The sequence below is a fragment of the Strix aluco genome, chromosome W (genome assembly GCF_031877795.1).
Source record: "Strix aluco isolate bStrAlu1 chromosome W, bStrAlu1.hap1, whole genome shotgun sequence".
In the NCBI taxonomy this organism is placed as follows: domain Eukaryota; kingdom Metazoa; phylum Chordata; class Aves; order Strigiformes; family Strigidae; genus Strix; species Strix aluco.
Genome location: NC_133970.1, coordinates 27,061,905 through 27,206,083, shown reverse-complemented (window position 1 = coordinate 27,206,083; position 144,179 = coordinate 27,061,905). Strand labels below are relative to the sequence as shown.

The 144,179-nt window shown below is 45.0% G+C and overlaps 1 protein-coding gene and 1 pseudogene across 6 annotated transcripts; both read left to right on the top strand.

Moving 5' to 3' along the window:
- The first annotated feature begins 39,150 nt into the window (after nt 1–39,150).
- Nucleotides 39,151–142,325, top strand: LOC141917718 (macrophage immunometabolism regulator-like). 6 transcript variants are annotated; one of them, XM_074811124.1, is made up of 4 exons: nt 39,151–39,276; nt 98,031–98,076; nt 99,015–99,089; nt 141,373–142,325. In XM_074811124.1, exons 2-4 carry the CDS (start codon nt 98,056–98,058, stop codon nt 142,009–142,011), a joined length of 735 nt encoding a protein of 244 aa, XP_074667225.1. In that variant the 5' UTR covers nt 39,151–39,276; nt 98,031–98,055; the 3' UTR covers nt 142,012–142,325. The 6 variants fall into 6 exon arrangements, with proteins under 6 accessions (XP_074667225.1, XP_074667230.1, XP_074667227.1 ...); XM_074811129.1 differs by lacking the exons at nt 98,031–98,076; nt 99,015–99,089 and adding an exon at nt 139,782–139,879; XM_074811126.1 differs by lacking the exon at nt 98,031–98,076.
- On the top strand, nt 59,408–65,380 carry LOC141917841 (lupus La protein homolog pseudogene; annotated as a pseudogene).
- Nucleotides 142,326–144,179: the final 1,854 nt, after the last annotated feature.

Genomic DNA, 144,179 nt, shown 5'->3' with positions numbered 1-144,179 from the left:
TTTAAAAAAAAACAGATAATTTTTCACATACTTCATGCAGATATCTGTGACTGTTCACTCAACTCCTGCTTATATTTTGGCGCTAACAGTTCATTCTAAGGCCTGATGTATTAGGTCAAAGCGAGAGCATCACCTAGGCAGGACAGATGACCAGAAAGAGCTAAAGCACCTTTATGCTGCCATTATCACCTGCAGCTTGCTGTCTCCTGCACCCATCATCTTTGTATATTGATTGTCTGGCAGGTTCGTCAGAATCTGCTAACTCATGGAAATGCTATAGACCAAACTTCCAAGCTGGATGGTATAAAACATCAGCTTACCCAAAAAGCTTTTGAAGCAGATCCAACAGCAGCTGGACTGCTGAGGATTTAGTGCTTCCCAGTGTGATACAGGGGATGTCTGCACCGTGATGGAGGAGGAAGGATGAGCACTCTCACGATCGGCTAGGTAACTAATAAATTTTTTTTTGCTCATAGGTGCATGGATTAAGAGTTATGGGTTATAAATTATGAAATCTCATGACTTGAGTGGTGAAAAAGTGAATTCACATAATAGTCTGGGAAAAGGCTGCCTATGTTTATGTTTTATGTTAGTCCTATATGTAGGTGAAGCACATTGTCTGTGGCAGTCTGTGTAACCATCTGTGTTGGTGTCCTGTGTGTTCTGTGTGCCTCTGTGTCTGTGTGTGTGTGTGTATCTCTGGTATATACGCTCGGTTTTGCTACTGCTTAAACCTGCAAATGGGAAAGTGGCAGCTACGTCCTTCAGACTGGGCAGAGACTCCAGTTCCCTGGGTGCACTGGGCTGGAATCACAGAATCATCTAGGTTGGAAAAGATCTTGAAGTTCACTAAGTCCAACCATTAATGTAACACTGACCGTTCTCAACTACACCATATCCCTAAGCGCTATGTCAGCCCAACTCTTAAACACCTCCAGGGATGGTGTCCTGGTTTCGACCAGGGTGGAGTTAATTTTCATTGGAGTATTTCATACCATGTGATGTCATGCCCAGGTGGGCGGGCTCCCTCACTCGTTCTAGCTCTCTCTCCCTCTCGCTGGCGCGCACGCCGTCTGCTCGTCGGACCATGTTGTTGCTGTGGGGGGGTGGTCACCGCGCTTGGTAAGCCACTGTTGCATTTTAACCGTTTTCTTTTAAACTCACTACTGTTACTGTTATTCTCTTGTTATATTTAGTAAATTCTATTTTTTTATTCAACTCACGAATTCTCTTCTTTTGTCCCTCCCCTATCTTACCAGAGGGGGGAGGGGGAGGTGAATGGCTGGCCACGTGGCGCCTGGTTGCCGGCTGAGTTCAAACCTCCAAACATGGGAACTCCACCACTTTCCTGGGCAGCCTATTCCAATGCCTAACAACCTGTTCTGGAAAGAAATACTTCCTAATATCCAGTCTAAACCTTCCCTGGTGCAACTTGAGGCCATTACCTCTTGTCCTATCACTTGTTACTTGGTTCAAGAGACTCATCCCCAGCTTTCTGCAACCTCCCTTCAGGTAGTTGTAGAGGGCGATGAGGTCTCCCCTCAGCCTCCTCTTCTCCAAACTAAACAACCCCAGTTCCCTCAGCCGCTCCTCATACGACATGTGCTCCAGACCCTTCACCGGCTTCGTTGCCCTTCTTTGGACACGCTCGAGTCATTCAATGTCCTTTTTGTAGTGAGGGGCCCAAAACTGAACACAGTCATCGAGGTGCGGCCTCACCAGTGCCGAGTACAGGGGTAAGATCACTTCCCTGTCCCTGCTGACCACGCTATTGCTGATACAAGCCAGGATACCATTGGCCTTCTTGGCGACCTGGGCACACTGCTGGCTCATGTTCAGCCGGCTGTCAATCAACATCCCCAGGTCCCTCTCTGACTGGCAGCTCTCCAGCCACTCCTCCCCAAGCCTGTAGCGCTGCTGGGGGTTGTTGTGGCCCAAGTGCAGCACCCGGCATTTGGCCTTATTGAAACTCCTCCAGTTGGCCTTAGCCCATCGCTCCAGCCTGTCCAGATCTCTCTGCAGAGCCTCCCTACCCTCGAGCAGATCAACACTCCTACTCAACATGGTGTCGTCTGCAAACTTACTGAGGGTGCACTCGATCCCCTCGTCCAGATCATCAATAAAGATGTTAAACAGGAGTGGCCCCAAAACCGAGCCCTGGGGGACACCACTCGTGACCGGCCGCCAACTGGATTTAACTCCGTTCACCACAACTCTTTGGGCCCGGCCATCCAGCCAGGTTTTTACCCAGCAAAGCGTGAGATCATCCAAGCCACGAGCAGCCAGTTTTGCCAGGAGAATGCTGTGGGAAACGGTGTCAAAGGCCTTACTGAAGTCGAGGTAAACTACATCCACAGCCTTTCCCTCATCCAAGAAGCAGGTCGCCCTGTTGTAGAAGGAGATCAGGTTTGTCGAGCAGGACCTGCCTTTCATAAACCCATGCTGACTGGGCCTGATCATCTGGTTGTCCTGCATGTGTTGTATGATGGTACTCAGGATGAGCTGCTCCATCAGCTTCCTGGGCACCGACATCAAGCTGACAGGCCTGTAATTTCCTGGATCATCCTTCCAACCCTTCTCATATATGGGCGTCACATTGGCCGAATTCCAATCTGTCGGGACCTCCCCGGTCAGCCAGGACTGCTGGTAAATGATGGAAAGCGGCTTGTCAAGCACCCCAGCCAGCTCCTTCAGCACCCTCGGGTGTATCCCATCAGGTCCCATAGACTTGTGTGTGTCTATGTGATGCAGTAGGTCACTGTCTATCTCCTCCTGGATTGCGGGGGGGTCGTTCTCCCAGTCTCTGTCTTCTGGCTGAGGAGGCTGGATTCCCTCAGTACAACTAGTCTTGTTATTAAAGACTGAGGCAAAGAAGGCATTAAGGACTTCAGCCTTCTCCTCACCACTTGTTACCATGTTTCCTCCTGCGTCTAGCAGGGGATAGAGGCTCTTCCTGATCTTTCTTTTGCTGTTGACATACTTATAGAAACATTTCTTGTTATCCTTGATTGCTGAAGCCAGATTAATTTCTAGCTGGGCTTTAGACCTCCTGATTTCCGCCCTGCACAACCTCACAGCATCTTTGTAATCATTGTGAGTCACTAGCCCCTTCTTCCAAAAGCTGTAAACTCTCCTTTTCTCCCTGAGTTGCAGCCAAAGCTCCCTGTTCAGCCAGGGTGGCCTTCTCTGCCTCCGGTTTCTCTTACAGCACCTGGGGACAGCCTGCTCCTGTGTCATTAAGGCTTCCTTCTTAAAGAGTGTCCATCCTTCCTGGACTCCTATAACCTTCAGGACCATCTCCCAAGGGATTCCGTCAAGCAGTTGCCTAAACAAGTCAAAGTCAGCCCTTTGGAAGTCCAGGATGGCAGTTCTGCTGTCCCCTCTCCTGGCCTCTCTAAGAATAGAGAACTCTATTATTTCATGATCGCTGTGCCCTAGTTGGCCTCCAACCGCCACATCCTCCACCAGTCCTCCTCTGTTCACAAAGAGGAGATCCAGCAGGGCACCTTCTCTGGTCGGTTCACTCACCAACTGCGTCAGGAAGTTATCTCCCACGTATTCCAGGAATCTCCAGGACTGGTCCCGCTCTGCTGTGTTGTATTTCCAGCAGATGTCTGGGAAGTTAAAGTCTCCCACAAGAACAAGGGCAAGCGATCGTGAGATTTCTCCTAAGTACCTATAGAATATTTCATCCACCTCTCTGTCCTGGGTGGGTGGCCTATAGTAGACTCCTACTACAACATCTGCCCTGTTGGCCTTCCCCCTGATTCTAACGCAAAGACACTCCACCCTGTCTTCACTACACTTGTGCTCGAAGCAATCATAGCAGTCCCTAACATACAGCACCACCCCACCACCTCTCCTTCCTTGTCTATCCCTTCTAAAGAGCTTGTAGACATCAACAGGCGCACTCCAGTCACGGGAGGCATCCCACCATGTTTCTGTAATAGCCACTACATCATAATTTTCCTGCTTCATCATGTCTTCAAGCTCCTCCTGTTTGTTACCCATGCTGTGTGTGCATTGGTATACATGCACTTCAGATGGGCTGATGTTTTGCCCCCTTCCCCCTTCAAATCTAGTTTAAAGCTCTCTCAGTGAGACCAGCTAACTCCTGCCCCAATATCCTTTTTTCTCCTCTGGGACAGGTGCATCCCATCTGATGCCAAAATGACTGCCATCCTGTATACTAACCCATGACTGAAAAATCCAAAGCCCTGACTGTTAACACCAGTCTTGGATTCACAAGTTCATCTGTTGAGTTCTCCGGTATTCTTCTTCATCCATCCCTCCAACTGAAGGGATGGAGGAGAACACTACTTGTGCCCCCGACCCCTTAACCAGTTTCCCCAAGGCCCTGAAATCTCTCTTCACTGATTTAGGACTTCTCCTGGTAATATCATCGCTACCTACCTGAAAAACCAAGAGAGGGTAGTAGTCCTTGGGTCTCACCAGAGTGGGGAGTTTTGCCGTGAGGTCCTTGTCTCGGGCCCCAGGGAGGCAGCAGACTTCCCTATGGAGTGGGTCTGGCCTGCATATTGGGCCTTCGACACCCCTCAGAATGGGGTCACCCACTACAATGACTCTTCTGGGGTTCTTTTTAGAATTGGTTTTAATACCTGGTCTAGAGCGATCCGGCCTTGGTGGACCTTGGTCTTCCTCCTTGTTTGACTCAGTTTCTTCCTCCTTCTCTACTTCATTCAAAAGTTTCAGGGCCCCGTATCTATTGTGAAGGGACACCATGGAGGGTGAGGGAGGTCAGGAGGGGATTTTCCTGCCTCCCTGAGCAGGGACCTGTTTCCAGTCTCCCCCATCTCTTAGGTCCCCTCTTTCTGCCTGGTAGCAAGAGGGTGAGAGATCGCCTGCCTCTTTTGGAGCATCCATTTACTCCTTTTGCTTCAGGGGTGCCAAGGTGCTACTCCACCAATCAATTTCCCTTTCGTGCTCCCTAATACTTCTTAATCTTTCAACCTCTTCTTTGAGCTCAGCCACCAGGCTGAGCAGGTCATCCAGCTGATCACAGCGCACACAGGTGCTGTCACTGCTGCCCTCTGGGATAGCCCTCTGCTATCCTCCTCTTCGGAGCCCCTCTCCTCAGCAAGTGAGCTTAATAGGTGGAGGCAATGAGTTTTAAAGTGCCGTCATCACTCCATTCTCACTGGAGTCGAGCACCTGGGCAGAAGAGAATCCTGGGCTGGGGCTGCTGGAGGAGGCGGCTGCTTTTAACATCCCTTAATGGTTAGCTGTTAGAAACTGAAATCAGCAACTTCCTGGAATAACGGAATATCAGTATAAATTATCATAAATTATTGTTCTAGTTTTTTAATAGGCTATTTAGAGGTTTAACGAGCCTACTTTGTATAACAGTTATTCTGATTTTCATAACTTACTACTTGTAACGGATTTCTAGGATAGTTCAGTCACATTGTTTTTTTCCTCTACTTTTTCTTGTAGGATGGGATTATGTTTCCAAATTCTTCCCCTCTCCTGTTATGTCATTTTCCTTTTACCTGCGGCAAAGCAACCAAAACTGTACATTACTGTGTATTTCCTGCCACACAAGCATTATTTCTTGCTATAGACATTTTTAGGAAGTTCATTTGCTACTCGTTTACTTTGCAATCATGTTTTATTTTTGCCTAGAAGCTTTTTTCTTGGGTATATTTTCAGAGGCCTATGATTCCAATTCAGGATGCTGCTGCCTCTATTAAGTGGAAAAGTGGTATTATACAAATATGACTCCATAAAAGATCACTTCTCCCCTGTTTCCTAGTGTTTGTGACTTTTATTCAACTCTGTTATGCACAGATGTTCAAGACTGACTCTGTTCATGTTGGCCACTGTCTGCTATTATTGTTTCTCATTCTTTTGCAAACATCTGTCTTCTAAACTATTAAAATGTATAACCGAGCAATTACTTTTCATTATATTTTTATAATTTATGAAGTACATTCGATAAGAAAGGTGCATTGAATTCATGGTATATTTAAAAAATGTTCTGCAATAATTTGGTTTATAAGTACCCAAAAGTTAGTAATTTTTTACATCTTTGTGTGTAGGAAAACCATGAAATGAAATAGTGTTTATAAAATGTTCATCAAGAGTTCAGGGTAGTGAAGGGAAGCTGCTACAAGTATACTTGAAATTGCTGATGTACAGGGATCTGTAATATAAGACATTTAGTTTTAACATTAGACATCACTTGTATTTTACTAGCCTTTTTTTTTTCCTGTATTTTTCCTGTATTTTGCTGTAATGTATATAATTTCATTTATACTTTTTCCTAACTGCCCTCTGTAGTCGTTACCCACTTGTAAGATGTTTTGAAACCTTTAACTCCTTGCCTAGTAAAGATAAGACAGACCTTGGACAGTCTGAAAAGCTCCCTGAGTACATCCCTAATAGCAGGAACCTAAAGAAAACAAGGGCCTAAGAAGACGCCAGTGTCAAGATAAGTGCTGAAAGCTGGAACAAACAGGAGCTGAAGGACGGATGAAGTAACTCTGTAACCATATATGGACACCAGAAACCTAAAGTTCACTAGCGGACAGTGTGAGAAAGGCTGTGTGGACCCCGAAGGAGGGGAGAAGACCCTCACTCTATTTTTACTACGCATGCTCAGACTGTGTAAATGAATTCTGAGAACCCATTAGCATAAGACTGCCTTTTCTAAGAAATCTAATGCATATGTATGCTTTTTCTGTATATTACTCAGAGAGTTTTGTTAGTAAGTGTGGCACTTGTGGTGGAGCGATCCCCGGTGCTGCCCAGCGCTGCGAATAAAGAATACCTGCTTAACAGTTATACTCAGTTCTGACTGTTGAGTGAAGCTCTTTGTTTCACTAGGATTCAAGTTCCTAAATCATTTTGATGCTTAGAATCCAGCTAGTGATCCTGCCCTTCTAGAGGTGAAATGTATTACACTCAACAAACTTAAAACTAGATATTCTTCCTATGTACAGAATACAGAGAAAAATATTACAGAAAACAGTAAAAGAAGTGTCTCAAAAAAGATGTCAGAAATAATTACTCCAGTGTCGTCTTTATGATATTATCTTGATATATGTGTAAGGTAGTGAGAAACTTGTCCTATCGAATTCAACAAATATGGACTCAGATCAGCATATTTAGGAAGCAGAAGTAAAAGATCTACTATTTCCATATATAGTCAAAGCTTGGATATGTTATCTACAGAGAAATTCTGAAATGTGCAGTAAGAGTATTTCTTCAACAGCTGAGATGGGGTGTTTCTTGTAGCATATGAACATCTTGACTGCAATTTATTCTCTAAACCTGTTAAGGAGGAATAAAAGAAGACGTAAAATGCATTAAAAATATGCATAATTCCAGTTATAAGAGTGTATTGCATAGCTGGACAGGAAAATAAACCCAATGATACATCTTTTTTTTGAGGCATGCTTTAATGTTTGTGTGGTAGAATGCATATGAATGGATTTTGATTGTGTGGAATACATTTTAGAGATATTTAAACCATTTTATCAATAACACAGCATGCATTATACCAGTATGTGAAAAATCTATGATATATGAATATATAGGCAAGACTTTCCATTTCTGTGTCATTAGCATAGTCATTTGTTTATTTAAAGCAAAAGTCCCATTTCTCATTATAGCTTTCAGGCCCCTTCTCCTTCTCCCTGTAACAGTAAGGAGTATGCTGAAAGACAAATGTTAGCCTGAATGAGTTCCATGGTCATACAGTCTATTCAGGAATCAAGTTTGTCAATACTTTGTCACAATCTGTATTCAATTATTCAGAAAGATGTAGGGAAGAATGCTGCCTTTTTATACCTAGGCTTGACTTGCAGATGTGCTTAGCATTGCACCTCCTGTTGAATTTGCCTGGAATTTTTATAAGCTGCATTTTAGTACGTACAGTTGAAAACATTTTGGTGGAATAACTATATTATGATATTTCTAAAAAAGTTGTCACAGTTCAAATAAAGGGAACATAGGGTGTACAAGCATGTTTGATTGTTCTACATCTACGTATATTTTTTTCTTTCTTTTGACCTGTGTCTTGTACCTGCCATTGCATCTTTTGGCTTCTGTGAGTACACACATACTTGCTCTCTGTCTCATCTGGCTGATTTTGCCATGTTGGACCAATGAAGGACAGCCTACGTATAGCTGACTGACATCATCTACCTGGACTTGTGTAAAGCATTTGACACTGCCCCGCACGACATCCCTGTCTCTAAATTAGAGACATGGATTTGATGGGTGGACCACTTGGTGGATAAGGAATTGGCTGGATGGTTGCATGCAAAGAATTGCGGTCAATGGCTCGATGTCCAAGTGGAGACCAGTGATGAGTGGTGTTCCTCAGGGGTCGGTATTGGGACCAGTGCTGTTTAACATCTTTGTTGGCGACATGGACAGTGGGATTGAGTGTACCCTCAGCAAGTTTGCCAACGACACCAAGTTGTGTGGTGCAGTCAACACGCTGGAGGGAAGGGATGCCATCCAGAGGGACCTGGACAGGCTGGAGAGGTGGGACCATGAGACCCTCATGGAATTCAACAAGGCCAAGTGCAAGGTCCTGCACATGGGTCAAGGCAATCCCAAGCACAAATACAGGCTGAGCGAAGAGTCAGTTGAGAGCAGCCCTGTGGAGAAAGACTTGGGTGTCGCTGTTGAGACGGACACGACAAACACCAAATTGTGCAAAATGGCCACTTTATTGTTCTAACAAGCCTTTTTATAACTTTATTAAGAGTATGTGTCCATATATGATTGGTTTAATTAGAGACTAACAGTTCATGATTGGATGACCTCTTCTCTGTTGCAACCTCGATAACCTTCCTTTCCTTGCGGTCAGGCAGTTCCGGTCTGGTAGTTCCTTACTCTTGTTTACTCAGCTCTTCTCAGGACTTTCAAGCCTCTTAAGGGTACACAGTTATCTGCTCAAGGTCAATATCAAACTTACATTCTGATCCCTCGGACCAGCCGAGGTCTCCCATACTTGGGGGTGTTAGTGGATGGAAAACTGAATATGAGCCAGCAATGTGCGCTCACAGCCCAGAAAGCCAACTGTGTCCTGGGCTGCATCAAGAGAAGTGTGGCCAGCATGTTGAAGGAGGTGATTCTCCCCCTCTTCTCCACTCTCATGAGACCCCACCTGGAGTACTGTGTTCAGCTCTGGTGTCCCCAATATAAGAAGGACATGAACCTGCTTGAGCAGGTTCAGAGGAGGGCTATTATCAATCAGCACAGCTAATTACAGAAGAGAATCTTACTGAGAGTAGGTATTATACAAAACAAACAAACAGAAAACCAAACCAAAAAACCCAAAACTTATCTTTGGAGAAGTGACTAGGTAGACAGCTTAAAAACCTGATCCGCTTTTCCTGTTACAATTTTGGTTCTTAATAACAGTCTGTGGTTGAAGCAGAAGTTCCACCAATGAAATCCATTAACGTCACAAGCAAGGAGGTAGAATCATCCAGAACCCCAGCTCCTTGAACATGCAAAGACTGAGCCTTGTCCCCAAAATGGGACAAAAGAAAGCTAATGTTTACACAATCACTGGGAAAAGCACTATCCCAACCTTCCAAGAAAACTTTACTAAGAAATACAAAAAGAGAGGGATCCATAGCCCCAGAAAAATGGGGACAGAGGCAAAAAGCAGACTTTGGGGAACTCCCCTAATCCACAAAAATAATAGCTATAAGAGAGGGAAAAGGGAGGTGAAGCTGCGCCTGCCCTTTCTAGAGCCTCCACACAACTAAGCTATTCTGTTGAGGCTTGAGTCTTCTCTCATATCTCACCCAGCATCCTCTGCAGACACACTTGCAGTGGCTTAGGGACTAGACATCTTCACCCAGTATTCCTGGCAGGGGTGGGTATCTCTTTGAGCTAGTTGTCAGGGCAGGCTCAAGATCAGAGGCAAAACCTTAGGATTTGAAGGATCTAGCAGGCAGTAGCTTGAAGGGGCTGAGCTCTGCCTGCTAGCCAATTTTATTAGCTCTCCTGATAACAATGGCAGCCATAGAGGTAACATTACAAAACATCGTCTCCTTTGAATGGATACTCATGTAACTATGACATATACTTTTGAATGTTTTAATATAAAAATGTTCAGGTTTTTACTACATCAAACATGCCCCTCTCAGTGCTGCTGCATTGCCAAATTTATGCTTCTTTTATTCCACCGCAGTGTTAGCTTTTGCAAAGATAATTTCAATTACAGAAATCTGTTACTCAGTTTTGAGTGTGACATATGTTCTTCTATTACCAGCTGTTGTTTAACTTGTCTTAGAATTTTAAAACCAATTTTTCTTATATGTTTTAAATTCGATACATATATTTTTAATATTATCCACCACTCCTGTGAGTTTAGGATGTTTCAAGAATTATTCTCCTCTTTTTTTCAAAATAACCACAATCTGTACCTGGGATGTGCCAGAGGGAGGGCGATAACAGAACTGCACATCCAGCAAGTTCTGGGCCTGCACAACTGGTGGAAAACACCAGAATAATTCAGTACTCAAGTTGGGAAAAGTACCTGACTTAAGTCAATTATCTTGGACTCTATAAATTAGTGACCCTAAGTGAGACCCTTTGAGCTCTCCTGGATCACAGCGGACTTGTGACAGGCATCTCCCCTGAGTTGGGACGCCTCTCAGGTACCAAAAACCTCAAGGTATTGTCTGCCATTAGAGCCGATGGGAGGCCTGAGCAAAGTTGATCCCCTCAAGTCTCAGTTATTGCCTGTTGAGGAATGCCAAATCATTGTATTTACTCTAAACTCAAGAAAAGGGAAATTTTAACTTTGGACTAGCTTCTCTTTCACCCAACTCTCTACCTACCAATGTGTTTAGGTATACACAGTTATTTTCATGAGTGTGGGTACATACATATATCACTGGATCCAAATACCTCTGGTCTGTCTGTGTGTTTGTACATCTTGTGTTTATGAATATACATATATATATATAGATTTAGGATACTTTATGGTAAGTTAGTGTGAATCTTGTCATCTTCGAATCTGTAGTTAAGTTGCTATTTTAATTGAACATATTTTACTGAATTATTTTGTAAATCCTTAAACTGGCTAATGTTAGTGCTGCTACTCATTAATAAATCTTGATTTGCTGCTAAATCATTACCGTGTTAATATTTTAATCTGCAACAAATTGGCATAGTTGGCAGGATGACAAGCAAAATCACTGAATACTTACAAAAACACAGTATCCAACCAAATCCCACCTTCCCAGAGTATTTGGCTTGTAATAATTGGTATAACTGGGAAGAGGCAGAAAAACAGTTAACTGATGCTAGAAGTACAACTAAAGTTGGAAAAGATAAAGGTATAATTTGTAAAATGTTGGGAGTGTGCCTAGAAGCTGCCTGCCAGGAATGAGGAAAACTTAACCATAAAATACAAGATTTACAAGATGAGATTGCAGGGCGCAAATCTACGGAGCTGCTGTTATCAATTACAATAGAACAGCTGCAAAAACAATCTACCTAGACATTTCAAAGAATTTCCCACCACATTAATTCTATCAGTACATTAAATGTTATTAAATATTAGTATATATTAGTATATCAAATTTTAAAATACAGATTTTGGGGGGAAAAAGGCAGGTCTGTAAAGTATTGTATTTAGTGGCAAGGTTTTGGTAGCAGGGGGGCTGCAGGGGAGGCCTCTGTGAGAAGATGCCAGAAGCTACCCCTGTGTTGGATGGAGATGGTTCCAGCCAGCTCCAAAATGGACCCACTGCTGGCCAAAGCTGAGCCTCTATGGTAGCATATTTAAGAAAGGGTAAAAAAAGCTGCACAACAGCAGCTGTGAAAGAGGACAGGGAAAATGTTAGAGAAAGAACTATGCAGACACGAAGGTCAGTGAAGAAGGAGAGGGAGGAGGTGCTCCAGGCGCTGAAGCAGCCCGTGGTGAAGACCATGGTAACGCTGATGCAGGTTGTCTCCCTACAGTCCGTGGAGGTCGACAGTGGAGCAGATATCTACTCTGCAGCCCATGGAGGACCCCATGACAGAGCAGGTGTATATGTGTCCTAAAGGAAGCTGCAGCCTGTGGTGAGAGCCCATGCAGAAGCTGGCTGCTGGCAGGACCTGTGACCCATGGAAAGGAGCCCATACCAGAACAGGTTTTCTGGCAGAACACACAACCCCGTGGGGGACCCACACTGGAGCAGTCCATTCCTGAAGGACTGCACCCCGTGGAAAGGACCCATGCTGGAGGAGTTCTTCAAGAACTGTAGCCTGTGGGGATGAACCACGTTGGAGAAGTTCATGAAGGACTGTCTCCCATGGGAGGGACCCCATGCTGGAGCAGGGGAAGAGCATGAGGATGAAGGAGTGGCAGAGTCAATGTGTTATGAACTAACCACAACCTCCATTCCCCATCCCCCTGTGCCCCTTTCAGGGAGGAGGTAGAAGAGTTGGGAGTGAAGTTGAGCCCAGGAAGAAGGGAGAGGTGGGGGAAGGTGGTTTTAGATTTGTTCTTATTTCTCATTTTCCTTCTCTGTTTAACTGGCAATAAATTAAATTAATCTTTCCCAAGTCAAGTCTGTGTTGCCTGTGACGGTAACTGGTGAGAGATCTCCCTGCCCTTATCTCGACCCATGAGATTTTTAATTTTATTTTCTCACCCTGTCTTGCTGAGTAGGGGGAGTGGGAGCAGCTTGGTGGGCACCTGGTGGATAGCCAAGTTCAACCCACCACAAGTATGTCTTATTTTAAACAGTTACTTAGAACACATTATGATCACCCCAAGTATCTGTCATCTGAAATCATTCACCACTGCTTTCCCCTCCTATCTACCTTCACAACTAGATGGAAGTCCATCTCAGAGCTTGACAACTAGGTCAACAGCAAGTGGCCTGAATGTTATCGCTTACTTGTCGGCAGAATCATTTTACCACGTAACTACAGAAATATTCCTTCTGGCTGGTCACGTCATGTGCAAAACTATTTGTTTACCTGAATATTTGTTCGGGAGAAGTTCTGATATACTGACTCAGAGGATTTCATAGCCTCACATACTGTAGGACAACATAGGAAGAGGAGATTTCTGACTCAGGCTAAATGCAATATTGCAGATTACACCAGGAAACAGACTGTATTTTTGTACTGTGAGCAACACAAACATAACACTGAAATACTCTCAATTAATTTTCTTATACTGCTGCTGTGTAAGCAGATATATTCCTCATTTTCTGTATTTATTTACTGATTTAGCACTTAAAACAGTTTTGTTAGTTTGTAAAACCAATGATCCTAAAGTGCTTTCAAAGCTAAAGAGACTGTAGTTAAAATTTCTTATTAAACCCTTGTCCATCGTTTCTCTGTTGAGTTGTCCTAGATGAGAATTTCAGAGATATGTAAACTCTAGATGCATCTAGATGAGAGAGAGGCTATTCTAGGTGTATATCTAATGCTGACAATCTGAAATGCAAGAACATGATGAGCTGAAGTCTTCTAGACTACTTGAACCAGAACAGAGAATGGCTTTTGTACTGAGGACATCTATGCATTCCCTAGGAGGGTATCAAGCATTAGCTATGTACTTAAGAATGTGTCTTTAAAGACACAGATTTAGGAACAAAATTTGGCTCAACTCCAAACCAGGGGAATTAGAAATACCTGAGGTACAACTGTATCATTCAGCTCCCAGCAAACTACTATCTAGAGAAAGAAATGGACAATGCTGTTATACTTTCCCTTCCCCCTCCCTTTTCTTTCTTATTACTTAAAGAAGGGAAGTAAGGCAATTTTTTTGCAAGGTTAGTTGCAGTAATAGCAACTTTGATCAGTCCCTTGATGATCTGCACCAGAAGGTGTTAGTCTGTTATGATCCCAGTAATAAGTTGTGGTAGGTTCGGCTTCTCTAACAGCCAAACACCCACCCAGCCACTCACTCACTCCCCCTCCTCAGCAGGACAAGGGGAGAAAATGGGATGAGAAAACTCGTGGATCATGATAAAGACAGGGAGATTGCTTACCAGTTACTGTCATTGGCAAAACAGACTCGATGTGAGAGCTATGATGTCATTGGTATTAGTGAGACTTGGTGGAATGTGTCCCACGACTGGAGTGCAGGCTGTTCAGGAGGGATAGGCAGGGCAGGCGAGGTGAAGGAATTGCACTGTGTGTAAGTGTCATGACCTGGACTGGAATCCCAGAGAGTTGCAAGGGTTCTATGATCCCCTCGGGTTAAATTAAGGTGAAACAACACCAAATGACTGGTTAAAATCTTTTACTTGCAGTAGAAAACAATTTAAACTTGGAAAAGGATAATAACCAATGTGGTCTCTTATAAATCTATAAGAAAGAAAAGAAAGGAAAGGAAAGGAAAGGAAAGGAAAGGAAAGGAAAGGAAAGGAAAGGAAAGGAAAGGAAAGGAAAGGAAAGGAAAGGAAAGGAAAGGAAAGGAAAGGAAAGGAAAGGAAAGGAAAGGAAAGGAAAGGAAAGGAAAGGAAAGGAAAGGAAAGGAAAGAAAAGAAAAGAAAAGAAAAGAAAAGAAAAGAAAAGAAAAGAAAAGAAAAGAAAAGAAAAGAAAAGAAAAGAAAAGAAAAGAAAAGAAAAGAAAAGAAAAGAAAAGAAAAGAAAAGAAAAGAAAAGAAAAGAAAAGAAAAGAAAAGAAAAGAAAAGAAAAGAAAAGAAAAGAAAAGAAAAGAAAAGAAAAAGAAAAGAAAAAGAAAGGAGAGAAAGAGAGTCAAAGAAATCCAGATCACCACCCAGGGATCCAGCATTGTCTCAGGTCTGGTAATCTTGGGTGGTGGGTGCACACACAGCAAAGTTTTCTGTCACCTTTTTAAATTCGTCTTATCAGCTGATTAGCATACTAGACAAAGAGAGGCAGGTATTCCATGAACTCATTTCCATGAGAGACGGGCAAAAGGTGGAGCATGGATTCTGTGCATGTGTTGAGGGGGAATGGGGTACATTAACCCTTTTGCCCAATTGAGTCAGTGGTCACGATCTCCCCCTACCACCTTTACCTTTTCCTCAGTTTTTGTTTCTTGGGCAATTATCCAGTCATTAGCTCCATCTGGTGTCGGTTGTTTATCTTTCTTATCAATCTTTTAGCTCTTCTTCAAGGGTATAGTCATAAATTAAAGTTCAGTCCTTAACCCGAACATATGGTTTTATTCAGTCTACGTCTCCTCCCTTCAAGGCTTATCTAAGGAATGTGGCTATACAACTGCAAGGGAGCAGAGCCATGCACCCTTCGATACAACCTGTGCTTCCCTAGGCAGATAATTCATTCCTTAGACTAATCACAAAGGCCACAAGTTGTCCTTAAGGTTTTCTGTGTCGATGAATGTTTGAGGCATTACTTCCTTCAGTTCCTTACAGTAAGGGAGAAGTTTGACTGTACAGCCCTTACAGTTAATGATGATGTGGTTGAGAGCCTCTGGGTGAGGATTAGGGTGATGCATAACAAAGGAGATGTAGTAGGTGTCTACTACTGATCGCCCAGCCAGGATGATAACACCAATGAGTTATTGTATAAGCACTTAGGAGAAATTTCTGGATTAGTAGCCCTTGTCCTTGTGGGACACTTCAACTTCCCAGACATCAACTGGGAATATATGCTGTGATAAGCAAGGCTTGGAAATTCCTGAAGTTTGTGGAAGATAATTTCTTGTCACAAATACTCAAGGAGAGAATTAGGAAACATGCCCTCCTAGACTTGCTATTTGTGAATAGAGAAGGACTTACGGGAGATGTGATGGTAGGTGACTGTCTTGGCCACAGGGATCATAAAATGGTTGAGTTTAAAATTTTTGGTACAACAAGAAAAAAGGACAGCACAGTTGCTACCCTGGACTTCAGGAGAGCAAACTTTAAGCTATTAATGGAGCTAGTTATCAGTGTTCGCCAGGAATCTGCCTTTGAGGGCTTAGGAGTCCATGAGCACTGGTCAGTTTTCAAGAACCACCTTTTAAAAGCACAGGAGCAGGTAATCCATTGTCTTGAAAGTCAAGCAAGCAGGGCAGAAGATCAGCTTGGCTGAACAGTGGACTCCTCAGGGAACTCAAGAGGAAAAAGAAGTTGTATGATCTCTGGAAGCAAGGTCAGGATTCACAGGAAGATTACAGAGCTGTGATTCGCATGTTTATGGAGAAAATGTGAAAGGCCAAAGCTCAGCTAGAGTTACCAGAGCTGAAACTAGCCAATGTTGTGTCAGACAACAAGAAAGGCTTTTTTAAGTATGTTAATAGCAAGAGGAGGTCTAAGGAAAACATTGGACCAATACTTGAAGATGGTCACCTGACTAATAGGTATGATGATAAAGCAGAGGCATTCAATGCTTTTTTTGCCTCACTCTTCAATCACAGAATCATCTTGTGGGAGGCATCGGCCTGTCAGCCCTGCACAGCGTCTGAATCAACAGCTAGGCTTTGATGAGAAACAGGCCTTGGGAGAAAGATAAGAAACTGCTGAGCTGTGCCAAGGTGGCAGCGGAAAACAACGGGCAGCTGCAACACTGAACTGTGGAAAAGTACTGAACTGTGAGAAGTTACCGCTGCGTGAACAGCGCGTGAACGAGAAGGTGATTGGTCTGCACAGCGCGTGTTAGAGTGGTCTTATGCTGATAGGAGAAAAGGTTGATAACTGTCTAATTGATGATTTGCTAATTATGAAGTAAGAGCTTTGGCGAGAGCATAAGTATGTACTATTGGAAAAATAAACGGCTTTGCTTGTTATAACTCTCGTAGAGTTGTGCAGGTCCGATATCCTCCCGCAACATCATCTAGGTTGGAAAAGACCTTGAAGATCATCTAGTCCAACCATTAACCTAAATCACTGACCGTTCCCAACTACACCATATCCCTAAGCGCTATGTCAACCCGACTCTTAAACACCTCCAGGGATGAGGACTCCACCACCTCCCTGGGCAGCCCATTCCAACACCTAACAACACATTCTGGAAAGAAATGCTTCCTAATAGTCAGTCTAAACCTTCCCTGGTGCAACTTGAGGCCATTACCTCTTGTCCTATCGCTTGTTACTTGGTTCAAGAGACTCATCCCCAGCTCTCTGCAACCTCCTTTCAGGTAGTTGTAGAGGGCGATGAGGTCTCCCCTCAGCCTCCTCTTCTCCAAACTAAACAACCCCAGTTCCCTCAGCCGCTCCTCATACGACATGTGCTCAAGACCCTTCACCAGCTTCGTTGCCCTTCTTTGGACACGCTCGAGTCATTCAATGTCCTTTTTGTAGTGAGGGGCCCAAAACTGAACACAGTCATCGAGGTGCGGCCTCACCAGTGCCGAGTACAGGGGTAAGATCACTTCCCTGTCCCTGCTGACCACGCTATTGCTGATACAAGCCAGGATACCATTGGCCTTCTTGGCGACCTGGGCACACTGCTGGCTCATGTTCATCCGTCTGTCAATCAACCCCCCCAGGTCCCTCTCTGACTGGCAGCTTTCCAGCCACTCCTCCCCAAGCCTAATAATATGGATAGATCTTGGGCTGCCCAGTCCCCTGGGTCAGAGGGCCACAACTGCAGCAGCAGTGACTTTCCATTTGTGGACACTGACATTGTAAGGGACCAGTTGCATCAGCTGAATGTTCACAAGTCCATGGGGCCTGATGGGATTCATCCCAGATGACTGAAGGAGCTAGTGGATGTTATGGCAGGACCCCTCTCAGTCAGCTACCAAAGGTCTTGGGAGTCTGGGGAGGTCCCTGCTGACTGAAGGCTAGCCAATATTATTCCAATTTACAAAAATAGCATGAGGGAAGACCCAGGGACCTACAGACCTGTTAGTCTAACCTCAGTACCTGGAAAAATTACAGAGGAGATCATACTGGGTGCTACTGAAAGGTATTTAAAGAACAATGCAATCATCAGGCACAGTCAACATGGGTTCACAAAGGGAAAGTCCTGTCTAACTAATTTGCTATCCTATGGTAAGGTCACCTGCCTAGTGGATGAAGGGAAGGTGGTGGATGTAGTTTTCCTGGATTATAGTAAGGCTTTTTATACTGTCCCTCACAGCATCCTTCTGGACAAGTTGTCCAACTGTGAGATGAGCAGGTTTACAGTGCGCTGGGTGAAGAACTGGCTGAAGGACAGGGCTCAGAAAGTTGAAAGGCTCAAACAAGAAGGCAAGTATTAAAGCAACACCTTTCCTCCCCTCTTCCCCAGGCTCAATTTCACTCCTCTATGCCCCTGAATGGTGCAGAGGGGCTTGGGGAAGAGGGGAGTTATGGTCATTACATAACGTTTTCTCTCTCTGCTGCTCCTTCCTGCTAACACTTTTCCCCTGTTCCTGCATGTGTTCCCCGTGGACTGTAGTCCTTCAGAAAAAAATCTTCTCCATTGTGGATTCTCCATGGGCCACAGTTTCCATCAGGAAAATATCTGCTCTGTCATGGGTCCTCCACAGGCTGCAGTGAATATCTGTTTCTGTGCCAAGGAGCACCTCCTCCTCTTCCTTCTCTGACCTCGGTATTCCCTCTGCTGTTTCCAACTGGTTTTTTTCCCTCCTCTTCTGCCTGTCCAGCATTTTTTGCCCTTCCTTAACGTGGTGGGTTGACCTTGCCTAGGCGCCAGGTGCCCATCAAGCTTTTAAAAGTTGCTGGCAAAAATATCAGGATAGGTGGAATAGGTGGAAGCTGAAATTTCAAGACTGAAGAGTAATTACACTGGAGAACTTCGTTGAGCAGTTGATGGATTTTCAGTACAGTGGCTCTTCAAAAAGGTGTTTGGTTTTTTTAATAGATGTGCTTGAATTCAGGTTCTGTGAGAAAGTCTGCAAGCTGTGGGTGTCAATGGTTAAGCTGGACTGAGCTGAGGCTCTTTTCTGAGTTTAGACTCTGTGAACCTGCTTGTTTGTCCCCTTGCTCCCTCACATCTTAGGGAGCAATGACTGTCTGAGTGGTCCTCTGAATACATGTGGTACTTTCAAGTCTTGTTCAGACAATGCTTATAATCAAGTCTCATGTTCTAGAGCTAGGGGGATCAGAAAAGACATTTTAACACTTAAGGACCAGCTGACTACATGCCTTCTGGTTCTTCCGATCTAGCATGTTGGTCATAACTGGATGAAGTTGTAGAGCAGCGTGGACCCACCAGTCCTCTGCTGTGCTTAGCTGTTGTGTGATGTCCTGTGTCCAGAAGCACACTGTTCACATAAGGACTGCCTTTCAGTGTGCTGCAACACCCCTGCTCATCTCAGGCCTAGGTGTTGCCTGTCCTGCTCCAGCTATTACCAGAGCCTAAACTGCCACCCTGCTAGCTCTTCTGCATGGACAGCAGGACCTGAGGAGTGGTTTGTCAAAGAAAGGGAAGTGAGGAGAGCAGGAAGAGGGAAGTGGGAAGAGGGTGAGGCAAGAGGAGGGCAAGGCACTGGATGGGGCAGGAAGCAGGGTCCATACCACTTTCCTTTAGGGTGAGGTGAGCCACCAGCTGCCAGTCTATTACCCACAAGGTGCATGCAGTGGTAAGGGAGGTTGGGGACGGAGATGTTAGAAGTTAAATGGCCTTCTTTCCCACCATTTTTTAATAATTTTCCTGCTTGCTAAGTCTACTTGTACAAAATTCATCAGCCCAAAACTATTCTTGAAACTGTTTATTTTTTTTGTGCAAATTGTATGCTCAGTCATGCTGATCTCATCTATTGGCTGTCACATCTTCAGGATAAACCAATTGTAGTTCCTCAGTATTTTGTTTGTGATCCTCTTAATTTTTAAAATAAAGTTTCCTGGATCATGTTTGTTTTCTGTTTAAAGTGGAATTAATAAGAAGAATTCAAAAATGAACTGGTTAAGTAGTTCTGGCTTCTCACAGCAACAACATATTAAAAGTTGGCTTATCTTCTTTTGCAAAATATTCAGTAGTTCATTGTTCTATAAAAATCACATGGTACAATGTTTTATTGTCCAGTATACTGCATTGCTTAAGGGCTTAATACTTCACCTGTTCATAAGAAAAAAAATCCTAGCTATTCTGTAGTTATTTTTATTGGTTATTGTGTGGAGACTGTTGTTTTGCATCACCTCCTTTATTACTTTATTAATGTAATATGTCTTTGACTTCAAAGTTCTCTCTTTTTTTACAATATTGTATTGGGTTTACATATCAAGGTTTTGGCAGTGGGGGGGCTGCAGGGGGGGCTTCTGTAAGAAGAGACGAGAAGATGCCCCCATGTCAGACAGAGCCAGTTCCAGACAGCTCCAGGACAGACCTGCTGCTGGCCAAAGCTGAACCAGTCAGTAACGTTGGTAGCGCCTCTGTGATAATATATTGAAGAAAGGGTAAAAACTGCTGTGAGCAGCAGCTGTGAGAGAGGAGTGAGAATATGTGAGAGAAACAACTATGCAGACACTATGTAGAAGATCAGGGGGCTGGAGCACCTCCCCTATGAGGACAGATTGAGAGAGTTGGGGTTGTTCAGCCTAGAGAAGAGAAGGCTCCAAGGAGACCTTATAGCAGCCTTCCAGTACTTAAAGGGGGCCTACAAGAAAGCTGGAGAGGGACTCTTTATCAAGGAGTGTAGTGATAGGATGAGGGGTAATGGTTTTAAACTGAAAGAGAGTAGATTTAGATTAGATGCAAGGAAGAAATTCTTTACTGTGAGGGTGGTGAGACACTGGAACAGGTTGCCCAGAGAAGTTGTTGATGCCCCCTCCCTGGAAGTGTTCAAGGCCAGGTTGGATGGGGCTTTGAGCAACCTGATCTATTGGAAGGTGTCCCTGCCTATGGCAGGGAGGTTGGAACTAGATGATCCTTAAGGTCCCTTCCAACCCAAACCATTCTATAATTCTATGATACCAAGGTCAGTGAAGAAGGAGAGAGAGGAGATGCTCCAGGCATCAGAGCAGAGATTTGTCCGTGGTAAAGACCATGATGACACAGGTTGTCCCCCTGCAGCCCATGGAGGTCCACAGTGGAGCAGATGTCCAACTGTAGCCTGTGGAGGACCCCACGCCAGAGCAGGTGGATGCACCCAATGGAGGCTGTGACCCTGTGGAGAGCCCGCACTGGAGCAGGCTCCTGGCAGGAACTGCAGCCTGTGAAGAGGACTGTGGAATCGCTGGAGAACAACGGACATGTTGTGAGCGATCCAGACCAAGGGGCCTCACTGTAACAACAGGCTGCAGCTGTGTTCAAGGACATAAACAAGGCTGAGACAGCCTGAGAAACTACATTCCTGGGCAAAAGATAAAGAAGTTGGAATGTCGAAAACAGGGGGTCTACCTGGGGGGAGAGCAGCGTGTGGACACCACACTGGGACCAATCATAGGGGGCAAAAGGGCACGTGAACAAGTAGCTTTAGCCTATTAGCAATAAGATAGCAGCGTGTGAAGCTTGAGATAGAGTATAAATTGCTGTGTAGCCGTTAATAAAGTGGCATCAACTTGATCACATTGGTTGTATAAGTTGTGTCCAGGACTTCTGCGCCAACAAGTGGCACCCGAACAGGGACCTGAAAGAGCCTCATTGAAAGTATGCGGGACTTAAACCCTGGGAAGTAGGGACCCTCCCGTCGGTGCTCGCCCGAGCAAGAGAAGACGGCCCAGAGGGGGCAGCATCAGCCGTAGCAGGCGCTGCCCCGGCGCCTGGGAAGACGCGCGCGCAATCGTGGGAATCTCGCCCTGATCAGGTGAGCGGCTGGGGAGGAGATGGGGTCCGCGCTGGGTAAAGAAGAAGCGGCAGTGGTTAAGCTCCTCCAACACATACTCTCTGAGAGAGGATTATCTTATCAGGGGAACCTGAGGAGGGTGCTGTTGTGGGCTCGGCAGCACGGACTAATCCCCTCAGTGAGCGCAGCCTTTGAAGCAGCTACTTGGGAAAAGATCGGCGCGGCACTGTGGGACGACATTAGCTCAGGCTCTAAAGACAGTGGGAAACTCTCCACCGTGTGGAGATTGGTCCTAGACACTCTGACAGAACTGAAAGCAGAACGGCAGACCCCCGCCTCCGCTTTCGCTGCCTGGTCAGCAGAGGCCGAACGCGCTGGCGCTCAGGATTCCGCCACTGCTGGGACGTTCGCGGGATCCCTGTTCCCCAAGGCGGCTCCTAAAAGGAGGGACGGGGACGCTGCACGCGCAGCACCCGTGCGGCAGGGAAGGCAAGAGCAAAAATCAACAGGTTTACTACAGCTCGACTCCCCCCCCTCAAGCTCAAAGGACCAATCCCCGGAGCGCCCCGCCCCGCCCCGCTCCCGCCGCCCCCCGCCGACCCAGCCCTGCCCCCGTCCTCGCCCCCGTCAACCGGTCGGTGCAGGAACAATCTCGTTATGGTTTACAAGATCCACATTTGCGAGACCTAACGAGAAAACTAGAGCAACTTGAAATCCGAATGAAGGAAGCGGCTCGGCCTATTCCTCCGGCACCGCCGCCGCCCCCTCTTCCGATTAACCCCTTTTTCCCCGACACTGGGGGGGGCGGTCAGGGGGAACAGTGGCAATCGGGCCGCGGCCATCGTCGGCTCAAAGGGAGGGGGGCACTGGGAGGCGCGGGTGGTAATGGTAATCCGGCACATCGATGGCGGGGAGTTACTCGGAATGTGATAATTGAGGGGCAGTTTAACGAGCTGGGACCAATGGCGTTCCCGGTAACAGTAACCCCACACGGCAAGGAGTGGGAGGCCTGAGACTGGAAAATGATTAAGGAGGCAAAATTAGCAGTAACACAATATGGGTTTGTGAGAAACTGTGGACTAAGGTATTGTTTATTAAGATTTATGTTAAGCTCAATGTAAAATTAGACGACAGAAATCACTCATGCAAACAACCACCGGACGCCGCCTGTGTGAGATAAGATAACTGCAATCGCTCACACAAACTGAACCAGATACTGCTCATGCAAGCGACAAGAAACAGGACAAGACAGCCCATATAAGGATATATGAGTGAAAGATCAACTATGAGACAAAGAGGGAAGACTTCTTACTTCAGCCTCAACAAATACCAGGAGGCAGGAAACGACCCCCCTAACAACAACTGAAGCACGCGCGGAGTACCTCCACTACCTCATGAGCACGGAAGTAAAGATGTATAAAAAGGGGACTATTTGAACTACTCAGCACGGCAGTTGGCGGAGCGCAGACTCCCCTGCCGTCCAGCGCTGTCTTTGCTCATATTCTACTTGCTATAATTAATAAAGAGTGAATTATAGTCCATTGTGGTCTCAATTTATAACAATTCCTGGTGCCGTGACTCGGATAAGGAACGGTGGGCTTCTGTCCTCCGGGGAGGCGCCCCGCGGCAATCCGCGGCCCCGCGACTGACAGCCTACCTCAACCTTACCGACGAACCTAAATTCTAGAATAGTGAGCAAAGGAGAAAACCGGTAAAATCCCATAAAAATTCTGTGCACGGGAGTCCGGACGAAGACGCAGGACGCGTAAGTATATTGCGAATTTGCTCGCAGGTTTGCCGTTCGGGCGGGACTGGGTTTCCTGGAATATAACGAATGAGAGGTTCGATATACTGAACCAAGCGAGTGTGGACTCTTAAGTACTGCGTTTCCCATCTCCCGCGAGGGATTGGGCCAGGAACAAGGGGAGTGAGTGAGTGTATGTTTGTGGATATTCCAGAAGATGGGGGCGAAGGGCAGCAAGCCTTCGACTCCCATGGGAAGGGTACACACTGTACCTAAGAATACCCCTTTGGCATATGTCTTAGACAATTGGAGGTATTTCCCTGGAACCCTAGGGAAAGATAAGCAGAAAATGATAGAATACTGTACTAAGATATGGGGAGGGAAGAAGATTTCTAAAAATACCTTTTGGCCAGTCTATGGGTCAGAAGAAGATTGGGTAAGACAGCAATTAAACCTCTGGGTCAATAATAAAAAACCCCTAACCCGGAGGAGAGTCAGTATGCGGAAGTATGGATAAAAAGACCGGGAGCTAAACTTTACCCACTGAATGGAGTAAAAACTAAACAAAAGAAAAAGCAGGAAGAGTTAGACGAAACCCTTCTAACCCCCCCTCCTTACATTCCTCCTCCTGCTCCCGCAGCCCCTCCCGAGGTCCCCAGAGCTCCCACTCCCCCACCGGAGTCGGAACAAGGGTCTTCCCCTCCTCCTAGACGCATGACTAGAAGTCAAAAAGGGGCAGCTCAGATGTATCCTCTAAGGGAAATGCCCATGGGGGGACCTCAGCCTATGATTGGATATATTTCTGTACCCCTAAACTCGGCTGACCTACGAGATTTTAAAAGAACCGAGATGGGAAGCTTAATTGAGGACCCACTTGGAGTGGCAGAAAGATTAGATCAATTTTTGGGACCAAACCTTTATACTTGGGATGAGATGCAATCTATCCTTGGTCAATTATTTACTACCGAGGAAAGAGATGTGATTAGACGAGCAGGAATGAGACTGTGGGATGTTCAGCATGCCCAGGGACCCCAAGCAGATATCAAATGGCCACTCCAAAGACCTAACTGGGATAATCAGGATCCGGTGCATAGAACTCATATGCAAGATCTGAGAACTATAGTAATTCAGGGGATTAGAGAAGCAGTACCCCGTGGCCAGAATATCAATAAAGCATTTAATGAAATGCAAAAGAAAGATGAGAGCCCTACTGAGTGGCTGGAACGACTGAGGAAAGTCCTTCAACTGTACTCTGGGGTAAATCCAGACGACCCTTTAGGGCAAGCGCTCCTAAAAACTCAGTTTGTAGCAAAATCATGGGAAGATATCAGAAAAAAGATTGAAAAGCTAGAAGACTGGCAAAATAGAGGGTTGGATGAATTATTGAGGGAAGCTCAGAAAGTCTACGTAAGGCGGGAAGAAGAGAGCAGCAAGCGACAAGTAAAAATGATGGTAGCAGCTGTCAGAGAGGATCGCAACGGGCGGACTGGTGAACACAGATCTGCTGGAATAAAACAAGGGAACGCAGTAGTAAAGAAGGAACAGAGATGTTGTTTTTACTGTGGAAAGAAGGGACACATAAAGAAGAATTGCAGAGAAAGGATCAGAGATGAGGAAATATTGAAAGCAGAATAGGAGAGTCAGGGGCTCTATATTTTAGGGGACCGGAGTCATCATGAGCCCTTGATAAAGTTAAAAATAGGTCCCCATAAACAAGAGTTCACCTTTTTAGTAGACACAGGGGCTGAGAAATCGACTATTAGGCAAATACCTGAGGGATGTAAAGCTTCCCCTGAAAAAGTACAAGTAATAGGGGCAAAAGGAGAACCCTTTAAAGTAAGCAAAATCAAAAATGTGATATTCGAAACTGAAAATAAATTTGGAATGGGTGAACTCTTGCTCGTCCCTGAAGCAGAATTTAATCTGTTGGGACGGGATTTAATTGTTGAACTGCAATTAGAAATCAAAGTAGAAAATCAAGAGCTAACGGTGTCTGCTTATCCCTTGACCATGGATGATCAAAAACAAATCAACCCCGATGTCTGGTACTCTCCGGATACAATAAGTAAATTAGAAATCCCACCGATTAAAATTCAAATTTCCGAACCCCACATACCTGTAAGGGTAAAGCAATATCCTATATCCTTAGAAGGACGGAGGGGATTAAAACCAGAAATTGATCGATTGTTAACACAAGGAATCTTAGAACCTTGTATGTCACCCTTTAACACTCCTATTTTGCCTGTAAGGAAGCCAAATGGAAAATATCGGCTTGTACATGACTTAAGGGAAATAAACAAAAGAACTATCACCCGGTTCCCTGTAGTAGCAAATCCATACACACTGTTAAGCAAGCTAGGACCCCATAACTCCTGGTATAGTGTGGCTGATTTAAAAGATGCTTTTTGGGCCTGTCCATTGGCAGAAGAATGCCATGATTATTTTGCCTTTGAATGGGAAGACATAGAGACAGGCCGAAGGCAGCAATTGAGATGGACCGTGCTCCCCCAAGGGTTCACTGAGTCCCCTAATCTGTTTGGACAGGCCCTGGAAGAACTCTTAAAAGAATACCAGGTACAAACGGGAAACGTGCTGTTACAGTATGTAGATGATCTGCTCATAGCAGGGAACAATAAGGAGGATGTAAGAAAAGAAAGCATTCGACTCCTAAACTTTCTTGCACAAAAGGGACTACGGGTATCACAAGAAAAGTTACAATTTGTGGAGGAAAAAGTGAAATATTTGGGACATTATTTGTTTAATGGCAAAAAAAAATATTGGACCCAGAGCGCATTAAAGGAATTCTAGAATTACCTATGCCTGTCACTAAGAGGCAAATTCGGCAGGCATTAGGGCTATTTGGGTATTGTAGACAATGGATAGAGAACTACAGCTTTAAAGTTAAATTTTTATACGAACAATTGTCTAAAGACAAAATACTCAAGTGGACCCCTCGGGATCAAGAGCAGTTTGCTAATCTCAAAAGGGAGCTAAGTCAAGCACCGGTTTTAAGCCTCCCAGATTTAAAGCGGCCATTCCATTTATTCGTTAACATACATGAAGGAACGGCATTCGGAGTATTAACTCAGGAATGGGCCGGACAAAAGAAGCCGGTGGCATACTTATCGAAGCTGTTGGATCCTGTGAGCAGGGGTTGGCCAAGTTGTTTACAAGTCATTGTCGCTGCTGCCTTATTACTTGAGGAAACGAATCGCATTACCTTTAATGGAGAAGTTGTCTTATATGCACCTCATAACATCAGGGGAGTGTTACAACAAAAAGCGGAAAAATGGCTTACAGATAACAGACTATTGAAGTATGAAGGAATACTCATAGAATCCCCTAAACTTTCTTTAAAAACTATTGGAGCAGTTAACCCCGCTGAATTTTTGTACCCAGGAGAAGGTAATGAACTATTACACAATTGTTTTCAAACAATTGAACAACAGACACGCATTAGGCCAGACTTAGAAGAAGAAGAACTACAATGTGGGGAAGTATTATTTATAGATGGGTCATCACGAATAGTGGAAGGTAAACGATTGTCCGGATATGCCATCGTTAAGTTGGAAAAAGGAGAATTTAAGACAATAGAATCAGGCCCCCTGAGTGCCAGCTGGTCAGCTCAAGCCTGTGAGCTGTATGCATTGTGGAAAGCATTAGTGTCACTGAAGGGAAAGGATGGAACTATATATACAGACTCACGCTATGCATTTGGAGTGGTACATACCTTTGGAAAAATATGGGAGGAAAGAGGATTTATTAACTCACAAGGAAAAGAATTGATACACCCGGAATTAATTCGGCGAGTTCTGGGGGCATTGAAAGTGCCGAATAAAATAGCAGTTGTACATATAAAGGTACACCAGCGAGGTACAAATTATCAAGTCAGGGGAAATAACGCAGCTGATATAGAAGCAAAACGAGTGGCAGGCAATTATAATACGATTTTGACTATACAACCAGTACCTGTTAGTAAAAATTTGAGTTTTGAGTCTGCAGAAAAGGAAAAACTAGAACAAATGGGAGCTAAGGAACGGGATAGTAAGTACGTATTACCAGATGGGAGAGAAGTCTTGCCGAAGGGCATAGCACTCGAAATATTTTCAAAAATACACAGTAAAACCCACTGGGGAACCCAGGCGTTAGTTGATCATTTCAATCAACAGTTTGCCTGTATAGGCGTATATAATATAGCAAAGACAGTCACAGCAGCCTGCGAGACCTGTCAAAAGGTTAATCGAAACAACACGAGACAAAAACCTCTTGGAGGACGTTCCCCAGCATACAGACCTTTCTCACACATACAAGTGGATTTTACTGAACTACCCAGAGTAGGGCGTTACAAATATTTATTAGTAATGGTGGATCATTTAACACATTATGTTGAGGCTTTTCCTACCTCCAAGGCAACTGCTAACCAGGTTACTAAGGTATTACTTGAACACATTATACCTAGATATGGAGTACCTGATGTAATCGACTCAGACAGAGGAACACATTTTGTGTCAAAAATTGTTAGAGATCTAGCAGAAAACCTGGGAATTAAGTGGGAATACCATATGCCATGGCATCCACAAAGTTCGGGAAAAGTTGAAAGGATGAATGGAGAAATCAAAACTATTTTGACTAAATTAATGATAGAAACCAAACTATCATGGATCAAGTGCCTACCCATGGCACTATTAATACTCAGAACCAGACCCCGAGCAGATATAGGAATATCAGCGTTTGAGATGGTATATGGAATGTCCTATAGAATTGAAAGTCCACAAACAAATGTTTTAATTCGAGATCGTGTAATTAATGAATATGTTTCACAATTAGCAGAGCATCGTAACAAACTTTGGGAACATGGGCTGATTGTGCAACGACCTCCATTGGACTTAAAAATTCACACTTTCAAACCGGGGGACTGGATATTAGTTAAAACATGGAAAGAAGAAACCCTAAAACCCAATTGGGAGGGACCTTATCTTGTTTTGCTTACAACAGAAACAGCTGTCCGGACTGCTGAGCGTGGATGGACTCATGCCAGTCGCGTTAAAGGCCCAGTGACAAGACCCCACTGGAAAGTAATCAGTACTCCAGGTGACACCAAGATAACCCTGAAAAGATAAAGTAATGATAAAAACTTTGCTTGATCATTTTGTCGCATTACCTTTTGGTATAAAGTGTGTATTGTTGTTTATATTCGCAATAATTATTTCTCTCTTCGTATATTATATATGGAAGCATACAAAATGTACTAAAGGAAATTGTTAAACTCATGCAACCACACAATATTGAATATAGAAAATATGTTGATATAAATAATATAAACACTCTAGATATACGAATTAAGTATAATAATTTGAACCGCAATTGTTATCCGTTTGCTTGTTCCAAGTGTATGGTATGCCAGGATAAATGGTGGACTCACTGTGAATGTGGATACCCTTCAATAGGGGTTTGCACACAGTGTTGGAAAATCCAAAGAACTCTCACTGAGTGAAAATCAAAGCAATTAGAGTCTAAACAAGAAATTATTTAAGAATCCCATGAGTGGTGGGAAATTTTTACCAAAGGAATAAACCCTCAATATTATTGTTACTATTCCAACGAACCAATCCCCTTTGTAACTGAAATCTTGGCTATAAAGTGTAAGAAGGGAAGTACCAACTGTGCCTTGCCTCATCCCATTAGTTAAAGCTGTAAAGTGGGAAGCCTATATAAACAGGCAGAAAGCCCGAAACAGCTGTTCTCCTGAAGAATTCCCTTGCTGCCGAGAAGATGGTACACCCCGTGGCTCGAAGCAACCGAGACGACGGGCGAGGCAGAGGAGGAACAAACTGTGGAGAAAAGAATCAGAACAATGGGACACAAAAGCAACAATGGCCAAACTTCCCCAGGGATGATAAAAATATACTTAAATTGGCAAAATTGACAGACACCTTTTTTTCTGGTGTACCGCTAGTTTTGTTATTGATAATAACCCAAGCAAATGGAAACCCCCATGAACCAATGCTCTGGAAACTATATAACTTACAGGAATCTAGACTAATACAAAATCAGACCTCTCTGGGAAATTGGAATTTTACTGTCCAATTAGTCTCAATGATTCCGGTCGATATCCAGAGAGGCTGGGAGGCGACGGAAGCCAACTCCAAAGCCTTCTATGTGTGTCCAGCTTCCAATCCTGGAAAGAGTTATTGCAACTATCCAGGCCATTTTTATTGCGGTTATTGGGGTTGCGAGACAATAGCCTCAGACTGGCCAACAAAAGGAGATAAATATATAAGTATCACTTGGGGACCTCCAGGTTGCATTCCACCACAACATGGATCTGACGGCTCCGGGGTCTGGGGATCCATAAGGGGGGTGAAATCATCTCCATCAGAATGCGACAGAATAGAAATTGAAGTTAAACAACCAGAAGATGACACATGGTTAATTGGCCGTACCTGGGGAATTAGATATTGGGAACCTGGAGCAGATAGAGGAAGCTTTTTCAAAATAATAAAAGAAAGGATACCCCACGATCCTTTACCAGTAGGACCAAATCCGGTCCTGAATCCACCCACTTTCTCTAAAAAAAAGGTTGTCCCCGTGAACATCGCAACCCCTTCCCCAGACTCCTTCTTGAAAACAGCTAATGGTACCATGACTGAATTCTCCTTATCCAGGGATTTAAAATTGTTAGAATCCAAAGACCCTTTATGGAATCTAATGCAAGCCTCTTATCGTACCCTTAATGAAAGCAAACCAAATTTAACTGAAGAATGCTGGTTATGTTATAATATTAGACCACCATATTTTGAGGCAATTGGAAAACCAGGAAGGATTCGATGGTCTAACGGTTCAAACCCACGAGAATGTCCATGGGATGGCCGGAGGAATCATACGCAAGGAATTACTATTCAATTAGTAACGGGTCAAGGAAAATGTATAGGTACAGTGCCCGAAAAGTATCAGCCTTTATGCAACCGAACAGTCACTAATACCAATATAGAGAAACACAAAAATCAAAAAGACAAATGGGCTATCCCGACACCAGGAGCTAAATGGGTTTGTTCAGACATCGGAATAACGCCTTGTCTATCTCTAAACGTGTTTAATCAATCTCAGTTTTGCGTGCAGGTAATTATTGTTCCTCGTCTAATCTATCACACCTCGGAAGAAATATTGCACCACTTTGAGGGAGACCGGAATAGACAAAAACGAGAACCAATTACAGCGGTAACCCTAGCTACACTACTGATAGCGGGTGGAGTTGGAGCAGGCACAGGTATAGCCTCTCTAGTACAAGGTCAGGAATTACAAGGTTTGCAAATGGCTGTAGATGAGGATTTAGCGAAAATAGAACAATCTATCCAAAATTTAGCCACTTCAGTAAAGTCTTTATCAGAAGTAGTGCTACAAAATAGAAGAGGATTAGACCTATTATTTTTGAAGGAAGGAGGGTTATGTGTAGCTCTCAGTGAAGAATGTTGTTCTTTTGCTGACCATACGGGAGTCGTCCAAGACACCATGTCCGAACTTCGGAAAAGGTTAGACCAACGTAGAAAGGATCGTGAAGCGGGCAGGTCATGGTATGAAAACTGGTTTAATGTTTCACCTTGGCTAACCACTTTGTTGTCGGCTTTAGCAGGACCGCTTATTATGTTGATCCTGGGACTTATATTTGGGCCTTGTATATTACGCTATATTTTTCATTTTATTAAAGAACGGTTTGACGCAGCTAAATTGCTTATTTTAACCTCGAGAGTAGAATATGAAAGTGTATCTAATAATGAAGATGAAAATTATTGTGAATGTATTATGCCACGCGAAAATCATTATTGTGAGTGCTATAATAAATGTCGAAATTGTGAAAAAGAAATTGTTCACAAGAATGAAGATGAAAGTAGCACCTAATAAACAATAGGATAAAAAGAAAAAGGGGGGATTGTGAGAAACTGTGGACTAAGGTATTGTTTATTAAGATTTATGTTAAGCTCAATGTAAAGTTAGACGACAGAAATCACTCATGCAAACAACCACTGGACGCCGCCTGTGTGAGATAAGATAACTGTAATCGCTCACACAAACTGAACCAGATACTGCTCATGCAAGCGACAAGAAACAGGACAAGACAGCCCATATAAGGATATATGAGTGAAAGATCAACTATGAGACAAAGAGGGAAGACTTCTTACTTCGGCCTCAACAAATACCAGGAGGCAGGAAACGACCCCCCTAACAACAACTGAAGCATGCGCGGAGTACCTCCACTACCTCATGAGCACGGAAGTAAAGATGTATAAAAAGGGGACTATTTGAACTACTCAGCACGGCAGTTGGCGGAGCGCAGACTCCCCTGCCGTCCAGCGCTGTCTTTGCTCATATTCTACTTGCTATAATTAATAAAGAGTGAATTATAGTCCATTGTGGTCTCAATTTATAACAGGTTAAAATCGCCATATACTAATTCAGTAATTCAGCATATTCTTACAGCACATTTATTAACTTCGTATGACGTGCGCATGATTGTACAAACCTTACTAACAGCTTCCCAACAATTGCAATTTCTCCAACGTTGGCAAGTGGCCTGCGAGGCTGCGGCAGCCACACCCCGTCAGCAAGGGGATCCTCTATATGGGGTGCAAGCTCAGATGCTGATGGGCGCAGGCCCTTTTGCCAACCCGGACTGGCAAGCAGGGTTTCAACCAGAAGTGTTACATTAACCCAAGAATTAGCCGTAAAAACGATTTTAGCCGTACAGGATGAAAAAGCGGCACCAGCATTTACAGGAGTAAGACAGGGGCCCACGGAGCCCTAGCCTAAATTTATTGATAGACTACATGCTGCTAGCAATGGTAATCCTGACTGAAATGATGAAATGAAAGTTAAATTTCTTGATATGCTCACTTATGATAATGCTAATGAGAAAACTAAGAAAGTCTTAAGTCTCCTACCTGCCTGCGGCTGAGCCCGGCACCGTGCTCTCGGCCCCCCGCTCTCACCCCCCCCCCCCCCCCAAAAGCAGCAGTTTTTACAGAAGCTGCTGACACTGGGATGCGGCGCCCCTTGTCTGCCAACACCACATAATCAGTAAGCAATGGCTTTATATATTCTTAATGGTGTTTTGATGTTTGTAGTGTTTGTCATTTTATGTTGTGTGAGTAATAAGTGTAAGAGGCCTCTTTGTGTGACTGTTCTGCGGGTGTGAGACGCAGCCCAGCGGCAGCTGCGGAGTGTGGAGTTCTCTGACAGAGCGTCCTAGTGCCCGCTGGGTCATCGGTGCTGCCTGTTTGTTCGGGCTCAGTGTTTTAAGTGTCATATGTAAAATATCCCCTTTAGTGGGAGGCAGTAATTCTGTGTTAATTGTTGTCTTGAATTTAGGTGCATACTCTGTGGGGAGAGTGCACCCTTGTACCATCTGCCTGAGGGGGATATTGTCAGAAGATCATCTACAACCTTACAGGGGTTGTTTGTTTTACCAGGGGTCATAGATGCCGATTATGAAGGGGAAATCAGAATTATGGCCTGGACCCCTGGACCCCCGTGTTCAGTAACAAAAGGGTCAAAAATTACTCAGCTTGTTTATTTTACTATAGCTCCCCCTAATACTATGCCAAGAGGCTGGGGTGACTCAGGATTTGGATCAGCATGTACTCCTCAAGTATTTTGAGCTCAGACAGTGAGACAAAGTCGACCCCTGATAAAATGTGCCCTCACTAAAGCAGAAGAATCTGTTGAACTGACAGGCATTTTACATACTGGTGTGGATGTGACCGTAATATCTGCGAGCACTTTGGCTGTTAGCTCGGGTAACTCAAGTGCTTTTCAGCAAAGATCTCATTCATGTAAGGGGCCCAGAAAACCAGGTAGCAAATATTCATCCATTTATATTGGAAACCGCTATTACATCATGGGGTCGTGACTGTATGGCTCAATGGGGAACTCAAATTGGATCAAATTTGTCTTAATCACCACTGCAGCACAACCCACCCCTAAACCCACCCTGAAACTAACCTGGAAAACAGAATCACCTGTGTGGGTGGGTCAGTGGCCCTTGCCAATGGAAAAGTTGTGTCACCTTAAGGATTTAGTTCAGGAACAGTTAAGTGCAGGACATCTCGTACCTACCACCAGTCCTTGGAACTCCCTGATGTTTGTTATTTTAAAGAAAAGTGGTAAATGGTGACTTTTACATGATCTCCAACACATTAATGATTCCATGGAGGATATGGGTACGTTACAGCCAGGAATGCCCTCCCCAACAATGATTCCCTGAAACTGGCATCTTGTAATAATTGATCTGAAGGATTAAAATTTTTTTTTCCATTCCCTTGCATCCGGATGATGCACCTAAATTTGCCTTTTTTGTTCCCAGTATTAATGTTAGTGAACCTACAACACGGTACCACTGGGTTGTTTTACCATAAGGCATAAAAAACAGCCCCACGATGTGTCAGTGGTTTGTTGCAAAGGCTTTGAGCCCTGTTAGAATGCAGGTCCCCCAGGCTGTTATATATCATTATATGGATGACATCCTTATAGCAGCAGAAACACAGGAGATCATGGAAAAGGCTCTTGCTTTAACCAGACTCAGTATCTCAAATGGGGTGACAAATAGCACCTGAAAAGGTACAGAGATCATCACCGTGGCAGTACCTGGGGTGGAGAATTTGTGAACAGACCATTGTCCCGCAACAGGTTAAACTTAAAACTGATGTTAAGACTTTAAATGATTTACAGAAACTGTTAGGAGCCATAAAATGGATACAGCTGTTGTTGGGCCTAACTAATGATGATCTGCATAGCTTGCTTTATATTTTGCGAGGAGATCCTTCACTGACATCACCCAGAGTACTTACAGAGAAAGCGAAACAAAATCTCCACCGCGTAGCTAATGCCATCTCAGAAACACAGCAAGCACAGCTCTCACATGCATTTATTTTTTCCACCAAAATGCCCGGGCAATACAAAACCAGTTTTCTTTATCAAGGCGTCAGGCTAAAGACATCACTGCGACTTGCCCTGAATACCAGAGGACTCCCTCTCTTCAACAGCTAGTGGTGTCAACCCTCGGGGACTCACCTCCTCAGAATTATGGCAATCTGACGTCACTCACTTTGCTGCCTGTGGATCGTTAAAATAGGTGCCGTCAATATTGCGTCACTTCTCGTCACAGATACCAGATCAACAAGAAGTCCAGGGCAAGGCTCAAGTGTTAGCAAAAAAACTGGAAAGTGGTAACTGGGAAGGACCATATCCTTTAATAACCTGGGGAAGAGGTTATGCTTGTGTCTCCACAGGTCACGGTCCCCGGTGGTTACCGGCAAGGTGTGTGCGACCATACCTGAGGCGTGAGAGGCAGCTTTTGGTGGACACTCAGGAGCCGGCTGTGGGTGCTGTGGGTGCCCCTGTGCCGACAGTTTGCGGTCTCTTCGACTGATCATTTAAGCAGAATGGATGGGTAATGCTTGCTGCTGCAATAGGACAAAATACACTATCTCTGTCCTTAATCACACTACAGTTGCCAACTCTTTTAAGAGAAAATGCTAACAGTAATTGCAACTCCTTAATGAAATATATAGGCTTACTAGTCACTAGTGAAAGATGTAGCTTAGACAAAATGTAGTTATTAATAAGGATGAAATGCTATAAGAATGTGTGTATTCAACCTTCTTTGTTTAGCAATATTAAGAATTAAGAACTCAAGTGTTTAACCTTATTAGAAACTCCCTTGAGTGGTGGCCAGGCTCTGGGTGGAACCCAACAGGAGGATGAGATCAGATGTTTCCGCTCAAAGAAAATTGCCAGTTATTTTGGCCTGCTGATTTAGATCTATGAGGCTGGACCTGCTTGCAGCGATGTTGGATGCCTCACCTACGGATGGACGCATCGCGTAGGATTTCCGGTTTGCGAGGAAGGGCACTCTAAATTCTCGCTGCATCCAGGGTTCCCCAGCAATTGCGGATCTGAATGTTAGTACCCCATTAAGTAAGTGTGCTATTCTGTATTTTCCTTACTGTTTATTTTTGTAGTATTTAGTCATATCCCTTAGTTATGGGTACTGAAATTAGCCTACTCTTTTTTACCTAGTAACTGTAACTGCTGTATTGTTTCTAGCATTCTGTAAAACTATTTTAAGTATGCTGTGGTTTTTGAAGTTTGCCTAACCCTTAATTCATAAAGTCTCGAAATAAGTGTTGCAGGTGCATCTGCAAAACAAAGAAAGGGGAGATGTGGGAGGCATTGGCCTGTCAGCCTTACACAGCCTCTGAGCAATAGCTAGGGTTGATGAAGAACAGGCCTTGGGAGAAAGATAAGAAACTGCTGAGCTGTGCCAAGGTGGCAGGGAATATGGGGAATTAGTTCAATTGACCTGTGAAACTGATAATGGACCAGCCTATACCTCTCAAAAATTTACTCTTTTTTGTCAACTCTGGGGTATATGTCACATCACAGCTATACCACATTCCCCCACGGGGCAAGCCATAGTGGAAAGAGCGCATCAAACTTTAAAGGCGCTTTTGCAAAAACAAAAAGGGGGAGAGGTCTTGGCTGCTGCAGAACCACTTGCAAAAGCGGTGTATGTGTCAAATTACTTACGGCTCACAGGTGATAGGGAGGAACCACCAGTAGTATCTGTTATGATGGATGCTTGTGTATTTGTCAATTACTCTTATAACAAGACTGCTCACCGAGGTCAAAATGTTAATGCAACCAGTATTGTTTATCACAATGCTACTGGGTGGTGTAATTATACTGCACTTAATGCTTCACAATCCTCTGTTGCTCCTCTCGCGCTACCTCCTGGTGTGTTTTTAATCTGTGGAGATCATGCCTGGGGTGGCATTCCATCTAAACTGAATGGAGGCCCGTGTAGCCTGGGAGGCCCCACGTTACTAACACCAAACATATCAATGATTTTGACCATGACTCGAAAGCATAAGCGAGTCCAGAGGACTGTTCATCAGTTTAGCAGTTCCTGTCGCGATGACATTGAATTTTGGAATCCAGGAGAAATCATATCGGCCTCCGTGTTAGCACCAGGAGTTGGCGTTGTGAATGCTTTAACTACTTTAAATAAATTAGGGTGTTGGCTTAGCAAACAAACTAATGCTACTGCTTTAGCGTTAAGTGGTCTTTTAACTGATGCTGATAGTGTCAGACATGCTACGTTACAAAATAGAGCTGCGATTGACTTTTGCTTCTAGCGCAAGGACATGGTTGTGCTGAATTTGAAGGAATGTGTTGTATGAATCTATCCGATCATTCAGAATCTATTTTTAAAAGCATTCAGCAATTGAAGGATGGAGTCAAACGCTTAACAGAAGATGATGGCTTGGACTGGCTGACAAGGATGTTTAAAGGTTGGGGATTATCTGGTTGGTTGATAACGTTAATCAAAACTGTCGGAGTAGTCCTTTTGATTGTAGTGACTGTGCTCTCAACGTTGCCTTGCCTTATTGGCCTTCTGCAAAGGGCCCTGCAGAGGACTGTCGGTACAATGTTTTTACCACAGGAACAAAGGGGGGTCTGGATCGCTCAAAAACAAAAAGGGGGATTTGTGGAATCGCTGGAGAACAACGAACATGTTATGAGCGATACAGACCAAGGGGCCTCACTGTAACAACAGGCTGCAGCTGTGTTCAAGGACATAAGCAAGGCCGAGATAGATTGAGAAACTACTTTCCTGGCCAAAAGATAAAGAAGTTGGACTGTCGAAAACAGGATGCCTACCTAGTGGGAGAGCAGCGTGTGGACACCACACCAGGACCAATCATAGGGGGCAGAAGGGCGCATGAACAAGTAGCTTTAGCCTATTAGCAATAAGATAGCGGCGCGTGAAGCTTGTGATAGAGTATAAATTGCTGTGTATCCTTTAATAAAGTGGCATCAACTTGATCACATTGGTCATATAAGTTGTGTCCGGGACTTCCGCGCCAACAGAGGACCCCACTCCAGAGCAGGTTTTCTGTCAAGACCTGTGGCCCCATGGAAAGGACTACACTGGAGCAGTCCGTTCCTGAAGGACTGCACCCTGTGGAAGGGACCCATGCTGGAGCAGTTCTTCAAGAACTGTAGCCTGTGGGAATGAACCACGTTGGAGAAATTCGTGAAGGACTGTCTCCTGTGGGAGGGACCCCACGCTGGAGCAGGAGAAGAGCATGAGGAGGAAGGAGCAGCAAAGACAATGTGTCATGGACTGACCACAACCTCCATTCCCCATCCCCCTGTGCCCCTCAGGGGGAGGAGCTAGAAGAGTTGGGAGTGAAGTTGAGCCTGGGAAGAGGGGAGGGGGAAGGGGAAGGTGTTTTTAGATTTGTTCTAATTTCTCATTATCCTGCTCTGTTTAATTGGCAATAAATTAAATTAATTTCCCCAAGTCAAGTCTGTTTTGCCCATAACAATAATTCCTGAGTGATCTCCCTGTCCTTATCTTGACCCACAAGCCTTTTCTCATATATTCTCACCCTGTCTAGTTGAGTAGGGGGAGCAATAGAGTGGCTTGGTGGGCATCTGGCAGCCAGCCAAGGTCAGCCCACCACACATATCCATTCACCTTCTTTTATAAATGCCAGGTGAAGAAGGAGGAAGGGTGGATGTTTGGAATTACGGTGTTTGTCCTCCCAAGTAACCGTTACATGTGATGAAGCCCTGCATTCCTGGAGATGGCTAAACAGCTGCCTGCTAATGGGAAGTAGTGAATGAATTCCTTGTTTTGCTTTGCTTGGGCATGAAGCTTTTGCTTTACTTATTAAACTGTATCTATCTCAACCCATGTGTTTTCTCACTTTTACCCTTCCAATTCTCACTTTTACTCTTCCCCATCCCACTGTGGGGAGGGTGAATGAGTGGCTGTGTGGGGCCTAGGTGCCTACTGGGGTTAAACCATGATACTTGTGGCCTACAGGATTGTAACATATACCTTATGCACAATTTTATTTTCTTATGTTTAATTTTGAAAAAAAATCTGTGTTAAATTTTGTTCTTGCTCCATCTGAATGTTACCTCATGTGATGCAACAATTTAATATTTTCTCTATTTGCTTTTTTGTCTTAGAATAGTTTGAGATCCGCCTCAAGGAATAGCAGCAGTTGGTGAAGAATGTCTACAATTCCTTGGTATCTTTCATGAGCTAGTTTTAGTCTTGTGACTTTTTTCCCCTTTTCTGTCTCTATAAACATGGTATCCATCTGTATCTGTGACTGTTCTAGGGGACCTTCAAGAGCATAGTGAAGTGACATTTTTTTAAGCCCCTTCAGCTGAATGCAAAATTGTCATATGGTTAAGAACAACCATGTAGAAAATTGAGAGGGTGACTCTGGGCAGAAGTTGGTGGAAGACAACTCTCCACCACTGTGTTTGTAATCTGGGGCTGGCAGTGCATACAGCACGATCACCACCTTGTACTAAAAGAGCCTGGTAAACTGCATACAGGTCAAGATCTATAGGCTAGCTGCCCCTGCTCTAGACAGTGCAATGTCTTATAAAGCTCAGTTTTAACCTGACTTTTCCCTTTCAATTAAATATTTCACTTTTTTAAGTGCACATTGGAAATAATTATTTCCAAAAACCTTTGCTCTGTAAGTACATAATTCCAACAGCCTGCTTTGGTGACAGCAAAAGAAAAGGGAATTTCCAGGTATGTATAATATATGTATACAAGTAGTACAGGGACAACTTTTGGCCAAGAAGTGACAAGTGCCCCACCCCCAGCTTCTGGTAAAATACTAGCCCCTGCAGATAGTCAGTTGTACCAATTGCTCCGGATACCACGCCTCTCTTTCGGTCACAAGGTCTGGTGTGATTGGCTGGAAGCATCCATTACCCCACGGGCCGCGAGCTGTGGGAGGGGGGTTTATTTTCACCCTTAGCCCCAGTAAACGTAGTGGACAGTACAGTACTCTGAGCCTTGTTGTCTCTTCTTACTGCGTGTCAGAGTTCCGCCACCCTGGACCGCAGGTAGGAGGTGGGGGTGGTGTCGGTTCACTGAGTCGCTGGGGTTGCAGTTTGGGCGCTGCGGCAGGCCCTGCTTGTGCCTGCTGAAGCGTAGGCGACGGGTGGTACGTGGGGAGGGGCTGTGGGAAACCGGGCAGACTTTAGCGCGCTGTGTGGCTGGCCAAGGCGCCACGGAGGTCAGCGAGGGGCCGGCAGGAAAGGTGCCGTGCGGTGGGACCTAAGGGCGGCGGGCGGACACTGCGAAGCGCCAATGGGTGGTGTTGCGAAGTGGCGGCAGCGGGGCGCCCGGCATTGTTCGCGAAGGTCGTGTGAGGGCTGCGTCCCCCGTGGGGCCCGCTGGGGCGGTGTGATTAAATCACCCAGATGTACGGCTCGGAGCTGTCGGGCCGTGGGCAGGCGGGTGCGTGTGTATTGGCTGGGCCGCAGGCGCGGCGTTAACTGCGGATTTCCTGTCGCGTCAGGGTGCTGAGCCCAGGGAGCTGGCGATCCGCATAGCGCAGCATTACGTTTCCGCGTGCGGCGGAGGTGGGGGTGGGGTATGCTCGCTCTTGGCGCTTCTGCAGGAGACGGTAACGCCTCTGCTCCCTCATAACTGAGCTCCACAGCAGGGCTGGCAGCTTCCGACGGCTCCTCCCTGTCTTTAAAGTCGCTTCTCGAATAGACCTCGATCACTCCGGGGCCGCGCCGTGAGACCAGGCAGCAGCGGGCAGGAGGCGTTTGAAATACGGTTATGTGGAGCAGGGGGTGCAGGGTAGGTAGTAGACACGTTCTTCATGTGGCTGAGCAGCTGTCTTCTCAAAGCTGCATGGTGCTTCTTGAGCCCTTTCACCACCCGGTGCTCTTACCTAGACAGGTTTTTCCCCCGTAGCACAGAGATCCTGATATGTATGTTTTCACTTTCCTTTTCTCTGAGTAGAGTTCCTATCTCTGTACTTACTATTGTAGTGTCGTCAGCAAGACAGGAATGAATTTGGTGAACTCTTCCTGCCACAGTGAAAGGGTCTGCAGACTTGTTTTGCCTGCATTCTCTCTCTGACCCACATTTTCGTCTCCTCCTATAAATGCTTTAAAATATAATGGAAATAAGAAATAGGCAGTGAAGAGCAGAGCAGTGAAGCTGTTTTGGCAAATCTAGGAGGAAAAAAAAAAGGTGTTGATTCTGATACCTTTGTGCAGAAACCTTGGGAATTTGTTATGTAAATCCTTAAGCTTGTAGTTAGATTGATCAAGTGTATTTTTTGCACCAGCTATTGTTAACAGTCTAAATTGGAGGGAAAGCCAGAATTAACATATGTTAGCACCTGTATCTGTTCATAACTGCTTAATTCTTTTAAGTTGCAACGTACAACCAACAGCAGTCCCAATTATACCATTCTTAATACTCTTATACAAGTGCTAAACCTGACTATAACCTTACTATTCAGTATTCAGTCTAATAGTAAGAAAGTGTACTAGTGCCCAGCTTTCTATGGGTAATTTTATATTGCACTGTAGTAAAAGGTGGTGATTTTTGGTTAGGGTTTTCTTATGGGTTTTGGTGTTGTGTATTTTGGTGGGTTTTTTAGTGAAAGGTAAATGGAGGGTCAAAGCTCTGTTTAAATGTCAGTTATATCATCCATGATACTCACAGATTGCATTTGTGCACTCTAATGTACATTAAAATGCTACTTTACAGAATATGAAGCTTGCTAAGTGGTTTTGATTTATTGGCAGGTTTCCTTTGCCTATTAAGATATTGGGGAGGGGGTGTCTCTGAACAGTTAAAGTACTGACGTTTCAAGTGTCCTATAGCTATGTAGGAAAATAGTCTCGGATCTTACTTTTTCTTATCTAGTTATTATTTATATGCAGTTTTATGTAGGGTTTCAACTGACATAAGTGAGAGTGCATGTGTACCTATTGCACAGAAAATAGCAAATAATGTATATTAGTAGATGCTTTCTGTGAACAGGTCTTAGCTTGTTATGGTTCCTGTCTAGGGTAGTGCTGTACATACATGCTTGCATAGTTGCATGTAGAAATTAGTTAGTGTCAGAAGACTGCAGTTAAGCAGATCTTAGTAGGAATGATGAAGGTCTGTGATGGGAGAACAACTTGCTGCTTCTACCAGTAGTTGACTGCCTTCTGACATTGCTCTGAACACAGCAGAATTCCTTGGAACATTCCCATAAAGAGGCGCAAGGAGTAGAGATGTGCAGCATTTATTTTTCCCTCTTCCTTTTCCCCCGTCATTTCCCTTATTGAAAGCTTCTCTTCCCACCACCTACCTTAATGTTGCTGCTCGTGGTGTATTTTGAAACATATTCTGTCTTATATGGTATGTTGGTGTTTTGGGGCTTTTTTGGGTTTCTTGTTTTTGAGAGAGTGGTTATGAGGATGGAGGAGGGGGTTGTACTTGCAGTGACTCTGAAATTGAAGGAAGTGGACAATGGCTGTGTGATCACTGAAATTAAATTATTGTACCGGTATTGTAGCATGGCTTGCTTTATAATCTCTTCATCTTTGACCAGCCATATCCTGCCTGTCTTGCTACCAGGCTTGCATAATCAGATGCAAATGCAATATATTACAGTAAATTCAGATTAACTGAATATTTCTGGTCAATGTTTGGCCAGTCATTGGAAGTGTTCAAGGTCAGGTTCAATGGGGCTTTGAGCAACCTGATCTAGTGAAAGATATTCCTGCCTATGGCAGGGGGGGTTGGACTAGACGATCTTTGAAGGACCCTTCCAACCCAAACAACTCTGATTCTGTTTTCTCTAGGCACTACTTATAAGTGTAAATCATATTTATTATATTTGAGCGAGCTGTTGGACTTCTATTAATGTTTGTCCCATACTAGCATTGCATGTAAACAAATGCTAATTTTTAGGTAGCATTTAAGTATGGGGAGGGACATTTGAGAAGGAGACACAAGAGTAAAACTTGAAAGGTCATTATATTACATAGTTTTAGTAAGTTTGAGGAAGTGACCTTCTGAAGTGTGGATGGTGTAAGTGAAATGAGACACCTTTCCAAGAAACAGTACCTGCTGCAGATTATATCACTGTATTGGGTTTGTGTGGCAAGGTTTTGGTAGTGGGGGGGCTACAAGGGTGGCTTCCATGAGAAGATGCCAGAAGCTGTCCCCATGTCCAAGAGCCAGTGCCATCCAGCTCCAAGACAGAGCCGCCACTAGCCAAAGCTGAGCCAATCAATCAGTGATAACATATTTAAGAGGGGGGTAAAAAATGCTGTACAACAGCAGCTGTGAGAGAGGAGAGAGAATATGTGAAACAACTCTGCAGACACGAAGGTCAGTGAAGAAGGAGGGGGAGGAGGTGCTCCAGGTGCTGAAGCAGAGATTCCCCTGCAGCCTATGGAGAAGACCATGATGATGGAGCTTGTCCCCCTGCAACCCATGGAGGTCCACAGTGGAGCAGATATCCACCTGCAGCCCATGGAGGACCCCACGCCAGAGCAGGTGGATGCGCCCAAAGGAGGCTGTGACCCCGTGGAGAGCCCGCACTGGAGCAGGCTCCTGGCAGGATCTGTGACCCCATGGAGAGGAGCTCATGCTGGAGCAGGTTTGCTGACAGGACTTGTGACCCCATGGAAAGAACCCATGCTGGAGCAGTTTGTGGAGGACTGTATCCCATGGGTGGGACCCCATGCTGGATCAGGGAAACAGTGTGAGGAGGAAGGAGCGGCAAAGACGATGTGTCATGAACTGACTGCAACCTCCATTCCCCATCCCTCTGTGTCGCTCTGGGGGAGGGATTATAGAAGCTGGGAGTGAAGTTGAGCCTGGGAAGAAGGGAGGGGTGGGGAAAGGTGTTTTAAGATTTAGTTTTATTTCTTGTTATCCTACTCTGATGTATGATTGGCAATAAATTAAATTTATTTTCCCAAGTCGAGTCTGTTTTGCCCATGAGGGTACTTGCTGAGTGATCTCCCTTATCTTGACTCACGATGTTTTTATCATATTTTCTCCCCTCTGTCTAATTGAGGAGAGGGGGTGTGATAGAGCAGCTTGGTGGGCACCTGGCATCTAGCCAAGGTTAACCCACCGCGGTCACATTAAGACAAAGAACTAGTTATTTCAAGTGCTTCAGTTGTGGGACACACACCCAAAAAACCCTCCCCAAAAATCACCAAAGTAAACTATGTTGATTAAACATGATATTTCTGCAGATCTGTATTTTCAGGCATGACAACATAATTTACTACTGAACATGTTTCTTGTCCAACATAAAAGCAGTGAAGACCTTTATTGCTATCAGCATTTTGGTTTTAAAGAAAAAAAAAAAGCAGTATTTATTCAATGAAATCTGTAATACATTAAAACTCTAAGCTTTCTCCTTCTGTAGTTATTAAATAAAGTTAATTGAATATTTTCTGACAAGTCAGATTTTTTTTTTTTTTCCAAGTCAACTATCCTGAAACTGGAGAGATTACTTTGAAATTTAAACCTAATTTTCAATTGATAAGAAGATGAAAGTAAAGGATTTGGAAAAATAAAATGCAATTAATAATGAAAAACTCTTTTTAACTTAGTGTTTTGAATTGTTACTAACTAGAGAAACAAAATGTTTTACTTTTACACTACGTATCAACTTTTCACATGTGTCCTAGTTCAGTGATGAGTAATAGCAAGCAGCTATCTTGATGTTGGTTAGGAGCATCAACTTAGTAATGTAGTGTATAGGGGGAAAATGTTCATATATGATGGTTCTGGCCCACTGTCCTGGTTTTGGCCAGGATAGAGTTAACTTTCCTTGGGCTGAGAGGGAGCACAGCTGAAGGGCTGGATCCTGATCGATCATTGGACCATTGAATGTCATGTGACATCAAAGCTCAGCATATAGACAGGGTGCTCTTTCAAGGGTGTTGTTTGTTTTGGTTTTGGTTTCCAGATCTGCTGGGCAGGTTTCTCTGGTGTGATGAAAAGTTCAAACCACAACACCCACCAGAAGTCGCTCCCCTCTTCTGGTCATGTCATCTGTTATAATTGGCTGGCAGGACCAGCCACCCCTACCAGTTTACCCAGAAATACATCAGTCCAGGAAAACCCTTCCCCTAAATGTGCAGGGAACTGCCATGTTGTTAAACATCATAATCCATGTGTTTTCATACTGCTCTGTGATTTGCTGACAGTCATTTCTTGACACCATCATACCCATGTGTTCTCAGACAGCCCTGTGGTTGGCTGGCAGAACTAGCCCTCCCTACCAGCGTACCCAGAAGTGTGACAGAAAATGAAGTCCCCCACTTCTGACAATGTCATTCCTCATGTGTTTTAACACTGCTTTGTGATTGGCTGACAGCTATTTTTGACACTGTCATACCCACATATTCTCAGATTTCCCTCTGATTGGCTGCATATAAAAATATATACAATAGCTGGAATATAAACATATTTGTACATTCCTTATATATTGCTATATATTTTAAAATAGATATATAGAGATGCACTATTTTTAATATACTTATATGTATCTATATGTGTATATATACAGATATGTCTATATCTTTATAATCATGTAAAAGTATAGGTATAAAATATCTAAAACATTCTTTAATAAGAGCTAATGGCATGAGTAATTAAAGTTTAAATGTGAATAGAAAGGAATTAAACAAAAGTAAAAGGCAGGTTTGGTGGCCCCCACTTGAAAAGGCTATAGAACAAACTCAAACATGTCTGGGGTGGGGACTTCATGAGGGTGGAGGAGCACTGAAAGGATGGAGGGGGCATGGACAAGTCTGGATGTGCCCAAGGGCTATAAACCCCTTCTAGGAGGCCCATCCAAGGACCCACTGGGAGAACCCTGTCATATGCAAAGAAGAGACCAATCCTTTGAGCTGGACTGAGAGGCCTCTGCATCTGTCCCAGTGCAACAGCATGACCATGCAGTGCTACTGGGGCAAACTTTGGGCTTTGTGTGGTCCTGCAAGGCACAGGTAACACTGTCCATGAAAATGGATAGCCAGTACAAAATGTAAACTTTAGAAGAACACATGCATGGGGACAGTAAGGAAAAGACCCTAAAGGATTCATTAAAAAGACCACGTAAACCAGAAGAACTGGCCAATGGGCCCATGAATTGCAAACTAGATTTTGAGGAGAATATCACAGAGGGTGAGTGATGGTGTTGGGGGAGTTCCCTTTGCCCATGGTTGGGGGGATCTTGCAGCTACCTGTGAGACCATTACATGGTGCGGGCTGGTGCTATATGTCTTTCCTTGTCCTTAAGGTTGATGATAACCTTATAGAACGCATCAAACAGCTCCATCTGACTGAGGAGGGAGAAGTAAAATTGTACTACTATCTCTGTTTTTGTCTGGGCCTATAGAAGCTGGAGAAAGTGCATAGCAGTGAGAGCGATGTTCAAGGGGGGGGGAAGGAAGGAAAAATCCTGGATAAGTCTTGAATGGCAACCAACTACCCTTATACCTTGTTAAAAAAAGGTTCTTTGTACTTGAGTTAAATTGATTGTCCAGTGTTTCCTTTCATACATGTGTGTAGTAGCAGCATGTCAGTAGACATGTCTACAACACCACTTCTGTTAAGAGATTTACTGTGCTCCTGGGGAGGTGGGAAGCTTTGGGGATATAAATCCCCTTTTTGAAGCTGCTAAAAGGCAAATGGCCGATCTGAACAGAAGCCAAGTGGCAACCTGGCTTGCAAACCAGGACACTTGCAGCTTATACCAGGAGACAAGAAAGCACTTAAAAAGTAGCAAGATGATTGTGGCAGAGGTGGAAGCACAATGGCAACCAGACTTGGTGGCTATGCAACAGTTTTCCAAATGCAATGATGGTGTTAAGTACATCTTGTGGTGAACGGAGTTAAATCTGGCTGGCGGCCGGTCACGAGTGGTGTCCCCCAGGGCTCGGTTTTGGGGCCACTCCTGTTTAATATCTTTATTGATGATCTAGATGAGGGGATCGAATGCACTGTCAGTAAGTTTGCAGGCGACACCAAGTTGGGTGGGAGTGTTGATCTGCTCAAGGGTAGGGAGGCTCTGCAGAGGGATTTGGACAGGCTGGAGCGATGGGCTCAGGCCAACTGGATGAGTTTCAATAAGGCCAAATGCCGGGTGCTGCACTTGGGCCACAACAACCCCCAGCAGCACTACAGGCTTGGGGAGGAGTGGCTGGAGAGCTGCCAGTCAGAGAGGGACCTGGGGGTGTTGATTGACAGCTGGCTGAACATGAGCCAGCAGTGTGCCCAGGTGGCCAAGAAGGCCAATGGCATCCTGGCTTGCATCAGAAATAGCGTGGCCAGCAGGGACAGGGAAGTGATCTTACCCCTGTACTCGGCACTGGTGAGGCTGCACCTCGATTACTGTGTTCAGTTTTGGGCCCCTCACTACAAAAAGGACATTGAATGACTCGAGCGTGTCCAGAGAAGGGCAACGAAGCTGGTGCAGGGTCTGGAGCACATGTCGTACGAGGAGGGGCTGAGGGAACTGGGGTTGTTTAGTCTGGAGAAGAGGAGGCTGAGGGGAGACCTCATCGCCCTCTACAGCTACCTGAAAGGAGGCTGCAGAAAGCTGGAGATGAGTCTCTTCAACCAAGTAACAAGTGATAGGACAAGAGGTAATGGCCTCAAATTGCGCTAGGGAAGGTTTAGACTGGATATTAGGAAGCATTTCTTTCCAGAATGGGTTGTTAGGCATTGGAATGGGCTGCCCAGGGAGGTGGTGGAGTCCCCATCCCTGGAGGTGTTTAAGAGTAAAGTTGACTTAGCGCTTAGGGATATGGTGTAGTTGGGATCTGTCAGTTTTAGGTTAATGGTTGGACTGGATGATCTTCAAGGTCTTTTCCAACTTAGACAATTCTGTGATTCTGTGATCTTAGTGGTGGTAGATGTTTAATCCAAGCATGCCTGAGCCATGTGCCTAAGGGGCAAAATAGGTTCTGAAATAGCTGGGGCTTTTAAAACAATTTTTAGCAGGGGACAAGCCTCAGGAAATTACAGACTGAGCAGGGAAAAGAATTTTTAAACCAGCCTTTAAACAAGCTGTTAAAGCAGTGTAATGTTCACCATTTTGTTACTAATGATGAAGTAAAAGCCTCTGTCATAGACTGGTTTAACAGGATGCTCAAAACCAAGATGTGGAGATATTTTACACTGTGCAACGTGTTCTGCTACATTGATGTGTTGTCAGTGTTTATAAAGAGCTATAACCATAGCTTCCACAGAACTATCAGAGCCAGGCCTGTGGATGTGAACCCTTTAAACTCTGCAAGGGTTTGGAAAACTGTATGGGGGGGGGTGCTTAAAATGAAAGAATCTGCTCCTCTGTTGAAAAAGGGAGACCACATCAGGGTGTCTAGAACAAAAGAGAGATATGAGAAGGTTTATGAGCAGATGTTCACAGATGAAATTTTGTAGTAGCTGAAATTGTGAGAAACAGATACCTGTGTAACGCTTAATAGACCATGATCATGAAGCAATCAATGGGGCATTTTACCCTGACAAACTTCAAAACGGTGAATCCTGATGAGGACAGAATCTACAAAACTGAGGAGATTGTTGATGCCAAAGTGAAAGGAAAAGAAACAGCTGATGATGAAATGGCATGGCTGGCCCCAGAAATTTCAGTTGGGTAGAAGCCTCACAAGTCCAGGACACCTAGTAACTTGTGTTGGAGTGGGGGGAAAAAGGATGGTGGATTCTATATCGCCCTACCCAGCAAAGCCAGTGCCATGATCATCCTGCAAAACACAAGCTCAAACTTCACTGTGCAGCTGGAGAGGCCCCTGGAGCTCTGGGGGAAGTGGGAGGTGGGGCTGGTGGAAATACAGCACCTGTACAGCTGGAATAATATCAGTGAAGATGCCATCTTTGAAATAGCACTGCAGGGTAAGACATGGCAGTATACATTGCAGAAAGGCTATTATCCATCCCTCTCCATGATGATGGAATAGAATAGACTATTTCAGTTCAAAGGGACCTACAATAATCATCTAGTCCAACTACCTGACCACTTCGGGGCCAAAAGTTAAAGCATGTTATTAAGGGCATTGTACAAATGCCTCTTACACACTGACAGGCTTGGGGCATTGACCATGTTCCAATGTCTGACCACCCTCTCAGTAAAGAAATGCTTCCTAATGTCAAGTCTGAACCTCCCCTGACACAACTTTGACCCATTTCCCTCTGTCCTATCACTGGATATCAGGGAGAAGAGATCAGCACCTCCCTCTCCACTTCCCCTCCTCAGGAAGCTGTGGAGAGCAATGAGGTTGCCCCTCAGCCTCCTTTTCTCCAAACTAGATGTCCTGGTTTGAGTGAGTGGCAGGGGTTTTTTTGGTAGCAGGGGAAGGGGCTAGGGTGGTTGCCCCCTGTGAGAAGCTTCTTGAAGCTCCTCCAGCTTCAAGTCGGACCCGCCTTTGCACCAAGGCCAAGCCAATTAGCTGTACCTCTGTGGTAACATATTTAAGAAGGGAAGCCTGGGAGGAGGAGTTGCAAGAAGAACACCAAGGTCAGTGGAATAAAGGAGGAGAAGGGGGGGGAGGTGTGCTGGAGCAGAGACTCCCCTGTATCCCGTGGTGAGATGGCAGGGCTGCCCCCCCTGCCACCCATGGAGGTCTATGGTGGAGCAGATATGAATTTATGGTCTGTGGGGGGCCCCATGCCAGAACAGGTGACTGTGCCCAAAGAAGGCTGGGACCCTATGGGAAGAAGGCCCCCCTGTTGTAGTTTGGTGCTGGGAGGTCTGCAACATGGGGTGGGTGACCCACATGCCCATAGGAGTGACTCATGTCAGAGGGATGTATTAAATTTTAATAAGTTGTAGTAAATTGTACTAAGCTGTAGTAAGTTGTAGCAGCCAAAATAATCACAATGTTATTTCTTTCTACAGGGCAGGGGCTGTTTATTTTCTTTAATATCTCTCTTTCTCTTCTTACATTAATACATACTCATACAATAATACATACTTATACTCTCATTCAAGCTCTTCATAATAAACAAATCAGCAACTAGACAGTCATCAACCCTCTCTCCCAGAAACAGTTCCATACTTTCCCTGAGCTGCCTTATCTTTCTTCCAAGGCCTGCTTCTCCTCCAAGCCTTGCTGCTTCTCCAGGCTAGTGCAGAGCAGAGCTGGCACTTCTCCAAGCCAGCACAGGACAGAGCTCCTGAGCAGAGCTTTCCACCTTAGCCAAGCTTCCCTGAGCAGAGCTCCTCAAACAGAGCTCCCTGGCTGAGCTGACCAGCTGATGTCAATTTGGCTCTTAAGTATTGAATCTCCCACAGCTGTGCAGGGCTGACACTCCCACAGAGGGAGTTTGCGGAGAACTGTCTTGTGTGAGAGGGGGACTGTGTTGGAACAGGGGAGGAATGCCAGGAGTTTCCCCCCACCTCCAAAGGAGGAAGAAGTGGCAGGACTGACTGCATCCCCCATTCCCTATGCTGCTGGAGGGGAGGAGGTAGAGATATCTGGAGAAAATCCGAGCCTGGGAAGAAAGGAGGGGTGGGGGATGGTCTTACTCTGTCTGTTAAGTGCTGTTGTTGTTAGTGTCTGTATTAAATTTGTTCTTTTTTTCTTCCCCTAATGAGTCTGTCTTTTGCTTGTCACCTTGCTGAGCCTTTTGCTTTTATTTTCTCCTTCTCAGCGCTGGGGGGAAGGGGGGAGTGAGCGGCTGCGTGGTACTCGGTCACCCTCTGAGCTCAAACCATGACACTACACAAGCCCAAAGTCCTTAGCTGCTCCTCATAGGCCATGCCTTCCAGCCCTTTCACCAGTTTTGTTGCCCTCCTCTGGACAGATTCAAGGACCTGAACATCCTTCTTAAATTGTGGGGGCCAGAACTGCACACAGTACTGGAGGTGAGGCCATGCCAACACTGAATACAGTGGGATAATCACCTCTTTTGACTATATACTGTGTTATACTGTGTTTGATGCACCCCAGGATGCAGTTTGCCCTCTTGGCTGCCAGGGCCCAATGCTGACTGATATTGAGCCTGCTGTCAACCAGCACCCCCAGATCCCTTTCTGCAGGGCTGCTCTTGAAACAAAGAGCTTCATTCAACAGTCAGAACTGAGTATAACTGTTAAGCAGGTATTCTTTATTCGCAGCGCTGGGCAGCACCGGGGATCGCTCCACCACAAGTGCTGCACTTACTAACAAAACTCTCTGAGTAATATACACAAAAAGCATACACATGCATTAGATTTCTTAGAAAAGGCAGTCTTATGCTAATGGGTTCTCAGAATTCATTTACACAGTCTGAGCATGCGTAGTAAAAATAGAGTGAGGGTCTTCTCCCCTCCTTAGGGGTCCACATAGTCTTCCTCACACTGTCCATTAGTTGAACTTCAGGTTTCTCATGTCCATATATGGTCATAGAGTGACCTCATCCATCCTTCAGCTCCTGTTTGTTCCAAGGGGGTTAGTTCAGACCAGCTTCCAGTCACTTATCTTGACACCGGTGTCTTCTTAGACACTTGTTTTTTAGGTTCCTGCTATTAGGGGTGTACTCAGGGAGTTTTTCAGACTGTCCAAGGTCTGTCTTATCTTCACTAGGCAAGGAGTTACAGGTTTTAAAACATCTTACAAGTGGGTAACGACTACAGAGGGTAGTTAGGGAAAAAGTATAAATGAAATTACATACATTGCAGTAAAATATGGGAAAAATAAAAGCTAGTGAAACACAAGTGATGTATAATGTTAAAACTAAATGTCCTACTTTACAGATCCCTGTACATTAGCAATTTCAAGTATACTTGTAGCAGCTTCCCTTCACTCTCCAGCCACTCATCTCCCAATCTATACTTGTGCCCATCATTACTGCATCCAAGGTGAAGAATACAGCATTTGGTCTTGCTAAATTTCATCCCATTAATCATTGCCCAATGCTCCAATCTATCTAGATCCTTCTGCAAGGCCTCTTGTCCTTCAAGAGTCAACAACACCTCCCAGTTTGATATCATCAGCAAACATGCTAATGGTGCATTCAATTCCTGCATCCAGATCACTGATAAATATATTGAACAGAACTGGCCCTAGAATTGAGCCCTGAGGAACACTGCTGGTGACCAGTCGCCAGCCAGATGTAGCCCCATTCACTACAACCCTTTGAGCTCTGCCCTTCAGCCAGTTCTTCACCCAGCACACCATGAACCTGCTCATCCCACAGTTGGACAGCTTGTCCAGAAGGATTCTGTGAGGGACAGTATAAAAAGCCTTACTATAATCCAGGAAAACTACATCCACCACCTTCCCTTCATCCACTAGGCAGGTGACCTTACCATAGGATAGCAAATTAGTTAGACAGGACTTTCCCTTTGTGAACCCATGTTGACTGTGCCTGATGATTGCATTGTTCTTTAAATACCTTTCAGTAGCACCCAGTATGATCTCCTCTGTAATTTTTCCAGGTACTGAGGTTAGACTAACAGGTCTGTAGGTCCCTGGGTCTTCCCTCATGCTATTTTTGTAAATTGGAATAATATTGGCTAGCCTTCAGTCAGCAGGGACCTCCCCAGACTCCCAAGACCTTTGGTAGCTGACTGAGAGGGGTCCTGCCATAACATCCTCTAGCTCCTTCAGTCATCTGGGATGAATCCCATCAGGCCCCATGGACTTGTGAACATTCAGCTGATGCAACTGGTCCCTTACAATGTCAGTGTCCACAAATGGAAAGTCGCTGTTCCTACACTCATGGTCCTCTGACTCAGGGAACCAGGCAGCCCAAGGTCTGTCAGTATTATTAAATACTGAGGCAAAAAAAGCACTGAATGCCTCCGCTTTATCATCATCCCTATTAGTCAGGTGACCATCTTCAACAAGTCTAATGTTTTCCTTAGACCTCCTCTTGCTATTAACATACTTAAAAAAGCCTTTCTTGTTGTCTGACACAACACTGGCCAGTTTCAACTCTAATTGAGCTTTAGCCTTTCATGTCTTCTCCCTGCATATGTGAACCACAGCTCTGTAATCTTGTGAAGCCTGACCTCACTTTCAGATATCATACAATTTATTTTTCCTCTTGAGCTCCACGAGGAGTTCCCTGTTCAGCCAAGCTGGTCTTCTGCCCCACTTGCTTGTCTTACGACATGGTAGAATCACCTGCTCCTGTGCTTTTAAAAGGTGCTTCTTAAAAACTGACCAGCACTCATGGACTCCTAAGCCCTCAAAAGCAGATTCCCAGGGGACCCTGCTAAGTAGCTCTGTGAATAGCTTAAAGTTTCTCTCCTGAAGTCCAGAGTAGCAACTCTGCTGACCTTTTTTCTCATTACACTGAAATTTTAAAACTCAACCATTTCATTATCACTGTGGCTAAGACATCCACCTACCATCATATCATATCTCCCAGGAGTCCTTCTCTATTCACAAACAAGTCTAGGAGGGCATCTTTCCTAGTTGGCTCACAGAGTACTTGTGACAAGAAGCTGTCTCCCACAAACTTCAAGAATTTCCAAGACCTGCTTGTCACAGCAGTATGATATTCCCAGTTGATTCCTGGGAAGTTGAAATCTCCCATAAGGACAAGGGCTACCGATCCAGAGATTTGTCCTAATTGCCTATAGAATAGCTCATCAGTGCTAACATCCTGGCTGGGTGATTGGTAGTAGACACCCACTACAACATCTCCTTTGTTTTCCATCCCCCTAATCCTCACCCAGAGGCTCTCAACTACATCATTACTAACTGTAAGGGCTGTGCAATCAAACCTCTCCCTTGCCTATAGTGTGACACCTCCACCTCGCCTGCCCTACCTATCCCTCCTGAACAGCCTGTAGCCCTCCATTCCAGCACTCCAATTGTGGGACTCATTCCACCAAGTCTTGCTACTACTAATGATGTTGTAGCTCTGGGAACCGACCAATGCTTCCAGTTCATCCTGCTTCTTTCTCATACTGTGTGCATTGGTGTACAAGCATTTTAGATGTGCTCCTGAGCCTTCCATGCTCCCAGGAGGAGTGTAAATGTTTCCACTAGCATTGCCTCCCTCAGGCAATACCATGCCAACCTTTGACTTACCTTCCACAATCGTGTTAGTATCCCCTTCCCCCATCAATTCTAGTTTAAAGCTCTCTTGATCAGTCCTGCCATCTTACACCCAAAGACACGTTTTCCCTATCGGGACAGGTGGATCCCATCAGGTCCCAGCATACCTTGTGTCATGAAGGCTCTTCCACGGTTTAAAAACCCAAAGTTTTGGCGGAGGCACCAGTCCTGGAGTCAGGTATTGATATCCTGGACTCACCTGTTTCTTCTGAAGTCTCCTCCCATTACTGGGAGGAGCACTACCTGCACTCCTGAATTTTTTATCATTCTTTCCCAGGTCTCTGAAGTCTTTTTTGATTGACCTCAGACTTTTTGTTGCAACATCATTAGTACCCACATGAAAGAGCAGGAATGGATAGTAGTCTGAAGGTTGAACTAGGCTCTTCAGTCTGGTGGTGACATCCCTAATTTGTGCCCCAGGGAGGCAGCAAACTGCAGGAGATATAGACAGTGCAGACTATCAGTGTGATTAAGCAATGCCAATTTTATTTTGGTGAAGCAAGCCTTTTATAATGCAGGTGAGAATCACATGATATAATCACATGGTATAATTCTTTCTGATTGGACAGTTAGCTTTGCACATGCTCCTTAAGCTCTTTCTTCTGATTGGATGAAAACTGCCACATCAACATTGTACAAACTTCCTTCTCCACCCAAACCCACACCCTGAAGTTGTTTAACTTCCTGTGTTCTTCTTCATTCTTTCCGGGTTATTTCCTTGCCGATGCTGAGGCTTTACCAGTCTTGCTCATATGCAGGATTGCTCACACGTCCATTTTCTCGCAGGGACTCCTTCCGAATCCCCACAGCAAACTTCCCTGAAAAGAGGGTCCGGTCTGCAAATGGGTGCTTCCGTTCCGCACAGGAGGGAATCACCAATGATCATAACTCACCATTGTTTCTTCTAGGCACTGGTCTTAATACAGGTTTTGTTGCAAGGAGTCAGTCTCTCTTAGCAAGACTGCTCATGCAGGTTCCTCCTCTATCTCATTATGCGCTTCATCTACCCATACCCAGGGCCTCGTACCTGTTCTGTAAGGGTATCTTAGAGGGTCACTTGAAGGGTAAGGAGGGGTTTCTCTTACTGCTCTGTGCTGTAACCTTCTTCTACCTCTCCTTATCCCTTGTGATGCTGCCTTCCTCCTGTCACAAAGCAGATCCAGGACCTGCCTCCATAGTGGCCACGCTGAGTTGGTTTCTATGCATACGGCTCCACTGATCAATCTCCCTCTCAGACTCAAATACTCCTCAGTCTGCCCACCTCCTCCTGAAGCTCAGTCACCAAGCAGAGCAGTTCATCATTCTGGTCACACCTCCCACAGTCTTGCTTGCAATCACTTTCCACCTGTGGAGACACATGCTCTTTGACTGTATGTGAGGATGGACACCAAACAGCTTTCCTGGTTTTTTTTTCAGCAGATCTCAATGCTATAAAAATATTTCTAGGCATGTACCCAAGTCACTGGCTCCTTAGGGCTGATGTTTCTCCAGGACCAGCGAGTGTGGTTGTGAATATGCATCTACATAACTGACCTGGAGACCACTGGCTGGAATTTTTCTGGCAGATCAGAACCCCACAGAATTTTTTGACTCATACGGCTGCCCCCGCCCCTCCCCCCAGCATTCTCTTTCCTGAAAACAGCATGTCATTTTTAAAACACAACACTATGGATATTGCTTGCCACAGAAAGCAACTACATCAACCCCTCTCCACAGCCTGCAGATACCACTGTGTCTTTTTCCTCCATCACTGTAACAATGGACTACCTTTTGAAGAGATTTTAAAACTGTATTCTAACAGTCTGGTACAAAATGACCAGATGGTGATGCCTTTTGTAAAATATGAGTATGGAGCTTTCCCTGTGACCAGAGCTACTGAAAAAAATGTTTCAGAAGACCTAGGCCTGCATTTCTTGTAATAGAACTTACAACCCAACTGAAGGGCTTTGTGTTTGCGTGTATATTTCTTTAACCATCCTCCCCCCAATGTTTTTTTTTTTTTAAATGGATGCTACAGACAACAAAATTCAAGGATTCAATGAATATTTATTTTCAACAGTAAATTTTACAGGGTGAGCCACTAGATTTGCTTTGGGTATCTTTCTCTTCTTAGGTTGTATGTGTGGTGCTTTTTGGTCCTCCTCTGTCACTTTTAGTTGTTCCAAAAGATCCTGGTTTTCTGTATGACCCATGGCAGAAGACTAGACATTCACCGCAGCCATGGCTTTCATAAAAACATTCCAGCTTTTAGGTGCTCTCAGGCTAGAAGGGGCATGAGTCTGAAGGTGTGGGAGGACAAACCAAACCAACCCCAAAAGTGGGCCCAAGGGGGGACCAATAAGATAACAGACAGAGTCTCATTTCAGAGATGATCCATGTCACAGTCTGGAGTCAGCCAAGCGTCTCTGGTGAGAGTCCAAGATCTTGTAGAAAGTTCATGTGGAATTCAACCTGTTTAAGAAAGGAAAAGTATGTGCAGCACGGGAAGTTCTCAGAGAGAGAAGCTCAATTTTGGATAAAAATTAAGTCCTTTTTATGTCATAGAGACATAAGAGGGCATAGGACACAACCAATAGGTGATGCTAATTTCTATTTTTTGCCTGGAACAGCCAATAGATGATGATCTTTTCTGTTGTTTTGGACCAGTTTATTACTGTTTCCACCTTCTGAGGTGATAAGTTGCTGTTACAGTTTCTTGGGTTTGTGCTTATTGATGGTATCTCAGGATGTCTCTGGTTTCTACGTACCCCAGCTATACTTCAAAGAGGCCAGCTGCACTTTGCAAAGATGTTTCTGGTTCCAAATCCGTGTTCCCAGGCTCACAGCTTCCAGGCTGCCAGGCTTTTTCCTTTGTTCAGCAGTTTTCCCCTTCTAACCAGGCTGCCTGTCTGGCTGCTCACATCAGAGCAATTGTGCATTCTTCCTATATCGTGGATGCACTTTATTGAACACTTCCTGGACAACAGGATCAGGGTTCTCAGGAGTCCCAAAGGGCTTTTCTGCTTCTTCCACCTTCTGGAAAAAGAGGTTTTCCCCACCTTTCCTGATCCGTCTCCTCCATCTGTGCCAAGTACTTTTGAAGAGTGACTGTATACACTTTAACTTTCTTGTAGGCTGTCAAGACTGGTTTTTGGAGAATGTCCCTCATTTCAGCATCCAAAGAGTGGACTGCATCAGCCCTCGTGTCTTCCCTGGGTAACAGTGGCTTCCTTAACTGCTCCAAACACTTTGCAAGCACCAGATACATTTTTTTTTTCTGCATATTTCATCACTGCTTTACTAAAAGTCCTCTTGCAGAAGATTGGTGCGGGAGATAAGCGCATGCAAATCATCACACAGTGATTAAGCAATGCCTACTTTAATATGGTGGACAAGCCTTTTATCATGAAGGTGAGAATCACGAGATACAATCACATGGTACAATTCTTTCTGATTTGACAGGTAGCTTTGCACATGCTCCTTATAGGCTCTCTTCTGGTTGGATGAAAACTGCCACATTGACATTGTACAAACTTCTTCTCGGCCCAGGCCATCACCCTGAAGCTGTTTACCTTCCTGGGTTCTTCCTCATTCTTCCAGGGTCAGTCCCTCGTCACATCCTCGCTCATACACAGGATTGCTCACACGTCCATTTTCTTGCAGGGACTCCTTCTGAGTCCCCACATATCCCTCTTTTTGTTTTTGAGCAATCCAAACTCCTTGTAAGCTTTTTTGCAGCGATTGTCTAACACAAGAAATTAAACATGGCAAAATAATAGCAAGCACAATAATCACAATAATTACAATGATTACTCCTTTTCACAATTCTTTGCTCGTAATAAGTTGACCTTGCCAAAAGGTTGTGGCGTTGGTGCCTGCCTGGGTAATTTGAGCAATGGCATTGGCCTGTGAAAATTTCATTTTTGCCCAACTATCGTCTGACACAAACCCAATGAATTCTTGTGGGTCAAAGTGAGGGAATCTCAATAAGCATGTTCTGAATGGGTCCGACGGAGTAGCCATCGAAAGGCAGAAGGATTCTTGACCTGTCTCTTTAGCTATAGTTACCCATATGTCTGGTCAGGGAAACACTACTTTTGCTGGATGAGCATTAATCACTGTCAGAACCATCACAAGGCTTAGAATCACAAACTTGATCTCCTTTCCAAGGCCGCACCCAGCGAGATGGAGCCCATCTAGTGCCGGTATCGGTAATAACGCAGGCATAGCCTCGACCCGCCATTGTTAGTTCCACAGGTCCTTTCCACTCTCCTATAGCAACATCTTTGTACTGAGCAAAAGCACTATCTCCACACTGGCTTATACTGGATTTCAGACCCATACTTATGTATTACTACTGGTGGTTCCTCCCTATCACCTGTGAGCCGTAAGTAACTTAACACATACACCGCTTTTGCAAGTCATTCTGCAACAGCCAAGCTCTCTCCCCCTTTTTGTTTTTGCAAAAGCACCTTTAAAGTTTTGGTGTGCTCTCTCCACTATGGTTTGCCCTGTAGGGGAATGTGGTATAGCTGTGATGTGATGTATACCCCAGAGTTGACAAACAACAACAAAAAAAAAACCCAAATTTTTGAGAGGTATAGACTGGTCCATTATTAGTTTCACGGGTCAGTTGAACTAATCTTCCATATTTTCTGGCCCATTCCGCCCTACCGCGATGGTAACTTCTCACAGCTTAGTGCTTTTTTGTAGTTCAGTGTTGCAGCTGTCCGCTGTTTTTGCCCGCTACCTTGGCACAGCTTAGCAGTTTCTTATCTATCTTCCAAGGCCTGTTCTTCTTAGCTATTGCTCAGAGGCTGTGTAAAGCTGCATCTGCAAGACTTATTTCGAGACTTCATCAATTAAGGGTTAGGCAAACTCCAAAACACAGCATACTTAAAAAGGTTTCACAGAATGGTAGAAACAATGCAGCAGTTACAGTTACCAGAGTAAGGTAATTGCAGTACCCACAACTACGGGATATGATGAAATACCACAAAAATAAACAGTAAAGAAAATACAGAATAGCACACTTACTTAATGGGGTACTAACATTCAGATCCGCAATTGCTGGGGAACCCTGGATGCAGCGAGAATTTAGAGTGCCCTTCCTCGCAAACTGGAAATCCTACGCGATGCGTCCATCCGTAGGTGAGGCATCCAACATCGCTGCAAGCAGGTCCAGCCTCTAAATCAACAGGCCAAAATAACTGGCAATTTTCTTTGAGCGGAAACATCTGATCTCATCCTCCTGTTGGGTTCCACCCAGAGCCTGGCCACCACTCAAGGGATTTTCTAATAAGGTTAAACACTTGAGTTCTTAATTCTTAATATTGCTAAACAAAGAAAGCTGAATACATACATTCTTATAGCATTTCATCCTTCATTTTGCTTAATTGATCAATTGAAGAAATCACAAACTGTTGGTATAGGGGCGTCCACAGCACCTGCGGCTGGTTCCTGAGTGTCTACGGCTGCAGCTGGGCTGCGTCTCACACCCGCAGAACAATCATACAAAGAGGCCTCTTACACTTATCACTCACACAACATAAAATCACAAACACTACAGAGATCAAAACACCATTAAGAATATATAAAGTCATTGCTAGTTGATTATGTGGTGCGTCCAGAAAATTCCCCCTTGTTTTATAGTGTTCACCATGGTGCAACCGCTTCACGCACTGCAGCGGCATAGGCTGCAACATTAGCCTGTTGCATTCCTCTGCTGGGTAATTCAATCATATCAGCTACAGATGCTCCATGTGGGAGGGTCGCTAGCAGGTGCTGGGCAGATGGGTTAGCGTTTTTGAAGGCCATTAACTTGAACATCTTTTCTTTCATCTCTAGGGTCATGTCAGATTGTTGTTCTAGGGAGTGATAAAGGCGATCTACATATTTTGAAAAAGGTTCATTTAGTCCCTGTTTTACTGTTAGAAACTTGTCCTGTTTCTTGCCTTCTGTGTCAGGTACAGACAGTAGGGCCTGACTGTGATAGCCGTAACACTTCATTAGAGAGATTGCCCTGTAGATCTACTGCAGTGAAGGGCCCTGGACCTAATAGCATTTGTGCTTGGACAAGATGAAGGGGATCACCCTGTGGGCCCGGACGAACCTGTTCTTCATTAGCTAACTTCGACCATGCGCTTTCAAATAACATTTTCTGAGATGGAGTTAAAATAACTGCCGCTATTTGATCAGTATCTTTTGGAATTAACAGCGATGACGAGAAGATATAGTGAATGATTTGTTTGGTCAATTGGTGATGAAGACCATTTTGGATTACTGAAGCCCTAGCCTTTTCAAGAAATTTCCAATCTAAGGGATCCCACTCATTGGCACCAGTAACAGTATTAACGGAAACTGGAAATGCTTGTACGGTTTCTGGGATAAAAGACCCTTCTACTATAGCATCTCTAATAATTCCTTTCCATCGGCACATAGCTACAGAGGCACTCTGCGCCTGTGAAGAGAAAAGATGCGAAGCTGCAGGGTGAGATGATGAGGGCGCAGTAGCAGGCACAGGAACTGCATACTCGAGCGATGGATCCGGAGGAGCAGATGGCTGTGGTCCCGTGTTTGACGAAAAGGTATATGGTTTCTGCTCCATCTTCTCTGCCTGTGATACAGTTAAGTTATCAAGCTTGTCTACAACGTGCAGGAGTAAAGTTTCAATGTCTGCAGAGCCGGCTTGTGAGGCGGGGCTCTCTTCTCCCGAGGGGTTGTTCTGTGAGGGTGGGAGGGGCGGGCACAAGTCCTCCTCTGTACCCCCGCCCTCGCCTGGGTCCCGCCCACTATTGGCGTCTTTGGTCTGTTTCGGTTTCTCCTCAGTCGCTTTCCGGTTGGCATCAGACACCCTTCCGGTGCTTCCCGCCCCTGATGACGCAGTTTTGAATTTAGGTCCCGCCGCTCGCCGCGGCCCCGGCGGCACAATCGTTAAGCCAAACGGATTTTTCAGCTCACCCAGCGCGGCGGGCGCCGCAAGCGGCGTCGAGTCCCCCCCTCCCTCATCGCCCCGGGGCGAGGGGGCTGAGGGGGGGGAAGGGGCCGGACCGTCCTTCCGGCCGTGGTCGGGGCAGGGCGGTAGCGGCGGCAGCAGCGCCGTGGCTGATATATCAAGATTAGGGGCTGGTCCGAGAGCTGCAGCGGCATACGCCGCAGCCGTACGCTCACTACTCATCTCCTGTAACGCCTCTCGGATTAATTTCCATAGCGCAGTGTAGCTGTTCACTTCTCTTGCCGACTTTCCTCCATCACTGACCGAGTCCCATAGCTGTTTCCCTGTGGCTTCCCAGGTAGCGGCTTCAAATACACGCCCTGCACTGGGGATAAGTCCCTTCTCTCGGCTCCACTTTAATAAGCCTTCTAACGCGGACTTGTCATATTTTATCCCTCTCACAGAGAGGATCAGTTGGAGGAGTTTTACTACTGCTTGCTCGTCCCGCCGCCTCTCGCGGATCGTTAGCCGCCTCCCGTGGCTCCCTATACTCAGCCGCCTCTCGCGGCTCCTTAAGGGTACAGCGCGCTGATTCTCACCTTCAGACACCGGGGCAGCGTCTGGCTGAATTTCGACCGGCCTTCCCGCGATAATACTTCACCAAGTCCCTTTTGGACTTGTGCTAATTTGATTTAGGTCCCTGTTCGGGCGCCAGATGCAGAAGATTGGTGCGGGAGATAAGCGCATGCAAATCATCACACAGTGATTAAGCAATGCCTACTTTAATATGGTGGACAAGCCTTTTATCATGAAGGTGAGAATCACAAGATACAATCACATGGTACAATTCTTTCTGATTTGACAGGTAGCTTTGCACATGCTCCTTATAGGCTCTCTTCTGGTTGGATGAAAACTGCCACATTGACATTGTACAAACTTCTTCTCGGCCCAGGCCATCACCCTGAAGCTGTTTACCTTCCTGGGTTCTTCCTCATTCTTCCAGGGTCAGTCCCTCGTCACATCCTCGCTCATACACAGGATTGCTCACACGTCCATTTTCTTGCAGGGACTCCTTCTGAGTCCCCACATCCTCTGATGAGCAGAAGAGCAAAACTTAGAAGAGGATCAATAAGGCCACCAACTTCCTTCACCAATAGCTTCTTTCTTTTGAAGGACACACTTTTACTACTCAGGCTTTTAATGAATTTGTGCCCCTTTTTCAGAATGCATATCTGGTGGGGTGTTAATGGAACGTTCCCCTTCAAGGCAGCAGAACTGACATCCTGGACTTCCAAAGGGCTGACTTTGACTTGTTTAGGCATCTGCTTGACAGGACCCCTTGGGAGACGGTCCTGAAGGGTATAGGGGTCCAGGAAGGATGGACACTCTTTAGGAAGAAAGTCTTAATGGCACAGGAGCAGGCTGTCCCCAGGTGCTGTAAGAGAAGCCGGTGGCAGAGAAGACCACCCTGGCTAAACAGGGAGCTTTGGCTGCAACTCAGGGAGAAAAGGAGAGTTTACAGCTTTTGGAAGAAGGGGCTAGTGACTCACAATGATTACAAAGATGCTGTGAGGCTATGCAGGGCGGAAATCAGGAGGTCTAAAGCCCAAATAGAAATTAATCTGGCTTCAGCAATCAAGGATAACAAGAAATGTTTCTATAAGTATGTCAACAGCAAAAGAAAGATCAGGAGGAGCCTCTATCCCCTGCTAGACGCAGGAGGAAACATGGTAACAAGTGATGAGGAAAAGGCTGAGGTGCTTAATGCCTTCTTTGCCTCAGTCTTTAATAGCAAGACTAGTTGTATTGAGGGAATCCAGCCTCCTCAGCCAGAAGACAGAGACTGGGAGAACGACCCCCCCACAATCCAGGAGGAGATAGTCAGTGACCTACTGCATCACATAGATATACACAGGTCTATGGAACCAGAGGGGATACACCCAAGGGTGCTGAAGGAGCTGGCTGGGGTGCTCGCCAAGCCGCTTTCCATCATTTACCAGCAGTCCTGGCTGACCGGGGAGGTCCCGACAGATTGGAATTCGGCCAATGTGACGCCCATATATAAGAAGGGTTGGAAGGATGATCCAGGAAATTACAGGCCTGTCAGCATGACGTCAGTGCCCAGGAAGCTGATGGAGCAGCTCATCCTGAGTACCATCATACAACACATGCGGGACAACCAGATGATCAGGCCCAGTCAGCATGGGTTTATGAAAGGCAGGTCCTGCTCGACAAACCTGATCTCCTTCTACAACAGGGCGACCTGCTTCTTGGATGAGGGAAAGGCTGTGGATGTTGTCTACCTTGACTTTAGTAAGGCCTTTGACACTGTTTCCCACAGCATTCTCCTGGAGAAATTGGCTGCTCGTGGCTTGGATGGGCACACGGTTCGCTGGGTAAAAAACTGGCTGGATGGCCGGGCCCAAAGAGTTGTGGTGAATGGAGTAAAATCCGGTTGGCGGCCGGTCATGAATGGTGTCCCCCAGGGCTCGGTTTTGGTGCCACTCCTGTTTAACATCTTTATTGATGATCTGGACGAGGGGATCGAGTGCACCCTCAGTAAGTTTGCAGGCGACACCAAGTTGGGTGGGAGTGTTGATCTGCTCAAGGGTAGGGAGGCTCTGCAGAGAGACCTGGACAGGCTGGAGCGATGGGCTAAGGCCAACTGGAGGAGTTTCAATAAGGCCAAATGCCGGGTGCTGCACTTTGGCCACAACAACCCCCAGCAGCGCTACAGGCTTGGGGAGGAGTGGCTGGAAAGCTGCCAGTCAGAGAGGGACCTGGGGGTGTTGATTGACAGCCAGCTGAACATGAGCCAGCAGTGTGCCCAGGTGGCCAACAAGGCCAATGGTATCCTGGCTTGCATCAGAAATAGCGTGGACAGCAGGGACAGGGAAGTGATCTTACCCCTGTACTCGGCACTGGTGAGGCCGCACCTCGATGACTGTGTTCAGTTTTGGGCCCCTCACTACAAAAAGGACATTGAATGACTCGAGCGTGTCCAAAGAAGAGCAACGAAGCTGGTGAAGGGTCTGGAGCACATGTCGTATGAGGAGCAGCTGAGGGAACTAGGGTTGTTTAGAGAAGAGGAGGCTGAGGGGAGACCTCATTGCCCTCTACAACTACCTGAAAGGTGGTTGCAGAGAACTGGGGATGAGTCTCTTTATACCAAGTAACAAGCGATAGGACAAGAGGGAATGGCCTCAAGTTGCGCCAGGGAAGGTTTAGACTGGATATTAGGAAGCATTTCTTTCCAGAATGGGTTGTTAGGCATTGGAATGGGCTGCCCAGGGCAGTGGTGGAGTCCCCATCCCTGGAGGTGTTTAAGAGTCGGGCTGACATAGCACTTAGGGATATGGTGTAATTGGGAACTGTCAGTGTTAGGTTAATTGTTGGACTAGGTGATCTTCAAGGTCTTTTCCAACCTAGATGTGTGGGAGTGTCAGCTCTGCGCAGCTGTGGAGATTCAATATGTTAAGAGTGAAATCATGTTTTAGTGGTAAATGATTAAGCAGCAAGTAGGCATTGGCCTGTCAGCCCTGCACAGCTGTGGGAGATTCAATACTTAAGAGCCAAATAGACATCAGCTGGTCAGCTCAGCCAGAGAGCTCTGTTTGGGGAGCTTCATGAAGGTGGAGAGCTCTGTTCAGGGAAGCTCTGTTAAGGTGGAGAGCTCTGTATAGGAGAACTCTGCTTGGCAACCCAGGCAGGAGCTCTGTCCTGTGCTGGCTTGGAGAAGTGCCAGCTCTGCTCTACACGGGCCTGGAGAAGTAGGTCATGGAAGAAAGGTAAGTCAGCTTGGAGAAAGTATGGAACTGTTTTTGGGGAAAAAGAGTTGATGACTGTCTAGTTGCTGATTTGCTTATCATGAAGTAAGAGCTACAGTAGCCAGAGCATAAGTGTGTACTGTGGTAATAATAAAGGGTTTTCTATTTGCACTTCAATGCAGAGTTTGTGCCTCAGTTGCTACAGATGGTGCTCTGTGTGAGGCAGTGATATGTGTGATCAGCTTGGATCACTCCGGTGGCAAGCCCCACAGAACTTAAGAGCTGTTGAAAGGAAGCAGGAGCTGGCATCGATCACTGATGGAGAACTCTTTTTGAGATAATAAAAAGGCAAGATAAGGAATGCAGCCAGTCTGTTAAGACAGTGGATGAGGACACAGAGGGTGAGGATGCATGTTCTGGCCCCCTATGGCAAGCTTTATATGCTGGATCTTTTGACTGTTGTGATCTTTTAGACTCTGACACTGTACATCCTAAAAGAGAATCTGGCTTGTCCTCCCTTAGCTGGGGATGATCTGTGGGTAAAAGTGAGGCAAGAAACCTTAGCCCAAGGGGTTATGGACATGGCGAGAAAGACTAAAGAATGGCTTGATGATAAAGGTCTGGTTGAAAACACTCAAATGAGGAGAACACTGCAGAGAATGTTCAAGGGCTAAATATTTGCAGGTTTTGATGGTGTTGAATCTGCTAAGAAGCTCACAGAGATCCCAAACCAAAAGTACAAAGACACAGACCTGATAATATCTTTCAAGGAGGAGTATTGTGCAATGAAGAAAGGAGACAAAACAAAGTAGAAGCTAAAGCAAGAGCTAAACAGGAAAAAGAAGAAAAACAGAAACAAGCAGCAGATGCTGAAATGAAGTCTCTGGAAGAAAAGACTGGATGCCTTTTGAAGTTTTCTGGTGATCTAGATGATCAGACATGCAGAGAAGATCTCCATGATGTGTTCTCTGATCATGGAGAAATCAAATGGATACATTTTGTCAGAGGTGTGAAGGAGGGAATTATCCTATCTATGGACGTTGCAAAAAAAGCTCTGGAAAAAGCCAAAGAAGCACTTAATGGAAACTTACAGCTTTGTAACAAGGATGTGACATGGGAAGTGCTAGAAGGAGATGCAGGGAAAGACGCTCTGAAAAAAATATTGGAAGATCATCAAGAATTGCTGTAACAGAAAACAAAAGGTCAAAAAATTAAAGGAAAAGGAAGAGGGGGAAAGATACCTCAAGGTGCACACAAGGGAAAAGTACAGTTTCAGGGCAAGAAAATAAAGATTGAAAATGAAGAAGGTGGTAAAAATGATATTACTAAAACAGAACCAGCAAGTCCCAAGAAAAGACCACTAGAGGAAATGGAAAAAGTGTTCAGAACAAGAAAACAGGGGAAGAGACAGATCTAGGGAGTCCAGAAGAGTGTATCCCACAGACACAAGTGGATCGGAGGAAGACAAGTCTGTATTTTTTCAAGTAAATACAGTAAAGAAGCTCCCAGCCCGACACTGTGATGTGGGGTCCCTTGCCTAGTCTAAAAGGGCTAATTTGTATACTAAAGGCCTTGATTTAAAAACAAAGAAGGGGGAATTCTCTGGATACACCACATGGTCAACAAGCAATGGCTTTGTGTAAATGCAGATTGTAGTATTTGTTAAGTTAAAAATAATGTAGATTGTAATATTTGGTAAGTTTAAGGAAATAATGTAGACTGTGGTATTTGTTAAGCTTAAGGCTTGTGTAACTGGAGTGATGATGTCAAAGTGTGTAACCAGCAGAGAGACTGCTTGTATGACCAGAGTAATGAGCCCCTCAAGGAGTTATCTTCCTTATTTTGTAATTATTCTATGTATATTGTGTTTTCTGAAGTTTGCCTAAACCTTAATTGATAAAGCTTTTGCAGGTGCAGTTATAAAACAAAGAAGGGGGAGATGTGGGAGTGTCAGCTCTGTGCAGCTGTGGGAGATTGTCATGTCCTGCTCAGACGAGGGGGACAAGTGACTCAGATTCGCAAATCCCCAATGTAGTGGACAACGAGTCTCCAAGTCTAAACATTTATTAACTATTAACAATGTACTAATTGAACACACAATAGTTGGCTAAGTATATAGCAAGTTGTGGCAAGCAATATCATATGCCTTGCATTTCTTAATGGGAAAGGGAAAAGAGGGAGATGGAGGGAATGGGGAAATACAGATCACCGGTCTGGGTTTCTGTGCTGATCCTGCCGATGAGGGTTCCAGGAGGCACAGGAGACATCCGTCTTTTTCGCTTCACTGCACTCTCTCTCCCCGGTGCGCGCCCCCCCCCCCCTTCCTTCTTGATTTATACCCACTTTCCTTGGGTCCGTCCCCTAGGTTGACCCACATACCTACGTATTCCATGTATGGGGAGGGGTAAGGTGTTTCATGGGATGATGTAATTAGTATGATCATGTTAGCCCTCGTTAGCATATTGAGGGGTGTTAACTTTAATATGCATTTTGTGGATAATGAAGCAAAGGTCATTCACCGGACAGATGGCCCTTGAAGTTTTGGCCAGGTGCACCAGAGCAGAGCCGTCCTGTCTTCACAGGGCTCCCTCCTCCAGCCCCATCTTGTGTTATTCGGGCAGCCTTATCAGCTTCGACCTCCACAGAATGCACCCTGTGACTCATAGTTTTGTCTTGTGAGTGTTTGAGGCATTTCTTCGATCAGCCTCAACTTTTGCTTTCTCAGGCTGTTTTTCTTAGTTTCTCACAGGCCTGGTTTCTCATCTCTCACATCCCACCCCGTGACTCAAACACTCCAAGTTCTTCTTTGACCATTGTGATCTCAAAAGGTATGGGGAAAAGGAAGACAGAAGGTGAGAGAGCATATAGCTACTTGCTGCAAGGCATACTATTAAAAACAAAAATTTGTATAATATCACAATACTAATATTTACAAGCCATCTTCCCCACCCCGTGAGTCCTGAGGATCCCAGTGATGTGACCCATGACCCAGGGTTCCATCCATCAAACTAGTCCATCAGTCAATAAAAAGTTCTCACTTCCCGTTGGTGATCTTCTTCATCATGGCACGGGTCTCCTCTATAGAGGTGGTGGCATTGTGGATGGTGATGCAGCATTCTCCCTCAGTTAGATTCAGCACACTGCACAGTCCATGTTCCTTCAGCAATGCTAGCCAGGTTCTGCAATGTCATCTTAGATGCTTGTTGGGTCTGCACCTTTAATTCCTTAAAGGCATATCTTGTTAGTACATATAATTGCTAAGTTAAATTTTCTAAAACTATTTGAGGTTACATAATTACATTATCAGGTTTATAAGGATTTAAATGGGAATACAATTTAATATTCAGGTACAATTCATTAATGCTTAATTTGTGGGATCAGACCTCTCCAGCTAGTCTTTGATGACTGCATCTTGCTGTTGATGGATGTGGTGTTGTAAGGACCACATCCAGTTATATGAGCTAGCACTGTAATCTGTTTGGTATTTGCAAGCACCAGTTTGAAGTCACGGGTGACTCACAGACTTCCCTTATTTTGGAGGTGATTCCCAATAAGGTAACTTAGGGCACAACTCCAGGTTAGCCTTCCAATAAGTGAACTCATTAGATGTACCTATAAAATTTCCTGGATTGTTGATTGTAATGATTTATTCCACACTCAGCAGGTATGATTCCACAAATTATATAATAATGTAAGCACATTACAAATGAATAACTAGCCAATAATGCCTACAACCGCTGAAAGTGCTAAAAGTAACATAGGTCTCCTGTTGTCCAGGAACAATGTCCTGTAAAACACATATATACATGACAAAACAATGATGGTTAGAAAGAAGGGACAATCCACCTGGTATTGATGCGGTATTCTTTCCCATGGGCATCAGTAGCCACCCATGAACAAATATTGATGGGAGTTTTTAGGGTTAGGGGTACTTGCCCCACAGTGGGCAAGTCTACTAGAACAGGTTGTCCAGGATAATGGAGTGGGTTTGCAGGGTCTTTAGTCTCTCTTTCCCTGGTGAGTATGGACGGAGGCTTAGGACAGAACGCGGTAAGTCCTGGGCACCCATTAATTCCCCACCGGCTGTTTATCTTCATTACTGCGTCTGGCACCCGTTGTGACCATCCCTGTTCGTGGGGTTTTAGGGCCTGCTTTAGAAGCCCGTTGGTGCGTTCCACAATCCCATTTGCTTGGGGATAGTATGGAGTATGGAAAATCCACTGGATTCCTTAATCTCGAGCCCACTCCTGAACCACCTTGGCAGTAAAGTGACTACCGTTGTCTGATTGGATCGATTTGGGCTTAGGCAAGTAGCTAAACCAATATTTTAACCCCTTCACCGTATTTTCCCCAGTTGCTCGAGACACAGCTTCTGCTTGGCTTAGGCCCAACACTATTTCCACCCCCACCAGTACATAGCGTTTTCCCTCAGAGAGCCGGAAAGGGCCAATATAATCCACCTGCCAGGTGTCCCATAGTCCCTTGTTGTCCCTTAGGTGTAGGGGTTGGTCCTTAAGAGGGTTGTGCTCTCCCAGCCGAGTACGACATAGACTACACGCTGAAATAATGGTATTGCACAATTCCCTGGTTACGGACCATCCCCTGCTTATTGCCTCTTTAAACAAATCTTTGCTCCCTGAATGGCCCTGCTTTACATGCAGCCATTCCAGTAAGTGTTCCCATTTCTCCTCCTCACCTTCTGTAGCAGTTCTCATCAAATGAGCCATTGAATCCACCTGGTTGTTTAGCAGGTGGGCAGGGTGATTTCCTGACTGGTGTGCAGCAACCCATCCTACTAAAAAGGACTTCCGTTTTGCAATGTTTAAGATTTCCTCCCACTTTTCACACTGCCACACCGGTACCTGATTTACTTCCCAGTGGTTTTGTTCCCAAAATGTAAGCCATTCGGTACATCCCTTGAACACGGCATAGGAGTCTGTGTAAATAAATCCTGGTTCTGTAGTCTCAGCTTCTTTAACAATCACGCTCCATACCGCTGTTAACTCTCCCACCTGAGCACTTCCCTCACCCTCTGTTATGATTCGGTCCCCCGAGTCAACATGCAGTGCTACTGCTCGGTATTTCCATACCTTTCCCTCTCTTCTAGAAGATGCATCGGTGAACCATACGTTCTTTAGGTGGGTTTCAAATGGGGGAGCAGGTTTTATGTATGAGGGAGGGGGTTCAGGGTGGTCGCAGGGTGGATCTTGTATTTTGAGCACTTTGGGTGCCCCCTCCTCTATCTGATATGTGTGGCAGTAATGATCTAATTGTGCATACCACTTCCTCACTGTCCCTCGCTGCGCAACCCCCACAGGAGGGGGGGTTCCGGCCAGTACTGGTTTCAGGACCTTAAAGGGTCCTCATAGAATGATTAGTTGCTGCCTTATGATTCTTTCAGCTTCCTGCAAAGCTAGGCTAACCACAAAAAGACCCTTCTCCCAGATCGAGTAACGCTTTTCTGCATCTTTGAAACTGCGCGAATGAAACCCTATAGGGCGAGTGGTACCCTCCGGCCCACGTTGCCACATATGTATGGATAGTCCATGAATTGCAAAACCCCACTCAATTTGGAATGGATCTGTTGGATGTATCGGCCCTAAAGCCTGATATACTCCAGCCTCAAAGATTAACAGCTTTAAGGCTTCTTCATGGACAGGAGTCCAGTCCCAAACAGCCCTTTTGCGTGTCAAATCATATAAAGGACGAGCTCTGATGGAAAAATCGGGGATACGTTTGCTCCAAAATACCAGCAAGCCTAAGGCATGTTGCAGCTCCTTCTTATTTTCAGGGCTCTTTACTTCTTCCAGGGTAGTTAAAGTTTCTGGGGGAATACACACTGTTCCTCCCCGCCACCAAATACCCAGAAACTTTACCTCAGAGGATGGGAGTTGTACCTTTTCAGCTGGAATTTGGAGCCCTAAATTTTCTAGGTGGGTGATTATCTCTGTCTGGGTCTGTCCCACTGCAGCAGCATCAGAGCCACCAATCAGAACATCGTCAATATATTGATATATCCTGACCCCTTCCCTTGGAGGGATTTGAGCAAGCTCCTGTGCTAGTGCATAATGAGCGATGGTCGGCGAATGACGGTATCCCTGGGGGAGACGTGTAAAAGTAAATTGCACGCCTTCCCATGTAAAGGCAAAGCGATCTCTGTCTGCCTCCTGTATGGGGACCATAAAGAACATATCTTTCACATCAATAGTTGCTAAGATCTGGTGGGCTTGTTCCTGTATGGTTGCAATCAGTTCAGCTATGTTAGGCACTGCAGCTGTTAGAGGACCTGTATTGGCATTTAATCGCCGATAGTCAATTGTCAGACGCCACTTTCCGTTAGGTTTACGGACTGGCCACACTGGGGAATTATAGGGTGAGTGAGTTGGAACGATTATCCCTTGCTCCCGCAGCTCTGCTATTACCGGAGTGATCCCCTCCCTTGCACCTAGTGGTAAGGCGTAAGGTTTCACATTAACAGTTTTAGAAGGAGGAAGCGCAGGCGCTTGCTGTAGAAGTCTTATAGAGGCAGTTGGGGACCCAAATTTCCATTCCCTTCCTTTTGAATCCACCCGGGCTTGTCCCTTCAATAGGTCAAGTCCCAGGATATTTGTGGGGAAATTTCCCAGGATCATCATAGCCTCTGTTGCAGTTTCATTCCCAGGTAACCAGCATTTCACCCGAGCAGTCGGCTGTGGCTTAGAGTCCCCGAAAGCATCTGTAACCCAGATCTGCTTTTTGTCAGCAATTATGCCATTCCGCTTGGGAACCTCAGTTTGGAGTGCTGAAATCTGAGCACCTGTATCTACTAGAAATGTAACTGGAGTTTTAAGGGGGCCGAGCGGAAAGGTAATCAACAAGTCTCCTTTAGTATTCTCTGTGAGCCTCCTTAAGTGGACCCACCCGCCATCCCCCGGCTCACTTACTGGGGATGGCGCATCCAGTTTCCCAACTCTAAATCAATCAAGTCTTCTTCAGGGGCAGTTGGTGTTTGAGAAGCAATTACCACCATCTCATTACTTTTCAGTTCTGTCCCTCCCTTTGCCCGAAAGGTCTGCTCGGTTGGGGGGGGCAGCTTTCTTTTGTCTTTCCAGGCTCGAATGAGCTTTTCTAAAACTGTAGCAGGCATACCGTCCATTAACTCTCGGGGAATCCCCTGTCCGATTCCCTCAGTCCACAAGAGGTTTCTCTTTGCTCTTAAAGCTTGTGGAGGGGAAGGAGGCGGATTTTCCTGCTGTTCCACTCTGTGTACCGAGGGCTTAGGCTTACCCGTTCCCCCGGTAAGGCCCATTCTCCGGCCGTAATTTGTTAAGTCCTGAGCTATCTCTCCCCAGGTCATGGCTTCTCCCCCCTCGTGGGGTTAATGCATTCCGCAAACGATCTTGTAGTTGTACTGCATGTGATTTCAAAGAGCCCGGCAAGCCCTGAATCAGGGGAGTCATTTGATCAGGGTTAGCAATTAATAGCATCGGGGAAGGCTGCTGCGGAACCAAACGCCTGTCATGCATTAATTGGAGACAAGCAGCCTTCTGCAGACTTTCAGTCAAATGATTTACGGTTGGGGTCTCAATACATACTGGATCCCCCCTTTCCAAGGGGTCCAGACCCCCAGCCCAATAAGCAGCTCGTTGAGTTAGTGACCACGGCTCTCTCTGGTCATCAGTAACTAAGAAAACCCCTGGGCCTCATCTTCTGATAACAAAATTCGGTCACCACCAGTCAAAGATACCCTCCACACGTATTCAGTCTCGGTTTCTTGAGCTCGTCTGGTATATTTCTCCTGAATTTTTGCAAGCTCAGTCGCTGGATATGGTGTAGTTCGAATGGTGACCTGAGGAGCTCTTCCACCCTGACCCTCGGTGGTCTCCGTTTTAATTAATGGTCTTAAATTTGCCCCCTCATTTTCGGGGTAAAAAATTTCTTGGCTTATCTCTAAATCCTTTGTTAGATACAAGGGTCTGGCTGCTGCTTTTGCCAGACTCGTAACTCCCTGTTCACTATCCGGAACAGAGCTGAGATCTGTCCGGTTGCAGGTTTCTTGTTCATTCCCCTCTTTTTCAGACTGTGAGATTTTTTTTCTCGGTCCAAGGCATCTAACAGAGCCGTGTGAAATCGCTGAGAGGTGTTACGCTCATCAGCTAATTGGCTTTTCAGAACTTCAGTTTGCTCTTGCCAGAGTTTAGCTTTTTGTTCAGTAACTTTACGTTCCTCAACCAATTGATCCTGGAGAGCTTTTACCAGATCTTGTAAGGATTTGATCATTTCCCCTTCTAGTTGTTTCTTAACATGTTTATCTTTTTGGGCTGCAGTCAGTGCTGCCCCTAATACAGCGCACACTACAGCTTTTCCTTTGCCTGGTCGCGACCCTTGCACCCCCGCAAGCACACTAATATAGCTTGCCACTGCTTCTGGATTATGCCAATTATCGTGGGCCCAAACCTCTACTAAAGGAGGAGGACAAGCCTTATACTCCTTCAGTTTCTCAAAAATAGGGGAGCAGTCAAGCACCGACATTTCCTGGCCAGTCATGGCTTGCCACTGCTCGAACCTCTCCTGGCTTAGAGCTGAGAGGTCACTTCCCGATTCTCCCTGTCCTTATCGGATAGAGAATCGGTATCCCTCCGACCCTTTCCCAGCGTATAGCTGAGGGGCCAATTCCCAGTTCTCCCTGTCCGAGTTGGTCGGATAGAGAACCAGTATCTCATAAGACTTTCCGACACCGAAGGGGATCCTGCCGACTACGCCAATTTTAATGTCACGTCCCGCTCAGACGAGGGGGACAAGTGACTCAGATTCGCAAATCCCCAATGGAGCGGACAACAAGTCTCCAAGTCTAAACATTTATTAACTACTCACAATGTACTAATTGAACACACGATAGTTGGCTAAGTATATAGCAAGTTGTGGCAAGCAATACAATATGCCTTGCATTTCTTAATGGGAAAGGGAAAAGAGGGAGATAGAGGGAATGGGGAAATACAGATCACCGGTCTGGGTTTCTGCGCTGCTCCTGCCGACGAGGGTTCCAGGAGGCACAGGAGACATCCGTCTTTTTTGCTTCACTGCACTCTCTCTCCCCCGGGGCCCCCCCCCTCCTGCTTGGTTTATACCCACTTTCCTTGGGTCCGTCCCCTAGGTTGACCCACATCCCTATGTATCCCATGTACGGGGAGGGGTGAGGTGTTTCATGGGATGATGTAATTAGCATGATCATGGTAGCCCTCATTAGCATATTGAGGGGTGTTAACTTTAATATGCATTTTGTGGATAATGAAGCAAAGGTCATTCACCGGACAGATGGCCCTTGAAGTTTTGGCCAGGTGCACCAGAGCAGAGCCGTCCTGTCTTCACAGGGCTCCCTCCTCCAGTCCCATCTTGTGTTATTCGGGCAGCCTTATCAGCTTCGATCTCCACAGAATGTACCCTGTGACTCATAGTTTTGTCTTGTGAGTGTCTGAGGCATTTCTTCCATCAGCCTCAACTTTTGCTTTCTCAGGCTATTTTTCTTAGTTTCTTGCAGGCCTGGTCTCTTGTCTCTCACAGAGATTCAATATGTTAAGAGTCAAATCATGTGTTACTGGTAAATGATTAAGAGGCAAGTAGTCATTGGCCTGTCAGCCCTGCACAGCTGTGGGAGATTCAATACTTAAGAGCCAAATAGACATCAGCTGGTCAGCTCAGCCAGAGAGCTCTGTTTGGGGAGCTCGGTGAAGGTGGAGACCTCTGCTCAGGGAAGCTCTGCTAAGGTGGAGAGCTCTGCATGGGAGAACCTGCCCATTTGAACTCTTTTCTTGATCACTGGATTATTTTTCAAACATACTTCGCATTTTGCAGTTACTAATTTAGCCATATCCATCATCTTCACTGATATAACTTCTTTTTGTAAAGATGCTACTAGAGCTTCTGCTCCCCAATGACATTCTTGATGTTTGGTTTGTATTATTTCTCTTATTAATGAAGGTGGAACTACTACTCGTCCATGAGGAGTTATCCACCATCCAGCTAAATTTTTCTTGGCATTCAGAAATTGACCTAGTTTCTCATCTTCCCCTGAATATTTTGGCTTTTCTTTAGGAAGGGTTACTGTCTTGGAGGGAATTAATGCCATTTGGAATGTTCGTTCCTTTGCTATTTTCCTTGCCGTTTGGTCAGCCAAATTATTTCCAACAATTTCTTTTGTGTTCCCAATTTGATGTGCTTTACAGTGCATGATTGCTACTTGATCTGGTTTTTGAACTGCTTGTAATAATTGTAAAATTTCATTTTGATGCTTAATATTTGATCCCTGGGAGGACAATAATCCTCTTTCTTTCCACAAAGCTCCATGGACATGTACTACCCCAAAAGCATACTTTGAGTCTGTCCAAATATTTACTTTCTTCTTTTCACTTAGTTCTAAGGCTCGAATTAAAGCAATAAGTTCTGCTTTCTGAGCTGATGTGGTACCCGTCAATGCCTTTGCTTCTATAACTGTGGTGTCTGTTGTTACCGCATATCCAGCGTATCGGACCCTTGCTCCATAAAGCTGCTACCATCTGTATACAGTTCCCAGTCTGGTCGCTCCAATGGTACGTCCTTCAAATCTTCTCGGCTGGAATAAACGTACTCAATGGTAGCCAAGCAGTCATGTTCCAGTTGTCCTTCTTCCTGTGTGGAACTTAAAAACACTGCAGGATTTACCAGGTTAGTTGTTTTTAGAATCACATCATCTTGTTCAGTCAGCATTACCTGGTACTTCATCATTCGGCTCGGAGACAGCCGATGTCCCCCCTTTTGTTCTAAACCAGTTATCACCATGTGTGGGACATAGACTGTTATTGTTCTTCCCAAAGTCAATTCCCGAGTTTCTTGTATGAGCATCACTGTTGCAGCCACTGCTCGAAGGCAGTTCGGCCACCCTTTACTCACTGTGTCCAGTTGTTTGGAAAAGTATCCGACCGGTCGTTTCCAGCTTCCTATCCGCTGAGTCAGCACACCCAACGCCAGACGTTGTTTCTCATGGACAAACAACTGAAAATCTTTGGTTAAATCCGGAAGTCCTAAAGCAGGTGCAGACATTAAGGCGCGTTTTAGTTCCATAAAAGCCTTTTGCTGTTGTGGGCCCCATACGAAAGGAAAGTTTTTCTGGGCCTCATACAATGGTTTAGCTATCAGACCGTAGTTCATGATCCAAAGGCGACACCACCCTGCCATTCCCAAGAACGCTCTGAGTTCATGAATATTTTTCGGCTCAGGTATACTACAAATAGTTTCTTTGCGATCTTTTCCTAATTGTCGCTGCCCTTTTGAAATTTCAAAGCCCAGATAAATCACAGTCTGGCAGGCTATTTGGGCTTTCTTCCGAGACACCTTGTACCCATTCAGTCCCAGAAAGTTTAAAAGGTCTGTTGTTACCTGTATGCAGGTAAATCTTTCTTCTGTGGCAATCAGTATGTCATCCACATATTGTAAAAGTAAATGTCCAGGCCTTGGTTTATCCTGTTTCCAAATTTCAAGCTCTCTTGCCAGCTGATTTCCAAAAATCGTTGGGCTATTTTTAAATCCTTGCGGTAGTCTTGTCCATGTCAACTGCATTTTTCGTCCTGTTTGTGGATTTTCCCACTCAAAAGCAAACAATTTTCTGCTTTCCTTTTCCAAAGGTATACAAAAGAAAGCATCTTTTAAATCAAGCACTGTAAACCACTGATGAGTCTCCTTTAACGCTGTTAACAAGGTATAAGGATTTGCCACCACAGGATACATGTCCTTGACTATTTGATTTACTGCTCTCAAGTCTTGCACCAATCTATATTCACCTGAGGGTTTTCTAACTGGTAGAATAGGAGTATTATACTCAGATTCGCATTCTTCTAAAATTTTGTGCTCCAAAAATTTATCAATTAATTTCTTCAGCTCCTGTCTGACTTCTGGTTTGATTGGATATTGCTTAATTCTCACTGTCCCTGCACCTTCCTTTAAATCTATTTTCACAGGCTCTGCCAATTTTGATTTGCCAGGAATATCTGTTTCCCATACTATAGGAATCACTGCAGAATCCACCTCTGGTGGAATTTCTTGCTCTTTCACTTTTTCCTGTATCATCAGGATTTTTCCTGTTTTTGATTCAGGTATTTTCAAGAAAAGTTCTCCTTCTTCAAAAACAATCTGTGCATTTAATTTGGATAACAAATCCCTTCCTAACAAGGGTATCGGACACTCTGGTACATACAAAAATTCATGTGTAATTATTTTATTTCCAAATTTTAAATCCAGGGGTTGCAGGAATGGTCTATTTTCCTCCTTCCCTGTTGCTCCTATTATGTTTGCTGTTTTTGTTCCAATTTTTCCTTTACAAGTATTCAATACCGAAAATGTTGCTCCCGTATCCACTAAAAATTTAACTTCTTTATCTCCCAGCTTAATTACAACCAGAGGCTCAGCTGGGTTCCCCTCCGGTCCCCTTCAGTCATCTAAAACCATCAATTTGGCTATTTCTTGCTGAGCATTCCCGTTTCTTGGGCAGTCTCTCTTCCAATGCCCTTCTTGTTTACAAAAGGCACACTGATTCACTCCTAAGGGGGTATTAAAGTTTTGATTACCATAATTCATAAATCCTCCCCTTCCACCAATTCCTCGTCCTCTTCCTCTGCCCCTTCCTCTGCCTGCTGTCCCTGTCATTACAGCCAACAATCTACTTTCTTTGGTCTTCTTTTCCTCTTTTTCCCTGTTGTTATATACTTTCCATGCTGCTTCTAGCATTTTATTCAAACTCCTTGAATCCTCTCCTTCAAGTTTCTGGAGTTTCTTTCTTATATCTGGTGCCGATTGTCCCATAAAAATCAAAGCCAATTGTATCTGAGCCGCCTCTGTTTCTACTCTTAAGTCAGTATATTTTCGGGCTGCTTCTTTCAATCTCTCCAGAAACACTGAGGGAGATTCATTCTTATCTTGTCTCACCTCATATAATTTAGACCAATTCAGAGACTTAGGCATGGCATGTTTAACTCCATGCAAAATCCACTTCTGGTATCGATGCAGTCTTTCTCTGTGCTCTACATTATTTGGATCCCACTGCGGATCCCCAGATGGAAAATTCTGCTCTACTGTTCCACCTGTTGTCCCACTCAATACAGCCACTTCTACCTGTGCTTTGCCAGCCTTTAATACCATCTGCTTTTCTGTATCATCCAGTAAATTATCCAAGATCACCTGTAAATCACTCCAGTCCGGATTCTGTGTTCTGATTATAGTATCTACCACTCTGCCTACTCTTTCAGGATCTTCTCTATATATACCTGCTGCCTGCTTCCAAGCCATCAAATCCGTAACTGAAAAAGGCACTTTTACATACACTGGCCCATCATTACCAACGCCCTGCCGTAGAGGAGCTATTGTTTGCACCTGCTGCCGAGTTCTTCGGGAGACAGGAGTATGAATTACAATCTCAGGCGGCCCTTCCTCCACATCCTCTATTCCACTACTCTCTGGTTCCTCTACCTGTTCCCTATATTCTCACCCCCGATGCCTTTCTCTCCGCGGAGGGGATATATCTAATTCTGGCCCTTCATCCTTTTCAGCAGAAGCAATTCTTTTCTTTAAACAATCTTTTCCCAACTCACATGTTGAACAACACTTTTTCACCTTTTTATCGTCAGAAGTTAGAGCCATTACTAAATTATCCCTACTAATCAACTTACATTCTTTCTGCCAATCTTTCCTCTGTCTTAAATAGAAAAATAAATCAACATATGGCACTTCACTCCATTTCCCTTCCCTTCTACAGAACAGCATTAACTGCAGAATGGTGTTATAATTCAGTGTCCCATTCACAGGCCATTTTTCCTGATCTTCCAAAATATACAGAGGCCACCACCGATTGCAATATTCAGTCATCTGACTCTTCCGCAAATCATCATGCAAATCTCCCCAATGTGCTAACAAACATCCTAACGGAGAAGTTTTCGGAACTTTGTCATTTGCAGTCAGATTACCCATACTTTTACTTTTAAACAAATGAGTCCACTTAGATGCCATAATAAATCACTTTACAGTACAATACACAATTAATCACTCAAATCTGTCGCTTTGTTTTTCTCTGGCTGCACCCCTCGCGGAGTAACAGAAACACGGATCCGAGCTCCGCACTCGCTTCGTGCTCAATTGCACGTCTCACACTTACAAACACACTCACACCTTTCCACAACTGTTACTATATGCAAAGGTATATAACACAATATTATTCTTAAATTCTTATACAATACTCTCCAAAAAAAATAAACAATTTTACAATACAACACATGTAAAACTTCTAACTTCTTGTTAGAGGCACTTCCTTTGAGAATGCTATAGCATATAGGTTCTCTTGTTTCCCAATCCACAATTGTCCAACCCTGCAATAGCTTTCGCTTATGTCTTACGGGCAGACGCCTAGGCTTCCAATACACGAGGATCCTCTAGCCCAACCCTGCGCAGCTTTCGCCACGTCTGACAGGCAGGCTTATACAGTGGGACTCTAACCCACTTTCCAAGGGTGGGACTCTAACCTGCTCCTAGTACAAAAAAAGAAGTGTCTTGCCAAAATCCAGGGAACGTCGCGAAGAGCCTTACGGATCGGGGATTGACGGGTATCCCCGAGAAATCCTCAGTGCCGGCTGGAACCGATCAGATCCCCGATTCCTCTGGTCTCTCTCAGCGAGGTCCCATCTGGTTTCGCCAGAAACTGTTACCGAAAATCCGGAATAAAGAACTTATCAACACCAATTTGATGCAGATAAGCAGACACTTCTTTATTGACGGCCGGGCGCGCAGGGGAGTATTCTCACCGACAACGCGCACCAAGCACTAAAATCACTCATCTTATATAGAACTTTTCATATACAATTTCCAAGGACACAGTTTCATACACAAACACAATTCCCAAGGACACAGTTTCCTTGGCAGGTACTTGTAAACTGTTACGGTTGTTTCCCCCGGTTCCTATTAATCCTAAACTTTGACAACTACTTGTATTCTCCTGGTCCTATATATATATATATATATATATATATATATATATATCTTATAAATCAACTTACAGATCAGTTTGTATTTGGTTACCTAGGTCCCAAATGTTTCTACTAAATGATTATGACCAATCTCTTCGGCCTTGGTCTGGGACTGTATAGGTGATTTTAAAGCAGCAATCGGTTGCTAATTCAAACCACAACAGATAAAAATTTTACTAAATCTTTCTTATGATTTTATATTTCTATTAAATCAAACACAATTTCTTCTACTTATTGGTAAATCGATAACGTTTCCCCCCTTTGAAAGTGTTGAAAATTATTTCAATACTTTCACATTTTATTCATTTTCATTTTCAAAGTTAGTATTTGTTTCACCATATTTTGGTGGTGGACTGTATTCAGGTGGCACATGTGGTACTTCTCTCATAATCCTTCGGTGTGCTGCAAGTCTATTAATAAACTGTCTTTTAAGACAGGTGTAAATTAACATGATCATCACAAAGACAATTAACAGCAAAACCAAGGTCTTGATTAGGGATTTCAGCCAAGAGCTCAGGTTCCATCCTAATCCACTAAAAATCTTTCCCAACCAATCTTCGGACATATCTTCTCGAATTGTTTCTGTTTCTTTTTCGATTTTGCCTAAGAGATCTAGATCATCTTCTACATCCTGAGCGACATTAGGAATATGAATGCAGCAATGATCTAAGTTATCCTTGAGATATCCACACGCTCCATGCTCCTTTAGCAGAAGCATGTCCAATGCCATCCTATTCTGAAGCGTCATTCGGGAAGTTGCCTGTAATTGAATGTTTAATTCTTTAAATCCTTTCCTTGTGACGTTGGCCAATTTTTCTACTTGTCCTGTTAACTGATAGAGCCATTCCCTGTTTCTATATGAAGCTATTGGGTTCAAAAGGGACTCTAAGGCCCAGCCAATTTTCACTCCTGTTGATGGTTCATTCCATGTGTCATCATCTGTCTCAGATCTCTTGGTTCGTTTTAATTTCAAATTTTCTAAGGGTCCTTTGAATGGCAATTTCTTCCAAATTGGACACAATGTCGGCAGGTCTAAAGTAACTTGTTTCATCTTACTGTCTACGGGTAAGTGCCCAAACCAAATGTCCTGGACTTTGAATGGTAGATTTCTTACAACTGAAAAAGTATCCTCTCTTGGGTGTAAATATACTCGTCAAAGTGAGGTTATTATGAAAACCTCGACAGTAACAACCAAACTTCAGAGCAGCTGCTAAGGGAGGAATTCTTTGAATTATTGAGTCTGCATTGCTGCAATCATATACCTTTTCACACTTCCACCATGGTACTACATGTTCCTTTTCTATTCGTGTAGTACCTTTATCTACTACTGAAGGAAGAATTGCGAGTACATCTTTAATCCAAGTACGGTCCCAAGTAAAACACCAGGGAGTTCTTATGTTCCAGGTTGGTCAAATTCACAGTTAAAATTCCCCAAGGAATAGATTCACCTACTGCTCTTGGTATTGGTAAACAAGCAGTAATCTGTGTAACATTCTGCAAATTGGCAAATCCCTTAATCCTAACATCAAATTTTCTTCAGACATTTCTTTGGGAATGTTAATCAATTGTTCTGTGTCTTGTCTTTTGTTTCTCACCACCAAATCAGTCCACACCAGTGTCACCTGCCTAGCTAACACAAAGAGAATAATCACAAACTGATATAAATAAGTCTTTGGATCACGGCTAATAATCTTCCATGAAGTGGGCGCCTTCTTCACCCGGGTGTAGTGTATCCAAGCATCTGATTCTGCAATCTTGATAGCCGTAAAGGTGGTTAACAGTATCTGGAAAGGTCCCTTCCAGCGTTCTTACAGAGGTTCGGAAGTCCGCGTCTTCACGTAGACATAGTCTCCTGGTTGAAAGTCATGCACAGGGTTTTCAAGGGATAATGGTCTGTTCCACACTATCGTGCTCCGAATTGCAGTCAAAGTTTTTCCTAAAGAAAGTAAATAGTTATACACATCTCGTTTCCCTTTCACATGCATGTTTGGATTTGGTTCTGGGGATTCATAAGGTTTCCCATACAATAATTCATAAGGACTGACTGAGGTTCCACTCTTTGGTTGTATTCTAATTCATAACAATGCCAATGGAAGCGCTTGAGGCCATTTTAAATTAGTTTCTTGACAGATTTTACTTATTTGTCTCTTTAAGGTTTGATTCATTCTTTCTACTTTCCCACTGGATTGTGGCCTCCATGAAGTATGCAAATCCCAAGTGATACCCAAAATTTTGCTAACATTTTGGACTACTTCTGCAACAAAGTGTGGACCTCTGTCAGAAGAAATTCCAATAGGAACTCCAAACCTTGGAATTATTTCTCGTAGTAACCACTTTACTACTTCTTTTGCTTGTGTGGTGTGACAGGGAAAAGCCTCTGGCCATCCTGTAAAAGTATCAACCCCCAAGATGTGTCGACACCCATTTTGCCTAGGTAATTCTGAAAAATCTACTTGCCAATAATCTCCAGGTTCCGTACCAGATTTTAACCTGCCCATTTGAACTCTTTTCTTGATCACTGGATTATTTTTCAAACATACTTCGCATTTTGCAGTTACTAATTTAGCCATATCCATCATCTTCACTGATATAACTTCTTTTTGTAAAGATGCTACTAGAGCTTCTGCTCCCCAATGACATTCTTGATGTTTGGTTTGTATTATTTCTCTTATTAATGAAGGTGGAACTACTACTCGTCCATGAGGAGTTATCCACCATCCAGCTAAATTTTTCTTGGCATTCAGAAATTGACCTAGTTTCTCATCTTCCCCTGAATATTTTGGCTTTTCTTTAGGAAGGGTTACTGTCTTGGAGGGAATTAATGCCATTTGGAATGTTCGTTCCTTTGCTATTTTCCTTGCCGTTTGGTCAGCCAAATTATTTCCAACAATTTCTTTTGTGTTCCCAATTTGATGTGCTTTACAGTGCATGATTGCTACTTGATCTGGTTTTTGAACTGCTTGTAATAATTGTAAAATTTCATTTTGATGCTTAATATTTGATCCCTGGGAGGACAATAATCCTCTTTCTTTCCACAAAGCTCCATGGACATGTACTACCCCAAAAGCATACTTTGAGTCTGTCCAAATATTTACTTTCTTCTTTTCACTTAGTTCTAAGGCTCGAATTAAAGCAATAAGTTCTGCTTTCTGAGCTGATGTGGTACCCGTCAATGCCTTTGCTTCTATAACTGTGGTGTCTGTTGTTACCGCATATCCAGCGTATCGGACCCTTGCTCCATAAAGCTGCTACCATCTGTATACAGTTCCCAGTCTGGTCGCTCCAATGGTACGTCCTTCAAATCTTCTCGGCTGGAATAAACGTACTCAATGGTAGCCAAGCAGTCATGTTCCAGTTGTCCTTCTTCCTGTGTGGAACTTAAAAACACTGCAGGATTTACCAGGTTAGTTGTTTTTAGAATCACATCATCTTGTTCAGTCAGCATTACCTGGTACTTCATCATTCGGCTCGGAGACAGCCGATGTCCCCCCTTTTGTTCTAAACCAGTTATCACCATGTGTGGGACATAGACTGTTATTGTTCTTCCCAAAGTCAATTTCCGAGCTTCTTGTATGAGCATCACTGTTGCAGCCACTGCTCGAAGGCAGTTCGGCCACCCTTTACTCACTGTGTCCAGTTGTTTGGAAAAGTATCCGACCGGTCGTTTCCAGCTTCCTATCCGCTGAGTCAGCACACCCAACGCCAGACGTTGTTTCTCATGGACAAACAACTGAAAATCTTTGGTTAAATCCGGAAGTCCTAAAGCAGGTGCAGACATTAAGGCGCGTTTTAGTTCCATAAAAGCCTTTTGCTGTTGTGGGCCCCATACGAAAGGAAAGTTTTTCTGGGCCTCATACAATGGTTTAGCTATCAGACCGTAGTTCATGATCCAAAGGCGACACCACCCTGCCATTCCCAAGAACGCTCTGAGTTCATGAATATTTTTCGGCTCAGGTATACTACAAATAGTTTCTTTGCGATCTTTTCCTAATTGTCGCTGCCCTTTTGAAATTTCAAAGCCCAGATAAATCACAGTCTGGCAGGCTATTTGGGCTTTCTTCCGAGACACCTTGTACCCATTCAGTCCCAGAAAGTTTAAAAGGTCTGTTGTTACCTGTATGCAGGTAAATCTTTCTTCTGTGGCAATCAGTATGTCATCCACATATTGTAAAAGTAAATGTCCAGGCCTTGGTTTATCCTGTTTCCAAATTTCAAGCTCTCTTGCCAGCTGATTTCCAAAAATCGTTGGGCTATTTTTAAATCCTTGCGGTAGTCTTGTCCATGTCAACTGCATTTTTCGTCCTGTTTGTGGATTTTCCCACTCAAAAGCAAACAATTTTCTGCTTTCCTTTTCCAAAGGTATACAAAAGAAAGCATCTTTTAAATCAAGCACTGTAAACCACTGATGAGTCTCCTTTAACGCTGTTAACAAGGTATAAGGATTTGCCACCACAGGATACATGTCCTTGACTATTTGATTTACTGCTCTCAAGTCTTGCACCAATCTATATTCACCTGAGGGTTTTCTAACTGGTAGAATAGGAGTATTATACTCAGATTCGCATTCTTCTAAAATTTTGTGCTCCAAAAATTTATCAATTAATTTCTTCAGCTCCTGTCTGACTTCTGGTTTGATTGGATATTGCTTAATTCTCACTGTCCCTGCACCTTCCTTTAAATCTATTTTCACAGGCTCTGCCAATTTTGATTTGCCAGGAATATCTGTTTCCCATACTATAGGAATCACTGCAGAATCCACCTCTGGTGGAATTTCTTGCTCTTTCACTTTTTCCTGTATCATCAGGATTTTTCCTGTTTTTGATTCAGGTATTTTCAAGAAAAGTTCTCCTTCTTCAAAAACAATCTGTGCATTTAATTTGGATAACAAATCCCTTCCTAACAAGGGTATCGGACACTCTGGTACATACAAAAATTCATGTGTAATTATTTTATTTCCAAATTTTAAATCCAGGGGTTGCAGGAATGGTCTATTTTCCTCCTTCCCTGTTGCTCCTATTATGTTTGCTGTTTTTGTTCCAATTTTTCCTTTACAAGTATTCAATACCGAAAATGTTGCTCCCGTATCCACTAAAAATTTAACTTCTTTATCTCCCAGCTTAATTACAACCAGAGGCTCAGCTGGGTTCCCCTCCGGTCCCCTTCAGTCATCTAAAACCATCAATTTGGCTATTTCTTGCTGAGCATTCCCGTTTCTTGGGCAGTCTCTCTTCCAATGCCCTTCTTGTTTACAAAAGGCACACTGATTCACTCCTAAGGGGGTATTAAAGTTTTGATTACCATAATTCATAAATCCTCCCCTTCCACCAATTCCTCGTCCTCTTCCTCTGCCCCTTCCTCTGCCTGCTGTCCCTGTCATTACAGCCAACAATCTACTTTCTTTGGTCTTCTTTTCCTCTTTTTCCCTGTTGTTATATACTTTCCATGCTGCTTCTAGCATTTTATTCAAACTCCTTGAATCCTCTCCTTCAAGTTTCTGGAGTTTCTTTCTTATATCTGGTGCCGATTGTCCCATAAAAATCAAAGCCAATTGTATCTGAGCCGCCTCTGTTTCTACTCTTAAGTCAGTATATTTTCGGGCTGCTTCTTTCAATCTCTCCAGAAACACTGAGGGAGATTCATTCTTATCTTGTCTCACCTCATATAATTTAGACCAATTCAGAGACTTAGGCATGGCATGTTTAACTCCATGCAAAATCCACTTCTGGTATCGATGCAGTCTTTCTCTGTGCTCTACATTATTTGGATCCCACTGCGGATCCCCAGATGGAAAATTCTGCTCTACTGTTCCACCTGTTGTCCCACTCAATACAGCCACTTCTACCTGTGCTTTGCCAGCCTTTAATACCATCTGCTTTTCTGTATCATCCAGTAAATTATCCAAGATCACCTGTAAATCACTCCAGTCCGGATTCTGTGTTCTGATTATAGTATCTACCACTCTGCCTACTCTTTCAGGATCTTCTCTATATATACCTGCTGCCTGCTTCCAAGCCATCAAATCCGTAACTGAAAAAGGCACTTTTACATACACTGGCCCATCATTACCAACGCCCTGCCGTAGAGGAGCTATTGTTTGCACCTGCTGCCGAGTTCTTCGGGAGACAGGAGTATGAATTACAATCTCAGGCGGCCCTTCCTCCACATCCTCTATTCCACTACTCTCTGGTTCCTCTACCTGTTCCCTATATTCTCACCCCCGATGCCTTTCTCTCCGCGGAGGGGATATATCTAATTCTGGCCCTTCATCCTTTTCAGCAGAAGCAATTCTTTTCTTTAAACAATCTTTTCCCAACTCACATGTTGAACAACACTTTTTCACCTTTTTATCGTCAGAAGTTAGAGCCATTACTAAATTATCCCTACTAATCAACTTACATTCTTTCTGCCAATCTTTCCTCTGTCTTAAATAGAAAAATAAATCAACATATGGCACTTCACTCCATTTCCCTTCCCTTCTACAGAACAGCATTAACTGCAGAATGGTGTTATAATTCAGTGTCCCATTCACAGGCCATTTTTCCTGATCTTCCAAAATATACAGAGGCCACCACCGATTGCAATATTCAGTCATCTGACTCTTCCGCAAATCATCATGCAAATCTCCCCAATGTGCTAACAAACATCCTAACGGAGAAGTTTTCGGAACTTTGTCATTTGCAGTCAGATTACCCATACTTTTACTTTTAAACAAATGAGTCCACTTAAATGCCATAATAAATCACTTTACAGTACAATACACAATTAATCACTCAAATCTGTCGCTTTGTTTTTCTCTGGCTGCACCCCTCGCGGAGTAACAGAAACACGGATCCGAGCTCCGCACTCGCTTCGTGCTCAATTGCACGTCTCACACTTACAAACACACTCACACCTTTCCACAACTGTTACTATATGCAAAGGTATATAACACAATATTATTCTTAAATTCTTATACAATACTCTCCAAAAAAAATAAACAATTTTACAATACAACACATGTAAAACTTCTAACTTCTTGTTAGAGGCACTTCCTTTGAGAATGCTATAGCATATAGGTTCTCTTGTTTCCCAATCCACAATTGTCCAACCCTGCAATAGCTTTCGCTTATGTCTTACGGGCAGACGCCTAGGCTTCCAATACACGAGGATCCTCTAGCCCAACCCTGCGCAGCTTTCGCCACGTCTGACAGGCAGGCTTATACAGTGGGACTCTAACCCACTTTCCAAGGGTGGGACTCTAACCTGCTCCTAGTACAAAAAAAGAAGTGTCTTGCCAAAATCCAGGGAACGTCGCGAAGAGCCTTACGGATCGGGGATTGACGGGTATCCCCGAGAAATCCTCAGTGCCGGCTGGAACCGATCAGATCCCCGATTCCTCTGGTCTCTCTCAGCGAGGTCCCATCTGGTTTCGCCAGAAACTGTTACCGAAAATCCGGAATAAAGAACTTATCAACACCAATTTGATGCAGATAAGCAGACACTTCTTTATTGACGGCCGGGCGCGCAGGGGAGTATTCTCACCGACAACGCGCACCAAGCACTAAAATCACTCATCTTATATAGAACTTTTCATATACAATTTCCAAGGACACAGTTTCATACACAAACACAATTCCCAAGGACACAGTTTCCTTGGCAGGTACTTGTAAACTGTTACGGTTGTTTCCCCCGGTTCCTATTAATCCTAAACTTTGACAACTACTTGTATTCTCCTGGTCCTATATATATATATATATATATATATATATATATATATATATATATATCTTATAAATCAACTTACAGATCAGTTTGTATTTGGTTACCTAGGTCCCAAATGTTTCTACTAAATGATTATGACCAATCTCTTCGGCCTTGGTCTGGGACTGTATAGGTGATTTTAAAGCAGCAATCGGTTGCTAATTCAAACCACAACAGATAAAAATTTTACTAAATCTTTCTTATGATTTTATATTTCTATTAAATCAAACACAATTTCTTCTACTTATTGGTAAATCGATAACGTTTCCCCCCTTTGAAAGTGTTGAAAATTATTTCAATACTTTCACATTTTATTCATTTTCATTTTCAAAGTTAGTATTTGTTTCACCATATTTTGGTGGTGGACTGTATTCAGGTGGCACATGTGGTACTTCTCTCATAATCCTTCGGTGTGCTGCAAGTCTATTAATAAACTGTCTTTTAAGACAGGTGTAAATTAACATGATCATCACAAAGACAATTAACAGCAAAACCAAGGTCTTGATTAGGGATTTCAGCCAAGAGCTCAGGTTCCATCCTAATCCACTAAAAATCTTTCCCAACCAATCTTCGGACATATCTTCTCGAATTGTTTCTGTTTCTTTTTCGATTTTGCCTAAGAGATCTAGATCATCTTCTACATCCTGAGCGACATTAGGAATATGAATGCAGCAATGATCTAAGTTATCCTTGAGATATCCACACGCTCCATGCTCCTTTAGCAGAAGCATGTCCAATGCCATCCTATTCTGAAGCGTCATTCGGGAAGTTGCCTGTAATTAGATGTTTAATTCTTTAAATCCTTTCCTTGTGACGTTGGCCAATTTTTCTACTTGTCCTGTTAACTGATAGAGCCATTCCCTGTTTCTATATGAAGCTATTGGGTTCAAAAGGGACTCTAAGGCCCAGCCAATTTTCACTCCTGTTGATGGTTCATTCCATGTGTCATCATCTGTCTCAGATCTCTTGGTTCGTTTTAATTTCAAATTTTCTAAGGGTCCTTTGAATGGCAATTTCTTCCAAATTGGACACAATGTCGGCAGGTCTAAAGTAACTTGTTTCATCTTACTGTCTACGGGTAAGTGCCCAAACCAAATGTCCTGGACTTTGAATGGTAGATTTCTTACAACTGAAAAAGTATCCTCTCTTGGGTGTAAATATACTCGTCAAAGTGAGGTTATTATGAAAACCTCGACAGTAACAACCAAACTTCAGAGCAGCTGCTAAGGGAGGAATTCTTTGAATTATTGAGTCTGCATTGCTGCAATCATATACCTTTTCACACTTCCACCATGGTACTACATGTTCCTTTTCTATTCGTGTAGTACCTTTATCTACTACTGAAGGAAGAATTGCGAGTACATCTTTAATCCAAGTACGGTCCCAAGTAAAACACCAGGGAGTTCTTATGTTCCAGGTTGGTCAAATTCACAGTTAAAATTCCCCAAGGAATAGATTCACCTACTGCTCTTGGTATTGGTAAACAAGCAGTAATCTGTGTAACATTCTGCAAATTGGCAAATCCCTTAATCCTAACATCAAATTTTCTTCAGACATTTCTTTGGGAATGTTAATCAATTGTTCTGTGTCTTGTCTTTTGTTTCTCACCACCAAATCAGTCCACACCAGTGTCACCTGCCTAGCTAACACAAAGAGAATAATCACAAACTGATATAAATAAGTCTTTGGATCACGGCTAATAATCTTCCATGAAGTGGGCGCCTTCTTCACCCGGGTGTAGTGTATCCAAGCATCTGATTCTGCAATCTTGATAGCCGTAAAGGTGGTTAACAGTATCTGGAAAGGTCCCTTCCAGCGTTCTTACAGAGGTTCGGAAGTCCGCGTCTTCACGTAGACATAGTCTCCTGGTTGAAAGTCATGCACAGGGTTTTCAAGGGATAATGGTCTGTTCCACACTATCGTGCTCCGAATTGCAGTCAAAGTTTTTCCTAAAGAAAGTAAATAGTTATACACATCTCGTTTCCCTTTCACATGCATGTTTGGATTTGGTTCTGGGGATTCATAAGGTTTCCCATACAATAATTCATAAGGACTGACTGAGGTTCCACTCTTTGGTTGTATTCTAATTCATAACAATGCCAATGGAAGCGCTTGAGGCCATTTTAAATTAGTTTCTTGACAGATTTTACTTATTTGTCTCTTTAAGGTTTGATTCATTCTTTCTACTTTCCCACTGGATTGTGGCCTCCATGAAGTATGCAAATCCCAAGTGATACCCAAAATTTTGCTAACATTTTGGACTACTTCTGCAACAAAGTGTGGACCTCTGTCAGAAGAAATTCCAATAGGAACTCCAAACCTTGGAATTATTTCTCGTAGTAACCACTTTACTACTTCTTTTGCTTGTGTGGTGTGACAGGGAAAAGCCTCTGGCCATCCTGTAAAAGTATCAACCCCCAAGATGTGTCGACACCCATTTTGCCTAGGTAATTCTGAAAAATCTACTTGCCAATAATCTCCAGGTTCCGTACCAGATTTTAACCTGCCCATTTGAACTCTTTTCTTGATCACTGGATTATTTTTCAAACATACTTCGCATTTTGCAGTTACTAATTTAGCCATATCCATCATCTTCACTGATATAACTTCTTTTTGTAAAGATGCTACTAGAGCTTCTGCTCCCCAATGACATTCTTGATGTTTGGTTTGTATTATTTCTCTTATTAATGAAGGTGGAACTACTACTCGTCCATGAGGAGTTATCCACCATCCAGCTAAATTTTTCTTGGCATTCAGAAATTGACCTAGTTTCTCATCTTCCCCTGAATATTTTGGCTTTTCTTTAGGAAGGGTTACTGTCTTGGAGGGAATTAATGCCATTTGGAATGTTCGTTCCTTTGCTATTTTCCTTGCCGTTTGGTCAGCCAAATTATTTCCAACAATTTCTTTTGTGTTCCCAATTTGATGTGCTTTACAGTGCATGATTGCTACTTGATCTGGTTTTTGAACTGCTTGTAATAATTGTAAAATTTCATTTTGATGCTTAATATTTGATCCCTGGGAGGACAATAATCCTCTTTCTTTCCACAAAGCTCCATGGACATGTACTACCCCAAAAGCATACTTTGAGTCTGTCCAAATATTTACTTTCTTCTTTTCACTTAGTTCTAAGGCTCGAATTAAAGCAATAAGTTCTGCTTTCTGAGCTGATGTGGTACCCGTCAATGCCTTTGCTTCTATAACTGTGGTGTCTGTTGTTACCGCATATCCAGCGTATCGGACCCTTGCTCCATAAAGCTGCTACCATCTGTATACAGTTCCCAGTCTGGTCGCTCCAATGGTACGTCCTTCAAATCTTCTCGGCTGGAATAAACGTACTCAATGGTAGCCAAGCAGTCATGTTCCAGTTGTCCTTCTTCCTGTGTGGAACTTAAAAACACTGCAGGATTTACCAGGTTAGTTGTTTTTAGAATCACATCATCTTGTTCAGTCAGCATTACCTGGTACTTCATCATTCGGCTCGGAGACAGCCGATGTCCCCCCTTTTGTTCTAAACCAGTTATCACCATGTGTGGGACATAGACTGTTATTGTTCTTCCCAAAGTCAATTTCCGAGCTTCTTGTATGAGCATCACTGTTGCAGCCACTGCTCGAAGGCAGTTCGGCCACCCTTTACTCACTGTGTCCAGTTGTTTGGAAAAGTATCCGACCGGTCGTTTCCAGCTTCCTATCCGCTGAGTCAGCACACCCAACGCCAGACGTTGTTTCTCATGGACAAACAACTGAAAATCTTTGGTTAAATCCGGAAGTCCTAAAGCAGGTGCAGACATTAAGGCGCGTTTTAGTTCCATAAAAGCCTTTTGCTGTTGTGGGCCCCATACGAAAGGAAAGTTTTTCTGGGCCTCATACAATGGTTTAGCTATCAGACCGTAGTTCATGATCCAAAGGCGACACCACCCTGCCATTCCCAAGAACGCTCTGAGTTCATGAATATTTTTCGGCTCAGGTATACTACAAATAGTTTCTTTGCGATCTTTTCCTAATTGTCGCTGCCCTTTTGAAATTTCAAAGCCCAGATAAATCACAGTCTGGCAGGCTATTTGGGCTTTCTTCCGAGACACCTTGTACCCATTCAGTCCCAGAAAGTTTAAAAGGTCTGTTGTTACCTGTATGCAGGTAAATCTTTCTTCTGTGGCAATCAGTATGTCATCCACATATTGTAAAAGTAAATGTCCAGGCCTTGGTTTATCCTGTTTCCAAATTTCAAGCTCTCTTGCCAGCTGATTTCCAAAAATCGTTGGGCTATTTTTAAATCCTTGCGGTAGTCTTGTCCATGTCAACTGCATTTTTCGTCCTGTTTGTGGATTTTCCCACTCAAAAGCAAACAATTTTCTGCTTTCCTTTTCCAAAGGTATACAAAAGAAAGCATCTTTTAAATCAAGCACTGTAAACCACTGATGAGTCTCCTTTAACGCTGTTAACAAGGTATAAGGATTTGCCACCACAGGATACATGTCCTTGACTATTTGATTTACTGCTCTCAAGTCTTGCACCAATCTATATTCACCTGAGGGTTTTCTAACTGGTAGAATAGGAGTATTATACTCAGATTCGCATTCTTCTAAAATTTTGTGCTCCAAAAATTTATCAATTAATTTCTTCAGCTCCTGTCTGACTTCTGGTTTGATTGGATATTGCTTAATTCTCACTGTCCCTGCACCTTCCTTTAAATCTATTTTCACAGGCTCTGCCAATTTTGATTTGCCAGGAATATCTGTTTCCCATACTATAGGAATCACTGCAGAATCCACCTCTGGTGGAATTTCTTGCTCTTTCACTTTTTCCTGTATCATCAGGATTTTTCCTGTTTTTGATTCAGGTATTTTCAAGAAAAGTTCTCCTTCTTCAAAAACAATCTGTGCATTTAATTTGGATAACAAATCCCTTCCTAACAAGGGTATCGGACACTCTGGTACATACAAAAATTCATGTGTAATTATTTTATTTCCAAATTTTAAATCCAGGGGTTGCAGGAATGGTCTATTTTCCTCCTTCCCTGTTGCTCCTATTATGTTTGCTGTTTTTGTTCCAATTTTTCCTTTACAAGTATTCAATACCGAAAATGTTGCTCCCGTATCCACTAAAAATTTAACTTCTTTATCTCCCAGCTTAATTACAACCAGAGGCTCAGCTGGGTTCCCCTCCGGTCCCCTTCAGTCATCTAAAACCATCAATTTGGCTATTTCTTGCTGAGCATTCCCGTTTCTTGGGCAGTCTCTCTTCCAATGCCCTTCTTGTTTACAAAAGGCACACTGATTCACTCCTAAGGGGGTATTAAAGTTTTGATTACCATAATTCATAAATCCTCCCCTTCCACCAATTCCTCGTCCTCTTCCTCTGCCCCTTCCTCTGCCTGCTGTCCCTGTCATTACAGCCAACAATCTACTTTCTTTGGTCTTCTTTTCCTCTTTTTCCCTGTTGTTATATACTTTCCATGCTGCTTCTAGCATTTTATTCAAACTCCTTGAATCCTCTCCTTCAAGTTTCTGGAGTTTCTTTCTTATATCTGGTGCCGATTGTCCCATAAAAATCAAAGCCAATTGTATCTGAGCCGCCTCTGTTTCTACTCTTAAGTCAGTATATTTTCGGGCTGCTTCTTTCAATCTCTCCAGAAACACTGAGGGAGATTCATTCTTATCTTGTCTCACCTCATATAATTTAGACCAATTCAGAGACTTAGGCATGGCATGTTTAACTCCATGCAAAATCCACTTCTGGTATCGATGCAGTCTTTCTCTGTGCTCTACATTATTTGGATCCCACTGCGGATCCCCAGATGGAAAATTCTGCTCTACTGTTCCACCTGTTGTCCCACTCAATACAGCCACTTCTACCTGTGCTTTGCCAGCCTTTAATACCATCTGCTTTTCTGTATCATCCAGTAAATTATCCAAGATCACCTGTAAATCACTCCAGTCCGGATTCTGTGTTCTGATTATAGTATCTACCACTCTGCCTACTCTTTCAGGATCTTCTCTATATATACCTGCTGCCTGCTTCCAAGCCATCAAATCCGTAACTGAAAAAGGCACTTTTACATACACTGGCCCATCATTACCAACGCCCTGCCGTAGAGGAGCTATTGTTTGCACCTGCTGCCGAGTTCTTCGGGAGACAGGAGTATGAATTACAATCTCAGGCGGCCCTTCCTCCACATCCTCTATTCCACTACTCTCTGGTTCCTCTACCTGTTCCCTATATTCTCACCCCCGATGCCTTTCTCTCCGCGGAGGGGATATATCTAATTCTGGCCCTTCATCCTTTTCAGCAGAAGCAATTCTTTTCTTTAAACAATCTTTTCCCAACTCACATGTTGAACAACACTTTTTCACCTTTTTATCGTCAGAAGTTAGAGCCATTACTAAATTATCCCTACTAATCAACTTACATTCTTTCTGCCAATCTTTCCTCTGTCTTAAATAGAAAAATAAATCAACATATGGCACTTCACTCCATTTCCCTTCCCTTCTACAGAACAGCATTAACTGCAGAATGGTGTTATAATTCAGTGTCCCATTCACAGGCCATTTTTCCTGATCTTCCAAAATATACAGAGGCCACCACCGATTGCAATATTCAGTCATCTGACTCTTCCGCAAATCATCATGCAAATCTCCCCAATGTGCTAACAAACATCCTAACGGAGAAGTTTTCGGAACTTTGTCATTTGCAGTCAGATTACCCATACTTTTACTTTTAAACAAATGAGTCCACTTAGATGCCATAATAAATCACTTTACAGTACAATACACAATTAATCACTCAAATCTGTCGCTTTGTTTTTCTCTGGCTGCACCCCTCGCGGAGTAACAGAAACACGGATCCGAGCTCCGCACTCGCTTCGTGCTCAATTGCACGTCTCACACTTACAAACACACTCACACCTTTCCACAACTGTTACTATATGCAAAGGTATATAACACAATATTATTCTTAAATTCTTATACAATACTCTCCAAAAAAAATAAACAATTTTACAATACAACACATGTAAAACTTCTAACTTCTTGTTAGAGGCACTTCCTTTGAGAATGCTATAGCATATAGGTTCTCTTGTTTCCCAATCCACAATTGTCCAACCCTGCAATAGCTTTCGCTTATGTCTTACGGGCAGACGCCTAGGCTTCCAATACACGAGGATCCTCTAGCCCAACCCTGCGCAGCTTTCGCCACGTCTGACAGGCAGGCTTATACAGTGGGACTCTAACCCACTTTCCAAGGGTGGGACTCTAACCTGCTCCTAGTACAAAAAAAGAAGTGTCTTGCCAAAATCCAGGGAACGTCGCGAAGAGCCTTACGGATCGGGGATTGACGGGTATCCCCGAGAAATCCTCAGTGCCGGCTGGAACCGATCAGATCCCCGATTCCTCTGGTCTCTCTCAGCGAGGTCCCATCTGGTTTCGCCAGAAACTGTTACCGAAAATCCGGAATAAAGAACTTATCAACACCAATTTGATGCAGATAAGCAGACACTTCTTTATTGACGGCCGGGCGCGCAGGGGAGTATTCTCACCGACAACGCGCACCAAGCACTAAAATCACTCATCTTATATAGAACTTTTCATATACAATTTCCAAGGACACAGTTTCATACACAAACACAATTCCCAAGGACACAGTTTCCTTGGCAGGTACTTGTAAACTGTTACGGTTGTTTCCCCCGGTTCCTATTAATCCTAAACTTTGACAACTACTTGTATTCTCCTGGTCCTATATATATATATATATATATATATATATATATATCTTATAAATCAACTTACAGATCAGTTTGTATTTGGTTACCTAGGTCCCAAATGTTTCTACTAAATGATTATGACCAATCTCTTCGGCCTTGGTCTGGGACTGTATAGGTGATTTTAAAGCAGCAATCGGTTGCTAATTCAAACCACAACAGATAAAAATTTTACTAAATCTTTCTTATGATTTTATATTTCTATTAAATCAAACACAATTTCTTCTACTTATTGGTAAATCGATAACAATTGAATGCTACTCTGTCATGATCTTTTTGGGGTTGTCACTGTCTGGATTTATGCCGTAATCCAATATGAGATTCCTCAGGGCCTCAAAATTGATCTTTTCTCTGTTGTATTTAGAATGATGCCTTTAACCTTTCAGATGCCACTTTCCTTCAAACTGCACATAGCTGTAGGATTTGGGGCCTGATGACACAAATTAAGCAATGTTTTCATCTGACAGCAACTTGCTTGTCAGCTTGCCTAAATAGTCCCTGAGCGGGTGGGTTTCAATCTCATAGATGACTCACGAATATCACAGAGTCTGTGTCATGATAAAGGCAGTTGTCTTGCAGGGCATCTAAGAAATTGTAAAGCTCTAAACGCACATATGCTGTGGTGAAGCAAGCTATAAAAACATTAGAGTTATGCTCCAGGGTCACATGTTCTTTGCAATTCTTCCGCGAGACAATGGTGACATCCTTGTCAATAAAATTACAAGACAACACTTTCTCTTAAGCCAGAGAAAATAGGTAACCATACACTTCATCTGGTTCTGTTACTATGGTGCTGTTGGGTAGGTTAGATATCTGTCCAAATTTTCCCCACAGAAAAAAACAGCTTTGCAACTTGGCATTTGGGCAGAGGGTGTTTTTTTAATATGTTCAGACCACAAAATGATGCCTTCTTTCTGCCTATAATCTTCAACATAGCATAATTTTCTGTGCACTAGGCTGTGCAGCCTAAAGGTTCCTGCTTAGAATCAAAGAATCGTAGAACAGTTTGGGTTGGAAGGGACCTTAAAGATCATCTAGTTCTAACCCTCCTGCCATGGGCAGGGACACCTTCCACTAGACCAGGTTGCTCAAAGCCCCGTCCAACCTGGCCTTGAACCCTTCCAGGGAGGGGGCAGCCACAACTTCTCTGGGCAACCTGTTCCAGTGTCTCACCACCCTCACAGTAAAGAATTTCTTCCTTGTATCTAATTTAAATCTACCCTCTTTTAGTTTAAAACCATTACGCCTTGTCCTATAACTACATTCCCTGTCCTGGTTTCAGCCAGGATAGAGTTAACATTCCTTGGGCTGGGAGGGAGCACAGCTGGAGAGCCAGGCCCGGATTGGTCAGTGAAATATTCCATATCATGTGACATTATGCTCAGTATATAAAAGAGTTGGTTCCTCTCTCACTTTCTGCTCCTGGTTGGCACAGTGGGATCTTTCATTCTGTTGGGATCGCTGCTAGGGGCGGGCTCTGTACTGGTCACCAGGTGGTGAGCAACTGCATTGTGTATTACCTGTTTGGACTTCCTATTGTTACTGTTGTTTTGTTCCCATCACTAAACTGTTTTTTTTCTTTATTATTCAACCTATGAATTCTCCATTATTTTTTTTTTGTCCCTCCCCTATTTTATCGGGAAGGGGGAAAAAGTAAATGACTGGCCACGTGGTGATTGGCTACCAGCCGAGCTCAAACCACGATAGTCCCTCATAAAGAATCCCTCGCCATCTTTCCTGTAGGCCCCCTTTAAGGACTGGAAGGCAGTATAAGGTGTCCCTGGAGCCTTCTCTTCTCCAGGCTGAACAATCCCAACTCTCTCAGCCTGACCACGTAGGGGAGGTGCTCCAGCCCCCTGATCATCTTTGTGGCCCTCCTCTGGACTTGCTACAACAGGGCCATGTTGTTCTTATGTTGGGGGTCTTACAAGACCAGAGTAGAGGGGGAGAATCACCTCCCTCGACCTGCTGGTCACGCTTCCTTTGATGCAGCCCAGGATATGGTTGGCTTTCTGGGCTGTGAGTGTGCATTGCCAGGTCACGTTGAGCTTCTCGTCAACCATCGCCCCCAAGTCCTTCTCCGCAGGGCTGGTCTCAATCTACTCTTCGCCCAGCCTGTATTTGTGCGTGGGATTGCCTCAACCCATTGTTTTGCTGATTAAGGATGCCAATTAAACTTGGACACCAGAGTGAAAAGAGTAGGCATATTTTACTAGTGATAACTAAATAATGTAACAGTAATACAGAAAACGTGCAGTAAGAAAAGACAGAATAGTGCACTTAAATAGGAAAATACAGGGTAATGCATCAAATCATTACTACATGAGAGAGAGAATAGTGATTAAGATACACCACCACTTGCATATGTTGCCATCATCCAGATCCGCAGACGTTGGGGAGCCCCGGTTACAGCGAGGATTTGGAGAGCCTTTCCCGACAAGTGGGAAGTCCTACGTGATGCGTCCATCCGTAGGTGAGGCATCCAAAGTTGCGGCAAGCGGGTCCAGCCTTATATGCCAAAAATCATCAAGCCAGAAAAACTGGCACCTTTGTTTTGAGTGGAAGATATCTGGTTTCATTCTCCTGTTGGATTCCATCCAAAGCCTGGCCAGGGCTCGGGGGAGGAAACCAAGGGAGTTTCTAACAAGGCCAAATACTTGGGTTCTCAGCCTTGAACAAGGCTGAGAAAGGAAAGTTGGATACATTCTCTCAGCATTTCATCCTCACTACTGATTTATATTCTAAGATGCATGTTTCACTAGTGAGCTTACATACTTTGTTAATGATTACATACTAAGTTAGCAGCTTCGGCTTGGGGCCTGTTGTTCAGGCTTCAATATTTCAATGCTTTAGCACTTTTTACATCAGTATAAGTGGGTTGTTAAAACTTAGTACAATACCTACTAGCACAATGGTTATCAGTTATAAAATATACAGGATTCATCTATAGGTCAACTCTGGCTTGGGCCTGTTGTCCAAGCCTTAGCACTTCACCCATGTGCAGGACCTTGCACTTGGTCTTGCTGAACTTCATGAGGTCTGCACGGGCCCACCTCAAGCCAGTCAAGGTCCCTCTGAATGGCATCCCTTCCCTCCAGCATGTCAACCAGTCGACCACACCACACAGCTTGGTGTCGTCGGCAAACTTGCTTGAGGGTACACTCAATCCCACTGTCCGTCTCACCAACAAAGATTTTAAACAGCACTGGTCCCAACGCTGACCACTGAGGAACAACAATCATCACTGGTCTCCACTTGGATATCGAGCTGTTGACCACAACTCTTTGAATACAACCATCCAGCCAATTCCTTATCCACTGAGGGGTCCATCCATCAAATCCATGTCTCTCCATTTTAGAGACAAGGATGTCATGCAGGACAGTGTCAAATGCTTTGCACAAGTCCAGGTAGAGGATGTCAGTTGCTCTTCACTTATCCACCAGCGCTGTAACCCCATCATAGAAGGCCACCGAAGTCGTCAGGCATGATTTGCCTTTAGTGAAGCCGTGTTGGCTGTCACTAATCACCTCCTTATTTTCCATGTTCCCTAGCATAGTTTCCAGGAGGATCTGCTTCATGATCTTGCCGGGCACAGAGGTGAGACTGACTGGCCTGTAGTTCCCTGGGTCTTATTTATTTCTCTTTTGAAAAATGGGGGTTAAGTTTCCCCTTTTCTAGTCAGTGGAAGCTTTACTGGACTGCCACGCAGACCTCCTGGTGTTTTTGCCTCCTTTTGGCAGAGGTGGAGTTTTATATAATCTGAGAAAAGGCTGCTGCCCCTCTTTTCAAAATGCCATACCGCATAGATTTCACAAACCCTGTAGCCCTTCTCCAGAGCCTTGTTCAGTTCTGGGGACCAGGTACCCACAAGGGCTCCTTCATCACTGTGGGTGCAAAGGGCTTGGCGGGTTTCAACACAAGTGTGGCACAGGGGAAACAAATAGCTTTCTATTTACCCTCATGGGAAGCACGGGGAAAAAGAGCCTACAAGGCTGTCACAACTTTACTTTGACCATTCCAAAGTAGGTTGTCAAGTTGTCAGAATTCTCAAAAATAACTTTGGGGTACCCCAGAGGTATTGTTTTATTTTGTTGATGAAGGGATAGAGACTAGTGAAATCTTCGTAATGCAGACAAATGGTGTTTGTCTTGCTGCCAAAAAGCACATCTCTGCATGGTGTGGGAAGTTATAAAAGTCAGTTCTTAGCCATCCAAGGAGGTAGACAAGGACACTTAGCATAAAATTACCAAGGAAATTTATTCTCTCATATTAGTTATGTGCATAGCGGTGCCCCAGACTAATGCATGGAAGACCCTGATACAGAGGAAAGCAGGGAATATATATGTTACAATACAGTTGTGTAGACCAATTAAATCACTCATGTTAAGGGATGGGCTAATCAGTTACTATTGCTTGCGTAATTGGTATGTACTTCTCCCATGTAGGATCAGTATGTGTTTGTCCTGTGCAGGTGGTGTGGACACATGATCGGTGATGTGTTCATCTTCATTGTTTTAAACCCTTGTCCTGTGCAGGTGTGTGGGGATTTATCCTGGATCCTGGTTGATTGCAGTTCTGGCTGTGGTTATATGCCTGGGGTTTTTTTAAAGGTAAGTCTCCTATTATTTTATTGTCTGTATGGGGTGTTCTCAGTTGGTGAGAGCTGGCTTAGGTTGAGTCTTCAGGTCACATCAACCCTGAGGTAAAACTCATAGTCTCAGGTAGTGTTCATTCTTCTAAGCAAGTCATATTGCAGTTAGCATCTTGCCTTTCACACAGTTTGGTCTTGGCTACGAACTCTGCAATCTCCCCATCTGCTTTTGTCATAACGACCCACTCCTGCTCCCATATAGATTTGATGTTAAAATCTGCTCTCTTTAGGTAATCCATTTTTTGTTGTGTTGCGCAATACAAATATCTGAAGGTGGCTACTGCCAGACGATTCCAGTAATTTTCATGGTAGCATTTGATAGAGCCATGGAAAAAGTAGCCATTAAATTCAGAAGCTGTCGGCACCCTGTCAATGACTGCATAGCCACCCAATAAGTAATATCCTACTTTCTATTCATCACCTTGTAATGCATGATGGATTTGAATATTTTCCTTTTCAGTTGCATATTTAAGCCTCTGAATAGAGGAGTATGAATATCTCTTTTTCCTCCAATGCTAGCCATCTGGAGGGAGGAGTGCATCTGTGTTATGTTTAAGGAACATAAACTGTTACGTGAACATGCAAGCAGAGGCCAGCGTCGTATACTGAAATGGATCTATATGGAGATAAACCTTCACCTTTTCATCGTCCTCTTTCTCATAGAATGTGTGTTGCAGATGAAAGTATTAACACAGCAATGATTTAGCAGCAAATCAAGATTTACTAATGACTAGCAACACTTAATCATTAACCAATTTAAAGCTTTACAAAATAATTTGGTAAAATATGTTATGATTGAAATAGCAACTTAACTACAGATTCGAAGATGACAAGATTCACACTAACTTACTATACGGTACCTTAAATCTATACATATATACACGTGCATTCACAAATACAAAACTTACAAACACACAGACAGACAAAAGTATTTGGATCCAGTAAAAATATGTATGTCCCCACACTCGTGAAAATAACTGTGTATACCTCAACACATCGGTAAGCAGAGAGCAAGTGGGTGAAAGAGAAGCTAGCTCAAAGTAAAAATTTCCCTCTTCTCGAGTTTAGAGTAAATACTCACAATGCCTCGGCATTCCTCAACGGGCGATAATTGAGACTCGAGCAGGTCGACTTCGCCCTGGCCTTCTGTCTGTGAGGAGTTAATGCCTGAGAGGCGTCCCAGCTCAGGGGAGATGCTGGTCACAGGCCAGCTTTGGTCTGGGAGAGCTCAAAGGGTCTCACTTGGGGTCGCTGTTTATAGGGTCCGAGATAATTGTCTTTTGTCATATACTTATCATTCCGGCCTAGCTCAGACAATGAGGTGTTCTGGCCAGTTGCCAAGAACTTGATGGGTGTGCAATTCTGTTATTGTTCTCCCAGGTGATGGGCTGTTATAACCATTCCCAAGTGATAAGGAGGGCAGAAAGTGATAAGGAGGGCAGAGCCGGGCTAGTCTTAACGCTGAACCATGAGACATTTCTTAACCATGAAACATTTCCCTCTCCCCTGTCTTGGCTTTATCTACAGAAAAAGTTATTTCTTCTTGTACTAATTGGAGCATTAATGGGGCTCTCTGTGATGCTACTGCAGAATAATGTCTTCATTTTACTAAATTCTGGGACTGGAATTATTGTAGAATCCCCTAGTACCATTATAGTTAAGGGTGCCTGTATTAGATTTACGTGGCAAGGTTTTGGAAGTGGGGGGGCCACGTGGGTGGCTTCTGTGAGAAGACGTCAGAAGCTGCCCCCATGTCGGACAGAGCCGGTTCCAGTCAGCTCCGAGGACCTGTCTCTGGCCAAAGCTGAGCCAATCAGCGATGGTGGTAGTGCCTCTGTGATAACATATTTAAGAAAGGGTAAAAAAAGCTGCGCAACAGCAGCTGTGAGAGGAGTGAGAATATGTGAGAGAAAAGAATATGCAGACACCAAGGTCAGTGAAGAAGGAGGGGGAGGAGGTGCTCCAGGCACGGAAGCAGAGATTCCCCTGCAGCCTGTGGTGAAGACCATGGTGAAGCAGGTTGTCTCCCTGCAGCCCATGGAGGACCCCACGCCGGAGCAGGTGGATGTGCCCTGAAGGAAGCTGTGACGCCGTGGAGAGTCTGTGCTGGAGCAGGCTCCTGGCAGGACCTGTGACCCTGTAGGGGACCCACTCTGGAGCAGTCTGTTCCTGAAGGACTGGACCCCGTGGAAAGGACCCACAATGCAGCAGTTCATGAAGGACTATCTCCCATGGGAGGGACCCCATGCTGGAACTGACCGCAACCCACATTCCCTATCCTGCTGCACCGCTTGGGGGTAGGAGGCAGAGAAGCCACGAGTGATGTTGAGCCTGGGAAGATGGGAGGGATGGGGGGAAGGTGTTTTTTTAGATTTATTCTTATTTCTCATTATCTTACTCTCCTATTGATTGGCAAGAAATTAAATTAATTGCCCCAAGTCGAGTCTGTTTTGCCCGTGATGGTAATTGGTGAGTGATCTCACTGTCCTTATCTTGGTCCATGAGCCTTTTATCGTATTTTCTCCCCCTGTCCAGTTGAGGAGTGGGAGTGATATAGTGGCTTGGTGGACACCTGGCAGCCAGCCGAGATCAACCCACCACAGTATCTCAGACTATAATTGTATTCTAATAGTCACAGGTATAAAGCATATTCCAACACATAAAGCTTTGTGCAAGTTTTGAACTGAAGAAAAAAAAATAAATCCACGAACACCACCCACCATAGTGCCTAACCATTTCCAATGTAAACTTGTATTTCAGGGGTTTATAACTTGATCATAAAAGCTTGTTCTAAGCTTAAAGTTGGCAAAAACTTGCATAGAATTAAGTTGCATAGAATTAAGAAAGTAAAATTACTTTTTTCCCCAAAAAGTTGTCTGTGTACAGAGACGTAAAATATGGATAAATAAAAATAGTAATTAATTGTCCTTTTTGAACACTTGTAAAGATTTTGAAACTGATTTTCAGAATGAGTTCTCCTCATTGTATCTCCCTTCATACCTCTCAACTTTTTTCCCCTCCTAGCAGAGCTGTGTAAGATGATGGAAAAAGTGTTTTGCTTCAATCAGTAGTAAAATTGTTCCATCTCCTGTTTAATATTGTATTTACAGTCAGTAGTATTATAACGTTTCATTTCAGCCTCTGAGTCACGTCCGTAGAGAGCTTATAAATGCAGAGATTTTGCATTGTGTATGCTCCGTTAAGAAGATACTTAATATTGCGGTCAATAGTTTTGAAGTTATAAGATTTATTTGAAAAGGGGCAAAAGAAAAGTGGCATTCAGAGGAGCCACAAACTCCTGCCATGTGGTTATCTCTGATCTGACTTGCTATACTTAGGTATACTAAGCATTCTTAGTCTCTCTGTGTCTCTCATCATTCCTATTAATAATCTACAATTTGCCAGTTCCACCTGGGAAGAATGGGAACCAGGTAATAGTATTTAGAATTTAAATGTGGTCTGCCGAACAAATGATGCTCAAAGCAAAAAGATATTGCACAGAAAGCATTAGTGATGTTACTGAGAAAAAATGTCTACCAAATCCAGTTTTGGCCCCCCTATTATAAGAGAGATACTGACAAGCTGGAGACAGCCCAGTGGGCAGCCACTAAAATTATTAGCAGGTTGGAGGATATGTTGTATGAGAAGAGGCTGATGGATATCGTTGATGGAACTCATAGGTTGAGATAAAAATAGTTTAATAATTGAAATAAAATAAAACAATAATAACAATAATAAAAAGTACGAGCGGGTAATGCACAGTGCGATTGCTCACCACCTGCTGACTGATACCCAGCCCATTCCTGGCTACCGATCCCGGAGAAGCCAAGATCCTGAAACCGCAATCCTGGAAGCGAGAGAGAACCCCCACTTTTCAGCCGACCTTCCTCTATATACTGAGTGTCACATTATATGATATGGAATATTTTGTTGGCCAGTTTGGGTCCGGTGCTCTGGCTATGCTCCCTCCCAGCTTCTTGTACACCTGCACACTGGCAGCTGTCCTGGTTAAGTCCACTCCCAACTTCATGTGTACTCCCAGCCTTCTCTTTTGGGGGGGGCGGGGGGCCAGAGTGGTTAAGTGATCAGGAGCAAAAGTACTGTTCTCCTCTATCCTTCCAGTTGCAGTGAATGATGAGAGAAGAAGCAGGAACACCCAGAAGATCAATACCTGGCTGCAAGCCTGGTGTCACCGGCAGAATTTTGGTTTTTTTGATCATGGGTTGGTCTACACGACACCAGGCCTGCTGGAGACAGAGGAGGTATGCCTGTCTCAAAGGGGGAAAAGGATCTTTGCACAGGAGTTAGCAGGGCTCATTGAAAGAGCTTTAAACTAGATTTGAAGGGGGGAAGGGATAAAACCAGGCTAGCTAGTGATAAGCCTGGGGGCAGCACACCAATGTTTGAGGGACAGCGTGCTAGTGAGGTCCTTCAGTCTGCTCCAGGATGTGCTGAGTACACTGGAGCACATTTGAAATGGCCCTATACTAATGCATGCAACACCTTAACCATCTCAGTGGGGGTTGGGGATAAAGGCCCACACAGCAGCAAAGACGCAAGGGTTGTTGATGTGTTAAAAACCACAGAAGCACCTGAGAATGGTCACATAGGAATTAGGCCTTCTCCCCCCAAAAAGGTGGCAGGACCAGTAGCCCAACTGAAGTGCATCTACCCCAATGCACGCAGCATGGGCAACAAACAGGAGGAGCTGGAAGCCATTGTGCAGATGGAAAACTGATGTAATTGCAATCACGGAAACATGGTGGGATGACTCATGCAACTGGAGTGCTGCAGTGATGGCTTCAGAAGGGATAGGCAAGGGAGGAGAGGCGGTGTGGTAGCCCTCTGTGTTGGGGAGTGTTTTGACTGTCTAGAGCTTGACGATGGTGATGAAAGGGTTGAGTGTTTATGGGTAAGAATCAGGGGGAAGGCCAACAAGACAGATATCATGGTGGGAGTCTGTTATAGACCACCCAACCAGGATGAAGAGGCAGATGAAATATTCTATAAGCATCTGGGAGAAGTCTCATGGTCGCTAGCCCTTGTTCTCGTGGGGGACTTCAACTTACTAGATGTCTGCTGGGAATACAATAAAGCGGAGAGGAAACAGTCTAGTAGGTTCCTGGAATGTGTGGAAGATAAATTTCCTGGACACAGTTGGTGAGTGCGACAAGGGAAGGTGCCCCGCTGGACCTGTTGTTTGCAAACAAAGAGGGACTTGTTGGTGATGTGATGGTTGGAGGCCGTCTTGGGCACAGTGATAATGAAATTATAGAGTTATCGATTCTTGGAGAAGTAAGGAGGGTGGTTAGCAGAACTGTCACTTGGACTTCCAGAGGGCAGACTTTGGCCTCTTTAGGAGCCTGGTTGACAGAGTCCCTTGGGAGGCAGTCCTGAAGGGCAAAGGAGTCCACGAAGGCTGGACATTCTTCAAGAAGGAAATCTTAAAGGAGCAGGAGCAAGTCGTCCCCATGTGCCGAAAGACGAGCCGACGGGGAAGAAGACATGCCTGGCTCACCCAAGTGCAGGTCCCGGCACTGAGCCTTGTTGAACCTCACAGGATTGGCCTCAGCCCATTGATCCAGCCTGTCCAGATCCCTCTGTAGAGCCTTTCTGCCCTCAAGTAGATCAACACTCCCACCCAACTTGGTGTCATCTGCAGACTTACTGAGGGTGCACTCGATCCCCTCATCCAGATCACTGATGAAGATATTAAACAGAACTGGCCCCAATGCTGAGCCCTGGGGAACACCACTTGTGACCGGCCGCCAACCGGATTTAACTCCATTCACCACAACTCTTTGGGCCCGGCCATCCAGCCAGTTTTTTACCCAGCGAACAGTACACCCGTCCAAGCCACGAGCAGCCAGTTTCTCCAGGAGAATGCTGTGGGAAACTGCGTCAAAGGCTTTATTAAAGTCCGGGTAAACAACATCCACAGCCTTTCCCTCATTCACTAAGCGGGTCACCTCATCATAGAAGGAGATGAGGTTAGTCGAACAGGACCTGCCTTTCATAAACCCATGCTGACTGGGCCTGATCACGTGGTTGTCCTGTATGTGCGGTGTGATGGCACTCAAGATGATCTGCTCCACGACCTTCCCCAGCACCGAGGTCAGACTGACAGGCTGATCGGATCCTCCTTCTGGCCCTTGTTGTTGATCCCCGGATCCTCCTTCTGGCCCTTGTTGTAGATGGGCGTCACATTTGCTAACCTCCAGTCAGCTGGGACCCTGCCGGTCAGCCAGGACTGCTGATAAATGATGGAAAGTGGCTTGGTGAGCACTTCCGCCAGCTCCCTCAGCAGCTTTGGGTGGATTCCATGCGGCCCCATACACTTATTTGTAGTATTATGTATGAAGTAAATTAGTAACACATATAAGTTATTGAATATATTGCCTATTTGGTGTGAAACTGTATCGTACAAGCTCTCATAATACATTTCTAGATACCTGTACTGCTTCTGACTGGGATGGAGTTGATATTCTTCACAGCAGACTGTATGGTGCTGTGATTTGTGACCAAAACAGTGTTGATAACACACCAATGTTTTAGGTATTGCAGACAGTGCTTGCATAGCGTCAAGGCCTTCTCTCTTTCTCACTCTGCCCCCCCCAGGAAGTAGGGGCAAAAGGCTGGGAGAATACACAGCCAGGACAGCTGACCCAAACTGACCAAAGGGATATTCCATGCTATATAGCATCATGCTCAGCAATAAAACTGGGGGGGTAGTCTTTCCAAAGTAGCCATTGCTTGGAGGCAGGCTGGGCATCAGTCTGGTGGTGGGAGGTAGTGAGTGATTGACTTTGCATAATTTGTGTTCCCTCCCTTCACTTATTAAACTGTCTTTATCTCGATCCATGTGTTTTTCTCTCTGTTGCTTGTTATATTTGCATTATAAATTGCTGATTAATGCAGTGTTTAAGGAGTGTAAAAGTAGGAATAATTAATATTTTTCTCCATGTCATTGTTTAAACCTGGCTGGCAGCCAAACACCATGCAGCCGCTCACTCACCCATCCCCACCCAGGAGATGGGAGAGAAAATGGAGGTGTAAGGGGACACTCATAGGTTGAGATAAAACCAGTTTAATAATTGAAACAAAATAAAACAATAATAGCAATAATAGAAAGTACAAAGGGGTAACGCACAATGCGGTTGCTCATCACCTGCTGACTGATACCCAGCCCGTTCCCAGCTAGCAATCCCAGAAAAGCCAAGATCCCGAAACTGCAATCCCGGAAGCGAGAGAGAAAACCCCCTCCTTCTCGGCTGACCCTCATCTATATGAGTATGAAGCTAATAGAGAGATATGATTATCTCTTTTTCCTCCAATGCTAGCCATCTGGAGGGAAGAGTGCAACCGTGTTATGTTTAAGGAACATAAACTGGTATGTGGACATGCAAGCAGAGGCCAGCATCGTATACTGAAATGGATCTATATGGAGATAAACCTTCACCTTTTCATCGTCCTCTTTCTCATGGAATGTGCAATGAGTATTCACCATAATCTCATTCCTGTATGATCTGCAGGCCTCCCTCAGACTTTTTGCATCTTCTTGGCAATAGTAACTCAGCTCTTCTTGCATGTCAGGTATGTGTCCCCTTTAAACTCCCATCCTCCTTCAGTTTTTCTTTCTGCCCCTTCTCCTTCATCCCAAGGGGCATCCGGTGTAATTCCATGGCAAAAATGTAGTTCGGGACATGTGTTCTGGTTTCCTGCATACATTCCATATCATAGATAATATAGCCCTGCCCTGCTTCTGGAGTTTTGATCATGGGCATGAAACACTGGTACTGGTTTACATTACAGATCTCTTCATAGCACGTTCTGCACTTCCAGCCTTTACATCCATGCTATTTTTCTACATAGGCTTTGCACTTCTGAGAGAAAATCATAGCCAAACAGTCAGTTTGTTTTTTAATAGTCAGGGCCTTGTGCCTCTGGAAACATTTCCCAGACCTGCACAACGGCCTGCAGCTGGGGCACCTTATCCTTGTCCCCAAGTTAACTGCATAGTTGCGAGACAAGCAGAGACAGCAGTAATGTTTACAGCCGTGGTCATGGTTATACAATGTATGACAAAACTCACAGAATTTTCTTGCCCTAAATACGTTCCTGACATCCTTAACACCATAATAATGTTCATCATGTAAAAGGAGGAAACAGGTCTTGGGATATCTTAAGACTGTCATTTGGCTTAAAAATCCCCCAAGACTTTTTCCCGACCAAGGAGGGAGACTAGGATGCAAAGTCTAGAATGACAAGAGTAATTCTTTTATTCGTGCGCATGAGGTGTTCCATCCAAATATGGGCACCCCAAATGTGGCTTTACGCATGGTTCTTACACCTTTCAAGCGTTCAGGTACAACATGAATTGGCTAATCGCTACTTAACACACGCACACTACTATTTACTAATCATAGTAAAACTTTGCAAAGCAACTGCATTTCTATGTCATCGTCCACATGCTTCTCTATTGATCTAGACTTTCCTGGAGTTGGTCTTGCTACAGTTACTTATCTATGATGCCAGACAATGGGAGGGTTTCGCAGAGATGTTAGAGGGGCTAGGATGCTGCTATTATCTTGGTTGTCCAGGGGTATCTTTGATCCATCGCGGACAGCTTTAAGATTCCAAGAGGCAAAGTTTTCATCTCCAGGGCGGGGCTGTCCTTCTCCTCCTTGTGATGAGCTGGGGTCCTTTAGTTTGCTTGCTTAAGCATGGCTATTCGGTATACAATGTAAACTAAATATATATATCTTAAGAAAGTTAATACAATTTCATACTATAAAGACTAATTGGTATAATACTTAGAGAATTAGTTTTTCCTAACAACATATAGCACCAGCCTGCACCATATAATGGTCTTACAGGTAGTAGCTGTAAGATCCCTCACAACCATGGGCAAAGGTCTCTGTGTGACAAGTCAAAATCCAGTTTGCGATTCACAGGCCCATTGGCCAGTTCTTCTGTTTTGCGTGGCCTTTTTCAGGAATGCCTTAGGGTCTTTTCCTTATTTTCCTCACACACATGTTCTTCTGAAGTTGGCATTTTGTTCTGGTTTTCCATTTTTGCAGCCAGCATTGCCTGTGCCTTGCAGGAACATGCAAAGCCCAAATTTTGCCCCAGTAACACTGTATGGTCATCCTGTTGGGCTGGGCCCAGATGCAGGAGCTTCTCAGTCCAGCTCACAGGATTGGTCTCTTCTCTGCATGTGACAGGGTTTTCCCAGGGGACCCCTTGGTGTGATTCCTAGGAAGGGTTCATAGCCCTTGGGCATGTTCCAACTTGTCTGTGTCCCACTCCCCCCCACCTTTTGGCACCTGTGGTGGGTTAACCTTGGCTGGTTGCCAGGTGCCCACCAAGCCGCTCCCACTCTGTTTTGCTGATTAAGGATACCAATTAAACTCGGACACCAGAGTGAAAAGAGTAGGCGTACTTTACTAGTGATAACCAAGTAATGTAACAGCGTAATACAGAAAACATGCAGTAAGAAGAAGCAGAATAGTGCACTTAAAGCAACAAACAGGAAAATACAGGGTAATGCATCAAATCATTACTACACGAGAGAGAGAGAATAGTGATTAAGAGAAATGCATCACCACTTGCATATATTATCATCATCATCCAGATCCACAGACGCTGGGGAGCCCCGGTTACAGCGAGGATTTGGAGAGCCTGTCCCGGCAAGTGGGAAATCCTACGCGGTGCGTCCACCCATAGGTGAGGCATCCAAAGTCGCTGTGAGCGGGCCCAGCCTTATATACCAGAGATCGACAAGCCAGAATAGCTGGCACCTTTGTTTTGAGCGGAAAGTTTCTGATTTCATTCTCCTGTTGGATTCCACCCAAAGCTTGGCCAGGGCTCAGGGGGGGAACCAAGGGAGTTTCTAACAAGGCCAAATACTTAGGTTCTCAGCCTTGAAGAAGGCTGCGAAAGGAAAGTTGGATACATTCTCTCCTCTCTACTGATTATATTTTGTCTTTCACTAGCGAGTTTACATATTTTACTAATGACTACATGCTAAGTTAGCAGCTTCAGCTTGGGGCCTGCTGTTCAGGCTGCAGTATTTCAATGCTTTAGCACTTTTTACACCAGCATAAGTGGGTTGTTATAACTTAGTACAATACCTACTAGCACAATGGTTATCAGTTATAAAATATACAGGATTCATCTATAGGTCAACTCTGGCTTGGGCCTGTTGTCCAAGCCTTAGCACTTCACACTCCCCCTCCTCAGCAAGACAGGGTGAGAAAATAAAATTAAAAATCTCATGGGTCGAGATAAGGACAGGGAGATCTCTCACCAATTACCGTCACAGGCAACACAGATTTGACTTGGGAAAGATTAATTTAATTTATTGCCAATTAATCACAGAGCAGGATAACGAAAAATAAGAACAAATCTAAAAACACGACCTTCCTTCCACCCCTCCATTCTTCCTGGGCTCAGCTTCGCTCCCAGCTCTTCTACTCTGACGCTCCTTTCTCTTCACGCTGTTCCCCTGCTCCAACATGGGTTCCTGCCCACAGGATACAGTCCGTCATGAACTTCTCCAAAATAGATCCTTCCCCCGGGCTGCAGTTCTTCACAAATTGCTCCAGCGTGGGTCTTTTCCACAAGGCTCAGTCCTTCAGGAACAGAATGCTCGAGTGTGGGTCCCCCACGGGTTGCAGTTCCTGCCAGGAGCCTGCTTCTGCTTGGGCTCTCCCCAGGCTGCAGCTTCATTCAGGGCATATCCACCTGCTCCAGCATGGTCTCCACAGGCTGGAGTGTGGATATATGGTCCACTGTGGACCTTCATGGGCTGCAGGGGGACAACCTGGTTCACCATGTTCTTCACCATGGGGGAGTGTCTGCTCCAGTGCCTAGAGCACCTCCTTCCCCTCCTGCTTCACTGACCTTGGTGTCTGCTGGACTGTTTCACATTTTTCTCACTCCTCTCACAGCTGCTGTGCAACATCTTTTACCCTGTCTTAAATATGTTATCACAGAGACAGCACCAGCATCACTGATTGACTTTTTTCACAGAATCACAGAAGCGTCTAGGTTGACCTTGAAGATCATCCAGTCCAACCATTAACCTAACATTGACAGTTCCCAACTACACCAGATCACTAAGCGCTATGTCGACCCTACTCTTAAACACCTCCAGGGATGGGGACTCCACCACTTCCCTGGGCAGCTGTGGTGGTTTAGGCCCTGCTGGGACTCGAGACCACGATACCGCTGCCCCTCCCCCACCCTTGGATCAGACGGGGCACGGAGTGAAATACAAACCCCGGGGTTGAGAAAAGGAAAGTTTTAATACAACAGTGTAACAACAACAAAACGAGCAACAACAATAACGATAACAGTAGTAACAATGAACAGAGCAAGAGATATACCGTACAGGTACAGCAGTGAGGAAAGCGACCGCACAAAAAGGCGTCTACCAATCTTCCAGCACTTGGGCGCCCAGACGTGACATCAGCATGGTATCGAATAACCCGGCTAGAGCTCCCTCCCCACTGCTGGGGAGATTTAACCCTATCCTAGCTGAACCAGGACATAATCCACCCTTTTATTCGATACCATCTGCGTCATGCCCAGCTGCCATTTAGCAATTAACAATAAAAAAAACCCCCTCCAATTAACAAAAGCACAATATAATTCATGGTGTGTTTTCACCCAAAATCAAGTCCCCTTCTGGTACGCATCACAGAATCATCTAGGTTGGAAGGGACCTTGAAGATCATCTAGTCCAACCGTTAACCTAGCACTGACAGATCCCAACTACACCATATCCCTAAGTGCTATGTCAACCCGCCTCCTGAACACCTCCAGGGACAGGGACTCCACCACCTCCCTGGGCAGCCCATTCCAATGCCTAACAACCCGTTCTGTAAAGAAATGCTTCCTAATATCCAGTCTAAACCTTCCCTGGTGCAACTTGAGGCCATTACCTCTTGTCCTATCACTTATTACTTGATTAAAGAGGTTCATCCCCAGCTTTCTGCAACCTCCCTTCAGGTAGTTGTAGAGGGCGATGAGGTCTCCCCTCAGCCTCCTCTTCTCCAAACTAAACAACCCCAGTTCCCTCAGCCGCTCCTCATACGACATGTGCTCCAGACCCTTCACCGGCTTCGTTGCCCTTCTCTGGACACGCTCGAGTAATTCAATGTCTTTTTTGTAGTGAGGGGCCCAAAACTGAACACAGTCATCGAGGTGCGGCCTCACCAGTGCCGAGTACAGGGGTAAGATCACTTCCCTGTCCCTGCTGGCCACGCTATTTCTGATGCAAGCCAGGATGCCATTGGCCTTCTTGGCCACCTTGGCACACTGCTGGCTCAATGTTTAGCCGGCTGTCAATCAACACCCCCAGGTCCCTCTCTGACTGGCAGCTTTCCAGCCACTCCTCCCCAAGCCTGTAGCGCTGCTGGGGGTTGTTGTGGCCGAAGTGCAGCACCCGGCATTTGGCCTTATTGAAGCTCATACAGTTGGCTTTAGCCCATCGCTCCAGCCTGTCCAGGTCTCTCTGCAGAGCCTCCCTACCCTTGAGCAGATCAACACTCCCACCCAACTTGGTGTCGCCTTGTGGTGGTTTGACCTTGACTAAATGCCAGGTACCCACCAAGTCGCTCTATCACTTCCCCCCCTTTCCCCTTTTTTTCTCAATAGGGCAAAGAAGGGAAAGAAAATAAGATAGGAAAACAAAACAACCCTTGTGGGTAAAACAACAGCAGTTTTAATATAAGCAAAGCGAAGCAAAGGTCCGCGCGCGGAAGCAAAAAAAAGAAAACAGATTTATTCTCTACTTCCCATTAACAGGCGATGTCGGGCCTTCTCAGGAAGCAGGGCTCCAATACGCGTAGTGGTTGCCTCGGAGGACCAAGGGTGACCCCACCCCCTTCTTCCTTTCTCCCAGCTTTATACTGAGCAGACATCATATGGTCTGGAATATCCCTTTGGTCAGTTCGGGTCAGCTGTCCTGGTTGTGTCCCCTCCCAAGATCTTGCCCACCCCGTCCCACTGTGGGGGGGAAATGTCAGAAAGAGCCTTGGTGTTGTGTAAGCACTACTCAGCAGTAGCCACAACACCAGTGTGCTATCAACACCCTGCCAGCTCCCAACATAAAACACAGCACCATGAGGGCTGCTACAGGGGAAAACCAATTCTGGCTCAGCCAGACCCGATACAGTCTCCACCCCTTATTCCATACCATTTACGTCATGCCCAGGTCCCACATAACACTCATTTATTCATTCCGTAAGCTTTCTTCACTCCTCCAGATGTTCAGTGACTTGACTGCCATCTGTCAAGATGGATGTTCAGGACAGGAGCAGTATGTTTGACTGTTGGACTCCAGCACCGGCTAGGTTTGGGTCATCATCGCACGTATCTGGTTCACTCTTCGTCGTTCCTACTTCCTCCATCACTTCCTGCAACATACAACTCAACCCACAGATTATTTCCCCCCCAAGGTTAAATCTCCTTGAGGCACACACTGAGTAGCCCCATCCTCCCGCATTACCCACCAAGTACATCCAGGTCCCTGAGCAAAAACAATCCCACGAGTGGGCTTGCCTTTTCCCAAGGGAGGAGCAATCCACACTGCCTTCCCCAGCCATTTCCCTGTGTGTACTACAGGGACCTTATCTCCTCCCACAGTATGAAGGGGTTTTGTTTGGGCAGGACCAGGACGGTTAACAGATCCTCTGGTGTTAATTAGCCAAGTGGCTTCTGCTAAATTTATATCCCAGTGCTTCCATCCCCCATTGTCCAATGCTCTCAACACAGTCTTCAACAGTCCATTGTATCTTTCAATCTTTCCAGATGCTTGTGGGTAATAAGGGATGTGATACACCCACTCAATGCCGTGTTTCTTTGCCCAGGAGTTTATGAGATTATTTTGAAAATGGGTCCCATTGTCTGATTCGATTCTTTCAGGAGTACCATGTCGCCATAAAATTTGCCTTTCAAGACCTAAGATGGTATTTCGGGCAGTGGCATGATTTACAGGGTACGTCTCAAGCCAACCAGTAGTTGCTTCCACCATGGTGAGTATGTAGCGCTTGCCTTGGCGCGTTCGTGGCAATGGTCCAATATAGTCAATTTGCCAGGCCTCACCATATCGAAAACTCAGCCATCGCCCTCTGTTCCAGGGAGACTTTACTCGTGTGGCTCGCTTGATTGCAGCACATGTTTCGCATTCATGAGTGACCTGTGAGATGGCCTCCATGGTCAGGTCCACCCCTCGATCACGAGCCCATCTGTACGTTGCATCTCTCCCGAGATGCCCGGATGTTTCATGGGCCCATCGAGCTACAAATAGCTCACCCTTGCGCTCCCAGTCCAGGTCCAGCTGAGCTACTTCAATTTTAGCAGCCTTGTCTACTTGCTCATTGTTTTGATGTTCTTCGGTGGCACGGCTTTTGGGCACGTGAGCATCTACATGACGTACCTTTAGAGCCACGTTTTCCACTCGGGCAGCGATGTCCTGCCACAGTGCAGCAGCCCAGATGGGTTTACCTCTGCGCTGCCAATTGGTCTTCTTCCACTCCTGTAGCCACCCCCACAGGGCGTTAGCCACCATCCAGGAGTCAGTGTAGAGATACAGTACTGGCCACTTTTCTCGTTCAGCAATCTTTAGGGCTAGTTGGATCGCTTTTACTTCTGCAAACTGACTTGACTCGCCCTCTCCTTCAGTGGCCTCAACGACTTGTCTTGTGGGACTCCACACAGCAGCTTTCCACTTTCGATGGTTTCCTACCACACGACAGGATCCATCAATAAACAGAGCATACCGCCTTTCATCTTCTGGTAACTCGTTATATGGCAGTGCCTCTTGGGCACGAGCCACCTCCTCAGGCAGTGCTCCAAAATCTCTACCTTCTGGCCAGTCCATGATCTCTTCCAGGATCCCTGGACGGTTGGGTTTTCCCAGTCGAGCTCGTTGCGTGATTAACGCTACCCATTTACTCCAGGTAGCACTGGTTGCATGGTGCGTAGAAGGGATGTTTCCTTTGAACATCCAATGTAGTACAGGCAATCGCGGTGCCAAGAGGAGCTGTGCTTCTGTACCAACAACTTCGGAAGCGGCTCGAATCCCCTCATATGCTGCCAGTATCTCCTTTTCAGTTGGAGTGTAGTGGGCTTCTGATCCTCGATATCCCCGGCTCCAAAATCCTAATGGTCGACCCCGAGTTTCACCTGGTATCTTCTGCCAGAGGCTCCATGTGAGGCCATGCTCCCCAGTTGATGTGTAAAGTACATTTTGCACATCTGGTCCTGTCCGAACAGGCCCAAGAGCTACCGCCCGGGCTATCTACTGTTTGATGTGCTCAAAGGCTTGTTGTTGCTCAAGACCCCACTCAAAATGGTTCTTCTTTCGGGTTACTTGATAGAGAGGGCTCACCAGCTGACTGTAACCTGGAATGTGCATCCTCCAAAATCCCACAAGTCCTAAGAAAGCTTGTGTTTCCTTCTTGTTGGTCAGTGGAGACATAGTTGCTATCTTGTTGACAACCTCCATAGGCACATGGCGGCGTCCATCTTGCCATTTTATTCCCAAGAACTGAATCTCCTGTGCTGGTCCCTTGACCTTGCTTTTCTTTATGGCAAACCCAGCTCTCAGAAGAATCTCAATTACTTTTTGTCCTTTCTTGAACACTTCTTCTGCCTTGTTGCCCCACACAATGATGTCATCGATGTACTGTAGATGTTCAGGGGCATCACCCTTTTCCAGTGCAGTTTGAATTAGTCCATGACAAATAGTGGGGCTGTGCTTCCACCCCTGGGGTAGTCGATTCCAGGTATATTGGACACCCCTCCACGTGAAAGCAAACTGTGGCCTGCACTCTTCTGCCAAAGGAATTGAAAAGAATGCATTGGCGATGTCGATTGTGGCGTACCACTTGGCTGCCTTTGACTCCAGTTCATATTGGAGCTCTAACATATCTGGTACAGCAGCACTCAGTGGTGGCGTCACTTCGTTCAGGCCACGATAGTCTACTGTCAACCTCCACCCTCCGTCAGACTTTCGCACTGGCCATATTGGGCTATTAAAAGGCGAATGTGTCTTACTGATGACACCTTGGGTCTCCAGTTGACAGATCAGTTCTTGGATGGGAGCCAGAGAGTCTCGGTTCGTGCGATACTGCCGTCGGTGCACGGTCCTCATAGCAATTGGCACCTGTTGTTCTTCAACTCGCAACAGTCCTACAACAAAAGGATCTTCTGAGAGGCCAGGCAGATTAGACAACTGTTTGACCTTCCCTGTGTTCACACTGGCCACACCAAAAGCCCATCGGTATCCTTTTGGGTCTTTGAAATACCCCCTCTTGAGGTAGTCAATGCCCAAGATACAAGGGGCTTCTGGGCCAGTTACAATGGGATGTTTTTCCCACTTATCCCCAGTCAAGCTAACCTCGGCCTCCAGTACTGACAGTTCTTGACATCCGCCTGTCACTCCTGAGATCCAGATAGGTTCTGCCCCTCAATAACTTGATGGCATTAATGTACACTGTGCCCCAGTATCGATTAAAGCCTGGTACTTCTGTGGATTTGATGTGCCAGGCCATCGAATCCACACTGTCCAATACACCCGATCATCCCTTTCCTCCTCCTGGCTGGAGGCAGGGGCCCTCTATTCCTGTTCTTGGTCAGAGTATTCACTGTCTGACCCTTGCTGTGCCAGGCCGGAGACTCCTTCATCAGGGCCAAGGGAGGTGATCTCAGTCTTCCTGTATCTGGGAGATCGCTGATTACTTTCTTGTGGTTTCACACCAGCTACATTAACAACCTTCTTGGATGTCTTCTTCTTGGCAGGGGTCTTTCCTCGCAATTCATGTACACGAGCTTCCAATTTGAAGGTGGGTTGACCATCCCACTTCCTCATGTCCTCCCCCTGGTCACGCAGGAAGAACCAAAGTTCGCCACGTGTCATGCGCCTAGGTTTCCCTTTCCCTCTGACTGGGGTGGAAGAGAACCGATTTCTTGGGGTGCTCCTGACATCTAAGGCACTCGCCCGTAGAGATGAGGAAGTACCAAGACTCTTCAAAGTTCTGAAGCCAGGAAGAGACTGCCTCCACAGTTGGCGTACATCTTAGTCCTTCTCCCATATCCATTTCTGGATAGTACATCGCAGCCAAGCCCACAGAATACGAGGATGGCGCACCTTTAATCACCTTCCTCCACATGGCCCGTGTGCACAGGACATCCTCTGGATTTTTAGGGGCTTCATCATTATCTGGATCACTATAGATGACTTCCAGCACTGCTAGTTCTCTCAGGTACTGGACACCTTCATCCGCAGTAGCCCACTTCCCTGGGGAGTTGTCCGTAAGATCTTCCTTGAAAGGATATCTTGCTTTAAAACTTGAAAGGAGCCGTCTCCACAGACTGCAAATTCCTGTTTCTTTTCCAATTCCCCTTTCAATTCCTCGATCTCTAGCAAGGGAACCCAGCTGTTGGGCTTCCTTACCTTCCAGCTGCTGAGCATCAGCCCCATTATCCCAGCATCGAAGCAGCCAGGCAGCAATCCGCTCACCCGGCTGGCGGCTATAGTCTTTCCGCAGATCTCGCAGTTCTGATGATGTCAGGGACCGGGTAGTTTCTGCCTCCTGTTTGAGTTCTGTCATTCCCTCTTCTGACCCCTTTGCTGAAGGACCCGCTTCTTCCTCCTCTTTTTCGTCCCTTATTAATCGAGGGTATGGACCTGTTGTTCTCCTTGTCCACTGTTTCTTTTTTACTACTGGGGCAATCTCTGCTGTTATTGTTTTTGTTTGAGTTCCCGTTTCCACCACAGTCCTTTGAGAGCACTGAACTGCAGCTCGATAAGCACAGGCCAGGCCCCAGTACAGCGCTAGGAGTTGCTGATTTTCATTGGGATAGACAAGGCAGCCTTCTATCAGGTGTTGTGTCAGTTTTGCGGGGTTGCTTGCCTGTTCAGGGGTAAGATCCCAGGCTACAGGAGGTGATAACCGTCCTAGGAATCTGCCCAAATCCTTCCACTCCCCCTGCCACCCAGGGACAGGCCGCCTCAGGGCACATTTTGGTATTCTCTCACCCAAAATTTGCTTTCTCTTACACCAAAAACCTAACGAGCTCCACACAGCCCACAATAGGCGAACAGCATTAATGAACAGTATCAAAGAGCTAACATAAGGATGAATAAGTACTTTGGGAGCTTGCAGAATAAAACCACTCATGATGTTCCCAATTTCTTCCAGCATGTTCCCGAGCTTAGCAAAATAAAGATAAGCAGAGCAATAAACAAACCCGTGACCAGCACAAGAGCTTGTCGCTTACTAACTGCTATAGCTATAGCACAATTAATATAAAACTGCCGTTGTCCCGCCCCACGTTGGGCGCCAAAATAGACTGTGGTGGTTTGACCTTGACTAAATGCCAGGTACCCACCAAGTCGCTCTATCACTTCCCCCCCTTTCCCCTTTTTTTCTCAATAGGGCAAAGAAGGGAAAGAAAATAAGATAGGAAAACAAAACAACCCTTGTGGGTAAAACAACAGCAGTTTTAATATAAGCAAAGCGAAGCAAAGGTCCGCGCGCGGAAGCAAAAAAAGAAAACAGATTTATTCTCTACTTCCCATTAACAGGCGATGTCGGGCCTTCTCAGGAAGCAGGGCTCTGATACGCGTAGCGGTTGCCTCGGAGGACCAAGGGTGACCCCACCCCCTTCCTCCTTTCTCCCAGCTTTATACTGAGCAGACGTCATATGGTATGGAATATCCCTTTGGTCAGTTCGGGTCAGCTGTCCTGGTTGTGTCCCCTCCCAAGATCTTGCCCACCCCGTCCCACTGCGGGGGGGAAATGTCAGAAAGAGCCTTGGTGTCGTGTAAGCACTACTCAGCAGTAGCCACAACACCAGTGTGCTATCAACACCCTGCCAGCTCCCAACATAAAACACAGCACCATGAGGGCTGCTACAGGGGAAAACCAATTCTGGCTCAGCCAGACCTGATACACGCCTGCAAACTTACTGAGGGTGCACTCTATCCCCTCGTCCAGATCATCAATAAAGATGTTAAACAGGAGTGGCCCCAAAACCGAGCCCTGGGGGACACCACTCGTGACCGGCCACCAACCGGATTTAACTCCGTTCACCACAACTCTTTGGGCCCGGCCATCCAGCCAGTTTTTTACCCAGCAAAGCGTGAGATCATCCAAGCCACGAGCAGCCAGTTTTGCCAGGAGAATGCTGTGGGAAACGGTGTCAAAGGCCTTACTGAAGTCGAGGTAAACTACATCTACAGCCTTTCCCTCATCCAAGAAGCAGGTTGCCCTGTTGTAGAAGGAGATCAGGTTTGTCGAGCAGGACCTGCCTTTCATAAACTCATGCTGACTGGGCCTGATCATCTGGTTGTCCCGCATGTGTTGTTTGATGGTACTCAGGATGAGCTGCTCCATCAGCTTCCCGGGCACCGACGTCAAGCTGACAGGCCTGTAATTTCCTGGATCATCCTTCCGACCCTTCTTATATATGGGCGTCACATTGGCCAGTTTCCAATCAGTCGGGACCTCCCCGGTCAGCCAGGACTGCTGGTAAATGATGGAAAGCGGCTTGGCGAGCACCACAGCCAGCTCCTTCAGCACCCTCGGGTGTATCCCATCAGGTCCCATAGACTTGTGTGTGTCTATGTGATGCAGTAGGTCACTGACTGTCTCCTGGATTGCGGGGGGGTCGTTCTCCCAGTCTCTGTCCTCTGGCTGAGGAGGCTGGATTCCCTCAGTACAACTAGTCTTGTTATTAAAGACTGAGGCAAAGAAGGCATTAAGGACTTCAGCCTTCTCCTCATCACTTGTTACCATGTTTCCTCTTGCATCTAGCAGGGGATGGACACTCTCCCTGATCTTTCTTTTGCTGTTGACATACTTATAGAAACATTTCTTGTTATCCTTGATTGCTGAAGCCAGGGTAATTTCCAGCTGGGCTTTAGACCTCCTGATTTCCGCCCTGCATAGCCACAGAGCCTCTTTGTAATCACTGTGAGTGGCTAGTCCCTTCTTCCAAAGGCTGTAGACTTTCCTTTTCTCCCTGAGTTGCAGCCAAAGCTCCCTGTTCAGCCAGGGTGGTCTTCTCTGCCACCGGCTTCTCTTACAGCACCTGGGGACTGACTGTTCCTGAGCCATTAACACTTCCTTCTTAAAGAGTGCCCAGCCTTCCTGGACCCCTATACCCTTCAGGATCGTCTCCCAAGGTAGCCTTTCAAGCAGGTGCCTAAACAAGACAAAGTCAGCCCTTTTGAAGTCCAGGATGTCAGTTCTGCTTAGCCCTTTCCTGGCCTCTCTCAGAATAGAGAACTCTATTATTTCATGATTGCTGTGCCCTAGTCGGCCTCCAACCGCCACATCATCCACCAGTCCTCCTCTGTTCACAAAGAGGAGATCCAGCAGGGCACCTTCTCTGGTCGGTTCACTCACCAGCTGTGTCAGGAAGTTGTCTCCCACACATTCCAAGACTCTCCGGGACTGGTCCCGCTTTGCTGTGTTGTATTTCCAGCAGATGTCTGGGAAGTTAAAGTCTCCCACAAGAACAAGGGCAAGCGATCATGAGATTTCTCCTAAATGCCTACAGAATATTTCATCCACCTCTCTGTCCTGGGTGGGTGGAGCCACTACATCATAATTTTCCTGTTTCATCATGTCTTCAAGCTCCTCCTGTTTGTTACCCATGCTGTGTGTGCATTGGTATACATGCACTTCAGATGGGCTGATGTTTTGCCCCCTTTCCCCTTCAAATCTGGTTTAAAGCTCTGTCAATGAGCCCAGCTAACTCCTGCCCCAAGATCCTCTTCCCCCTCTGGGACAGGTGCATCCCATCTAATGCCAAAAGGTCTGGTGCCCTGTGTACCAACCCATGATTGAAAAATCCAAAGCCCTGACTGTTAACACCAGTCTTGGATTCACAAGTTCATCTGTTGAGTTCTCCGATATTCTTCTTCATCCATCCCTCCAACTGAAGGGATGGAGGAGAACAAAATTTGTGCCCCCGACCCCTTAATCAGTTTCCCCAAGGCCCTGAAATCTCTCTTCATTGCTTTAGGACTTCTCCTAGTAATGTCGTCACTACCTACCTGAAAAACCAGGAGAGGGTAGTAGTCCTTGGGTCTCACTAGAGAGGGGAGTTTTGCCTTGAGGTCCTTGAGGCGGGCTCCAGGGAGGCAGCAGACTTCCCTATGAAACGGGTCCGGTCTGCATAGGGGGCCTTCGGTACCCTTCAGAATGGAATCACCCACTACAATGACTCTTCTGGGGTTCTTTTTAGAACTGGTTTTAATACCTGGTCTAGAATGACCCGGCCTTGGTGCACCTTGGTCTTCCTCCTTGTTTGTCTCATTTCCTTCCTCCTTCTCTTCTTCACTCAAAAGTTCCAGGACCCTGAATCTATTGTGAAGGGACACCATGGAGGGTGAGGGAGGTCGGGAGAGGATTTTCCTGCCTCCCTGAGTGGGGACCTGTTTTCAGCCTCCCCCATCTCTTAGGTCCCCTCCTTCTGCCTGGTGACAAGAGGATGAGGGATTACCTACCTCCTTTGGAGCCTCCATTTGCTCCTGTTGCTTTAGGGGTGCTAGGGTGTTTCTCCACCAATCAATTTCCCTTTCACACTCCCTAATACTTCTTAATCTCTCGAGCTCTTCTTTGAGTTCCGCCACCAGGCTGAGCAGGTCATCCAGCTGATCACAGCGCACACAGGCGTTATCACTGGTGCCTTCCGACAGGACTGACAGTCTCAGACACTCCTTGCAGCCCGGGACCTGGATCGCTGAATGTTTGCGTGGCAGTTCTGTCTGGGTCGCCACGTTCTTTCTGGTGGTGGTTTTGACGCAAGTGGAGACCATGGTTCAGTCTACTCGTGGAGGACGATAAGATGAAACTAGCTCAGATAAGTTCTAGACCCCGGAGATAGACTGCGCCCTGTCCGCTCGCCCTGCCTGCGCGAACAGCCGCGCAAACTGACGTGCCTCACCCTTCTGACGCACCACGGCCTGTTTGCCCACCCTGTTCGCCGCGCTCCTGGTCGCTCGCGCTCCCAGGGGGCTGCTCTTGTACGTGAGGGGCGTGGGGTGTCGTCACTCCAGTCTCCGCCCACTCTGACTCACCGCCGCCCTCGTTAGCAGCAGCTCACTCTTCCCGCTCAGGGGGGGAGGCGACTTGAGGCTCTCCCTCTTCCCTGGGCTTCTGCCTTCTCGGCTTGCGGTTTTGCCGTGGGTTTTTGATGCTTTCAGGAGGGTCCCCCGCCGCTGTCCTCCTCCTCGGAGCCCCTCTCCTCAGCAACTGCATCGGACCTCTCCATCCTTCTGCATCACCCACCAGGTGCACCCAGGTCCTTGAGCAAAAGCAATCCCATGGATGGGTTTGCCTTTGCCTGGCACAGGACTAACCCAGACCATTTTTCCCAGCAGGTCCCTCATGCGCACCACAGGGACTTTATCCCCGTCTACAGCACGTGGAAGTTTTGACTGAGCTGGGCCAGCTCGATTGCCAGATCCTCTTGTGTTGACTAACCAAGTGGCCTTTGTCAGATGTGTGTCCCAGTGTTTGAAGGTTCCACCCCCCATTGCTCTCAATGTAGTTTTTAACAGTCCATTGTAGCGCTCGATCTTCCCAGAGGCTGGTGCGTGGTAGGGGATGTGGTAGACCCACTCGATGCCGTGTTCTTCTGCCCAGGCATCTATGAGGTTGTTTCGGAAGTGAGTCCCATTGTCTGACTCAATCCTCTCTGGGGTGCCGTGTCGCCACAGGACTCGCTCTTCAAGGCCCAGGATGGTGTTCCGGGCGGTGACGTGGGACACTGGATAAGTTTCCAGCCATCCAGTGGTTGCTTCCACCATTGTGAGCACGTGGCGCTTGCCTCGGCAGGTCTGTGGCAGTGTGATGTAGTCGATCTGCCAGGCCTCTCCATATTTATATTTCAGCCATCGATATTCATTCCGCTGGGGCTTCACCCGCTTGGCTTGTTTGATCGCAGCACACGTCTCGCATCCGTGGATGATCTCTGCGATGGTGTCAATGGCGAGGTCCACCCCTCGATCTCGAGCCCACCTGTATGTTGCATCTCTGCCTTGGTGGCCCGAGGTCTCATGGGCCCACCGGGCTATGAACAGTTCACCTTTACGCTGCCAGTCCAAGTCCACCTGAGCCACTCCGATCTTAGCAGCCTGGTCCGCCTGCTGGTTGTGTTGATGTTCATCAGTGGCCCGACTCTTGGGTATATGGGCATCCACATGGCGCACCTTCACAACGAGGTTCTCCACCCGGGCTGCAATATCCTGCCATACTTCAGCGGCCCAGACAGGTCTGCCCTTGCGTTGCCAGTTGCTCTGTTTCCATTGCTGCAACCACATCCACAGGGCACTTGCCACCACCCACGAGTCAGTGTAGAGATAGAGCCTCGGCCACTTTTCTCGCTCAGCAATCTCCAAAGCCAATTGGGTGGCTTTCACCTCTGCGAACTGGCTCGATTCACCTTGTCCCTTAGCAGCTTCAGTGATTCGTCGTGTGGGGTTCCACACAGCAGCCTTCCATCGTCGATGTTTTCCCACAATGCGACAAGACCCATCAGTGAACAGGGCATATCACTTCTCCTCCTCTGGCAGCTCGTTATATGGTGGGGCCTCCTCAGCACATTTCACCTCCTGTTCTGGTGACATCCCAGAATCTTTGCTCTCTGGCCAGTTTGTGATCACCTCCAATATTCCTGGGTGGTTGGGGTCCCCTATTCGAGCCCGTTGCGTTATCAACGCAACCCATTTACTCCACGTGGCATCTCTTGCATGATGTGTGGAGGAAGCCTTTCCTTTGAACATCCATCCCAGCACCGGCAGTCGGGGTGCCAGGAGGAGCTGTGTCTCAGTGCTGACCACTTCTGAGACAGCTCGAATTCCTTCGTACGCTGCCAGTATCTCCTTCTCAGTCAGGGTATAGTTAGCTTCAGAGCCTTTGTATCCCCGGCTCCAAAAGCCTAGAGGTCGGCCTCGGGTTTCCCCAGGTGCTCTCTGCCAGAGGCTCCAGGTAGGGCCATTCTCCCCGGCTGCGGTGTACAGCACGTTCTTAACCTCCTGCCCTGCCCGGACTGGCCCGAGGGCTACTGCCTCGGTAATCTCCCGCTTAATTTATTTGAAAATTTGTTGTTGCTCAGGGCCCCATTCAAAATCGTTCTTCTTGCGGGTTACGTGGTAGAGAGGGCTCACAATCAGGCTGTAGTTTGGGATGTGCATCCTCCAGAACCCCACAGTGCCCAGGAAAGACTGAGTCTCCTTTTTAGTGGTTGGTGGGGCCATGGCTGTTATCTTGTTTATCACCTCCATTGGGATGTGGCGACGCCCATCTTGCCATTTTATTCCTAGGAACTGAATCTCCCTTCCAGGCCCCTTAACTTTCTGTCGCTTGATGGCAAAACCAGCCTTCAGGAGGATTTCAATTACCTTCTTTCCTTTCTCAAAGACTTCCTCAGCTGTGTCCCCCCATACAATGATATGGTCAATGAACTGCAGGTGTTCTGGAGCCCCACCTTTCTCCAGTGCAGTATGGACCAGTCTATGGCAAATGGTGGAGCTGTGTTTCCACCCCTGGGGCAATCGATTCCAGGTGTACTGGATACCCCTCCAAGTGAACGCAAACTGTGGCCTACACTCTGGTGCTATTGGAATGGAGAAGAACGCGTTAGCGATGTCAGTCGTGGTGTACCACTTGGTTGCCTTCGACTCCAGCTCATACTGGAGCTGTAGCACGTCCGGCACTGCAGCACTCATTGCTGGCGTAACTTCATTCAGGCCACGGTAGTCCACGGTCAGTCTCCATTCGCCATTAGGCTTTCTCACTGGCCATATAGGGCTGTTGAAGGGTGAATGAGTCTTGCTGATCACCTTCTGGCTTTCTAGTCAACGGATCAGCTGATGGATGGGGACCAGGGAATCTTGGTTGGTACGGTACTGCCGCCGGGGCACCGTCTTGGTGGCAATTGGCACTCGCTGCTCTTCGACCTTAAGCAACCCCACCACCGAGGGATCCTCTGAGAGGCCGGGTAAGGTGGACAATTGCTCAACCTCCTCCGGGGCAGCTATACCAAAGGCCCACCGGTACCCTTTTGGGTCTTTAAAGTACCCTCTCCTGAGGTAGTCTATACCTAGGATGCATGGGGCATCTGGGCCAGTCACAATGGGGTGCTTATGCCAGTCCTTCCCAGTTAAGCTTACTTCAGCTTCTAATAGGGTCAGCTGTTGGGATCCCCCTGTCACTCCGGAGATGCAGATGGGTTCAACCCCACTGTGGCTTGATGGCATCAGAGTGCACTGTGCGCCAGTGTCTACTAGGGCCTTATATTCTTGTGGGTCTGATGTGCCAGGCCATCGGATCCACACCTTCCAGTAAATCCGATTATCCCTTTCCTCCACCTGGCTGGAGGCAGGGCCCCTCTAATCCTGCTCACCATCACTCACTTGATCTAAGAGTGACTCCTGCAAGAATGACTCGCAGGTCCCCTCAAGAGGGTCAGGCATAACGTTGGCCATTCTATTCTGTCTGGGGGATTTCCGACTAGACACTGGAGCTGCGTTTCTCTTGGAAGAGTCCCCTTTCATGGTGGTCTTCCCTTTCAGCTGCTGTACTCGTGCAGCTAGGGCGGGAGTGGGCTGTCCATGCCACCTCCTCATGTCTTCTCCATGGTCACGGAGGAAGAACCACAGGGTGCCCCGTGGTGTGTACCTTCCACTGCCCTTCTCTTGGGTGGGGAAATGCCTGCTTCTAATGGCTGAGACATTGGCCCGTGCAGGTGGAATGTAGGACATGTCCTCTTCCACTTTCTGGAGCCTCTGAGACAGTTCCCTTACAGCTGAAACCCAGGCATGTTGGGAGGAAGGGAGATGTCCCTCATATTGCTGGAGCTGGATAATCACTTCGTCCACTGTTTGAGTCTGGGTGTCTCGCCACCAGGACGCTACTGCTAACGCCTTGGAATGTGCTTCTGGTGCACTTTGCAGGAACTTCCTCCACATCAACTGTGTGCAAGGGGCCTGATCTGGATCCATTGGTGACTGCTCATCATTCAGATCACCATAAACCATATCAAACACAGCCAATTCCCTGAGGTTCTGAATGCCTTTCTCCATGTCGGTCCACTTGCCTAACCGACATAGAGCATCATCCTTGTAGGGGTACCTCTCCCTTACACTGAGCAGGAGTCGCCTCCAAAGGCTGAGGGTTTGAGTCTGTTTCCCTATTGCCTTGTCAATACCAGCCTCCCTGGACAAAGATCCCAGCTGCTTGGCCTCTCTCCCCTCCAATTCCAAAACACCAGCTCCTCTATCCCAGCATCGGAGCAGCCAGGTGAAAATCTGCTCGCCTGGAAGGCAGCTGAAATCCTTCCGCATATCTCACAACTCACTGAGGGATAGAGATCGGATGATTACCTCCGGCTCTTCCTCCTCCTGCTCTCGTGATGGGCCTGGTTCATCATCACCCTGTACACTGCGAGGGGATTTTTTGGTATATTTGGTTTTCTGTATCGAGGCGACTGATACTGGCACTGCTTGTGCCTCTGGCCCAGCTGCTGTGCTGGTGGAGGCAACTGGTACTGGCACTGCCTGTCCCCCTGGCCCAGTTGCTGTACCAGTAAGTTCACTTTCAGATCCTGCAGCCCTTTCTCCCCCTTGAGGGCAGTGAGTAACGTTAAGGATGACATGGTAAGCATGGGCAAGTCCCCAGCACATCTCAGCGAGTTGTGTCTCCCGGGGTTTGTCAGATTGGCCGCACACATTTTTCAAACACTCCACCAGTTTATCAGGACTCTGCATTTGTTCGGGAGTGAAATTCCAAAACGATGGGCGTGTCCACTGACTCAGGCACTTGCCCATCTCTTCCCACACACCTTGCCACTCATAACTATCTGCCCTCGGGGCAGGTTTCCGGGTGGTGCCATTATTGGAGAAGTACCGCATGGCCCAAAACAAGATCTGGCAGACATTCAGTAAGCATTGTGCCGCAAACACACAGGCCTGGATGCTCCAAGGATAGCTGAAACTCTCAAAAACCGAGAGGATCTCTTCCCCTGGCTCACCCATAGAGGGGGCGAGACCCCTAACAAAAGCCCAGGCAGCAAACAGGTACCGGTTCACCCCCACAAGCAGTGATACAAGCCCATTATAAGCAGTCTGCAGCCAGTACAGCAAAACAAGACCCTTGATACATTTTCCACCGATAACGAACACCAGCACTGGGAGCACACAGTGGATATAAGGATTAATCCAGCCCCACCACGCAAGCAAGTTGGCCAGCATTGCAAATGTTCCTTATCAAACAATACAAATAGAAACAGAAAAATTGCACCTAACAGATTGCTCTAACACACCTTCTCTTTTTGTCCTTATCTCAACCCTCTCGTGCCCCACGTTGGGCGCCAAAAAAAGGCTGCGGTGGTTTAGGCCCTGCCGGGACTCGAGACCACGATGCCGCTGCCCCTCCCCCACCCTTGGATCGGACAGGGCACGGAGTGAAATACAAACCCCGGGGTTGAGATAAGGAAAGTTTTAATACAACAGTGTAACAACAACAAAATGAACAACAACAACAATAACAATAACAATAACAGTAGTAACAATGAACAGAGCAAGAGATATACCGTACAGGTACAGCAGTGAGGAAAGCGACCGCACAAAAAGGCGTCTACCAATCTTCCAGCACTTGGGCGCCCAGACGTGACATCAGCATGGTATCGAATAACCCGGCTAGAGCTCCCTCCCCACTGCTGGGGAAATTTAACCCTATCCTAGCTGAACCAGGACAGCAGCCCATTCCAACGCCTAACAACCCGTTCTGTAAAGAAGTGCTTCCTAATATCCGGTCTAAACCTTCCCTGGCGCAACTTGAGGCCATTCCCTCTTGTCCTGTCACTTCTTACTTGGTTAAAGAGACTCATCCCCAGCTCTCTGCAACCTCCTTCAGGTAGTTGTCGAGGGCGATGAGGTCTCCCCTCAGCCTCCTCTTCTCCAGACTAAACAACCCCAGTTCCCTCAGCCGCTCCTCATACGACATGTGCTCCAGACCCTTCACCGGCTTCGTTGCCCTTCTCTGGACACGCTCGAGTCATTCAATGTCCTTTTTGTAGTGAGGGGCCCAAAACTGAACACAGTAATCGAGGTGCGGCCTCACCAGTGCAAGATCACTTCCCTGTCCCTGCTGGCCACGCTATTTCTGATGCAAGCCAGGATGCCATTGGCCTTCTTGACCACCTGGGCACACTGCTGGCTCATGTTCAGCCGGATGTCAATCAGCACCCCCAGGTCCCTCTCTGACTGGCAGCTCTCCAGCCACTCCTCCCCAAGCCTGTAGCGCTGCTGGGGGTTGTTGTGGCCCAAGTGCAGCACCCGGCATTTGGCCTTATTGAAACTCCTCCAGTTGACCTTAGCCCATCGCTCCAGCCTGTCCAGGTCTCTCTGCAGAGCCTCCCTACCCTCGAGCTGATCAACACTCCCACCCAACTTCGTGTCATCTGCAAACTTACTGAGGGTGCACTCGATCCCCTCATCTAGATCATCAATAAAGATGATAAACAGGAGTGAGGGTGACTGAGCACTGGAACAGGTTGCCCAGGGACGTTGTGGAGTCTCCATCCTTGGAGATATTTAAAAGCTGTCTGGACATGGTCCTGGGCAACTGGCTCTATGTCCCCTCCTTGAGCAGGGGAGTTGGATCAGATAACCTCCAGCGGTCCCTTCCAACCTCAACCATTCTGTGATTCTGTGATTTAAACTTTAATTATTCATGCCATTAGCTCTTATTAAAGAGGTTTAATGGCATGAATTTTAAATTCCAAAACTTATAAAACCCTTATTACAAGCCAGCATGTAAAAGGATTGTTGTGGTTTAAACCTGGCTGGCAGCCAAACACCACGCCGCCGCTCACTCACCCTCCCCTGCCCGGCGGATGGGGGAGTAGAATTGGGGGGGTAAAGGTAAGGAGACTCATAGGTTGAGATAAAAATAGTTTAATAATTTAAATTGATAATAATAATAGAAAATACAAATGGGTAATGCACAGAGCAATTGCTTGCCACCCGCCGACCAATACCCAACCCATTCCCAGCTAGCGATCCCAGAGAAGCCAATGTCCTGAAACCACAATCCCGGAAGCGAGAGAGCCCCCGTTTCCCGACCGACCCTCCTCTATATACTGAGCATGATGCTATATGGTATGGAATACTTCATTGGCCAATTTGGTTCTGGTGCTCTGGCTGTGCTCCCTCCCAGCTTCCTGTACACCTGCACACTGGCAGGACATGGGAAGTTGAAAAGTCTTTGATCTCTTAGCAACAACTGAAAACATCAGTGTATTATCAACATTCTTCTCATACCAAATCCCATACTGAATCCAAAACAGAGCACTATTCTAGCTACTAATAAGAAGAATTAATTCCATCCCAGCCAAAAGCAGGACACTCCAGTATGAAGCTAATAGTTGTGTTTGCTTGTGTTTTTTCTCATTAATTTTATATTGTCGCAAATGGGATCCTTTGTGAAAGCGAAGAAGGGAGTTCTTATTTTGACAGCTTCATTTGTTTATGGGCTCTTATTTGTAGTTTGTTGTAATAATTTGTCCTAAAATAGACAGATTTTTCAACTGCTGTATAAAACCATATTCTAAACAGCGTAGTCTACTACTCAACAGGAAGGCTGAATGTGTCAATACAGAAATACCTTTCCAGTAAATAACCACCTTGAAAGCAGAAAAGAACAGAGCTGTCAGTTCTGTGAGGTGATCCCCATGAAGATATCAAACTTCTGTCATTAATTGCAAGCAGAGAGAAAATGTAATGTCACACAGAAATCCCATTATTGTGATGGTAGATGCACCATTAAAAACTGTGCAAGCCACAAGATTAGGTGAGTTCCCCCTTCCCGCCCCCCCAGGATTTACTGCTGCTTAGAATGAATTTGAACATAGATTACTTCGGTGTGTATAATTTCTATTTCGCCGAAAAGTTTTCATGCAAACCTTATTTTTGCATTACAGTAAAGAAAACTACTGGCATCTCTAGAGGTCAGGACTTCGGTATGGTGTACTGTCTGCTCTGCCATTAAAATTCACTTATCACTATCTATACTCTCACAGGTTTTCTCAAGGTTGCCATAACTTATCAGTCTCATGAAAAAGTAAAAAATCATTTTGCACATAACATGCGTAGTATATTTGGTAGTTTGTATTTTGATAAAAGGAGCTGAAGCATTTGCAGGCAGGTGTCCACCAAAGATGCTCTATCTCTCCCCTCCTCAGCTGGACAGGGGAAAGAGAATATAAAAAAAGGCTCGTGGGTTGAGATAAAGACAGGGAGATCACTCAGCACGAGCAAAACAGACTCGACTTGGGGAAAAATTAATTTAATATATTACCAATCAAATCAGAGTAGGATAATGAAAAATAAAAACTGTATCTTAAAATATCATCCCCCCACCCTTCCCTTCTTCCCAGGCTTAACTTTACTCCTGAATTCTCTACTTCCTCCCCCCCCCCGAGTAGCACAGGGGGATGGAAAATGAAGGTGACAAGTGACTTAGGTTTGTAAATCCCCAACAGAGTGGACAACGGTGAGACAAGTCTCAAAGTCCAGACATTTATTAACTTCCCACAATGTACTAATTGGATACACGATAATTGGCTAAGTATATAACAAGTTGTGGCAAGCAATACAATATGCCTTGCATTACTTAATGGTAGTGAAGGAAAAGGGGGAAAAGGAAAGGAGGGAGATGAAGAGAACAGAGAAATAGAGATCACTGGTCTGGGTCCCTGCATCGATCCCACCAACGAGGGTTCAAGGAGGCATCCATCTTCTTCGCTTCACTTCACTCTCGGGAAGCCACCCCCCCCCTTTGCCCGCCCTCGATTTATACCCACTTTCCTTGGGTCCGTCCCCTAGGTCAACCCACATACCTACATATCCCATGTACGGGGAGGGGTAAGGTGTTTGATGGGATGATGTAATTAGCATGATCTTGTTAGTCTTAGTTAGCATATTGAGGGGTGTTAACTTTAATATGCATTTTGTGGATAATGAAGCAAAGGTCATTCACCGGACAGATGGCCCTTGAAACTTGACCAGGTGCACCAGAGCAGAACCATCCTGTCTCCACAAGGCTCCCCCTTCCAGCTGCATCCTGTGTTATTCGGTCAGCCTCATCAGCTTTGACCTTCACACTATCCACCCTGTGACTATAGTTTCATTACTTGCAAGTGTTTGACACATTCCTTAGCTCAGAGGGCCTCCACTCCCCCCGCTATCCTTTATCTCTTTCTCGGGCTGTTTTTCTCAGTCTTTGTTTCTCACAGGCCCGTTTCTTTCAGGACCTATTTTTACAAGTTGTCTCTCACATCCCACCCCGTGGCTCAAACACTCCAAGTTCTTCTTTGACCACTGTGATCCATACGTAGCAAATAGGTACAGGGAAAAAGAAGACAGAAGGTGAGACAGCATACATCTAACTGCTGCAAGGCATACCATTAAAAGCAAGAATCCGCATAATATCGTAAGACTGATATTTATAAGCCATCTTCCCCACCCCGTGAGTCCTGAGGATCCCAGTGATGTGGCCCATGACCCAGGGTTCCATCCATCAAACCAATCTGTCTGTCGCACTGCTTGAAAAAGTTCTCTGGTCCTGTTGGCAATCTCCTTCATCTTGGCACGGGTCTCCTCTATAGAGGTGGTGGCATTGTGGATGGTGATGCAGCATTCTCCCTCAGTTAGACTCGGCATACCGCACACTCCGTGTTCCTTCATCAATGCTAGACAATTCTGCACCACCATCTTAGATGCTTGTTGGGTCTGCACCTTTAATTCCCCAAAGGCATACCTTGTTCAGTTACTTAGTACATACAATTGCTAAGATAAATTTTCCAAAACTATTTGAGGTTATACAATCACATTAGCAGGTAACATGGCATCTTCTAAGCCCAGGGCCAACCGTTGTTTCCAGGTATAGTAATCTGGATGTAGCACCCCGCTGACTATGTGCCTGACGTCACTAGGGCTGTTAAGCCCTCTTTGTTTTCAGTGTGAGGTAACGGTATAATTAAATAAACTCTTGAAGGGCACCTTGTTGTAAAACTGATAGAACATCTTAATCCAGCCATACTATAAGGATTTAAGTGGGAATACGATTTAATATTCAGGTACAATTCATTAACGCTTGATTTGTGGATTCAGACCCCTCCAGCCAGTCTTTGATTACTTCGTCTTGCTGTTGGTGGGTGTGGTGTTGTAAGGACCACATCCAGCTATATGAGGTAGCACGGTAACTGGTTAGATCCCCAAACCTGTTTGGTATTTGCAAGCACCAGTGTGCAGTCCATGCAATATTATATGGGTGACTCACAGGCTTTTCTAATTTTGGAGGCGGTTCCCAATAAGGTAATTTAAGGCACAACAATAGCCTTCCAATAAGCGGACTCATTAAAAGTACCTGTAAAATTTCCTGGATATGGATACCATTGTTGATTGCAATTGATTGTCAGTGATTTATTCCACACCCAGCAAGTATGATTCCACAATTTCTCCCATATGACATTTGATGGAACCTGATAGAAGCTGTTCGGGCCTTGCCATATTCCTTTGACAGTGTTAATTTCTGTAGCCTCATCGATTCCTGAGATGTTTTGGAACACCTGGGTTAAATTTGCAGAACAATGCCTAGCTACCACCAGTGCAGTGAGATTGACTGGGCTCATGGTGAATTTAAAGCCATCTCTGACAGATGTTGGTAATATTATACATACGCCCTGATAAGTTTGGTTCCAAATGTGCATGAATCCTTGTATTAGGTCCCAGGCTAGACTGGGGGAGTCCCCCCATGGTCCTGCCACTGCAAGGACAAAGATTGAACACCAGGTCTCCCAAAACATTTTTCCCATATAATAGTGTAAGCAAATTACAAATAATAACTAGCCGATAATGCATATAACCATTGAAAGAGCTAAGAGTAACATAGGTCCTCCATCGTCTAGGATCAACGCCCCGTCCCTGTAAAACAAATGCATACATAACAAAACAATGATGGTTAGAAAGAAGGGACAATCCACCTGGTATTGATGCGGTATTCTTTCCCATGGGCATCAGTAGCCACCCATGAACAAATATTGATGGGAGTTTTTAGGGTTAGGGGTACTTGCCCCACAGTGGGCAAGTCTACTAGAACAGGTTGTCCAGGATAATGGAGCGGGTTTGCAGGGTCTTTAGTCTCCTTTTTCCCGGCAAGTATGGAAGGAGGCTTAGGACAGAACGCGGTAAGTCGTGGGCACCCATTAATTCCCCACCGGCTGTTTATCTTCATTACTGCGTCTGGCACCCGTTGTGACCATCCCTGTTCGTGGGGTTTTAGGGCCTGCTTTAGAAGCCCGTTGGTGCATTCCACAATCCCATTCACTTGGGGATAGTATGGAATATGGAAAAATCCACTGGATTCCTTCATCTTGAGTCCACTCCTGTTTTGCTGATCAGGGATATCAATTAAACTCAGACACCAGAGTGAAAAGAGCAGGCGTATTTTACTAGAAATAACTAAATAATATAACAGAATAATACAGAAAACATACAGTAAGAAAAGACAGAACAGTGCACTTAAACAAATAGGAAAATACAGGGTAATGCATCAAATCATTACTACCTGAGAGAGAGAGAGAATAGTGATTAAGAAAGATCCATCACCACTTGCATACTTTACCATCATCCAGATCCGCAGTCGCTGGGGAGCCCCGGTTACAGCGAGGATTTGGAGAGCCTGTCCCGGCAAGTGGGAAATCCTACGCGGTGCGTCCACCCGTAGGTGAGGCTTCCAAAGTCGCTGTGAGCGGGCCCAGCCTTATATACCTAAAAATCAGTAAGCCAGAATAGCTGGCACCTTTGTTTTAAGCGGAAACATCTGGTTTTCATCTCACATTAGGTTCCCCCCCAGAGCCTGGCCAGGGCTTAAGGGAGAAGCTAAGGGAGTTTCCCTGCTGGTCTAATTAATTTATGAGCAAGGTCACAAGGTCAGATAACTGTTTCTGTGGCTCCGTTATCTTGCTCACACCTAAAGAAAGATAAAGATACATTCAACATAGACATGTTTTATGATGTTTAAGCTATATCTTCTATGCATATTTCACTAATGACTACACACAGAGTTAGCAGTTTCAGTTCAGGGCCTGTTGCTCAGGCTTCAGTATTCCCACCTTTTACATCAGAATAGTTGGTTTGCTATAACTTAGTATAATACCTATTAGCACAATGGTTATCAGTTATAAAATGTACAGGATTCATCTATAGGTCAACTCTGGCTTGGGCTTATTGTCCAAGCCTTAGCACTTCAACTCCTGAACTACCCCAGCAGTAAAGTGACTACCATTGTCTGATTGGATCGATTTGGGATTAGGCAAGCAACTAAACCAACATTTTAACCCCTTCACCGTATTTTCCCCAGTTGCTCGAGATACAGCTTCTGCTTGGCTTAGGCCCAACACTATTTCCACCCCCACCAGTACATAGCGTTTTCCCTTGGAGAGCCGGAAAGGACCAATATAATCCACCTGCCAGGCGTCCCATAGTCCCTTGTTGTCCCTTAGGTGTAGGGGTTGGTCCTTAAGAGGGTTGTGCTCTCCCAGCCGAGTACGACAGAGACTACACGCTGAAATAATGGTATTGCACAATTCCCTGGTTACGGACCATCCCCTGCTTATTGCCTCTTTAAACAAATCTTTGCTCCCTGAATGGCCCTGCTTTACATGCAACCATTCCAGTAAGTGTTCCCATTTCTCCTCCTCACCTTCTGTAGCAGTTCTCATCAAATGGGTCATTGGATCCACCTGGTTGTTTAGTAGGTGGGCAGGTTTATTTCCCATCTGGTGTGCAGCGACCCATCCTACTAAAAAGGACTTCTGTTTTGCGATGTTTAAGATTTCCTCCCACTTCTCACGCTGCCACACCGGTACCTGATTTACTTCCCAGAGGTTTTGTTCCCAAAATGTGAGCCATTCGGTACACGCTTTGAATACGGCATAGGAGTCTGTGTAAATAAATCCTGGTTCTGTAGTCTCAGCTTCTTTAACAATCACGCTCCATACCGCTGTTAACTCTCCCACCTGAGCACTTCCCTCACCCTCTGTTATGATTCGGTCCCCCGAGTCAACATGCAGTGCTACTGCTCGGTATTTCCATACCTTTCCCTCTCTTCTAGAAGATGCATCGGTGAACCATACGTTCTTTAGGTGGGTTTCAAATGGGGGAGCAGGTTTTATGTATGAGGGAGGAGGGTCAGGATGATCGGAGGGTGGATCTTGTGTTTTCAGCACTTTGGGTGCCCCCTCCTCTATCTGATATGTGTGGCAGTAATGATCTAATTGTGCATGCCACTCCCTCACTGTGTCTCACTGCGCAACCCCCACAGACGGGGGTGTCCAGCCAGCACCAGTTTCAAGACCTTAAAGGGTCCTCATAGAATGATTGGTTGCTGCCGTATGATTCTTTCAGCTTCCTGCAAAGCTAGGCTAACCACGAAAAGACCCTTCTCCCAGATCGAGTAACGCTTTTCTGCACCTTTGAAGCTGCGCGAATGAAACTCTATAGGGTGGGTCATACCCTCCGGCCCACGTTGCCACATATGTATGGATAGTCCATGAATTGCAAAGCCCCACTCAATTTGGAATGGATCTGTTGGATGTATCGGCCCTAAGGCCTGATATACTCCAGCCTCAAAGATTAACAGCTTTAAGGCTTCTTCATGGACAGGAGTCCAGTCCCAAACAGCCCTTTTGCGTGTCAAATCATATAAGGGGTGGTATATGATGGAAAAATCGGGGATCCAAAAGAGAGAACTCTTCTAGCTACTAAGAAGAAGAATTAACTCTATCCCAGCCAAAATTAGGACAGAATTTGTTTGCCATTTTATACATATGCTTTTACTAATTTATATATATTTAATTCCTATATCTTCATAATTGTATATATATTCACACATATATAGATACATTTAAAAGTATATATATAAAAAATAGTGTATCTATGTATAAATAAAATATATATTTGATACATTTTTATACATTCCTTTATATATATATTTCTATATATGTTTATATTCCATCTATTGTATATAAACGTGTATATTTTTATATCTGAGCCCTTCTTCGTGCAAAGGAAGCAGGCAGCCAGAGTGAGATATGAGAATATGTGGGTATGACAGTGTCAAAAATGGCCAGCAGCCAATCACAAAGCAGTGTGAAAACACACGGGGAATGACATTGTCAGAAGTGGGGGCTTTCTTTTCTCTCATGCTTCTGACTAAACGGGTAGGAGTGGCTGGTCCTGCCAGCCAGTCACAACAGATGACATGACCAGAAGAGGGGAGTGACTTCCAGGGCAAATGGTAAATTTTTCTCCCTGGCAGGGAGGAGGGAAGGGGGGGCGGAGGGGCAGAATTTGTGCCAGAAGTTGGGGGCAGGGTATCTCTCACTTCTTATCTTGGATATCTATTATGTAATAAATAAATTTAATAAAAAATGTGTTGGCTTCACTTGTTGCAGTTCTCATAATTACATACATTGGGTGGGTGACTATTTCCTGTGTTCTTTCCTAATGTGTTACAGAGAAATATCATATTTTAATAAGTGAGTTATATATATTTAGAAGTAATAGAACAACTGAGAAGGGGAAATGTCAATACTGGTCCTTGCTTGATTTGCTATCTCTAGCCAATGTTTTTGACCCTTGTGCAGAGTTGGTGTGTGCTGACTCTATTGCTATCTTTCCATTCAGCCATCAGCTTGTTGCAATTAGAGGATTTTATCAGTGAGAGAGATCTTTGTGGTTCTTAACAAATGGTGCTACCTGAAGGATTGCTATCTGATGGATAAAATCAGATAAATCTGTAAATAATAATAATAAACCAGTAGTTGGATATACAGAAATCTAATGCTCATCATAAAAATAAAGGCTTCTCAAATTAGTTCATCTAGCATAATGTGACCATGATGTGTAATGCACTTCTGGTGGGATCTGCCACCTTTGTAAAATATTCTGAAATCAGAAAGCTCTTTTATGTGCAAGGTGTGGTTTTTATTATTTTTGGTGGTTTTGCCCTCAGAGTTCTATCCCAAGTATATTAATGTATCCTTTAAGATAATACAATTATTTATAATTAACCTAGTATTTGTATTCATTATTCCTTTTCTCTGTGGTTTAGCCAACTTCTTTGATATTTAGCTGGATTGGGTCAGATTAATTTATAATTCAGTTTATATGGAAAGCCTGCTTTATAATTGAAAGAAAATAATAAAAATCTTGTAAAATCTTGATCAAGTGAACTATATTCTGGAAGCACTTTTAATGTTTGTTGGTCAAGTGACTCTTTTTCTTGTTAACTTTTATTTTCAATTATTTCCTATTCTTTTTAAATGTGTGAAGAAGCAGCAAAGAAAAGCATATGCCATCTTCTTAATCTTCTCCATGTTTTGATTCTATAGTAAAGACTTAATTATAAATTGTGTTGAACTGGCATTGCACTCATTCTCCTTGAGAAGCGAGAAGAAAGGGCAACTCTGATCTGAAGAAATAATCTTTTAAAATGGAAGTACTGGTTGCTAACCTGAAGACTTTCTCCTGATTTTCCTTTGTATTGTTCTTGACCAGTGAGGGGGTCATTGTTTCGCAAAGACCACAGGGTGCTGTCCTTCAGGAACAGACTGCTCCAGTGTGGATCCCCCACAGGGTCACAAGTCCTGCCAACAAACCTGCTCCAGAGTGGGCTTCTCTCCATGGGGTCACAGTCTCCTTCAGGCGCATCCACCTGCTCCAGCGTGGGGTCTCCACGGGCTACAGAGTAGTTATCTGATTCACTGTGGACCTTCATGGGCTGCAAGGAGACAACCTGTTTCACCATGGTCTTCACCATGGGCTGCAGGGGAATCTCTGCTCCAGCGACTGGAGCACCTCCTCCCTCTCCTTCTTCACTGACATTGGTGTCTGCAGAGTTGTTTCTCTCACATATTCTTACTCCTCTCTTCTGGCTGCTATTGCACAGCAGTGTTTTTCCCCCTCTTAAATATGTTATCACAGAGGCACTACCACCATCGCTGATTGGCTCAGCTTTGGCCAGCGGCAGCTCTGTCATGGAGCAGGCTGGCACTGGCTCTGTCTGACGTGGGGGAAGCTTCTGGCATCTTCTCACAGAATCCACCACTGTAGCCTCCCCACTACCAAAACCTTGCCACACAAACCTAATACACACACCCATGTTTTGAACTAAAGTAATTTTATAAGCTGTATTTTGAGAAGAGCCTTTGTTTTGCTTTCCAGCTCTTAAGGCTTTTTTAGCTTTGCATGGGGGCATCCCTTTGTCCTTCCCTGTCCTTAGAGCATGCATCGCTTTAGCAAGTGATATTGGGGGGGGAGGTTTGCTCTTTTTTAATCCCATATTTGTCTAGGTTATGAGAGTAATTTCTAACCTTGCTGTAAAACTCTATTTTATTTGTACTTCTAGTGTTGTTTCTGCTTTTTAACAAAAAATGTTGAATCCTTATAGAAGATTACTGGAAATATTTCTGAACTGGAGGATAAACACTAGGAATTAAAAGAGCAGGAACACTTAAATATTTGTTTCTTGGCTAAAAGTCCATGGTAGCCAAAAGTTTTAATGCAAATTTTTTTTCTGTTCTACATTTCCAGTAACCTTGATTCTTGATGGTGCAGGAACTATAACTTCTACATAAGGAATTGTCATGAGTATCTTTAACTCTGTGTGCTGAAACCTCACTGTATTTATTGTCTTGTTGTCTAGATACTGTGCTGAAGTAGAAAATATCATTTGTTTATGCTATTTTGAAAGTTTGGATTGACTCCATAAATACATTTCAGAAAGCCAATTAAATATAGCAAGCAACATTATTGAGGTTTTTATGTAGGTTTTTCTTCAGTGAAAAATGACGGTGTTACATTTAATATTGTATTTTCAATTTTTGTTTCATTTTTGCTGTTATCTGTATTTTTTAATACAAAATGTTTTAAAATATGCTGGATGAAGCGTATCTACTTATCTGTAAAAGCAATGCTGTACAAAACTCATAATGAAGAATCCTAAGTAAACCACAATTATAGAGAGAACTAGAAAAGGACATTTAAGATTAAAGGAACTTTAGTAATAATGTCTCCATAATAGAAGTTTTTTGTCAACGACTGGCAAATAAAATCCTGTTAGCAAAACTATGAGAATTTTGTTTACTCCTATTTAATTAGAATGGGAGTGAAGCAGCAGGTTGATTTGAGACTAAGCAGGGTAGTAGAGGTGGGAGCGTTACTTAAGCTGCTCCTCCACAATCCCTGAACAGAAACAAAGTAGGCTTAAATTTTGCATTAGGATAGATTTATTTTTTTTTTTTTGCAAGTGAGATTTGCATGAAGCTTCCCCTCTTATTTTAAGACAATTGAATGATGGTTAACCTTGATGTGGTTTTGTTTGTTTGTTTTAATCCTATTTTATATAGGAGCTTCTAATCCCAAACGATTAAATAAAGTACTGAAAAGGAGGTGGTACTTTCCTTCCCATGCTTTGTTTCTCTGTCTGTGACCTCTCAAGCCTCAGGATGGGAACAACTAGCAGCTTTAAATTTTGCAAACTGGTAATAGCATGCTGTAAAGGCAGTCCCATTTGTGAAATGTTACCAAACCACGTATCTTACATTTTCCTATAATGAACTTTTTTTCTGCTGGACACTTACTAACTTTTCTTTCTTCTTTGAGCTTTGTTGCCTTTAAATATTACAAAGCTATGTAGATTGTTTTTTTCTGAAAGCTATTTGCTAGAGAGTCATTAGCTACAGATATCCACACTGCAGCCCATGGAGGACCCCCATGCCAGAGCAGGTGGATGTGCCCTGAAGGAATCTGCAACCTATGGAGACCCACAACAGAACAGGCTCCTGGCAGGAACTGTGGCTCATGGAGAGGAGCTCATGACAGTGGGTTTTCTGGCAGGACATGTGGCCCCATGGGAGGACACACGCTGGAGCAGTCTGTTCCTGAATCACTGCACCCCGTGGAAGGGACCCATGCTGGAGCAGTTCTTGAAGAACTGCAGCCTGTGGGATGGACCCATGTTGGAGAAGGTCATGAAGGACTGTATCCTGTGGGTGGGACCTCACACGGGACAGAGGAACAGCATGAGGAGGAAGGAGCAGCAGAGACAATGAGTTATGAACTGACTGCAACCTCCATTCCCTATCCCCCTGTGCTGCTCGGGGGGAGGAGGTAGATAATTTGAGAGTGAAGTTGAGCCTGAGAAGAAGGGAGGGGTGGGGGGAAGGAGTTTTTAGATTTGTTCTTATTTCTCATTATCCTGCTCTGATTTTAATTTGCAGTAAATTAAATTAATTTCCCCAAGTCAAGTCTGTTTTGACCGTGATGGTAATTGGCGAGTGATCTCCCTGTCCTTATCTTGACCCACAAGCTTTTTCATCATATATTTCTCCCCCGTCCTTGTTGAGGAGGGGGAGCGATAGAGCGGCTTGGTGGGCACCTGGGAGCCAGGCAAGGACAACCCACCACAAGGAAACATTGCAGTACTCAGTAGGTCAGGTCTAGTGCATGGTTATGCCTGAGGTAGTAACTCTTAGATGCCTTTTTTTTTTTTAGAGGTATGTTTACTGGTATTATTGTGAATGGAAAAAATATGCAGCTGAGTACAGGAGAAGTTACTGTGGATGTGCTAATGGATGTAGATGGCCTCAAAGGTAAGGGGTTATAAGAGATCAAATACACTAAAAGGATTAAAAAGTAGAGTGGAAAGATACTTCAGTTTTTTGTACAGTACTACTCAAGAATATGTTTTTAAAATATTTAAGAATATCAAGATGTGTTGGGTTTGCATGGCAAGGTTTTGGTAGTGGGGAGGCTACAGGGGTGGCTTCTGTGAGAAGCTGCTAGAAGCTTCCCCTATGTCCAATAGAACCAATGTCAGCTGGCTCCAAGACTGATCTGCCGCTGGCCAAGGCTGAACCAGTCAGCGACAGTGGTAACGCCTCTGTGATAACGTATTTCAGAAAGGGGAAAAAAAACTGTGGGAGAGCAATTGCTGCCAGAGAGAGGAGTGAGAATATGTGAGAGAAACAACTCTGCGGACACCAAGGTCAGTGAAGGAGGGGGAGGAGGTGCTCCAGGCTCCGGAGCTGTAATTCCCCTGCAGCCCGTGGTGAAGACCATGGTGAGGCAGGCTGTGCCCCTGCAGCTCGTAGAGGTTAATGGTGGAGCAGATCTCCACCTGCAGCCCATGGAGGATCCCACACCAGACCAGGTGGATGCACCTGAAGGAGGCTGTGACCCCATGGAGAGCCCACACTGGAGCAGGCTCCTGGCAGGATCTGTGGACCCGTGGAGAGAGGAGCCCACTGGAGCAGGTTTGCTGGCAGGACTTGTGACCCCGTGGGGAACCCACACTGGAGCAGTCTGTTCCTGAAGGACTGTATCCCGTGGAATGGACCCATTCTGGAGCAGTTCGTGAAGAACTGCAGCCCTTGGGAAGGACTCACATTGGAGAAGTTCATGGAGAACTGTCTCCCGTGGGCAAGACCCCACACTGGAGCAGAGGAAGAGTGTGAGGAGTTCTCTCCCTGAGGACGAAGGAGTGGCAAAAACAACAGATGATGAACTGACCGCAACCCCCATCCCCTGCCCCCTGTGCTACTCGGGGGAAGGAGGTAGAGAATTCAGGAGTAAATTTAAGCCTGGGAAGAAGGGAGGGGTGAGGGGAAGGTGTTTTAAGATTTGGTTTTATTTTTCATTACCCTACTCTGATTTGATTGGTAATAAATTGTTACTTTTCCCAAGTTGAGCCTGGTTTGCCTGTGATGGTAATTGGTGAATGATCTCTCCCTGTCCTTATCTCCACCCACAAGCCTTTTGTTATATTCTCTCTCCCCTGTCCAGTTGAGGGGGGGGGGAGTGAGAGTGGCTTTGGTGAGCACCTGGTGTCCAGCCAAGGTCAACCCCCTCCCCCCAAGAGTATATTTATAGTATTTGTTATTAAAAAGGGGACCAAAATAATTTTAAAAGGCAGATGTCAGTGATAATTTTGTTATGAGACACTCTGTAGAGTGTAAGACAAAACTGAATAGAGAAGTACTGGTTATGGTTTCTCAGTGATAAAGAATCTGATTCCTGAGATCCTCTCTCAGCTCCTTTATTGGCTAAAGGCTCTATTTGTGATCAATCTCTGTTTTATTTTTAGGAGAATAGCACATTGCTTAAAATGGACATAAATGGAGAGTCCAGAACTACCATATCTACCCTCCCTGTACCTCTTGCAGAGGTCAGTTCTGTGGGCAAAACAGCAGCAGAGAAACCACGATGTTCCAGTACCCCCTGCTCACCAGTGCGACGGACAGTTTCAGGCTATCAGATCCTTCACATGGATTCTAACTACCTGGTTGGCTTCACGACTGGAGAGGAGCTGCTAAAATTAGCCCAAAAATATACAGGAAATGAAGATAATAAAGAGGAATCCAGGCCTAACTTTCACTCTAAACAGCTTGATTCAGGACTTGCATGTTCCTCCCGTTTGTACAAAACTAGAAGTAGGTACTATCAGCCATATGAGATCCCAGCAGTAAATGGGAGGAGGAGGAGACGGATGCCCAGCTCAGGGGATAAATGCACTAAGGCTTTACCATATGAACCTTACAAGGCACTTCATGGTCCTCTGCCTCTTTGCCTTTTAAAAGGTAGAAGGGCTCACTCTAAATCTCTGGACTACCTCAATTTAGACAAAATGAGCATTGAGGAACCTGCTGACACAGACATGCTACAATACCAGCTCCAACACCTTACCCTTAGAGGGGACCGTATGTTTGCAAGAAATAACACATGAACTATAATCTAGAAATTCGAACCACTTTCTGGTTCTTTCTCTGTTGCTGCAAAAATCCGCTGTCATACTGTGTAGATGATTGTCCACACTGTAGGTGATATCAGCTGTTATCAGGAAGTAATTTATTTGAATAGAATTTTGACAGTGCATTGTGTTCCAAATACTTGGAGGGAAAAAAATCTTTCCAGAGCAAGCAGCTTCTAATGCAAATTTGACTGCAGCTGGTAGATATTTCTTTGGACACCTTTTAACAAAGAAAAGGCCTTTGGGTTTTGGATTTGGGGGGGGGGTTTGTACAGTTATCTAGTATTTATGGTAATTTAATACTGAAAAATTGATGGTCCGTTTGGTTGTTGCTAATTTTGGCTTGATGTTAGAAATTGCTCTTGGATAAGTACTCAAGTTATCTTTTTGTTTCTTACTGTATTCTACAATAATAGGTATGTATGATTTTTTACATCATGGGAAGGAATGTAAGCTTGGCTAAACTGGACCACTTGTTATTTTAAACCATCCCATTCAAACATTTTGAAACTGGGTTTGCACTGGTGGTGAGGAGGAAATTCATTCATAAAATAAACTTTTGTTGATTTGCTACTTTAAACCTATTAAATTATTTTTTAGTTTCTGCATAGAAGTAATTGTTTTGCCTCCTCTGTTTTATAAAACTAGTTTGGAATAAGTATTTGGAATATTAAAAAATATTTTTGAGAGTGAAGGGTTTTGGTTTTTTGTTAATATGACTTATTTATGTTGTCTTGACATGTAAAGAAGGATTCACTTCAGATTCCAGTAAATACACGAGAATGTCTGCATCAGAATGTCAATAAAGTTTTTAATTTTAATTCATGATTTCTATACAGTATAGTAATGGAAGATGTCAAATAAATCTAGCATTGCTTTGGAAATTTAGTTTATTTGAAGCACTGAACACTTTTATTAAGATCTGGAAGGCAGATTTTTAGATGGACTGCAAGAGAAGTGTTTCTATATCAGCCCTGAAGAGCTGATTCTTGATTATTCAACAGAGTAGATGACTGAATACACTGGCTTAATTTGTTGCTTAAGAATTTTTTGTCCAAATATGACATCAAATGCACTTGACAGCTGTATTCTTAGATATATTTAAAACATGTTAGTAACTTACGTTTAAAAACTAAAAAAAGTTTTAAGACATTTTTACGTGCTATCTATTACTGAAGCAGTGTGCAACTTCATTTTGATTTATTTATTTAGAAGTTAAAATTAAGATCACATTGTTTTGAAACATAACCTATTTGATCAGTTGTTTCTCGTACAATCGGGGTTTTTTTTGTTTCTCCTTCAGAATGAATAGCAAGCACTAGTCAGTGCATGTGTTGTGGAAAACGAAGAGTTCTTTTCATTCTGCCACTTACTCGACAATTGTAACTGAAGGCAGTGAAGAGGAGCCCAGTAGACTGTTTTACTGGTTTGGTTAATGTTTTCTGGCTTATTAGAATATTTACAACTTATGTGTATTTTAAAGAGTTAACTGCACTTCTGTAAATGTAATGTATTGAACAATGATCTCTAAAGTAAACTTTTCCTATGTAGTCTTTAGTCTGAAAAACAGAATATGGTCGGATGCCAAAGAGATGGAGGTTTTGTCTAAGGAATAAACACCACTATTTATTGAAATGCCCAATGAAAATGTATTTCTGGCTGAAAAATAAAAAGAGTGATATAAATACAGATTTTTGTGGAGACTTTTGCTGTGTAGATGAATAAGGACATTTAAAAATTCAACTTTAGACCAGGAATCATTAAAACTTGAAAGCAAGAATCATATACTTCAGTGAAATATTTAGACAGTTAGGATTCTTCTGTTGTTTCAGGAAATCAGACATACAATTGTTAATAGTATTAACTTAATACTATTAAGTTGCTGAGGAGAGGGGCTCCAAAGAGGAGGATAGCAGCGGGGGACCCTTCTGAAAGCATAAAAAACCCACGGCAAAACCATAAGACGAGAAGATAGAAGCCCAGGGAAGAGGGAGATCCTCAAGCTGCCTCCCCGCTGAGCGGGAAGAATGAGCTGCTAACGAGGGCAGCGGGGACTCAGAGTGGGCGGAGACCAGAGTGATGATGCCCAACGCCCCTCACGTACAAGAGCAGCCCCCAGGGAGCGCGAGCGACCAGGAGCGCAG

What these genes read in the sequence shown, in the direction of transcription:
- LOC141917718 (XM_074811124.1), top strand. Translation starts at nt 98,056, where the DNA reads ATGATCTTGCCGGGCACAGAG. An exon ending in TGATCTTGCCGGGCACAGAG is followed by an intron (nt 98,077 to 99,014) that starts GTGAGACTGACT and finishes TGTCCTGTGCAG; the next exon opens with GTGTGTGGGGATTTATCCTG. An exon ending in TGCCTGGGGTTTTTTTAAAG is followed by an intron (nt 99,090 to 141,372) that starts GTAAGTCTCCTA and finishes TTTTATTTTTAG; the next exon opens with GAGAATAGCACATTGCTTAA.